The sequence below is a fragment of the Ascaphus truei genome, chromosome 6 (assembly GCF_040206685.1).
Source record: "Ascaphus truei isolate aAscTru1 chromosome 6, aAscTru1.hap1, whole genome shotgun sequence".
NCBI classification, from domain to species: Eukaryota; Metazoa; Chordata; class Amphibia; order Anura; family Ascaphidae; genus Ascaphus; species Ascaphus truei.
Window position 1 is genome coordinate 74698037 of NC_134488.1, and position 144179 is coordinate 74842215.

The window sequence follows — 144179 nt, forward strand, 5'->3', positions numbered from 1 at the left end:
AGAGTAATGGTTTAAGGGGGAGTTCTGGGCTGCCCTCCATGCTATGAGGACGCAGCAGAGAGCCTCTCCTGAGAAAGAGTAGGCTGAGGCATTGCCCTATTAGGGGGTAAGTTTTGCTGAGTATTCAAGGCCTTAAGCCGGGCACTATATTCAGGGACTGTATCCTGCTGTGTACCAAATAAACCCCAGTTAGACCAACTCTGGTGTGCTAATTGAAATCTGACCACCCAAAGAAGAAGTGTCCCTGAAGTCCATCCTGGCCGCACCAGGATCCTCTTGGGCTGGTGGCACTGCCACTGACGACGAACCATCTGTATAGCCTGTCCTGATGCACTCCCTGTATCATCGTGGAGATCTCTGGCCTCCTGTTCCACCTCACAGGTAAGCACCAGCGCCACAATAAACCAGTATCGACACAATCTCACTTAGAATGGGGGAAAAGGTGCTACAGATGAAGGCGCTGCTGAGATTTACATTCATCAGGACAGGCTTTTGCAGCAGGACCCAGAGACATGCTTCTGTTTCATTTATGGGCATGTACGTGTATATAACTTTTAGTGTTCTGAGGAGGTCCAGGGGACTGTGCCATGCAGCCCTGTTCTATCCTGTGTTCTCTATACGCTGGCAGGCATCTTAGGAAAGGCGCTTGCTCTACAAGTAGCCAAGAAACTCTGTTAGAGGAGCTGCAGCTATACTATGGCGGTCCCCTTAGTGAGGGGCCGCCTCTCGGTGATCCAATCCTAAGAAGAGGTGCGGGAGCGGTACCCCTAGGCTTACCTGGGGGAGCTGCGATCCGCACCATGCTACAATATTCTAAGAAGATGAGTGGGGTAGTTCCTTGATGCCTCACTGAGGAGACTAGAGCCCACCCGTGCTAACTGTAAAGAGAGAGTTCCCTGTTGTGTCACCGGGGAGACTGTTGTCCAACCATGATACCCTATGAAGAGGTGTATTGTATTGTATGTCTTTATTTATGTAGCGCCATTAATGTACATAGAGCTTCACAGAAGTAATACACGTGGTAATCATATAAATAACAGATAATATAAATAACAGATCATGGGAATAAGTGCATCAGACATAAAAGTAACATTAAGGAAGAGGCGTCCCTGCCCCGAGGAGCTTACAGTCTAATTGGTAGGTAGGGAGAACATACAGCGACAGTAGGAAGGTGTTCTGGTAAGTGTGTCTGCAGGGGGGCAAGCTTTATGTATCATGTGTCCAGTATAATCCACGGTGCTATTCATATGCTTCTTTAAGCAAGTGTGTCTTAAGGTGGGTCTTAAAGGTGGATAGAGAGGGTGCTAGTCGGGTATTGAGGGGAAGGGCATTCCAGAGGTGTGGGGCAGTAAGTGAGAAAGGTTTAAGGCGGGAGAGGGCTTTAGATACAAAAGGGGTAGAAAGAAGACATCCTTGAGAGGAACGCAAGAGTCGGGATGGTGTATAACGAGAAATTAGAGCTGAGATGTAAGGAGGAGTGAAATTTTTTAAAAGTGAGGACGAGAATTTAGTTCGAGATGCGGGATTTGATCGGAAGCCAGGAGAGGGATTTCAGGAGGGAAGACGCGGAGACAGATTTAGGAAAGAGCAGAGTGATTCTGGCAGCAGCGTTTTGGATAGATTGTAGGGGAGACAGGTGAGAGGCAGGAAGGCCGGACAGCAGGAGGTTACAGTAATCAAGACAGGAGAGAATGAGGGCCTGAGTCAGAGTTTTAGCAGTCGAGCAACAGAGAAACGGGTGTATCTTAGTGATATTGCGGAGGAAAAAGCGACAGGTTTTAGAAACGTTCTGAATGTGAGAGATGCGTCGAGTGTGACCCCTAAGCAGCGTGCTTGGGCTACTGGGTGAATGATCGTATTTCCAGCAGTAATGTGGAAGGAGGGAATAGGGCCAGGTTTTGGAGGAAGTATGAGGACCTCTGTTTTTGCCATGTTGAGTTTAAGGCGGCGGAGGGCCATCCAGGATGAGGTGTGGGGGTAGTTCCCTGATACGTCCCCGGGGAGACTACAGCCCACCCAGCTACCCTAATCTGTGTGAGCGTGCAGGTATCTAAGGTGGGGCACCCGATCCGCGGGTGACCAGAACCTCTGTTTGAAGAGCTGCAGCCATGCACAACCCAGCCCCTGAGAAGGGAGCTGCATAACGTATTTTCACCATGTAAAATGGCGGTTCCAAACGAAAACGGGAGACCGCATAGCAGTCTTTGCACACTGTTTCTACAGCCGTGCTATTGCATTACCAGAGGGAGGAGCTGAAGGTGTGTCTACCCGCTAATGAGCAGTGGATGTGGGGTTTTAGCCACAGTCGCACGTGGTAGTACTGCTACACAGACGCACGCCTACTTGCTCCCTCCCCAACCAACTTCGATGATGGGAGAAGAGAAAGGCACTCACTTTGTTCTCCCCGGAGGGCTGCTGCTACTACTACACCACGATGGGGAGAACTCACTCAGGTTGGTCTGCCTGTCATGTGAGCGGGTAGGACCTGCACTGGGATCCGCTTCCCGGTGATCCGAATGTAATGCAACGTACCTCCGTTTCCAGGGCCCTGGAGCAGAGGCATCCAAGACACTACCATACACCGGGGGATTTCCCGATATCACTGGGTACCTCCAACGACTAATGGAGATGGCTGGATAGCCACCCGAGGTCCCTTATTTCTGGATCATACTTCAGCACCTGGTCGGTCCCGACATCCAATGTGGGAACCACAGGTCTCTAAGTATGGACTCTGGGGCAGGCTCGCTGGGAGCCCTGGGAATTGACGTCAGCGGTCTCTCCAGCCCTGCAGGAGAAGTCTTACCATTGGACGTACCCGAGTCCACATCGGCCGGTGTGTGATCGCGTGAGTCCCCTTCTGCCGTCTCACACGTCTCAGCCACTATCCGCACCTTAGAGGAGGCAAGCCAGTGCTTGGACAGGCCCGGCCGAGTGAGGCCCATTACGCCCTTGTTGCTCTGCTCGTCACTGGAGGAGCCATCCTCCGCTGAACCTGCGAGCTTCCGGCCGGACCTCGAGAGTACGTCCATTGATGAGGTGGTGCCTCCACCGATCCCGAGGCAGTGACCCCTTTGTCCACCTTGAGCCCTAATTTCTACCAGGGTGTACCGATTCAAGATGTTAAGCATCACTGGGTCGATATACCGGGAGGGATGTCGCAGCTCCGCCAGCAGTGCAAAGCCATCGACGAGGCCCGATATCGAGCCATGGCCTATGTGGCTACTACCTACGGTGAGCGCACCGACGGGGCGATCAGCGCAGAGGAATCTCTGCTAGCGGTATCAGCCGATACTGCTGTCCTTTCGGTTGCTTTACCCGCCCCTGCTTCACTGGTGAGTATACTTTCCGGGAACCTTTTCTTGCAGCACCGCTTGGCAAGGAAGCAGGGGTATGAGTAACAACACCGCTCTGCTGAAATTCGGGTCATGGGAGGCCTTGCTAGGCTTTTGGCTACAGTTGTTCCCGCTTCTGGGCGTGGATAGCTGCAGGCCATGATGCGGACAACCTCTCTGGTTGCCACTCCGGTTGGGGTACGAAATCCTAATTCCCCAGCGGAGCTAGACTTTGGAGTGCTTGTCTTACTCCGTTCGGCCCGTCTGCCTTGTTCTTATCGTTCTTCCAGTCCGGAACTTAGTCCCCAAGGAGCTGACGGTGATCACGGTCCCCTCGCCCCGTAACTCCAATAATGACCCTGGCTATTCCCCCTTTATCTGTCACAAATGAGGTAGATGACAAAGTGTCCGAAGGGACTGAAACCCTACCATGGTGGGATCCACTATTTAAGGGGTATGTGCCACATTTAAAACGAACCAGGTTTGTACTGGAAGTGGGGTCAAAAATTGATCATTGATGGGAGGAAGGTCACTTTTCTGCCGAGCAGGAGGTTGAAATTATGTGGGGACGCTGCACCAAGATGGCGGAGGGCCTTTTCTCAAAACCAAAGGCAGAGGACTCAGCTAGTGAGCCTCTGTGGGTAGGACCCATAAACTGGGTATTACCAGGCCAGGCTTATGGTCATAATCTAACAAAGGGTAGTCGCGCTGATAGGGTGCTGGTACAAAAGTTTAGGCTGGAAGGGCATGATTACCCCTACCTTCCAGAAGATTTAATTCGAACTGCTGAAATTTACTGGGATGAGTGGGTGCGCACAGCTATCATAGATTATGTGAAGCAACGAATTGGCAGCAATGCACACTACAGGGAAGACAGAGTTGGCTACCTAAGTAAGACATGGTATGTAGGTCACAACATACACTTTGACAGCGTGGAGTATGTTGCAGAGAATGGCCGCAAGTTCTGCTATTCTGCGACAGTGACAGACAGTGCAAGGGACCTGATGCGCAAGCCTGACTCTGCTCACTATTACTGACGGTCTTAAAGTACTGTATACCATGTTGAAATGTTCACTGCATTTTATTTTTCATTGTATAACTATGTGGTGGATGTTATTTATGCCTTCATGCAGGGTCGTGAGGGCTTTTCAAAAACCAGAGGGAGGATGTAGCCAAGTCCCCTTGGACTACTGATTCCCTGGCCCATCCAACACTGTAAGTCCCAGTAAAGAGTGGGCAGTGTTGGGAGTAAGTCCTGCAGGGCCTGTTATATTGTTCTGTGTGTATTATTAATAAAGTTCAGGAATAGCCTGGTATTGTAAGGGGGGTCTATGCCTGTAGGTAGGCCGGCTTACAAGCCACTTCCCCAGGAAAAGGCTTCTTTCCCCTCTATAGGTTAGAGTAATGGTTTAAGGGGAGTTCTGGGCTGCCCTCCATGCTATGAGGACGCAGCAGAGAGCCTCTCCTGAGAAGGAGTAGGCTGAGGCATTGCCCTATTAGGGGGTAATGTTTGCTGAGTATTCAAGGCCTCAAGCCGGGTACTATATTCAGGGACTGTATCCTGCTGTGTACCAAATAAACCCCAGTTATACCAACTCTGGTGTGCTAATTGAAATCTGACCACCCAAAGAAGAAGTGCCCCTGATGTGCATCCTGGTCACACCAGGATCCTCCTGGGCTGGTGGCACTGCCACTGACTGAACCATCCGTTTAGCCTGTCCTGATGCACTTCCTGTACCATCGCGAATATCTCCGGCCTCCTGTTCCACCTCACAGGTGCGCACCAGCACCAGAATACACAATCTCACTTGGGATGGGGGAAAAGGTGCTACGTCTACAAACAAAGAGAAAGAGCACATGTCTCCATAGTGTGATCCACATTTTCATTGTAAATAGATTTACAATGATAGAGAGAAATGCAATGCATCTGATCTCAGATGCGCTTTTAGAGAGGGTTGGGGTTCCTTACAATGCATCTGATCTCATACATGCTATTAGAGAAGGTTGGGGTTCCTTATGTAGCCAGGACTGGTTCTTGGCTACCAGTCTGCCCTCACTGACAGTAAGCCCTGGTAAGAGCAGGCCTGCCAGTACTTATCATGGGTTTTCCCCACTCCCAGCAGTGCCCTTGAGTGACAGTGTGGGGGGGGGGGGGGGGGTAGAACCAGGCCTGTGTTCCCCCAATCCTGGGTCAGACATTGTGCCCTCCTCCTGGCTGTACTTAAGGGAAGTGCCTCCCAAATTTAGTGGGTGCCTCTCCCCACTTGAAAGAGGCAGGTCACACACAGGTTGCCTGAATACTGGCCTTCCCTGTTCTTCTTCCCCTTGGGGGAGAGTGAGTGAGCACCTTTCCCCTGATCTTGATAGAGGATCAGGGAAAAGCAAGGACTGCTACGGGGGCCCTTTGACCCATAGTGCAGGTCCAGGGACCATCCTACATCTGGATACAACACCAGACACTGCATAGGGCAGAGGCCTGCTGTGACTGCATTGAGCTGAACAGAATAAACCGTTCCTGTTTCATATACCTCCTACCTGGTGTGTGATCTTACGGGGGAAGGAGAGGGATTGTTTCTATCGTAGGAGATCGCCTCCATACATCTGGAGCCTGCGACAGATGGAGGTGCTGCACTAGAGAACCATGCATGGTATGTACCCCAGAAACCTGTCCTGTATCCCCACAAACATCGGCGGACGACAGCCCTCCTACTTACCAACAGGTAGCATGCACCACACACGCTGTAATGGCAAAATCTCCCATTGGGTGGGGTAAACACGGTTACACTTAATATGCATATTATCTCAGACGCGCTATTAGAGAGGGTTGGGGTTCCTTACAGTGCATCTCATCTCAGACTCGCTATTATAGAGGGTTGGGGTTCCAGAAATAGAATTTCGCTGATATAGAGCAAAGAAAATGTTCCTTACCCCCCCCCCCCCCCCGTCATGTGATTGATAAAGATGTGCCATGTATAAGCGATTTAGACCACATGTCCCGATCAGCCGCTGGATGCTTATGCATGGCAGGCCTCCGATTTATTTGGTATATTTGCTGCTATTATTGGAATTCCTTTGTGATCACATATCTGCACAAGAAGTAGGAAGAGGCACGTCTTGCTTGCGAGGTAACTGTGTGTATCCATCAGGTCTCACAGTTACGTGCGGCTTGAACGAAGAGCAGCAGTTTGTATTAATAAAGCTATGAAAGACTTTCTTTCACTTGTTAGAAGGCACCAGGGGACACTTGGCCAATGAAATTAGTGAGCCGGCTGAAAGTCCTAGTCTGTCTTAGTTCAGCCAAAACAAAGAAGGGAGGGCTCTCCACCATGACAACCAAACAATTTATTTCTGAAAGAACCAGGTCTCTTCCAAAGTCAATGAGTAAAGTGCCATAAGTCAACATAATAAAGTCTCAATGTAGAAGAACAAGGATGCTGTTCTGAATCTGCAGCATCCACCATGCTCAGCTCATGTATAGATGATGAAAAAGGTTTCAATCACCATTATATTTTAAATCACTACTTTGCAGCCATTACAAAGTTTTAAGGGTTCAAGCTGTTGTAGTTAATAGTGGTGTTGATCAATCAAAAGCAGCAGTACTGTTCTTAATTTACAGAAATGCTAACATGTAACAAACATTGATGGATCTGCTGGTGCTGTATATATTATTTATAGAGAAATAAGAGAGACATTTTATATCACACATTTTTTTTCTTAAAAAATGCAGTAAAAGTATTGGCTTTGTCAATAAAAAGCAGTGGTAACGGGACGTGCATTGCTTTAATGTTTGCGATCCACAAATTCAATTATATTTTTTAAATCAACGCAAAAAATAGGCAGAATAAAAAGATAAAATAAAAGCAGATAGAGACACAGAATAGCTATTTTCATGCTGAGGCCTCTTGAATGGCTTGTTGCGTTTGTCGGAGTAGAATTCCCACCTTCCTTTTCTCCTGCGGTTCTTCTTTGATGGCATTCTGCACAGAATGGTTTGTTGTCATATAATGCCCCCCATTTAACCTTATCATAGCCAGATGGGCCTTGCTTTTTTTTTTATGGGCCTCCTTTGACTGGCTATGTGAAGAGGAGTTATTAGAGGAGTGGGAGGAGCTATCCCAAATATTTGAATGGGATGTGTCAAATTCTGCGTCTGGGTTTCCTACTTTTTTCCATTTACTCTACATCGAATGTCCATCTAGTCTGACGTGAGGAAGACTCCACTGACAATTCAAATTCCTCCAATGTAGTGTTTCACAAAAAACAGATGTACACAAATAGGTTTATTTTATTTGTTGTATGACTAGATGCAATTTTGTGGGAGCATACAACACAGCCTTTCTGGTATACCTCTGGCTGAATATTGTTTATCAGCAGCCAGGTGGTATATCTCAGACAATAGGCACCATATGATCAACACTTCAGGAAATGTTGTTGTTGCACTTTTCATTTGGGTTAGGATCAGTTCCGAACTGGTGATTTTTTTTTTTAAACATTTTTTTTGACAAGGTGATGGAAATCCAAGTGGATGCTTGCATAATTTTAAACCCCTTCAATGCCAGAGCACTGATATAACACAGGAGTATAGCGTCTGGGGGTCACTTAAACGTCACCACTCACGCTCGTTGTATATATATTGCCGGCTTCAAATCGTGCACTTATAATATGTATATATTTTTCTCCCTTTAATCACATGTTGTCCTAGGTTTTTGTTGGTGTAAATTTCCCGGACTACTGTAGCAATCTGCCACATTTTTTTACGTTTCTCCCAATTTTACGTACCTACAAGCAAGAAATGGTGCATCGAATCACATTGTCCTCTGTGTTCATCCATAGACGCCGCAATGTTTATTTATGGTTAGCGTGAGTGGGATATGTGAAGCTTATACAGTATGCAGGACGTTTAATACATTGCAGGATCATAGCGGCTTAAGTAAAATAGCAGTCCAGTGGACAATTTCAAAATGGATCTGTATCCATTAAACATGGGGTCTGTGATATGTGTCAGCGGGAGCAAAAACCTTATATGCAAGGATTTTATAAGTATTTATGCTGTAAAAAATGGTGAGTGGTGGCTTTAAAAAAAAAAATCTATTTTATTTAGAAAGTGCATTTACGTTTGGAAATCAAAGTTAGTGGTCCACACGTGTGATCATTTAAAAGTACTATTATCCATTACCTTCTTCCAGCAGCATAACACTCAATATCTGGCAGTAAAAGAATAACATTTATAGAAAAAAACAATTTTTCTGTGCTTTTTATGTGTGACGACAGTATTCCTACTGTAGTACCGTCAATAGTGATAACTACACAAAGAATACAAAAAGACTCGTGTTTTTAACATTTGTCTTCGGTTATTACTTGTGCTCACATCCCCTAGTGCGCATTAAGTCCTTTCACTTTCTGGATGGTAAAACCATAGAAAGACTTACTTTCAAGTTTGTGGTAGGAAGCATGTGATGTAAAGGCAGCACAGGCCCATGACTGCAGGTCACCTGTTTGCCAGATAACAGTGACTCGTTTGCAGAAAGACCTGTCTGGATCTCTATCAGACATGTGACAAGCAACTGGTTCACCACTATACAATGTTAGGGGCAAAGTCCTGATGGAATTTCTGACAAGTGCGCTGCTGTCACAACTTTGAGTCTTCCATGTTACCATTAGATGTTCCTCAGTAGAAACAAATACATATTTCTCATAGACAAAGAAACTCAGATCTGATGTAAGGCCAGCACATTTGGAATGAAGGGACAATACTGCTTTAAATAGGTCATGTTAAACAGTGTGTGTGTCTGGCAATCATGCCCTTATTTTAGACATTTCTGTAATAATTTCCTGTAAGACTGTCTCAATATAGCTCACTTCACAAAAAAAAAACAAAAAAAAGCATCCGAAAATATGTGACTTGGCCTGAAAGGAAAACATCAGCAAGGTTAAAAAGGCACAGATGAAAACGATTACCTGCTTCCATCAATCCTAACCCCCTTGAACTTTCAGGGGAGAAAAACGCCCGTCCGTGCACCGTTTCCTAGGTTTTCATGCATGATAACCACAAGTTTTATTTTGCCTTCGACAGACCAGAGGTTTTTTTCCGCTTTGCAGCAAAAAAAAAAAAAAAAAAAAAAAAAAAAAGGCAGTGGGGAGGGGAGGTTGTTCCTGGAAGAGCCAGCCTGGGGAGTTGGTCACATTCTTGGCTGGGATTCAATGACTGAGGCAGACACCAACAAACAGAGAGAAAGGGGGTGGAGAAGGGAGAGGAAAGAGGGGAGGGAAAGAGAGAGAGAGGAGACAGAAGGGGGAGGGCTGGAGTGCAAAGCAGACACAGAGTGCATTAGCTAAGCATTCAGCCACTCTCAACTGGATAGACAGGCTGTGTGCACGGGAGGGCTCTGTCACTGCAGCGCTGCTTCTTTTACCAATTAAGCAAAATAGTGAGAAGTACAAATGCAACACCAAGAAGAAGAAAAAACTCTTAACAACCCAGCTTGAACTCCATTTGGAAATTAAACATTTATTTTAACTGCTGTGTTTTTTTTTTCTTTCTTGGAGGTGTTTTTCTTAGTTGGGAGTGTGATTATTAGGACTGTGACTCCTGAGAGACCCCTTGTTTATTGATTGGGAAACTATGGGCAGAAGAAAGGTGACTGTGGGGCACGTGTAGCCCTTACTGGAATCCAAGAAGAGAGACTTTAACTACTTTTGCCTTCTCTCCCTTTTCTCTCTGGTGGTGTGACTGCAGAGAGGAGGTGAGGGAGAAGTTGCACCATCTGAATGAAGCCGTTTCACTGCAGCAGGACAGTTTGGGAGAGTTAATGTCATTTCCAAGTAAAGCAAAAGGATTGATTTTTTGCTGCTGCCTGGGGGAAGCTGATGGAGGTGACCAACGCTGCATAAAGTGGATTTTGGATTTGGTTTCTATTTTTTTTGGTAACTAGGAAAAAAAAAAAAGGGGGAGATCAGGCTCCCCTTTTTTTTTTTTTTGCTAAAATATTTTCCCCATTCCCTGGATTTCCCACCCCCACTACTTGGGTTCCCAGCCTGGGAAGCTTTAACATGGAGACTGTGAGCAGGAGCAGCTTCCAGCCCCATCCAGGTCTGCAGAAGACCCTGGAGCAGTTCCACCTGAGTTCCATGAGCTCGCTGGGCGGCCCGGCCGCTTTCTCCGCCCGCTGGGCTCAGGACCTCTACAAGAAGGAGAACAGCAAGGAGCCCGACCCCGTCCTGCACCTCCCCGCCCAACCCCCCCAAGTTATCCCCGGGGGTCCCCTCTTCATCCCGTCCGACCGATCCACCGAGCGCTGCGAGACCATCCTGGAGGGGGAGACCATCTCGTGCTTCGTGGTCGGCGGGGAGAAGAGGCTGTGCCTGCCCCAGATCCTCAACTCGGTGCTGCGCGACTTCAGCCTGCAGCAGATCAACGCGGTGTGCGACGAGCTGCACGTGTACTGCTCCCGCTGCACGGCCGACCAGCTGGAGATCCTCAAAGTCATGGGCATCCTGCCCTTCTCGGCGCCCTCCTGCGGCCTCATCACCAAGACGGACGCCGAGCGGCTGTGCAACGCGCTGATGTACGGGGGCAGCTACCCGCCCCGCGGCAAGAAGGACTTCCCGGGCTCCCTGGAGCTGGAGCTCAGCGAGCAGAGCTTCAGGGTTTACCACGAGTGCTTCGGCAAGTGCAAGGGGCTGTTCGTGCCGGAGCTGTACGGGAACCCCAGCGCCCCGTGCATCCAGTGCCTGGACTGCCGCCTTATGTACCCGCCGCACAAGTTCGTGGTGCACTCGCACAAGGCGCTGGAGAACCGGACGTGCCACTGGGGCTTCGACTCGGCCAACTGGCGGGCTTACATCCTGCTGGCCCAGGATTACAGCGGCAAGGAGGAGGCGGAGCAGGCCAGGCTGGGCCGGCTGCTGGAGGACGTCAAGGAGAAGTTTGACTACAGCAACAAGTACAAGAGAAAAGCCACTAGGGTGAGTGTGCAGGGAGGAGGGGAAGAGAGGGTGAGTGTGCAGGGAGGGGGGAGAGAGGGTGAGTGTGCAGGGAGGGGGAGAGAGGGTGAGTGTGCAGGGAGGGGAAGAGTGTGCAGGGATAGGAGGGAGGGGAGGGTGAGTGTGCAGGGAGGGGGGAGGGTGAGTGTGCAGGGAGGGGGGGAGAGGGTGAGTGTGCAGGGAGGGGGGGAGAGGGTGAGTGTGCAGGGAGAGGGTGAGTGTGCAGGGAGGGGGGGAGAGGGTGAGTGTGCAGGGAGGGGGGGGAGAGGGTGAGTGTGCAGGGAGGGGGGGAGAGGGTGAGTGTGCAGGGAGGGGGGAGAGAGGGTGAGTGTGCAGGGAGGGGGGGAGAGAGGGTGAGTGTGCAGGGAGGGGGGGAGAGAGGGTGAGTGTGCAGGGAGGGGGGAGAGAGGGTGAGTGTGCAGGGAGGGGAGGAGAGAGGGTGAGTGTGCAGGGAGGGGGGGGAGAGGGTGAGTGTGCAGGGAGGGGGGAGAGGGTGAGTGGAGGGAGGGGGGGGAGAGGGTGAGTGTGCAGGGAGGGGGGAGAGAGGTGAGTGTGCAGGGAGGGGGGAGAGGGTGAGTGTGCAGGGAGGGGGGAGAGGGTGAGTGTGCAGGGAGAGAGGGTGAGTGTGCAGGGAGGGGGGAGAGAGGGTGAGTGTGCAGGGAGGGGGGAGAGGGGGTGAGTGCAGGGAGGGGGGGAGAGGGGGTGAGTGCAGGGAGGGGGGGAGAGAGGGTGAGTGTGCAGGGAGGGGGGGAGAGAGGGTGAGTGTGCAGGGAGGGGGGTAGAGGGTGAGTGTGCAGGGAGGGGGGGAGAGGGTGAGTGTGCAGGGAGGGGGGGGAGAGGGTGAGTGTGCAGGGAGGGGGGGGAGAGGGTGAGTGTGCAGGGAGGGGGGGGAGAGGGTGAGTGTGCAGGGAGGGGGGGGAGAGGGTGAGTGTGCAAGGAGGGGGGGAGAGATGGTGAGTGTGCATGGAGGGGGGGAGGGGGGGAGTGTGCAGGGAGAGAGGGTGAGTGTGCAGGGAGGGGGGGAGAGAGGGTGAGTGTGCAGGGAGGGGGGGGAGAGAGGGTGAGTGTGTAGGGAGGGGGGAGAGAGGGTGAGTGTGCAGGGACGGGGGGAGAGAGGGTGAGTGTGCAGGGAGGGGGGGAGAGAGGGTGAGTGTGTAGGGGGGGGGAGTCACCTTGAGGGTTTGGTTTGGGTGGTTATGTTAACCTATTAATAAGGTGCGACTGGGAGAGCACCGCAGTTAGGTTATCATTGGCTGGGGGTGGGAATGGGCCCCTCAGTTAGGAGGTTGCACATTTTCTTAATATGGTGAATGCGGCAGGTAAATGTAACGCAAACCTGCCGGGCTGCAGAAGTTGGGCAAGGTCTGACATTCTCTCCCCCCACCCCATTGAATACAGTATTATATGTTAAGGGAGGGGGTCACCTAATGGTCATCCAACTCCTGAGTGATTTGTATGTTTTGGAGGCGGGAGTGTGGTTTGGAAGTAATAAGGCACTTGGATGCTGGGAAACAACCAGAGAGCATCACCCTGAAGTGCCATATAATGTGACCTGATGGTAACCCGGCCCCAAGTTCTCTGATGTCATGGGTGATAAATATAATTACCTTGTGCTCTCTAATGTTTCTGGTTGTGCCTCTTTACTATGACCGCCATTTAAGATACTATATATGCATTTACAGATGTGGTCATCTTTATGTATGCACAGAACAGGTGCAGATGCTGACATTTCCCAGCCACCCTAATCCAATTGCCGTGCAATGTGGCATTAGAGGTATTGATAGTAACTGTTGTTTTTATATGCATTAAGGCACCAACCGTTGAACTTGGTGCCTTTTCCTAAGAAAAAAACAAATTCTTGTTGGAATGATGCACTTTATCAGCTAGGTCAGCAGATGTCAGAGGTTCTACTGAATGTAACATGCCTCACTTGAGTGGATCTCCGAAATAGAACTATATATAGCGTCACACGTATACGTGAGCCCATCAATTCCTTGTAGGAATGTCATTGTATAGTTTGCAGTGCCCGGCGATCCAGAGCCCTGGCACCAGACTGGCCAAGATGCGCGGTATTGTGTATACATAAGTGGAGCAGCGCATGCCACCCAGACTGCCTGTCCAGACACTAGAGGTTTATTTTAGGCGTCTGGAGTGAGCCATATGAGGATGCCAGTGGTTGGTAAATTAAGTTGGTTTATGGCATCGATGTTGCTCTGTGGGCAGCACTTAATGGCCTGACAGTCTGACACTAACAGTGCCCCGGCATGTATTTAGAATTTATTTTCTCATTTATTACACTGCTTTTTTATTTTATTTATGATTTCATCCAGTTACATTGAGAATGCAAGTGTGTTTCTATAGGCAATAGTGGGATTGCATTTTTCCATACAGTGCGCTGTACTTATGTCATTTTCTAGTTACATAGACTGCAATACTGTTAACCCGTTAGTTTCTGGATGAGCAAAGGTGTTTGTGGCATCCCAGGAGTTAATGCCTCACTGTGTGCTGTCTACCCAAAAGAAAATCATGGATTTTACTCTGGTCATCTTTAATGCCTTAATACATGGCTTGAACCAAGGGTACATGTTTGATATGGTAATGCATGTATATATTGTACAGATAAATGCAAACAAAATTCTGTCTTACTGCCAAGGTTTATTATCCTGAAGACTAAGGCGTCTGAAAAACAACTCTCATATCGGCCTACTAGCGCCTGCAGAATATCTAGTGTTAGGAAAATGGAGTTCGGGGGGTTTTAGTCACCGTTTGAGAAATTATGAAGTGACTTAAGTTCCAGGAGCTGCAGTGTCTTGTTTTTTTTGCGCTGTGCCAAACTGTACCCTTTTCCCATACGGTCCCTCTCGCTGTTCAATGTTTTTCTGTACAAAACGTGTGCAACTGGCTTGACTGATTTATTCCTAGTGCATAATAAAGCTGCATTTACTCACCTCTTCTTGGGAGGCCAATTAAATCACTTATTATTGCTTGAACCTCCTTTTTATTATTATCACTGAATGGGCTCCTTCCCGATTTCCCCAGGAGTTCCTTGGAGCTGTGTGTCAGAGCTATTGTGGCGATGTTAACTGTAATGAGGCACATTATCTGTGATAGTTGGAGGTGGATGTGTTTTTAATGGCTTGTCTATCCCCAGCTAATCAAGGATTGAGGGGGGGGGGGGGCTTTGAATAGCTCTGTCTGGCGAGAATGAATCCATTTGTGGCTGGCTCGATAGAGCAGAGTTTAGAACAGGAGTCCCACTAACCCCCCCCCCCCATTATTAATTTTACTATATATATATATATATATATATATATATTTTTTTTTTAAACTGGATTGTTGGGCATTTTTTTAATTAATTTTTTTGTCGCCAATCAATGTGCCTTTTCTCTAGCGGGGTTTCTACCATCGCTGCATTATTGTAACTGTGAAGTTTGATGCACTCTGTAAAGGCACTTGGGTTGTGTTATGTGATGTTTGTAGCACAACTTTACCAAACACAACAAAGGGCTCTCCTGTATCGTCCCTATACCTTCTGTGCGTTTTAAAGGGCTGCTTCAAAACCTGCTTTTGCTGCCTTTTTGTGTGTGTGCGCTATCTTATGTATGCAGTCACCACATCCACAAGAGGTTTAGAAGTGTTTTCAGTGTGATAAGTGATACGTATCCTCGCTCTCTTCCCTGGTTCTTTTAATCAAGAGCAGGGCACAGACAGTGTAGTGTGTCCATAAGGGTCATTTGTGTGTTGAGCAAATTGATCCTTTACATGGACTTTAATAGGCTCGAAGTCTGGAGTCTCTAATAATCGCCCAACAAACAGAGCCTCCTTTTAAATAGATTGTATGTAATGTGGGGCTAATAGCACAGTTAATTTTCCAAAGAACTATACAATATTTTTCATGTGTTTTTTCTCTGAATTGAAAAGCTACTGTAGCGTATCACATGGCCATTTAAATGTACATATCTTTTGGCAGACTGTGGACTAACGGTTTTTTAACTGACTCACCGCTGGGTGACCCAGAACAACGCTGGAAGTGTCGGGGTTAATAATCACTTTCTCTACTCTGTAATCTTTATTTTCACCACTTATTCTCCCCGTCTCCCCTCTGCTGTATTATTTTGCTTTAGGGTCCTTTTTACTTTCTATTCATCTCAATAGATCTAAATCTCATTTGGCTTAATTCCCTGCGGGCGCCCCCTCCCCCGTACTCCTTCCTTTTCACTCACTTGTTTGAATAAATGAAACAAAGTGGGGAAAAGGACTTCTACAGCATCCTCTCCATAAAGCATCAGTCCCACTCAGCTAGGCACTCTTGAGATGCAATATGATGAAAGCACTTGGCCAACCAACATCTTCTGTTGTACGCCCTGTTGTGTAGTGAAAGATATGTTCAATAGCTCTTCAAACAAGCATCTGAAAACCAGATTTCCAAGCGCTTTCAGGGCACATATGCCACAGTTTATGATGCCACAACACGAACAGTGTCTGTCTTTAGTGAGGTCGGCAGATTAAGCTTTACATTATTTTGTAAACAAGATGGAAAACTGATGAAGGATTTCTATGAAATGATTACATTTGTAGTTTGTATAGTGTGTGTGTACTTTGTGATGGGTTCTTTAAACCAGACAAACATGTGTGAACCTTATTCGAGTGCTCTTGGTCAATTCTGATACTTATTTTAGTGTAATTGATTATTCCCCTGAACATAAGCAAATATTTACATTAAAATGGATCCCGCTAAACGTGGGAAAGGCTTTGACTCTCTTATAGGGTATTCCCTTTCTATTACTAAGACATTGGGAAAGCCTATAAAAAAGTGTACGTAAGTTGAAATGTTAGAGCTTAAGCTTCAACTGTGTTTTTCTCTGTTAAGTTGTTTAAAAAAAAATCAAAACATCTACACCTTTTTATTTGCTTTGGGGCGGCAATTCAGTTCTGAAATGCAGTCTCTGGATAATTACTAGCGCATTGAAGAAAAAATGTCTTCTTCGGATTGTGACTTATTACTTCATCACCAACCAACCAGAATTCAAAGCCACTGGAACTGGTTCAGCCCCGTGCACAGGGGGAAAAAAAGTTTGCTTCAGCTCCCAAATACTCTGATTTTAGATGTGTTTAGGCTACAGGGAAATTGAAACCAACTAGACCAGCAGCTGAGGAGTGTGTGTGGGGAGGAAGGGGGAGGGGGCAGAAGTTAACCTTTATGTGGCTAAGATCCTTTCGGGCTCTGTTCCTCTTTTCTTTGTAAAATTACAATCTTTATTTAAAAAAAAAAAAAATATATATATAATATAAATCCAACTGATATTTTTACGTATGAGTTTGATATTGCCACAAAAATGTACAATTTCCTTCTTGCTACTTTATGGTAATTTACAGTATGTCTTTGCTTAGGTTGCTGGAGAATTCCTAATCCCCCATCAAAGTGCATGCTTCAGTTTCCTTATTGGAAACATAATCTAAAAATAGTCTGTCTGTGACCACACACACACACAAACACTTGTTATATACATTACAATATAATAGGATATATATATGTGTGTATATATATATATATATATTCTAAATATGTATAGTGTGCCAAATTCTCTGCGAATTCCTCTTCCCTTTGAGATCCAATTCTTGTGTTGCATCGCAGTATCACTCAAAAAAGAAAAGAAAGGAGGTCAGAGAGTTGAATTGCTCCTTGGTTTTTGAAGGATTGCAGCATCCCCTTTGTGTGGTGTCTGCTGAAGCGTTGAGTAAGGGCCCTGAAATAGCAGACAGGATATCAAGTGTTAGGAAGTCTGGGTTAACTAGAACAGAGACTCTGCGGGCTCAGGCAGACAAGCGGCTCCTTTGACTCAATTATAAAATCACCTGCCCTAGAGACTGTCTCAGACCTTGCTGCAGCTTCTGCCCACCCCCTATAATTTTTTGTGTGTGAGCGCACGTTTTATTTATTTTTTAAACCTAGGTACTCTAAAAGATTGATAACTTGATTTAAAAAAAAGCCTCCCTTGCCTTGGAAAATAAATGGACTGCAGTAACCATACAGATCATGGCTTCATATTGTGGCGGTCTAAGGATTCTGGTTAGAGGACAGTAGCCAAAAATAAAATTAACAGGCACCCGACCATTGCAACTAATGACTTTTTAAACCTTTGGTTTGTTGGGTGTAAAAGGTAGGGGCAGTTTTTGATTTGAGGACACTGTTTTCTTGTTGAACCATGGGCACGCCGACATTTTGGACCATATTTTAGAAAGTGTTAAACAACATGTATGCTATAAAAGGAGTAATCCTACATTAAATTATTTACAGATGCGTGTAAGTGTTGTATCACAATCTATCAGTTTCCCAAATACAAGTGTATCATTTCTATTCTATATAACAGTTTATCATATAGGATGCTACACGAATACCGTATCTCTCTGCATTAATAGGATACAAAGCTGATCCAATAAAAGTTGGTATTTCCAAAGTACATCGTGTATATCTATCGTTATATCGTGCTATCCATGTACACAGCGCTTCACAGCAGTATACACGTGAAATAATATAACATAATGAGAATAAGCGCTTCGGTCATATAAGTGACAATAGGAAAAGGAGTCACTGCCCGAAGAGCTTACAATCTTTTTATAGGACGGAAAGGGGAGGATCACATTGAAAGACACAAGAAGGATATAGTTAAAAGGCTGGTTGTGTCAACAGCTGGAAAAAATGTGTATTTTAAAATAGTGCTGGGGCGTCTGTGTAGAAGGTGAAATTGCTCAAGAGATCACAATGTCTGCTGTCTCAGAAGGGATTGCACAAGGCTACACGTCCAACAGGGGAAAAAATATGATGCAATTTTCAACTGAAAAAAATGGCCTGATGTCAGAGGCTTTGCAAACCTCGTCCTTCATTCACTTGATTGCTGGCTGAAGGAGTGCAGTAGAAGATGACAGATTTGGTCCATGTAATTGTATTCTGACCTACCTCCTGAGGTCTAACCTGCAGAGACTTACAAACTGCTTTGATTTTCTGCTCAGGGCTTGCTTTTCTGCATTAAAACTGGGAAATGTAAAAGGTTTTTTTTTTAAACTCATTCAGTGCTGGTGGGATCTGCAAAGTGCATTGGGTTGGTAATTTGGTTCAGACTGCATACAAACATGGAGTACATTCATACAGTGCCGAGACCTGCCCAACAATCAATCTTTGTCATCGGAACTGTTATCGAGGATTTCATTATCTTAAATTGTCTCAACAAATTTTTTTGTTGTAATGGCATTCGGATTAAGCAGATTTCGAGTATGACGTTGAAATAAGTGATCCCCCAGAAATCTTACTCTGAAGCTTTGTTATCCTTTTTATTCAATACCGTTAATTCCACTGAGTTGAATATTAAATAAAATGAGTTAAATTGAGATCACGCTGATAACGACAGTAGGGATAATTTTAACATGTCGCTGAAACCACCAATTACTCTTAATGTGACATAGAAATGTATTGAAGAAATGCTCTTTCAAAAGAGTGGTTTAGGTTAGTTGTTGATTACATATATACACTTATGTTCGTCCCTGTGTTCAAAAAGATTGCTGTTAAACACTGTAAGTGGGCTGTGGCATTGTAGTGTAGTATAAAGTAAAGGTGGACACACCTAAATAGGCCTGGTGTTTGCATAACGAGGCACTGTTTTTTTTTCACATAGGTGACTATTTTGCATTACCAGTGCAATGGCTTTTGAGTAGACTGTTGTGTTTTGCACATGATTTTGAAATGGTGTGTGATGCCCTATAGCACGGGTGCACAACTCCAGTCGTCAAGGGCCACACACATGCCAGGTTTTAAGAATATCCCTGCTTCAGCACAGGTGGCTCAATCAAAATAACGGAGCCACTGATTGAGCCACCTGTGCTAAAGCAGGGATAGCCTTAAAACGTGGCCTGTGTGTGGCCCTTGAAGACTTGAGTTGTGCACCCCTGCCCTATAGCCTTAAGGGGGAAAAGCCAAACTATACATAAGGGAGATATTGTAACATTGGCAACTGCTTAATATTGTTATCGCCTGAGTGATCTGGTGAAGAACGGTGTGGCCCCTTTATCTACTTGGTAAATCCCTTTTTGGTTGTGACGGCACCTAAGGATAAGTACTCGTGGTTGGGAAGTCTTCATGAAAACATCTTCAAGTGGCAGAGGCCATAATACAAGTATGCACGTTTTGCTCAAATCTGTGCCTTATTGCTAGTTTAAAACCGCTGATCGGTTACAAGCCGAACCCAAAACCTTGTGGTGGAATGGGGCTGGATTTGAGGAACTTGTTTAAGGGAGTTTGAGCATGTCACGAATGCAGTTTCAGGTTAGGTTTGGCGCCACTGTTTTCATTGACCAATACAACAGACTCAGGAGTTTAACACAGGTCACATCTTAAAAAGGGACCTACGTGGTTTCCAAAGCTATTGTACAATGACCTCAGTTTGTTTGTCCAAACACAGCCTGCAAAAGGATTCAGAAATGTAGCAATGCCAACAAACGACCCAACCTGCCCAGCCTCCCCCCCCCCCCCTCATTCAGTACATTACATATGGACAAGGTGTATTATTTCTTGTTAATCTCTGGGTTTAGGCAATGAATCAGTGAAAGCATTAGGAAATCTAAATCCCCATGAAAATTTAACAAAGGTAAATCTAACTGCCAAGCCTTCAGTCTCACTCCATATTCCCCTCTCTCAACTCCCATTCCTTCAGCTCATTCATCCCTTTCTTTGCTGCAGGCTGTTTACACCACTCCTCCCTTTTTTTTTTTTAACACCCAAACAAAAGAGTTGGAGAATGACTAAAGGAACTTGAATTTCAGGCTGAAGCCACAAAAGTGGTGAATGATTGATTTCATATCCAAGCAGGTGTGCAGATGCCGCTCATTCATGTCTGGTCATGACTAACACAACAGGCAAAATATCTCTGTATCATATTAACCCATTGGTGGTGGTTGTAGCTGAACTACAGGAGTTTGGTTACCACTATATATTCACAGTGGGACCACTTGGCTTTTAAAGAGGGCAAAGGTGAATGTTTGAGTGTAACCAAAGCCAGCCATGCCTGGCCATTTGTGACACCTCATGTGTTAATGAACCCCAAGGCTGTTATCACAGCCCATGTACAAATATCACCACTGTGTGATATTTATGGGACTGCAAATAATCTGTGAAAGGCTGTGGGGGAGATTTGAGCAACCTCTGGAGTGTGTTTGTAATCTACACCACAAAGGGGTCGAATATACAAGATGGTCATTCATTGAAAAATCACACAACTGATTTTGCAGGTTTCTCATTCTCTGTGTGGCAGATCTATGTATAGACACGTACAAATATGGGTGTTTATCCAAATGTTTTGTGTATATGTACACACCAGACAAACCCACCCACCAAATTCTTACCCTGGTGTGGGCATACATTAGGCCATGGTTAATTTTAAGTCCTGAAACTTTTGCAGTCATTCCTAAATAGGTTCACAAGGTTAAGGGAGATAAGGAAGTCTACTCCTTACAGTGTTTGTTGCTGTGATTTCTCCCTCCCCTCCTTAAATGTACCATGCCTCTGCCTCACTGCAGCACTGTAACTTTTTTTTATCTTTTCTTGCTGCAGTGCATCGTGGGATTTCCATTTCTGCTGAATGGGCTGCTTGTTTGAGGGGGAGGAAGTGAGCTCCCTGTAGGATTGCGGGGGATTGGGGGGGGGGCAGCGAAATGTCCTGTTTTATATGCAAAGCACAGCAGTTTCTAAAAGACAGAGTGGATAGTGAGAGGATCTCCCTGCGCAAGCATAGGGTGACGCAGGCTCACAGAGCAGCTGCAGGCTTTGTCGATCTTAACATTATTGTATAGGTTTTGCTGGAGCATCTCTTTCCATAAGGTAATGGGGTTGGCAGCGTATTGTTGAGCAGCGCTCGGGGTGAGGGGAAAAAAAAAAAAAAAGAGCATTTAGCCTGCCATTTAATAGGATGCACTCCTGGCTGGTCTGCATTAATAGGGGAGCCACAGGGGTCCTAAATGAAGCCAAGAGTTAAGAGGTCTTCAGAGCAGCTTGATGAAAGGCTGCAGGTCAGAAACGGAGCTCCTTTTGAGAAGATCTCTGAAAACATTTGGAAATGTTGCTGCTACTTTCCCCCCCCCCCCTTCCCCCCCCCCCTTCCCCCCCCTTCAAAGCATTCACTGACTAGTTTTCATGGAGTAGAAGTTTGAATTGAAACTCTTCAAATCTCTGTAAACATATGATGGGCTCCTCTCCTTAAAAAAATAAAAAAAGTATACATGACGTGTCTTAATCTCAAATACGTAACATACACATTTTCTGCAGCCACCAATGTGTCGTATAATACTGAATTTTAACCATTTGCTGCTGGAGGGGGATTGACTCCGTACAATATGTTCCATGTTACCCATCAAGTGGCGATGTCGCCAACGCCCTTTTCTTGCGGCTGTTCCATATCATTATGTTGCATTTAGAAACAATTTTTCCTCTTTTTATTTATTTATTTATTTTTTATCCACCTTCGAGAAGGTGCCTGTCGCCCCCACTTTAATGATCCTTTTTAAGCTGAGTGGTATGCAAATGCAGTCAATTAAGTGGGAGATTTTTAATTAGCAGTTTTAAGTTCACATGTGAAGTGCCTCGACTTAATCACTTCACAGTTTAGTTGTTAATTTGCTAAGTTTTTGGTGTTTCTGAATAAATGAAAACTGTGATTTCCTGTTTTGATTCCATTAAGATTGGCTAGCGAGCGATCGTGCTTATGTTTATTAACCTTGCCGACTTCTTCAGTTATGGATTATATTAGTGCTAATGAAGTCTTGTGTATTGGTGCCATGTATGAGGATAAAGCACCGATAGAATTGTAGAATAAGTACTTGTCGCCAAGCTTACACTGTAACTGTAGAACCCAAGTAGTTAGCAGACAAAATTAATTAAACACAGATACATCGGGTCTACAGCATTAGTGCTAAATGTATTTATAACTAGGGTAGAAGTGTAAACGAATTTCATCAAATTAGACAAGCTTCTTTTCTCATAGATTTGTCTTACAGGCTCATTCAATATGCTGTGAAGCGGTCTTCCCCCATTCTGGAAACGAGATCACCTCCTTTCAAATGAATGGGACTACAATCTCCAGCACGGGGAAGCGACTTCACACCATATTACACAAGAGTCTTGGAGCACAGGCCGTTCTTCAGAGCATTTGAAGTTCAAGTGTTCTTTGTCCAAGTCCTGGAGTGTAGAGAATCTAGGAAACAAAAGAGGCTTCAGCTTCACTTGTGGAATGTTACAATATCCCTTCTAGATTGTGTTGCATTAAACTTGAACTCTTGCCCCAAAGCTCTCGCAGTCTATATTCGTATGAGGCTCCCCCCTATTGCGGGGAAGAGCTTACTTGGAATGAAAGGTCACGGGGCGTACACACAACAAATCCGTGTGGCAAGAATCTGTGTTAGGACGGTTTTAGATCTATATTTCTGTAATGGGGCAATGATGAGGTAGGCTTGAGTTGGGCCCAGAAACCCAGTGCCATAAAACTGTACGGCATGTTCATTTTTCAGGTGATGTGGAATGTTCCCCACATTGTAAACGCCGTTCCCTTTCCTTGAGACAAAACGTGCCCACAAGACTAGCCACCAATGTTTTTAGGCTTTAGGAAAACACTCCATATGCCATTAATATGTGTAAATGTTCCCAATATAAACATCTGGTCTAAGGACTAAGACATCCTAGCTAAATATATTTTTAGAAACTATGAGAGTGACAGTGAATTGCCTAGAATTGTCTGCGTTAGATATTAATAATGACAAAGGAAACCTAGATGTTATTCCTTGAAATGTCTTAGCATAACATTCCGTCCTGGTGGGTATTGATCTTCAAGAGGACCGAGGCGACGTTATGTAATTTGAGGGTTGCTGGATGACAAGGTCTGGCTAGTGCTGCAGACCTTTTACATGTTCTAAGAACAGAAAATCATGACCTACACCTTTTTAATGCAAAAACAAAAAACATGTAGAGGGGAAAAGTCTTGCTTGTCGGTACAATATTGTTATTGAGGTTTTAACGGCTTGAAAGATGCATATAATGAAAGGTTATATTCTTGCTATATTTAAAATGTATGTATTAATTATAACATGCATTCCAGTTGAGTTATTTCCTGTTTAGCCGACTACAGTATATATAGAGCAGTCATCCTCTGTTTTTACCCTCGATTCATTGCTCTTTCCGGCATTTCTCTGGCTGTACATGTGTTCCTTCTGCTGGGTAGGTGGCTGGCATCTCTGGGGCTGCCAATCGTTTTAACCACCTCAGCGCTGGAATGCATTCCTGACCCCTCCAGTGCTGATGGTGTTAAAGGGTAAGCAATGCATTGCGTAGGATTGCTGATCCATGTACTGTATGTGTTCTGGGGGTTTATTCTCACGTCTACACCTCTCCTAAGACAGGGATTGTGAATAATTGAACAAGTGCAGGCAGGGTTGTCTACAGAAGCCACATTGTTAGAAATTCTCCAGTCAGCAGACAGCTAGTCTGGACAGGCGGTGAGGATGCTTTAAAGTCAATATTCCATCATCTTGTTGGAGTTTACCATTTCAGCGCCGGAGGGGCAAGCAACATAGTGTGTTGTAGTCTCTCTGCTAGAAGTCTGAAGGCAGCAGTTGTTCTTAAGGAATCCCATTAATAACAAAGATGCTGCATGCAATATACATAATTTAACATTTTGTTTTATTTTTTATAAATCTTAAGTTACTAGACACATGCAGTGGTACACATTCTATTCACTTAAATGGGAGTTGATATGCTAAGGTTTAGCGCGTTTGGGCCTCATCCAGTGTGTTATCTTGTTAGACATGAAAACTGGATATTTCTCTTCCTCTTAATAATTACAACCCCGGCCTTGCTGCTTCATATTAATGTGGGGTGAGTTGCCTTTTTTCCCCCTCCAATGAGGCTGTTGATATGAAGAGGTTTTGATTGGCCTACAGCACACTTAATTTTTCAGTGCAGCACATCCATTGCCAGGCAGCTGTCCATGTCAAAATCAATTAATTTGCTAAAAAGCAAAATACAAAATCCATAAACATTGATAAAGCTTCAACTGCTTTATTTTGTTTAACAATTGTCTGTCTTTATTTCTGTGTTCACCTCCTCAAGGTAAAATAGTGGTATGGTGTGTTATAACTAGCCAGCTTTAATCGATCATGTAGACACTGGAATGTTTAACCCCTCAGTGCTGGAGGGGCTAGCAGTGCACTGGTACTGGAGGGGTTAAGGGCGAATGCAAGCAAATGAGACTTGTCTTCCTGCAGGGCAATCTATGTTAGATCAGCTATGGTGAGCAGCAGTGATATTCTCTTAGGGCTTATGTTCAAATGTGCTCAGAGGGCAAGATGCATGTCCTGCGCTCAGGGAAAAAAGATACTGAATACTAGTCCTGGAAAAAAAACACGCTAACTCTCTATACCCCCCCCCCCCCCCTATATATGATCCCAGATGGTAAATAACAGCAGGAGGTAAAAAGGGAACTATTGTCTCTTTTCTTATGCCTAATTTAAATCTTCTCTGTTCATCTCTCTTCCCAGTTTCTTTCTTCTCTCTCCGACTCACTCTGTAAATGATCAAATTAGGCGTGAGGCAGGAGACAAATGAATCCAAACCTCACGGCACAAATTCCGTATTTATAGCATGCCTCCACAAAATACAAACACATTTGGTGTTAAAATGTTTTCACTGAACCCCCCCCATCCTTATAAGATGTTGATACTTTATAGTTGCTTCTTTTTAAAATACAAAATATAGGGATGCTAGGTGAGCAATTTTAGCAATTAGTACCTATTGGTCACTAGTGCATGGAAAAGTCCGTGTGGATGTAGTAACCAGTATTTGCAATGAAACACTTAGGCCTCGTCAGGGTGGCGCTGAGCAGGCGAGCGCGCTCACGCTGGCTGTGATGAAACACATTGCGGCAAAGTGTGTGGCCAGCGTGAGCAAGCGCCTGCGACCCGCTCGGCGCTCCAGAGCAAGCAAATTTGAATTTGCCGCTCGCAAGCGCGTCACGTGAGCGGTTCGCCCAAAGAGGGCGAACCAGCTCCGTGATGTCGTGGCCGCGCCCACAGGTGAACGCGCGCCTAGCAGGCCACGAATCGCCCGGCCGAGCAGGGAGCAGCGTACGAGTGCCAGCGCGCCCATTCCCTGCCTGGCCGCAGCCTTAAGTTGGATGTTGAAACGATATGCTTTTAACATGTTACTACAATAGCATAATAAAGCAGCACTGCAATTTACTTAGTCTGTAGTTATTTTTACAAACTGTAAAGGAAACAGTTATCATTACAATACACCTACTTGAATTATGCAGGCATTTTCTGTTGTTGAGAAATATTAAAGACACTACTTGCACTTCCCGATTTTGGGGCTTTCAGCACAATTTGTAAACTTTGCCTATTTTTGCTACTTTTAGTTTAATCTATGTACACGTGAGCAGTATATATTGTGTAATCCTTTGCATATGTATACTGCATGACATTGCAGTTTTAAGTGTACTTTTTAAACATTCAGAGCAGTAGAAACCCTTTCCCCCCTCCCCCCCCTCTTGTATATCTGGTTTAAGTCTGCGCAAGGCAGCGTTTCTGCCATTTTATTTCCTTCCTCTTTGATTTTTTTTTTTTCCCGAGTAGGGAGGCCTCACATCTCTGCTGCCCTCTGACTGTCCCCCAATCACAAGTATCAGGGGACCCTGCGTGTCACAACAGGGTGGATTTATGGTGGGATCGCCGCTACCCTTCCATGACCCAGCCCGCTGCCAAACGCTGGCCACTGCTTTTCTTTCCAGTTTCACTTGATTGGATCGGAGTGCCTGGTGAATTGAAAAATTGAAAGGATTAATGAATTCCCTGGGTGCAGGGGTGACTGTCCCTTTGTCTGTCTTTGTTTTAAGCTGTTGAATATTAATGAAAAAGGGGGTGCAAGGTCTGGTTACAAGTCTCTGGTGCTTCAAAAGGTGAAGAGGGAGAGGGCAACTTTTTTTTTTTTTTGTAAATTTGATTGTTTTGCAAATATTGCCATTGATGAAATCCTGTGTGGTTGTCAGGTTGCATTCTACTTTTATTTTACATGCCATGCTCATGGCAGCTGTGTTACTGGCTCCTGCAGCAGCGTAAGAGGTTATAAAAGCAAAGGATTGATTCCTTTTTTTTTTATTGGCATGAAATGGTCCCATAATTGAACCCTATATCCTTCTGTATTAATCATTCTACCTCCCAAATTTTCCTTTTCTGCAACACGGCAATGTATGTTTAATGTCTGGAGGACACCCCTTTGTTGAGATTTGGGTTGTACCAGCCCCCTTTTATGCATTCTAAACTTCTTTGTACACTGCCAGAGTTACCGAAAATATATATCATTAATAGTAGTCTCTGGAGTGTTTAAAGGTTTGGTGGAGAGTTATCCTGTTTATTTCTTACATGTCTTGTGCTCCCCTTTCTAGGACATTTGGCTGCCTTTTATCTAGCGACGCTTCCGAATTAGCCTTATCAGGAATGGGAAGCCGAATGATATAAATGAATAGAAGCTAGTGTTCCTTTGTCAAGGAAGCTTTCCCTTTCCTCCTACTCAGCACTCATTCTCAGTAGCCTTGTGGGCCTTTCTGTTTGCTTGGTAGAACTGGAAGAAAGAGATTGTCCCTTTCAGTTTAATAGACAATCTGCTGCATACATGTCACAACAGGCCATGGGGCTGTGACAGTGGCATTTAGTCATTGTAGAGTCAACGTTAACCCTTTTTTAGTGCAGAGGAGGCCTGCAAAACAGCCAATGGGTTTAATGTTTATTGTTTTGATACATGTGTCTGTGATGCATAGTCTATATTAATAACCGCTGGTAAAGGTTTGCAAGGAGTTGAAAAAGATTTGACTTTGGTCATTGTAGTCATTGGTTCTCTGTTCTGTAAGTAGTTTTGTAAATAAAGAAGTGTGTTCATTTTCAGTGGAGAATAAGCTCTCGCCCAGTCACGCAGCACATTTTCTTTGATTCCTGACCAAATCTTGTAGGTATATTTGCACAACAGTGGGGGCCACCAGTATGTCCATGTCTTATTAGATTTTACAGAATAGACAGAATAGACGTGAACACAAATAAATTGAATGATTTTGGTACAAGAAACCATGATATTTATGAAAATTATGCAATATATCCACAAAGGATAAATATAAAACAGAAAAGACAAATATGAGTTCACAGCTTGTGTGGAATATATACGTTTTCTACAGAAGCTTATTTTGTCATAAGTGTGTGTTTGTCTGGGACATTGGTTTGTCAGGGCCATGCCGAAGATGAACATTGGATTGCAAGCTGGGTATCATTAGAAGAGATCAGGCAGACGAAACTTCAGAATCTTGTATGACGCAGCAGCTTTCAAGCCTCTTACAGGATGTAACCCAAGCAGCTGGAAATAACGTGAGAATGGTAAACAAAATCTAACTGCTCCCTTGGTAATTTGTGCCTCCTCCCATCTCCTGAGTGGTGAACAGTTAGCTACATACTCTATGTACATGTGCTTTATAGATGGGAAAGTTTTGACCATTTCTTCTGTCCCTTGTAGCTGTAAAAATTAAGCTACGTAGTTGGATTTGTAAGCGGTGTTGATTGAGGAAGGAGTTTGGCTGTTCGTTCTCCCAATTATACAGTAATGGTTATGACACGCCTTTCCTTTTCCCATGATTATGTGCTTTCTCTCCACTGGGGAGATGGGCGAGAAGACTACTTGTTCTATTACCATGGTGAAATATGACTGGATCTGGCTTAGAAGAACTTCCTTTACTGTTGGAGTTACAGTGGCGAGAAAAAGTTTGTGAACCCCTTACGTGAAAATCCTAATTCAAACCTAAAATGTTATTAGATCTTAATCCTAATAATGGATAAAGATAACCTAATCAAACAAATGACAAAAACATGATACTTTTTCGACATTTATTTATCCACAAATGATTCAATGTTAAACATTCAATATCCATGTATGGAAAAGGTATGTGAACCTTTAGATTCAGTACCTGGTGGCATCGTCTTGAGCAGCAATGACTTCAACAAAGCGTTTCCTGTAACTGCGGGTCAGTCTCTCACATTGGTTTTGAGGAATTTTGGCCCATTCCTCCTCACAGAACTGCTTCAACTCTGTGACATTTGAGGGCTTCCTTGCATAGATCGCTTGCTTCAGGTTCTGCCACAACATTTCAATAGGGGTTAGGCAAAACTTGGCCATTCTAAAACTCAGAATTTCATCTTCTGCAGCTATTATTTTGTAGATCTGCTTATATGTTTAGGATCATTGTCTTGTAGCATGACTAACTTTCGCTTCAGCTTACGGACGGATGGCTTGACATTCTTCTCTAGAATCTTCTGATACAATGCAGAATTAATGGTTGTGTCAATGATGGCAAGCTGTCCAGGTCCTGAGGCAGACAACAGACCCAAACATCATACTCCCACCACCATGCGTGACGGTTGGGATGAGGTTCTTCTGTTCGAACGCAGTGTTTGGTGTTCGGCAAACATAATGTTTCTCATTGAGTCCATAAAGTTCTACCTTTGACTTGTCTGTCCAGAGAACTTTGTTCCCGAAGTCTTGTGGGTCATCTATGTGCTTCTTGGCAAACTTCAGACAGACAGCAATGTTCTTTTTAGACAGCATTGTATAGCCTCCTGGCTATCTTTTCCATGAACACCATTCTTCTTGTCTTTTTCTGATAGTTGAGTAATGCACACTCACATTAGCCAAGGGGAGAGTGGCCTGCAGATCCTTGGATGTTAATCTGGGGTTCTTTGTGATTTACTGGATGATTTACCAGTTTGTTCTTTGAGAAATGTTTGTAGGGTGACTGCTCCTGTGAGACTGCGGTCTTTTTAACTTTCTCTATTTGTAGACGATCTGTCTGACAATGGATTGGTGGAGCTCCAAATCCTTAGAAATGGTTTTGTAACCCTTTCTAGACTGATGAGGATCAATAACTGCTTTTCTGAGGTTCTCAGAGATTTTCTTTTGATGGTGGCTTGACGTTTTTCCATACACACCAGTATTGTGAAGACAAAACTCACAAGGTTTTACGCATTGTTTGTCTAATTTATATTTCATTTTGTTTCAAAAGACATGGAATTGGTTCATATAAACCCTATTGGATATTTTAGAAAATGCTCGTTTTGATTCAAGAAGGTTCTCATGGAAAAACTATGGAATTTCCGTAATGATCATTGGGGTTCACAAATGTTTTCCTGTCACAGTATCTGTGTAACATAATGGACTACAGGAGCTATTTTAAACAGTTCCCTGCTACAAGTTGACCAGTTACTTCTCTGGTTTAGAATAGCCATGTACTGAGTTTTATCCAGCTGACTGGAACAACCTTGTGTTGCTGGAACTCCAACATGACACTTGTTAAGTGAATGGATTACTTTATTGGAGTAGCACTACGTACCTGGTGCTTCATACGTTTTTACAATACCAGCTGACTGTATTTTATAGTGTGTTTTGAAACCAGACACAGAAAGAGACAATGATAGTCATTCCTAGCTGGCCGAGGTACATGCAATACGTGACCGATTATAGTTTTATTAGGGCTTTTCTACGCTTTTTAAAATGTTTTTTTTTTTTTATACAAGTCAAATATTTATCCAGAAGCCAGCAAATTGATTAGTGATCTTTCTGCTGCATTTCATTAATATTTTCACTGCCTAGAGGTCGACAGAATATACAGTGTTATATATTTGACATGTAAATGAATTAGACCCAGCCTTTTTAAAAATATCCACTTTTATCTTTTGTGTTGAGACTAAGAAAACATGTTTTGTCTTTAAATATAACATAACATCTGACGGATGTTCTTTGATATCAGACAGGGAACTCTCTGTCTCCACAAAGTCATGTTGGTGTCTGTTCAAACTTCCTCTTTTCATTAATATTGCTTGTTTCAGCTGTGCAAGGGCGGTTCTTGTTTTCAGTAAACTTGGGTGATTGTAAATAAAAACTCGGCATAAATAGACCTTTTCATTTTTAGAGACCTCAAGGCACTTGACGCAAGAAGTGACTGCATCATTGCCATCTGTGCTACGGAATGAAATTGTTTGTATGGAAGCCTTTCTAGACCATGGCAGGTTATGGAAAGGGAGGTATAGCGTGATGCTCAAGATGTGGCGTCCTTCTTCCCCCTCCCCCCTTTGCAGTCCTTATCCTAGACATGCAGCCGAGTGTCACTGATCTCTTTTCAAGCAGCTGAAGATGTTGCTAGATGAACAGGTGGAGCCAACCTTACTTAATTGTTGCTGTTGTAGTTCCCAGACTAGCACTGCTATCGTGGAAACTCTAGAACTGTCTCTGGTGTAGCATCCAAAAGATCTTTCTCATATTAGAAAATTGGAGTGGAGAGATTTAGCTTTACTTCTAACATAGCCTGCCTTGTGGGTGTTGGTTTGGAAATTGAAACGTCTAAGGGTTTGTGGAGTCTGTTAACCAGACCTCAAGTGGTGCTTTCCCTGGCCTTACACAGCGCGCCGTCAGGGGGCGGGACGGGGGTGGGCCAGTGACGTCACGGAGCTGGTTTGCCCTCATTGGGCGAACCGCTCACGTGACCGGCCCTGCGCTCCGGCAAGCGGGGAAATTTCAAAACGCTGTCAGACACACGCTTCCCCAAGCGTGCTGACGCGTGCGCGAGCCCCTGCTAAAGCCGCTCTCATTGCGGCTGCAGGGGCTCAGTGCCGAGCAGCAACACGGCTCAGCACGTGCGCTGACCATGCCCGAGGCCTAAGGAGGTGACCAACTTTAAATTTGCCAAACATTTGAACACACGTTTATTATAAAAAGAGAATTTTCTGTTAACATTGAGATTGTTGATCCGACAGTTATTTTTAGATCCACTGTTGTGTTCCTCTCCACTCAAACTAAGCATATCAAGCAAATATTGCTATGTTGTAAAAGGGAGATGTTGGACACTCTGTACACTTGTAAGCTGCCAGCTCACTGCTGATTTTACAGATTAATATTTAACTACTACTCCTCTTATCTGTGACCTCAATGGCTCTCTGACCCTGGCTGCTGTATTTATGCAACTTTTTTTTTCTTTCCCCTGGAAGAATCAAGGCTGTGTGTTTAGCACTAAAAATGACCAGTGACTGAGTATAAGCAGCATGGTCTCAAATTATGTTAATGGGGCAATTCCTCCAACGACCAAAATGACCAGTGACCTGTTTAAGGGATGTCAGTCAATCTGACACCTATAAGTATTTGTCATTTATTTTTTAAACTTACACTTGGGAGGGGTTTCATTGCCTCTGGCTCCTCCCCTTGTGCTTGATGACGGTGTGTATTCAGCAAGTGCGTATACAGCCAGTCCCCACCTCCCCGTAACTTTATTGGTTCTCCGACAGGGTGGGAATAAGGGTAAAGAAAACACTCGATTGACAAAAACTTCCCCATTCAGAGGCCCCATAAGAAACTCAACTGGCTGGCTGTGGGATTGCACCTTCTTTTTAAAACACAAATATAAGATTACGAGTGGCTGGTGTCTTTGTGCCTGTGGTCAAACAAGTACACCAAGCGAGATGAAAGCCATCAGCTTTTGTAGAAACGTTAAAATCGTAACATGTCGGGCAATGAACGAGAGACTCCTGCTCTGCAATGGTTGTGCAGCAAACTACATACGGAAGCAGAATTTCTGCTGTTTACCAGCCTGATATACACATTTCTCTTGATCTACACAGCACTGCAAGTGTAACCGGCACTATATTGGTACAAGAATTATGAATACCTGCCCTAGAGATCTGGTAGTCTGATGTTTGTGTCTGAGGCACAGGGCAGTGATCTGATATCCCCAAAGTAGCAACATATTTAGGATTACATTGACTTGACTCTGAGAGCACTTCTCTTTTACAGGAATCTGCATGCGCTCGGTGTTAAGTAGATACGCTGTTTGCTGTGACAAATCGCTCTTATTGAAAAGTAGTGTCCATCATTTCCAGCTAGGTCAGCCTCAGACTAAGGCTTTGGTCCCGCTGCGGCCACCAGCTGCTTGCCCCCGTTCTAGTTGCCCCCGCTGGCTCCTTCCGGCGTGGCTGACTGCGTGCTGTGACGCGTCAGCCAGCCGGAGCTACAAGGAGCTTGTGATTTTGGCCAGTGTCGCGTCACGTGACACCCCAGCAGCCAATCCGATTTCTCCCCCCCCCCATTCCGATTTCCCCCTTCAGCTCCGATCCCCGTTCCGATTCCCCCCCTTGTTCTGATTCACCTCCCCCCGTGTGTATTTGCGTGTGTGTGCCTGTGTGTGTGAGTGGAGGGGAGCAGGGAAGGGGCTGCGTGTGTGTTGTTTTTTTTTTTTGTTACTTTGGCCGGCTCGGGAGGAGGGGACGGGAGATGCGCGAGAGGCAGAATCTTGACAGAATTTGTATCTCCCGCCCCCTCCCACCCCCCTCTCGCTCTGGCTCCCGGCTCCCTACAGACCGCTTATCGCGGTCTGTGCCTGTCAGCGCATCGCCTGTCTGCAGTGCGGGCGCGCTGACTGAGAGTGCGGGGCCTACGCCTAAGACTAGCTCCTTGACTGAGTATATTCCTTCGCTCTTCTCTGTCATTGGCTGCGAGTGCCTGTTGGATATACAGTACAGCTAGTGTCTTGACACCCTTCACACACAAGCCATCCCCCGAAAATGTCTGACACTCTCTTGGTAAGCAGCACCTAGATGTGTGCATTTCAAGCTGAGACAGACTTCTGGCAGTGGAGTGATCACTCCTTTTCTAACTCCACACTGTACACAATAGGGAAAGGTCTGGGCCGGGTCAGAGCTGCTGAGCAAGTTCTCCCTGCCTTGCAGAGTTCAGGAGGGCTATTGTTCATCATGTCTCTTGTGTTCAGTTAGAGCTCTGACAGGACTGTGGCTGTCTGCAGATCACATGAGCCCCATGGGGTGACCTGCCAACAGTAGGCAGGTCGCTATGGCGGTGCTGACCGTTAACCTTTTCATCCAGAACTCTCAAGAACCAAGTTTAACCCCTTAACAACTCAGGGGTGATTAAAATGTAAAATTATTCCACTCTACCCACTAAATTACTGCGTTTGGGTAATTTTCCTCCGAGAGGAAATTAAACTTGAGCATTGCGAGGTGGCAGCTAAGAAGTATTTTTTGATGTTTTTAATGTCTCTGGTCTGTGTTTTTCGGCATTGCAGTTCCAGTCTCTTGAAGCATTTAACAAAGTTGCCACACATGGCGGCGGATCTGTCACGCCTTTTCTGAGTGTCTCGCCGTCTCTGATCTAATACCGTCGTGTTCGTGTGTGGTTTTAAAGGTGTCATAAAACACGTTGCAGTCTGTAAAATGTAGATGTTCCATAATACTGTAATGATCACAGAATTTGTGACTGCCCCTTAGACTGATGCTTTCCAGTTCATGCCACAATGGAGTAAAATAAATCCTTTGTTTACCCTCATCCAAATCTGGAATGGATATGCAACTTTTAATGACCCTCTTTCCAGCTCTTCACAGTGTAAAAAAACAATAATAAAAAAAATATTAATTGCTTGGTCTAATATTCTTAACTTTTCCCACTCGAAGTGCTGATATGAGTAGGCCACACCATGTTTTAACATGATTGCAGTCGCTTCCAGTAGAGAAAAGGTTAACAGTAGCCTTTTATACAAATACCACACGACAACTGTAATGTTACCCAGCCTCCCCCCCTCTAGCGCAGGGGACAGAGCCTATAGCTGGAAGTCAGTTTGTATGAACATAAAGCCCTGTGATTTTTGCTCACAGTCCTGGCCTCTCCCAGAGTTCAGCTCTACTGGAACAAATCGTTCAAGACAATACTTTGGGATCCAGCTGGAGGTTTTAATATTATTGCAGCATCAGCAAGATGGAAATGAGGTTGAGAAAGTTTAAGCGGAAAAAAACTCCTAACCTTCCCTTAAAGCAAAACAAAGCAATACAATGTTTGTATTCTTTGTCTTTCTGTTAACATGAGAAGCTGATGAGTGGGGGGAAAGAAACCCGATTGATGCTAATTTCCAACGTGTTTGTGTGTATGAAAATGTTATTTGTGTCTGTAAATAACAAACATATGTAATGTGTGTGTGTGTGTGTGTGTGTCTATATATGTGTGTGTGTGTGTCTATGTGTGTGTGTGTGTGTGTGTGTGTGTGTGTGTGTGTGTGTGTGTGTGTGTGTGTGTGTGTGTGTGTGTGTGTGTGTGTGTGTGTGTGTGTGTGTGTGTGTGTGTGTGTGTGTGTGTGTGTATATATATATATATATATATATATATATATATATATATATATATATATATAGTGTGTGTGTGTGTATGTATATGTGTGTGTATATATATATATATATCTATCCCATGTTTAATGCTGCATATACATCATATGTCCACAGTTTGGACCGACACATTGATCCAAATAAAATGATTTTGAACGCAAGTCCATTTACGTGGGTGAGTAGCCTGAGCGTGAGTGCTCCTACACAAGATCTATATATTACCCACGACATACTTGAAAGTGAAATCTAGTTTTCCGATTTTCCTTTCTGATCATCTTAAAATTTAAAAAAAATAAAATAATGCAAAATGATCATTAAACCATTCTAACGGTTCAGTTGGGCACTAACACCGTGACATGAATGATGTTGAGTTTAGTGAATGAAGCTGTATGTTCTAAACTGTTCCTATAACCTACTCTGACTGGGTAAAGGGTTAGATTTCCTCTTTCCCTACCTCAATCTGTTACAGATTAATGCGAACCCGAGCCTCCATGTGTGTTTTTTTTTTTTTTTTGGTCGGTGCTTCTAATAGCCAGAAGCAAACATTTGTTTATTTTAGATGAGGGAAGGCAGACGAGACATGAGAATTTATACAGTTTGCACCAGTCCTGTCAAAATATGATTAGATTTTTAATTTCTGCAAAGTTATGCTTTGACTAAAAGAAACCTTATCTGCTATACTTGTGCTCCCATAAATGATCTGTATTTATTTTACAGCAATCTGAACAAACCCACAGCATGCTTTGAGGGCGACTGATCAGAGCCTTTTCTCTGCAGCATAAAATATTCCATTGTTTCAATCAATAGAATTTGAAAAACCGGAGACCATATGGGTAACCTCCTTGCCTTGAGTTGGGCCACTTTAGTTTTAGATCATGTGCCTATTATGAGGCCCTGGGCCCTGTTTACTTAATTTTGTGAGTGTATATGTTGTTATATATTTTCTTTTCTTTGACTTGCAGTACATGTGCTTGTGGTAAGTAGTAGTTGTACAATGACTGGTACATACAGTGCTCTGCTTTGCAGCCAGTTGCTGCTCAGCAGTCTTTTAAAGACCCTCCTTATAATTGAACCAAAAGTTCAGATCCCCCAAGACAAAGGAATCTTGCTCTGCCTTTGTGCTGTCTTCCACTCTGTGCCAGCAGAGGTTTGGGTAAACCTTTTCTGCTCATAGAGAGGAAAGCTCGCAGCACCATTCCTAAGGGATTGCAATATTCTAAACATAAACGTTCCCCCCCCCCCCTCGTTTCCAACAAACGCGTGTCAGATGGTGAACTGTTAATTAAATTACCAACAGTGCATCGCCCAAGGCCTAGAGGTAAAGCACTGATCAATTCCGTCAGCAGGCTTGCATGTGTAGGTGATATCTTTTAATAGCAGCGTAGGATTCGTTAAATGGCAGCATCATTGGGAAAAATCCTTTACCATTTAAAAAAAAAAATGTAAGTATAAAAATAAATAAATACACGTTCTCAATTAAAATGCTGTAGTTGTAGGACTCTTAAGCAGTGCATTGTTAAAACTATGCAACCCCCGCCCCAACTTTACAATGCTGTTTGCTGTAATTCTCCCCGATTAAAAAATACAGCATACTTTACTGGTTTATGAAAACAAACATCTGTTCTCGGCCTTTAAATATTTTGCTGCACTGAATTTAATTGATTTACGTTCTACTCCTTTGATAGGAAATCATCCTGTTTCATTTGTATTTGATCTGCTAACCTCTGTGATTCCTTTATTCTCATTCTCAAACTCTTGTTCTGCTCCGAAAACTGCATCATGTCTGTTCAGATACCTATAAATGCTGCCAGCGTATTCACTCTTCAAACTCAAAAATTGCCAGTGTAATGATTATTTACACACTAACACTAATTTGAAACAGGCATAACCTTCTTGGGAATGATGCACATGAGGTGTTGTTGTAAATTTTATTTTCAGAACTGATATTAAAATAATTGAACTAAATCATTATTTAGTTTGGTACCGAAGAGTTTACAATCAATATAATCCAGAGCTATAGAAATCCCTGCTTCAGATTGGTTACTGTAACATTTCTGTATGTGATCTTTGTTTTCATACTACAGCAAAAAATAAATCTATTTTATAAATTTAAAATGGCATCCATTTTGTTCTATCCCCACAAAAAAAAGGCGGTGCGTTGCAAGGCCCATCTGGCAGTGAAAGGGGTTGAGCGAGAGCTGGCTGCGTCCCAGGTCTTGTGTGCCTCTGTCGCCCTGCATTTTTATAAGCTCTCGGCACCAGTTTATGCAACTGTCTCCTGAGCAGGAAGGGGTCATTTGAGGCAGCTGTCTTGATCTGGCAGCATTCTCATCTCCTCTCGGAGGCTGTCTGGAAGGATTTGTTCTTTTTCGAGGGGCACACTGAGGCAGTTATGAGAAATGGAGTTCAAACAAAAGTTCATTTCATTATTTTTTCCACTGGCCTTGGCTTACTGCAAAACATTCCCTTTTCAATAACTCGAACGCTCTGCATTGCAGGTTGTTTCCTTCCAAGTTCTACCTGGTTCTGTTTCCTACACCCTCTTCCTGCTGTTCTGTGAGGCTTCACTGGAGGCTGTGTTGACGCATGTGTCTCAACAAAGCAAGAGGTACATGCAGTCCAAGGACCCCTGTTGCCTTCCTGCCTCCTGTCTTTTCTTCATTTCATATACATGTTGCACAATTGTAATTCTGAAAACATTCCTGAGAATCCAAATAAAAATGTAAGGTTTCATCTCGTCGTTACTTGTGCAGGGAGTATTCCCTCGTCTCTGCAAATGACACCTGTTGCACAGGTCCCCCATGTTGATATTGTGTAGTAGACAGCCACATAACTACCTTTGCTTTCCAAAATATAGTCCTGTCTCACAGTAGTGGTTTCTCTGTCCCTGTTTAGCAGCCATGGGCTGTGCGACGCTATTGCTAGCCCACCTATTTTTCCTCCCTACAATTTTAACACCTGCCATCCAGTTGTTCCCCCCCCCCCCCCCCTGCCACAAGTTTCACTGCTGCGGCACCCCAGCCAGCTAAACCATTCTCCAGTGCTTTATTAGATCATACCTTGCATATAAGCCCGGCAGCAGACAGGATGGTTTTGTAGAATATAATTAAGACTAAATCCGCTTTAGGGATTAGCAGGTCCACCCAGGTAACGATCACTTCCTCTGGTATAGAGGAATTACCTTTTGTTTTAGGAAGGTAACCCCTCCTCTCTTTTCCCCCCTCCCCCTGTTATAAATGGGAGGAATGGTGAGCGAGGCCTGCGTTACAGGGCATCCGTGTCAAAATAACATTTAAAATAAACATGGTTATGCGGCTGTGTCCTAGCTTTCCCTCTGTGTTTCAGTTTAGTCAACTGTAAATTGAGTAATAATGGATGGCTAGCCCGACGGGAAGGGTACGGTTTGATCTAATTTCTTTGTTACCGTGCTGAGAGCATTAACAGCCCTTCAGGAATTAGTCTATGATTATGACTGTGCAGTACTGGCCTTCACTTGACTGCTTGGTAGCAGAGGGAGGAAGGGAGAATTACTTGGGAAGGGGGGGGGGGGGGAGAGAGGGGGGGTGTTTAATGGGCGGACACTGATGTAAAGCTGGCTGTGGTACGGGCTTTAAATCAGCATTGCTATGCACTGGGTATATTTAAAAAAACAAAATAAAAAATAAAAAAACTTAAACACATTCAAGTGCTAAATTTCAGCTTGACACCCATAATTTAAAGGGGCTCTTCATCCTAGCCGTGCAAATGTTTTTTTGTTTTTTTTTTAAACTTGGTGTAATTGGCTTTCTTTTTAGAAAGGATTTAATCACCCTTAAATTAACCATCTTGCTTATTTACAGTATATCTTTTGAGGAATGAATGTGAATGGTGCTTGTTGGGAACACTGAAACCAAGCCTATCAGCTACATTTTACTAATGATGGCACCATAATTATGTTGTAAACAAAAGAACAAAGCTAAGCCAACAATGTTAATGATTGTATAATGTATTTTAATGGTAAGATAATTTGCCAAACATCGTAAAACCATTTGTTTACCATGGAAATGTAAAGTTTCAAAATGATTGTAAAATATTTGTTCAAATTTTTGTTTGACGTTTTATTTAAATCCGCTACAGTTGACCTACTTTGCCACTGTCCTTGGTTCACTTTTGTCTTGGGGTTAGACTGTCCCTTAAAAGCTTCCAAGCATACTGGTTTACCTGGAACAATCTCTGTTTTGAAAGTGGCATTCAATGTAAATTGGGAAGCTGCTTCCCAGAATCCTTTGTGCTGTGCTTGCACTGTTACCCATAGTGTCAGGATGATAGGCATAATGCACTTTAGGAATTAGCTTTTGGAGGCTATTTGTGCCTCCTAAGATCCTCTCTTGGTGAGGCTTGTTTTTAAAGCAGCAATACCCTCCTCTTCCCCCCCCCCCCCCTCCCCAAAAGCCTATGTGTTTAATTCCTATAATGTTAGTAGGAGAATTTATTGCTTTGTTTTTTATAGTGGGGGTAAATCATCTGTGCTACTTTTTTTTTTTTAACTATTTTTTTTGGTTAAAAAAACCCTATAGTTATATTGTGAAATTTAGCGGAACCCCAACCCTCTCTAATAGCGCGTCTGAGATCAGATCTATTGTAAATTCTTCTGTATTTTTGGTCCAATTTTTTTATATGACCTGAAAATTGCAGGGAATCCTTTTACGGGTGCCTGGGCAACACACGACTTACTAGGAATCCCTGTTGAAAAACAATGTTGTAGCATCTGAAATTACCACAGTAACCTTTAGACTGCACTGGGGATGGCTCCATATTAAGATCCCGGACACCTAATCTTTGAAACGCTTATTTGTGTGGAAGGAAGCATCAGATTGATACTTTGTATCCATTAAAGACAAATTGAATTTGAGGCGAAAGCAACCTTATACTGACTTGCCACCCTTCCAACAGGAATAGTTGGACAGAGAACAATTGATCATACATTGAGTTAGGCCAAAAACTTGTGTGTGAATAAACGCTGTGTTTTGTGTGCATTACTGCAGAGCACTTATAAACTTGTCCATCTTGCAGATTCCTTGTAAAACTCAAACTCCTGAATATATGGGCTTCTAATTGTAGCTAAAACCACAGAGGTGTTGCCATGTACAGATTTTTATAGATTTTTAGCAGTCTCGGTTCCATTCTCCTGAACACATCATTTCATAGTCGCAGGAATAATTTTCATGTCCTTCCCCAATTAACAGACCCCCCCCCCCTTTCCTGGTGTTAACTTATTTATAGGCAATGTGCATGTTGAATTGAGTAAACAACTTCCTGTAGCCTTTTTTTCCTCCCTCTCTCCAGGAAGGATGTTTAACTCCTTCACTTCTGAGCATTGTGAAAGTGTTGTTGGTTTCACTGATGGTAATCCATCTCATTCAGTGCCTCTATAATTTTTGCTACATGTGGAAGCCTACAACTCCACAACAGACACCCCTTCCCCCCTTTCGTTTGCAAATCCATCCACAAACTGCAGCTCCCAGGCTAGAATGGGTTAAGCCATGTGGACTGTTTGGCTCCAGTAGGTTCATTCATATGGTTTTTGTTTAGCATTAGGATGTAAATTATATCAGCGTAATATATAAGCGGATATATCAGCCCTTCTGCTGGCCAGATGTTGGAGGGGAAAATTCAGACTAGGGAGGGGAGGGGCAAAAATGCAAGTAAAAAAGACATTTGTGCACAGGATTTACGGCTGTGCCTAGAGCGTGTGTTTGAGGAGACTGGTTCAGGCGTTCATTATAGTGTCAGGACAGAGGCCTACAGAATAGCAGAAGAAATATTGCTGAAAGCACTGGAAGACATGGTGTTTGGCTGTTTCTAGCCAGGAAATATGAAATACTTTCTTGTCAGGTCCTGTCCAGAACAGAAAGTGAGGATTGGCATAAAATTTGAATTTACTCCAGTAAACTCTGCGTAACAGGCTAGTTTAGTATAGACTTGTTTACTTATTATTGTTTAAAAAAAAAAAAAAAGTATGGAAACGTAATACACGTGTATGTAGCTGTCGCTCACTTTCATCATTTTTAAATAAATGTTGAATGTGAAAAGAAAAGCAGAATGCAATAATAAATAAGTGATGTAGAGGTTCCTTGTAACGTTGGGTCTATTGTAGAACTTGGAGCCCCACGGTCTGGTTATAATGTTGTACTTAAATTTTTTATGTCTACGATGTAAAATGCACATAATACAGCTTGCATAAATGTGTAAATGCACAATGTTTATAACACAACTTGGTCAATTTAGTGCTGATGGCAAAGCACAGGAATGCTGTGAATTCAGGGTCTAAGTAACCATTGCAAGCATGGCTATTACCAGTGTGTTGCAGAAATTATTATGGCATTAAATACTTATTCTTCATCAGCAAGAGAGCAAAAGAAGTAACATGCTTTAAATACTGAAATATTGACATATTTACAACCATTGGCTAACTATCACGTCCCTAGCGAGTTGCACTATTTGACTATAAATCCATAGAAAGCCATGTGATCTTTAATGAAGTTTCTTGGGCTAGGAAAAAAAGATTTTGTCAGAACTTGTACTCAGTGATTTCCTGCATTCTTTGCATCTAAATCCCAGAGGTTTTTGTTCATAAGAGATGTAGTTTTTACCTGAAGAGTGCAAAATGTACAGTGCATTAGGGATTACTGAAAGTGTCTGCTACTAGAGGGAGACTAGGGGAACACCTTTTTAAGTAAAATTATTAACCCCTTTGTATTGCTAGAACCTCTTGCTCTCGGGGAGTTTGAGGGGGACGGGGGTAAAAGATGTGTAATACATTTATTTTTATTTCCCCTTTTGAGTTTGCGATGACTGTTCAGTAGAAAGTATTCACAGCATTTAAGGCCCTAACAGCCCTGCTTGATGACTTTTCAAGACAGAAGCTCAAAGTAGGGCTCATTGGAACTAAATAGCAGGGGAAAAGGGCAGACTACACTTTATAACAAGCTGGTATGTTTATGTAGAAAGAGAAGGTGAGAACTTCAGATTCTGTCTGCTATAAATCGTTCTTTGCATTCCAGGAAAATCTCAGGTTATAGAAAGTAGGCCTAGGCCATTTTAAAGGTGAGCTCCTGAAAGGAGGATAATCTTGCTACTGGAAGGGATCGCAATGCAATAGAAATACAGAAACTGGCCTTTTATTCTGATTCTGAAAGAAGCTTTATAAAGGTTGTTGGGGCCAAGTCCGTGTTCAATTTTAAGTATTTAACGATTGATAAAGGGTTTCGAAACCGCTACACGCCTCCCAGCCAGGCGCATAATATGGCTGTTCAACAAGCATATATTGTCCTCCTGACAGGACCGGAAAAATTACTTTGGCCTTGACACCAGTGATTTAATGCCAAGCCAGCGTCTCAAATAGATCTTTTTGAATTTATTTTCTGTGCTTTATAATGGTGAGAATTAGATGGCTTAATAAACTGTAAACGCACAGTAGCTGTGTTCTGTTTTTCTTCACGCTTGTGACGTGCTTCGATGTTTTGCATGCAACCACTCATACTAGTGCAAAATAACTAATTGGAATAGGGAGATACAAGATGTAAACAAATAGTTTTTCTTATTTAAAAAAAACAAACAAACATGGAAGGAATTCACTGGTAGGTTTCTAATCAGGATGGGCAATAAGTACATAAAAAATCCAACTGGCTAATTGGACCTTCACTTTTAAATGGTTTTAAAGCTGAGGAGAGATGGTTTATACCTGGTTAGCATTGAAAGAACTTGTCTACTGGCCCCATTTCATATTCACCTACTTATATCACTGTTGATACGGTTGGGTGCATGGTATTAACTAACCCAGCTCCTCTCGAACCATTGCCTATATTTTTAAATACAGGGTTAACATTATATGTATTGTCCGTGTTTTTGTTTTCTGAAACAAAGGCCATCTCTGGTTGGAGACCTGCATCAAGTTCTTTGCAGATGGCAGAGGGACACTGTGATGATCTGTCCCATTGGCTTAGTTTCCAGTTTTATGTGGGGTCAGATGGTCACTGGATGACAGGGGCAGGGTTTGCCATCTGGCAATCGTATAATAACGAGGCAATCCACATTTTTTTTGTTTGTGGGGAGACAGAGTGGGGGGAAGGGGAGAAGGTGATGGAAGTGAAACATACAGCTGACTTGTCACTAGCAGACACCTTTTTATGGCTCTCATTAAACCCTTGGGTGCTGCACAGAGGGTCAAAAGTTCAGAATGTTCATTTCTCTGCCCCTTGAGATAGGCCCATAGGGGACTGGAATGCAAACACTGTAAAATGGCTGTTCTCTGCTAACCACTCCCCTCCTTTTCCTTCCTTCTCAGGGTCGAGCTGCTTCTCAGTTTAGGGTGGAGGTTGGGCAGGGCAGGATCTGATTGTTGGAATACTTGGATAACAGACAAATTAGACGCAGCTTGAACTTTGTGGTGGTTTATGGGGGAGGGAGCAGGAGTTTGCATACTTTATAATTAGGCAGCAAGTTCAGCTTTACACTGCAGCAGTGCACCCAGCAAACTAGGTACAGCCCCACTCGGAGCTTAAGGCACATTCTATAGTGCCGGGCGCGTGCTACGCCGTGCGTGCGCGGATTTTTAGTTGGCTGACGTTAGTCAGCCTTTCTATAGAAGGGCCGCGCAAGGCAGGGAGAGGGGAGCCGACAGCGGCGAAGATGAGGAAATTCATCTTTTCGCGCCGCTGCCTGCGCTCAAATGTGTGTGTGGATCCGTGGATCCGTGGATCCGTGGACACGTGCGTAAATAACTGCAGAAGTAAAAAAAAAATATTTATTAAAGTTTTTTTTTCTTTAAAAAAAATCTTATCTATGCGGCACGTGCACGCGCGTTCGCATAGGAACGCACGGACGCATGCTGTATATTACAGCCCTAAAGCAGGTCACTGCACGTAGGCCGTCCGCTTATGTCTTGTTGAGACTTGGGAGAAATACAGCTTGCCTCTGACAGTAGATTTTTTTTCTTCTTTTTTTTCCGGGTTTTTTCTTTACATCTTCAGAGAAATTTAAAAAAATTAAGTGCACTGTCCAACTGCAAAACTTAACATAAAAATAGAATAGTGCTTGCCTTTGACAATTAAGTGGACTGGTTGTACAAAGTATATCACTGCAAGGCTTGTGTACAGAACTTTGCAAAGGTCACCACGCAAACCAGGTGCAGGCTATAAAATGGGGTCAGAAGTGAGCAATGGTCTCTGACCCTATTTTATAACCTGGACTTTCTTAGGCCCGGTGTAAAGGGCTTTAAATAAACTCCTGTAACCAACTGTGATAACACACACTAGTTGCCAAAATGAACTGCAGAATTTGGATCATCCAATTCCTTCCTATTTGGCATTTGACCATCATTTCTTTGGAGTGTGTGTGTGTGTGTGTGTGTGTGTGTGTGTGTGTGTGTGTGTGTATTTAGATATACAGATATATCTATATCAAAAAACAAAACACAAAGGGAGCCCAGAGCTACTTCCAATATGACAAAAATACACATTGATAATATATATCTATCTATCTCTTGAAAAAAGGGTAATTTAGTTTAACTCTTTGGCCAAAGCATTATAAGCCTGCGAGCCATTTCGAGGCATGACCAGATATCGCAGGTCCTAACACTAACTGATTAAAATTCTTATTTACCTGTATAATTACAGGACGAATGATCTGCATTGGATCTGTCACAACCAGCTGCATGAAAAGACCAGTACATATGGAAATCGGGGAGGGACAAGCTTAAAACCTGGGGAGGAGGGCCACTATCCTCCGAAACAGCTGAGACATATATACACACACACACACCTACACCCCTCCCTCCCCCCACCACACACACACACACACACACACACACACTGTGTGTATGCGTTATGGTCAACGTGGTTCATTTCTTACTTTATTTTCTTACTGTATTTTCTTTCTGTGCATTCTGATTACAAAACATTCAATTGAACAAAGATTTTGGAATGCAAACTCCACATCTGTTCTGTATTATCGTGCAACACAAAGTGCTGGCAAATTCCCTCTGTACTGCTTTTTGTAACGGAGAAACTTTTTTTTTTTTTTTTTTTACATGAATCCCCTGTTACTAAATGATGCACATTAACTGTTCCATGCCAGTGGGGTAGAAATCACTTAATTTTAGAAGGACCTATGCATTATTCCTTCAATAAAACGACACACATTATTACATTAGTTTTGGTTTGTGAGCCTGCATGCTTCTGTGCAAATATATTCAGTACCCACTAAAATATACTCCTGATTTTGCTGTCCCTTATCCTGGAAGCACATTTCATGGTCCCAATACTGAACTGATAAAGGGAACCATCCTATTTGTTTATTTTTTACTGTCTTTTCCTATATCTGTATATTAAAGTCTTATTCTAACACGCCCTCCTTTTCTTTTTGTACTACATGTATATATCTATAGATCTCTTCCCCCACGCATTCTTCTGTTTTCTGTAGCAAAGTGTTTCTTTAAGTTTCCCATAGATCGTTATCCTCAGAGAAACTCTTCTGAGTATGGTACAGTAAGTATGGCCAACTTCAGTCCTCCCATGGCCCCCAGCACGTCGGATTTTAAGGTTATCCCTGCTTCAGCAGATTACTGAGCCACCTGTGTTGAAGCAGGGATATCCCTAATACCTGGCCTGCTGGTTGCCTTTGAGGACTGGAGTTGGCCACCATTGTAGCTGAACTCGATATACAATGATCAATGATCTGTATTCTAGTTCTGTCAGTTAACTCTCAACTTGCTCTGTAGCATGGATTTGTTAATTGTATTTGTATTTTGTTTTCTGATTCATTTTGAATCTTGGTATATTGATGTGAGTACCCTCTAGGAATACTGTACCATAATGAACAAGTATGCAAGAAGACACTGGGGTGTGCCAGTATGAAGAGGTAATTGTATGTTGCCATGTGATTTTAATGTGCAGGAGAGCAACATGCAATTATTTCCTCATAATTAATTGTGCATGCGTGTTGTCGTGACGTGTATCACTTTTAAAGGAAACCCTTTTTTTGTTTTTCTTTGTAATTTTTCTGACGCTACCGTTTTTCAGAAATATATTTACTTCTAATTCTGTAACACAACCGATAACTTGCATAAAACCACATCTATGTAGCTATGCCGTGGCATTGGCCATCACTGACTCCTCAGCAGCCAGAACACACTTATTATAACTCCACTTTTTATATATTTTGTCCAAAAGGAATAGCTAGCTCTATGATTTCTGAGTTGACTTCATTTCTGCAATTTATTTCTTTCTGCGACAGCCAGTTCTTGCAAATATTTACATCAGGGCCTGTATCCAAAAGTAATTTAATCAACCCAAAATAAAGAAGTGTCCCGATCTGTTAAAATAGCCACTTATCGAACATTTGCTACTTGCTTATCCACACAACAGCAAAGCAGACGCGCCAGCCACCTCTTTCTTCAGAACCGTGATCAGTAATTGACACTGAGCTTACAGAGTCCACGAGGGTGCCCTTTGGCTTAAGTATATAGCTTATCTCTCCCTCGAAGAGAAAGTTTAAATCCACGTTGGCCAGTGGCCAGGTCCCTAGTTATAATTAGTGGTTAAAATGCGACTTTTCCCAGTGTCTTTCTTCTTTTTGCCTTACAAATGCATCACTTGCTGTGACTGACACATGCTAAAGGACAGCAGGAATACACCCAGCTCCATTCAGGTGTAAAATCTCCCCTGGTTAACATAACAAAACAGTCTAAAAGTGGTGGGCGATCTCCATGAGCCTTTTAGCCATATGGATTTTCATTGATTTTGCCTTTCAGGAAAAACCTTCCTTTAAAAAAAAAAAAAAAAAAATTAAATATAAATACCCTTCTTGCAGGTCAACTTCTTATTTTTCATAGTTATAGAAAGAAGGGTGGGTAGATGTGCTGATCTTTCATAGCTACAATAAGAAACCTGAAATGCATTCCTTTTATAAAATTTCCCAGCATGTCCATTCTGATGCCCAATTTCCAGTGTGTTGTCACAGAGTTGTGCACCTTACATTGGCGAAACGGGATAGGAACTGATGCGTCCTTTGAGCAGGACCCTATTTTTTTCAGGTCTGAGAACTAACTCTGTGATTTCCGAGATATGTACCGGTGAAGTTACAAGGTTTAAAACTCCCTCCAGGGGAAACAAAATGTCTTGTCAAAGCTCAGAACAGTAGGAAGCTGCAACATCATTGGTTTCATCTTTCTATTGGAAGACCATTTAAATCCCCTTTAAAAGACAGGAAGTACTACCGATAAGTATCTCGGGAATCACATTTCAGTCTTGAGTTCCAATCCTGTGAAGAAAAGGGGACGTTAATTAGGGGGTATTGCTGCTTTAACGTCTCAGTAGAAATTATATTCTGTGAATAAAAACTTTCGAACGGCAAGGTTGCCATAAATTTTATTTTTATTTATAAATACAGTCTCTTCAATAAATTGGAGTATACCATTTTGCTGCTTTACATTCCTGTAATATATTGAAAAGCAGAGATGTGTTTAACTTATCCTGATGAGTGGAAGTTACACAATTGGGGATAGCTTTAGGACTGTTCTATACTGCGTGTGCGCGCTGCAGTTTTAGTTGGCTGAGGTTAGTCAGCCGTTCTATAATGGTGCCGTGCATGGCCGTGTGCGTGGAACCGGCCGACAGGGGAGAGGAATAAAATAAAGAATTTGCGCTGCTGAAGTGTGTGTGTGTATGTATATAAACAATTTATTCAAGTATTTATTTGAAAACTTATTTAAACACATATACAAATACACATACACACACAGTACCTCACTCGCGCACAGCATACATACAAAAAGCGTGCACGCGCGTTCGCAAGGCCGCACACAGTATAGAACGAGCCTTAGTCCCAATCTTGTAGAACTGCCAGGGTCGGAGACAAAACAAGCAGCACTCATGCCATTCGGTTACATGAGGTCTGGGGAAATGCTGTATGTGCTGGGGAAGTTCCGTGATCTAGGTGAAGGAACCGTGTTTGTCATTTCCTGGGTGTTTACTGTTTAAAGGGCAGATGCCAGCAGTCCTGAGAAACAATTTGGTTTGTAAATATGAGATCTTGACTGACTTGAGCTGGATTTGGTGGAGATCTGTGGTGGTCTCGTCCTGTAATTTCCTAGGCCATACCTTCCTTCCCTATGAATTGGTTATTTTATGGTCAGCTATGACATGGCTACAGGGAACTAAAAACCTATTTGAAAAGCAGTGGATGTCCTGGTCAGGGTCCCTATTTTTCTTTTTAAGCTGAAACAACGTATTAAAGAGACCGTTGGTGGTCTTCATGATTTGGCACGGTGCCTAAGGTATTATCGGCAAAAACGGCAATATCATTTGAATAACTAGAGAAGGAGCGCTCAGTGAGTAAAGACACTGGCACTGAGTTTCACGCAGGGGAAAACGTTTCAATTCCCGATGTTTGCTCCTTGTGACCTTGAGCAAGTCACTTTCTGTTTTTGGTGCCTGAGGCACAGGGAGATAGATTGTAAGCTCAGTGGGGCAGGGACTGTGTGCAAAAATGTACCTGTAAAGCGCTACGTAAAAGTAGCAGCGCTATACAAGTACAAATGATTATTAGTATATTATTATTATAATAGAGCCCTAGTAATAACTAGTCTCTAAATGCAAATCTCTGCATTTTGTCATATTTAGGAACACTTTTTACATGTGATGTTAGACAGACAAACATTGAAACAAGCACAAATACACACAGGAATTATTACATTGTTTGTGCAAGATTCAAAGCACAGACTATCCATTCATGCCCACAACTGTTGTTAGTGTCCGTGTTTTTGAAGGCTGATTCCAAATCCCCTCATATCTTTTCTCTCTCCACCAGTACAGTACAAGATAAAGTTGAAAAGGTCACAGCCTTTTTTTTAATCTCTGTGTTCTGGAGATGACCCAGCTCCATGGCCTCTCAGGTTACTGAGGGCATCAGACAGGTCAGCAGTTGTTATCTGTTTTACAGCAGTGTCTGTCTAAAGGACAACCATCTATTTATTCATTTATTTTTTTACAACCTCTCCTTTCAAGGAGCCCATAAAATACTTTCCCCAATCAACAAATAAGGCAGACAGGACTACAAAGGCAGCTAGGGCTGTGCATGCATAGATCATCCAGATGTATCTGACCCTTTCCTCTTGGTGTGTGAGAGAGACACACACACTACACACCACACACCACACCCACACACCACACACTACACACTACACACTACACACACACCACGAACAAACAAAAGAATGTTAACAGAAACTGGTAGGGTCATTCAGTCTAAACGTACACACACACACACACACACACACACACACACACACACACACACACACACACACACACACACACACACACACACACACACACTTCGGGCTCATTACATGTAATAACAAAAGTTTCTTCTTCTCTTTCATGTTCTCCCTTTTTTTCCTGCGCTGGATGTGGGCAAACAGGTAAGACTTGATTTATGTCGTCTGTTACACACCTGCACATACACACACCAAATGTTGGCCCCTCCCTAACAAAAGGGAATGCAAGTTGTTGTACCCCAGCAGAAATAATCTTTCTTAGAAAATGTATTCTAATCTCACTGTGCAGCATTTCTCAGCCTTGCTGTGACCCGAACTGAGAATCTACTCAAGCATATCCGCCCCCTGCCCTGATAGTAACGGCCTTATCCCTCATGGGAACTGACATATGCCACAGGTCCCTGCAATGTAACTAGAGAACATGCAGTGGAAGTACGAAAAATAATCAAATGCTCAACACCTGATCTTCACCAGCTCCGCTCATCAGTCTTCAGGGAGCGAACATGCTCATTTGGTATTTTTCTCTCTGCAAGGAAGTTCATGCAATAATGATCACAATGTCTCTAGCACTGAGACACTAGTGAACACATTGCAAAAGAGTGCTGATACCTGTAAGATAATGTAAGATAGTATAATTTGGAGATGTTTCCTTGGCAACTGCACATCTGATGGGGAGCCCCCTCTGATTATGATAAAACTGGTTGCCAAGGTGATATTTTCAAATGTATAAAAACTTGATCTCGGTGCTTGCATATCCTGAATTTTCTCAGGAGAACGGGGATAGGCGGGGAGTGAGACTTTTTTCAAAACCGCAAAGATATAAATAAGATGCAGAAAGTACTCCTAAAAATAGAAATGCTTTAACAAGGGTCATTATTGGAAGTTAAGTTACTGACTGTGTAGACTTGTGTCCCAGTGGGAGCAATGTGGGCAAATGTAATAATAGGATTTGAAAGGCATTAACATAACTATTATTAAATAGGGAATAAGAGAAGTAGATAAAATGAGACGCAACTGAAGGTGAGAAGACCGTATTTCTGGAGTCAGCAGACATGTTGATATAAAGATATATATCTATATAAAAATTATATATTTTTTTATATAGAGGCTAGTTTGTACAATTTGTACACCATAACTGTATGTCATTTTGACTACCTGGATCATGTTCTGGTGGTAATCTGGTTTGGAAGTGCACAAGGAATGATGACAACCTAAAAAATCACCTGGCCACTCTCATACATCATGCTGAAATCCTGACACCTTTGTGACTGTGGTGGTGTCAGATGAAGCTGCCGCTAGATTTATTAGCCTATGTTGGCAGAGTGATCTGGTTTGAATCTTTTTACTACCCAATATGCATATGAAGCAGAACAGGCTCCATTTGCAAATACTTGTTTTACCACTGGTTGCCCACCATTTCAGTGCAGTGCAGACCCCCACCAGCCCTCCAGGGGTTAAAAAGAACATAAGCTTTGTTTTACAGCTTTTCATAATGGTGGTTGTCCCATAACAGAGACCAAAGACTGTTGCCCTTCATTTATCCAGCGAATTGCATGTTAATTTGTGTATTTAATCCTTAAACCGAACACTTTGAAACCAGTGTTAGAGACCTCAAATGCTTGAGATAGATGTGTGTGTGCATTTATATTAATATCACGGGCTCCTTTTAAGCCGCCGATACCAGCCCTCTGACACAGTAGGAGTTGTGCAGAGATGTTTAACCGCCTACGATTATTTGGAGAATCTGTCAACAACCGTGACGCGCCTTTTCTATGAAAAGACTAGTAAGCGAGTCTGCCACTTATTGGAATGTTGAAAGTACAGCGCTGACTAAATATTGAATTAACCTTTGCATAGCTTTTAGGTGGAGTGTAGAAAGCTGAGGCCAAGTTATCACACTATATTACACACAATTGTAAACACACCTCATTGAGGGTGTGCTGCCACAGAGAGAATCCGTTGATCAGTTGACACACCAAACATTGTATTTTTGGGTCAGCCTATGGGTAGTGTACTTTCCGCAGCTCTATTTTGATTTGGATATGTTTAATTTGGACTCCTGCTTCATTTTTTGCTTGGACCTGTGGCCACTTCTTTGCGTAGCAAAGGTGTTGATGACTTTTTTTTTCTTTTGCAGTGGTACACAAATGAATGGGCCACATTTGAGGTCCTTCAAGATAAGATATGTGAAGACGCCTTTGTTGATTTTCCTTTGTAAAAATATAAATAATCTAGCTGTTATCCTAGTGATGCTGATCTGGTGGTCTTTGTTTTTTATGCACTATTTTTGAGAAACCTGCTATAGGTTGTGGCGGAATATCCCCATAACACTTTATACTTATGCATTTTCTGGTGTTAATCAAGACTGGTATGTCCCCTTAAAGAACTCGAAATTGGGTTTCTAGGAAATATTAATCTTGGTTGCAATGTAGGGATTTTTAATTTCATTTGTATCATGAGAACACATGGGTCCCCAGAGCTGAACAGCACTCTGAATATCCCGTGGTTTCTGAAATATATACTGGTGTGTGTGTGTTGAAGGTGTGAATGTCTTTAACACTGGAGTCATTTTTGAAGAACAACTTGAGCTGGTACGAAGTTTGTTCTAGTCTGTGGAATTCAAGAGTTTCACTGGAGGGCTAAACATGAGATCTATTGTATTGCTTTCAATGTCTGGTCGCAGATTCCTTTATTGAAGTGTAAAGTTAAAGCATTGCAGTCAGAAGCAAGACGTGATTAAAGAAAATCTACGTATTTCATTAAGATACGGATGCAACCATCTCAATGTAAATTCCTGTTATATTTGTCTGTGCACTTTGTCAGGTAATTATGACGGTGGCAATGTTTTATTGCATCAACATCTAAACAACGTCAGATGTTAATAAAAAAAACTGCCCTAACCGGTTTATTTACAAATATGTTCTCCTTCCTACTCCCTAAACAGTGGACTGTTAATAAAATGAGAAACCCTAAAACTATCTCATGATTAAGCCGATTCCTCCGGTGCTTACACATTAAATGCCATGTATAAATTAGGGCCCAATAATCTGTTTGTGCGGGTATATGAAAAGCCCTTAAACGAATGTAAACTTCTAATTCAGAATAGCTTACTTTTATTTAACTAATGTTGACTAAACTAAGAGTAAATAATACTTCTTGTCTGAAATCATTAACTTAAGTATCAAAGACATGAATTTGTTTGACTAATTTCGCTATAATTTGTGTCCATTATATGAAGCCTTTTTATTAGTGTAGCCCTCTTTCCCCGTGACTGTGGAAACTACGCGTGCTGTACCTATTGGCTTACAGGATGTCTAAATCTCCGTTTCTGGGAACCTGGGGTGATCTCTCTTGCTCTTCGGTGCAGCGCCTCCACCTATGGGGGAACCCAGCAACGTGGGATGGTTCCACATAGGACCCAATAAACCCCATACACTGGGTATAATATGACTTCTTTACTAACAGTACTATAAGCAGCACACCCACAATACAATATCCCCACACACAATGCCCAACACAGTATTCACCACCCCGGTGTCCACAGAGCCAAGCCCACCCAAAGTGTGGAGTCGCACTACCCACTGTGTGTGTGGCCGTTGGTGCACTGGTAGATACCTCCCTTGGCACTCCTGTACCCAGGTACCGCTGAACAACAAAGGATCCGTCTGATCCCACGACGGAGGTCTTTACGAAGCCGCTGTTCCTGGTGCGTCCGGTCCACCTGCGAGGGAGCTCCCGGTGGAGGGTGTCCCTGTGAATGTCTATTGGAATGACTGTAGTCTGGTCCCAGACCGCAGGCCACGTACACCGCGTAGCGTTGTCCCGGTGATACTCAATACCACTATTGGCACCAGTGTAGTGACTACGGGGAAGCTATCTGGGGGCTCCCTGCAGCAACCACAACCTGAAAGGGGCTTAGGGCCAAGCTGGGACCTATGGGGGAATCTGGCCTAGTCTGGGAGCCACTGGCACCCGGACACTACCTTCTCCCTTGAGATCCTGGGTCTAACTGCCTCTGCTCGCCGTTTCGCGCCAGCCCTAACCGTCTCCTGCTGCTCCCTAAGGCTCCTGGGACTTGTAGTCCCTTTCGGAGCCTTTCCTATGATGGCCTCCGCAAGTTCACTGTATTCCATTGCGCATGTGCAACATCAAAATGGCCGCTGGAACTCATCAGCTCTCTGCGCATGTGCGAGAATGCTACAGCGCATGCGCCAACCACCAACATAGCAGCGATCCGCTGCGGAGCTGCACCGGCTTTGATAGCTGCAGCCGTCCCACCCCCTCCCGACACAGAGGTAAGGGGGCTTGGCTACATCAGGCAGGAAGGCGAACAGCATATGATAACATCAGAGTAGCAAGGTAAATAGCATGTATATAACCTATAAGGAAATGTATACGTATGTGCACGGCATATACATCCAGTGACCTGTTCATATTATCCACTTCTTTTTACTCTTCTCTACCTTATGTGACACAAAGGCAGCCATTTCTTCACCCATGAATGCTGTTGATTGTTTGCTCCATGATTTTAATTGTAACTATTTTTTTAATGTGTTGGTGTGATTGTATTACGTTCCTGTACCCTGGTTTACAGTAGTTAACCCTGTATGTGTGTTGTCACAAGGGTTTCTTACTAGGGTCTCTTGTTCTTTATCTTGATGACTTTTTCATTGCATCCGTAGTACATGCTAGTTGAAACCTCCACTGCTTTAATCCCTGTATCTACAAGCTTGTTGGGAAATTAAATACTGTAGCATTAATTACCGTGAAATATAAAACCTGTAACTTGTATTTGAGGCCGACGGTCCAGTGTTGGTGGTACCTGAGCGGTTACTCTGATTACAGTGCTTTTGAAGTTCACAGAAACGAGGGCAACATCAAGGCTTTCATTTGAGGCAAATTTGAAATCTCTCTGCAAACCAAAATCAAATCTGTGACTTCTGAGTATACTAAGGTCTTTTGACGAATTAACAAACTAAATAAATCCTAAATGTCTTTAGCCATGGTTTCCAACCTTTGTTTGATTAAGAAACCTAATGTGAAATTCTGCGAAACCCCAACCCTCTCTAATAGTGCGTCTGAGATCAGATGCATTGTTAGGCCGCACTTATTGTGCCGGCGACGCGACCGATCACGTCACCCATCGCCACTAGCGAAAGTTAAACTTTAGTTTTAAGCGGCGTCGCTGGCGACAAGGCCTGGGGAACACTGGTTGAAAAACACTGGTTTATAGTGTACACAAACTAAAGCTTCTGTTCCCGAGCAATTCTACGACTTTAAAACTTTACAATATTTATTTAAAAAAAAAGGTATTAGAAAATATTGTTATAACCAGTTTATAGATAAATTACAAACAGAAATACATGAAGTTATCTGGGCTCATTTGGTAGATTTTTCCTGACCATGATTTTTCATGAAGTCTCTGCCGTGGCCAAGTTCAAATCAAGCATGTCGTTTCCCTTTTTAGCAGTCAATTGAATCCACAAGGCATGTTGATCTCCATCTGCATAGATGGTTGTCTCTTGTTCTATCTGTACCTTTTCCAAGTATTTCCTCTTACACCAGCGGAGCTCAACTCCAGCCCCCGTGACCCACCAACAGGACATATTTTACGGATGTCCCTGCTTCCGCACAGGCCACCTATGCTGTAGCTTGGATATCTTTAAAACGTATCCCATTGGGGGGGGGGGGTCAGGAGGACTAGAGTTGAGCACCCCTGTTTTACACCACTACTATTCCCATTTCCTAGTTCTGCAGATTTGGTAATTCCTTCGTTAAGTGACTCGTATCTAGTAGACGAAAGTCCCCATAGAATGTACAATGTGGGACACACACGTTGTATAACCTCTGCAAGCTGCCATGGCAACCAGAGTTTTCAAACCAGATGGTTTCAAAATGACACAATGGTGAAAGAACGCTGGAGACAGACTAGCATATGAAACTGTTTTGTATCCTGCTGGAGGCAACACGGGTCATTCTACAACAGCCAATCGGAAGCAAGGATTTGCAAGCAAGTCCTGAATTTCAGAATGAAAAAGTGACTTGAATTACATAATACATGTACATGTTCTTATTAAGTTAGCAATCTTACTACAAACATTCACTAAAAATGGACTGGACTGAGATTATAGCTGTAGTCTATTCTGTGTTCTCTCTGGAATTTTGTACATGTAAACCTGTGTGTGAAAGACTTCTGTTTGCCCAGACTTAGAAGTGTCCCTGTTATGCCCTGGTATATTGGAGGCAACACCCGTTAGTGAAACCCCAGTTACTGTCATAGCAAAGTAACGAGCCTCAAATACATACATACATTCTTGTTAGATCATGTATCTCCTTGTAGAGTATAGAACCAAGTAGCCAGGATAGGCTCATTTTGAAGCTATCCCACTGATAGACCCTCTTCTTAATGTTTAGAAGTTCCTCTCCTATCTAATTTTGTAGTGAACATCTTCCACTCAAGCCCCAGTATGCTTGTACTTTTCAACTCTTTGATTTATCAGTAAAAGCTGTAATTAGAGCTATAAAAGCAGTGTCCCAGGGTCCCTGGACAGAGCATTGACAAGTCAGAGGGCATGCAAAGGTCAGAGGTCAATACTTCTCAATGAGACTGACCTGGAGCAACTCAGACAACTTGTATGTTTCCCCGCTTTCTGCATAAATTAGAACATTTATCTTTTTAACCGCTGGATGATGAGACCAATTGTGGAGCCTTTTTTAACAGGCACATCCAGGACTGAAAGAGGTTATGTAGCAAAACTGCAATATAGTAGTAAATGCCCAAATCCAGTGTCTTTAGAGGGGAGAAAAATGAGTGGGTTCATGTGTGCGGTTACTAGGGAGTACATAGTATCACTACATTATTATCTGAACCTGCAGCACCACTACTTTAATTTATTTGAGGGATTTATTTTGGAAGTTTTCTCTCCCGTGCTATTAAAATTCCTTAATTCATTTTAAACCTTGATACAAATAAAGCTCTTTGAAACCTAATTTTAGAAAGATTTCTACAATATTTAAGGATTTTAATAATTGCAGTACCACAACTTTTTTTTTTTTTTTTAATGTTCAAATACACTGAACCCTCCAAACTGAGGGGGTACTACTGTAGCGAAAAATAGGCCGTTGCTTTGGGAGAGGAGATATTTTAAACTAGCAATTGGATCTTTTTCTGTGACCTTTGACCTAATCTTTTGCAAATAACAAATGGAGTTTAACACAGAGTTTATGCAGATTGATCTGTCAGTGTCCGTAACAGTGTTGTGGGAAGTAGCAAACACTTTATTGGCCAAAAGAGCTGCAATTTATTGCTGGCCCCTCTGGGATTAAACAATATTGAAATCTATTGACTGCTTTCGGGAACAAAGGATTCCCTTTTCCCGTGTGTTTGGCATTTTTATCTCTGTATGCTCAACATTCATCTGTGTGATACTTTAGTATAATTGTCTTTTTTTTGTGGAAGGTACACTTGAGTGCTATTTTCTACCGTATAGATTTTTTTTTTTTTAATATATATATGAAGAGGAAGTCCTATAAATTTTGTATATTTTCTTTTTCACCTTTTTTTTGGAGGGGGGGACCCTAAACTTCCCCTCCCCCCCATAAAAAAGGGGGGGTGGAGGACAGAATATCCCCAAATTATAGCATTTCCTCTTCATTTTATTGTTGCAGCCGATCAATATTGACCTGGATCATCTAAGGAGCGGCCATTTTTTCATCTCGTTTTTTTCCCTTATGTTTGTATATTGTAAAGTTCTGTGCTGCACGAACAAAATAAGCGTAGTGCTATGTATGATGATTTTTATTGCTTTCAGAAACCTGCGATATTCTCGGCTCCTTCCATTAATTAATCCATAAAGCAAAGCATTCTTTGTAGATAGGGCGTTAGCTGCAATACCAGCTCAAGATATTCAGAAAGGCTAGGGAGGAAGAGCAGTGTGGGCACTGAGAGAACTACTCAGCATGCAAATTGTGATGTGCTTGCTAAGGAGAAGAAACCCCTCTTTAAGAAAAGCAGAAGTAGGCTGAGATGGAGTCAGTGCTGTCCACCCACAAGCTTCATCTCGTATTACCACCTAAAGGGGGGGGGGGGGGAGAACTAGATTTCCTGTGTTTCTTTGTGACCATTTTCAGAGTTCATGTCCTAACCGCTTCCCAGCAGGTTGGTATCAGATGAATAAAAAGAAACATGTGCTGACGAGGGAGACTGAAAGTGTGTTTCCTGGGTACACTGCCGTTTTCTACCTCTATGCAGCATACATGCATTGAGTTGTGTTCCCATCCCCCATATCCCTGCAGTGCTGTTAACAAGGTCTTCAGGATATATTCCTGCGTGAATTATCTGCTAAGCGAGCACTGTAGGGCTGTCCATGTAATTGAAACACTTGCCTTATGTATAAGGGGTACCAAGTTGATTTACGTTTATAATGGACATGCTCTGCCATACTGGTTTCATTATCTTACATTTCTCACCTAGAGCCTATTGAAATTGGACTGCCAGCACTGCAGCTGTTTTAGCCTCGGCTATAGTGGAACGCGCTCGCTTGCAGCAGGAGATATTTCCTGTCTTGCAGGCAGAGGCGACAGGGGGAGTGTCAGGTGGCGCGGCTGTGATGTCACGGAGCTGGTTCGCCTTCATTGTGCGAACTGCTCCCGTGACCCGACTGTCGTGCGGGAAATACAAACATGTTTGTAGCGTTAAGCGCCGGTCTCCCTTTAGCGCGCGCACTAGGCACAAATTAATTGTCGTCTTAGTGTTTGTTTTGGCGCGAGCTATGTAGCTTGCGTCGTCTCCTGCACTATGGACGTAGCCTTAGGCCGGGGCCATAGAGGCTTCAGGAGAGCGGAGGCGCGCTAACGCTGAGGCTCGCCTGCTTAAGTCAGCGCGATTCCACGGACTTGCAGGCGAGCGAGCGTGTGCGAAGGGAGCCGGGGGGAGGTGGTTGGAGGCGGGGCAGTGACGTCGCTGGGCCAATCGCCCGCGACGCACTGACGTCAACGTCACGGCGCCGTGACGTTGACGCTGCTTCAGGCTGATTGGATGTTTTCAGCCGACAGCGCGCTGAAAAACAGCTTGGCGCTCGGCTGAAAATTCCAAAGCCTCCGCACGCCTGCGGACGCTCGCGTGAGCCCCCTCTCAAGGCATCCTCATTGAGGATGCAGGGGCTCAGCGCTGAGCGTCTGCACGGCTCAGCGTGGCTTGTCCTTCTATGGACTCGGCCTTAGGAAGCGGTGGAAGCTGCAAGCCAGGGCTGCTAGAAATGCTCACATGGCAGTCTCAATTATGTAGTATTTATCAGAACAGTTCTGCTTTTTGGTTAGTAAACGCTTACAAAACGCCTAAAGGGAGATTTCCGGGAGTAGTAAAACACTGCTTATGCAGGTTTCAAAATTAGACAATCATTTTCCGCAATGTTCAATGGTTTAGATGTAAGCGTCTGGATAAGATTGCAACTGCAACACTGTTAACAATGTAGTGCTAGGGTAGCTGCAGAGCTTTTGAGAAAGGATGAAGAGGTTTATTTGAGGTTGTAACAATGGCGACAGCAGCAGAGTATTTTCTGTTGTAATGCATGAAACACATCCTACCTGATTTTCACAGGGCTTTGCAAAAAGTAGCCCTTTATCTGTTGTCTGATTTCTATGAGCTGTGCCCAAGCAATGTGAGGGCTTTTGCATGTTTGTGGGTTCCTGCAGGCAAGTATGGCCAAGCAACAGGTGGGCACTGCAGGAGAGCACATCTTTCAGTGATATTTCATGGTGGTATTTGGTCAGTTGTGTATCTGAGATTATAATGTAGGGCAGAAAGGGGGTGACTAAAAATGATCTGCAGATATTATGAAGCAGAAACATTTAGGAACGAAACAATGTGTATAATTATGGGTCCTTCCCAAAAGGTCAATGTATTTCTGGGAGGTTGTATGCCATAATGTCTCAATACTACAACGCCACTGGCCTTGCGTGATCATTACGGCTATGAAAGAGTACAATCATTTTCTTCTTTTTTTTTTTATAAATACGTCTCTCGCATAGTTTCTGAGGATCTTTTGTTCCCAAAAGATCTGGGTGTCTTGGAAATGTTACAGAGGGAATTGTGTGTGTGGTACGAAGACGCAGCTGTGGTAGTGCTTTGTGCTATATGCAGGGTAACATTTGAGTCTTTGCAGAATTGTAAGCAGCACCAGATAATTACTGCTTCCCCATTGCTATTAAGTAACCCAGCGCCTGCAGTTCCTGTCACCTGTAAAGTCGTCCTCATGGGCATTATTGAATATTACAAGTTGTGACGGCATTGGACTTCACAGGATTAAGGTGTTGAGGCAGTGAGCAAATTCCCATTGTTTAATGCTGGTGGCCGGTGGCCCTAGGTGTGTTGCCAGTTATAACCTGACCAAATACATTCTGTGCCTGACCTCACAACACCCCCGGGGCATGCAGGGAGAAGTCGTATTTAACATGCGGCAGGGAGATGGATGCAGAGTTTTTAGCGTGCTTCATATACTGTATAACCACTGAAAGGATGTTCTAGAATGATGAGTGCATTACACCGTAACACAGGTAAAAGGAATAAACGATTGGAACAGTTTGCAATCTATTTTCAGTACAATTTTTTTTTTAAATAACTAATGTGTGAATTGTTGTATCCCACTAAAGATAACAGTGCCTTAACAAGCCCAGTTCTTCCACCTTACTGCAACTCCTATGTTCTTTATTACCATGCCAGTGAAGGCTTAAGTGCAATGTATGCCCTTGTGGTGTAGGAGCCTGAATTATAGAGGGTTAATATTGCCTCATAAACCACGGTGTGAATAAAGCTGCAGTGTAGCCCATTCCTCCCACAATATCCATCCCACGCATTAAAAATGATCCTCTGCTTCCTTCAGCAGCAGTGGTGTGCTGCAGCTTTAAGAATTTCTGCAGCGTGCGTCAGCTCCAGGCGGCAGACAGCTCTGGCAGACTGTGGGGAGAGAGAAGGGGGAGGCAGGAGGCGTATAGAGGTGGTGAGGGGGAGGAGCAGGAGGAAGGAGGGGGCGCGGAGGACAGAACAGCCACAGTCTGGGCTTCCAGCCTCCTGGCTAGACTGCAGAAACTTATAATTGAGTTCCTGAGCTGTGCCTCCCCTCCCTGCAGCTCAGATGAAAAACACCCTGGCTCACAGCCATGCCCTTTCGCAGTGACCTTGCGTGCAAATAGCAAGCAGGAATTTTTACAGGCACTGTGTGCACTTAGATAAAAAAAATTAAAAAAAAGGACTTTGGGGAGGTGGCATTTAAGACGTGAGAGGGTATCTGACTGTCTAATCAAAAAAGACAAGGAAACGGAAGGCTCGTGCTCATTTGCTTATTTTTTTCCTTCTGTACTCTGTGTGCATCACTGCCTGGCCGTATCTAAATCTAAATTTGGTAAGGAACATATTGACGTTAGCACTGATCTCAAACCTTGTGTTGTAACCTCTACCCTAATATTGCTCCTTGTACCTTATTAATTTTAAACAAATTCACGTGGACCCTGTATTGCAATAACAAGCATTATATGATACGACGGAACTTCCTAAAATATATATACAGTATTTTTTTTTATTCCAGTCTTTCTTAATATAAAATAATAATAATCTCTTTATTTCACATAGTGCAGAGGAATTTTACAGGCCGTTATTAGTGATATTGCAGTCTTTCTAATCTTGCTTTTTATTTATTCCCCCCCCCCCCCACCCCCCATTGAATAATGAGATAAAATGCATGTTTAATGATTTCTAAGCCGATCTGGAAAGAACCAAAACAGAGGAGTTATTTTTCGGTTTTCTGTGTGTTCACCCAAAACTTCTTTCTGGAGGAATTATTTAACCCCTTCGTTGCCACACGGTCTGTGGAGAACTTTGTGGACCCTTTGGCCGCAAAGGAATTAAGTGATCATAAGCTTCATAGATGCTTGGTAAATCATTTGTATAGTTAGAACAGAGGACATAGTCCTCAACCATTCAGGGATTACCACTGGGTATCAATATCGTTCTCCTAGCCACATCCGCTCTTTAACTTTGGCACATTGGACGCCAGAGAGACACGTGTGACTCAAAGGACAAATGGGTTTATGTGAAAGTTCCTTGTGGAGAACTGGAATTTCTGGTCTGCCCACTTCTCTGCAGGTTTGTGGAAGTTGAATCTCAAACAGGCTGCAGGCTCTTTTGTAAACTCTTGCAGGTCTTCAGTGATTGTATTAAAAGGTAAATATTGTTTATGCAAGGAAGTGATCTCAGAAATAAAAGTTTGGCGTTGGTTGTTATGGAGAGGGCAATAACAAAAAAGGCAGCCAATACCTTGCGTGCCTAAGAATGGATTAATTGTTTCCTAATAAATTGTGGATCTAGGCCCACTAGTGCAGGGTTGATTTTTTGTTTAATTTTTTTTTAAAATATCCCTCAGCCCCCCCCATCTCAGGGTTAAGAAAATGATTTGGTCCAATTCTCTGTTGCAATGTCCCCATACCATGCCAGTATCTGTCCTAATCTAGAGACACGCATATTAAATTGATATTTATAAAATGGCTAGTGCCATTGTTCTTTTCAACACATTGAATTATAGCTCGGCTTTGATAACTGCGGCTTGTTAACCTCTGCTTTATTCTTAATGGTCATATAGGATGACCAGCCTTTGCATATAGCAGTGGCTTAATACATATTGTGTAATGTTAGTTATTGGGCTTTACACCCATGCACATGTTAAAAAGGTAGTAACACTTATGTAGCAGAGTGCTTTCAGTTTTATTGCAATTTAATTTAAGTGGGACTGTACCTTTTAGTAGCAGTGGGATTCCTGGCATCATTGCTCGAGCTGTGCTGAGCAGTGCTCCTTGTTCTGGAACATATGGTAACCCAGCACCTGTTTAAAAAGCACAGTACAGGCTCAGTGCAGCAATGGCTCAGATATGCACAAGAGGAAGTTTCAAATCCATTTCCCTCGATCCCACCTGACTGCCACCTGCTCTGGCACTAAAATTGGCTAATTCTCTGAGCTCGCCTGGCATGGCTTGTACACGGGAAGAATTCCTTGTAAATAGAGAAGCAGAATGAATAATTCATACTGTGCTGGCTGCAACTTACAATGCAAATGTGGTCTAAAAAAGGTGTCCATACATAGGCGTTTTTTTTAAATGTGCATAATAAAACTAAATATATATATATATATTTATATATATATATATATATATATATATATATATATATATATATATATATTTATTTATTTGAATGCAAAAAAACAGGTAGGGGTCTTGGTGATTTAAGGCTGCCTAATTTTTTCAGCACAGTTGGGTTACATTTATGGAACAGGCCAGCCTCAAACGAAGAGGTGTTTTAGGCTTTAAGTTCTGTACTCTGCTGAATTGGTAGAATATTTTCGCTGGATTCTTTGTTGTGTCCTGCATTGTCCCCCAGCCCTTATAGAAAGTAGTGGCCTATTGAGTAATCCCTTGCAATAAGATGCTTTTGAAAGAAAAAAAATGAAAATTTTTTTTTGCAGCAGAATATTTTTAAATATATCCTTGTGGTGGCTTAAGTGAAATCTTTTCTCCCACCAAACCGAAAAGCCTTGTTGAAGTATTTGTTGATTTCAGAAAATTGGAAGTGCCTGTTCTGTGTTTACAGTGACTCTCTCTGGGCCTGCACTTCAGTACCACCTCTGGCTTCACGGTCTCTGAAGCCGTGTGAAGCTCAAGGGCTGCATTAAGAAGGCTGGTTTACCCCCTTCCCCCCCACCCCACAGTTTGTAACCATTTTGATTTGGAATTACAGTTTGTAATACGCATACTTCAAAAAAAATTTTTATATACATATATCTATTTTTTTGCAATTGCTGAGCTTTAATGTATGACCATTCATTTATTGTTGCTTGCAGTGAAAAAGATCACATACATAAAGTATGGGGGAAAAAACGATAGATTACATTGTTCACTGCGAAGAAGTGTTAATTGGTGTGTTTTCTGATTATAAACAGGAGGCATAGTTGCTTTTCTCTATCAGATCAAATAAATACTTACTGTTCTGTACCCTGAGTGGAAAATAAGGGCATGGAATGAATTGTCTAGAAGTAGGACATGACCCAGTAAATTGTCTCAAATCAGACTGCATTAAGCCATCCTTATACTTCCTGCCAAGTGCATATTACTGTCGCCCCTTCGAGAACTGATGCCATTTACAGATAAGGATAGATTAGTTCCCTCAGAGGAATATCGTGGTCTGTGTGGAGGTGTCAATAGCAATTTAGCAAAGAAGCAAAATCAATAAGAGATCTGGGTATTCTGCTATCCCCATTCCTAAATACACACTCTTTATAAGAAAATGGTCAACATTTTCATCTTAACTGCCGAATGAGGAAAACTCAGATTCCCAAATGAGTAGCTGAATAATTGCCGGTGGACTCCTTCAATCAGTTTGTCCTTGAATGCATAGCTAAGGTATATATAACAAGCTCAGAGAGTAGGTCTTGAAAAGGATTTTAATGAATAAAATATAACATTAGGACTTTAGTAGCTAAGGTGATTTTTCTAACCCCTGTTATACACTTTGTTTAGCTCCCATGGAAGTTTTGCATGGCTCCACTGTGACTGGTAATTATATTTTCAGACTAGGATGTTTGGGGCCGTAAACTTGTATTAAAAAGTGTTATTCATATTGCTTATGAATAGGAGAATACATTGAACCGAGCTCATGTACAAAGAATTCCTTTATAGTCTCGTGTATACAAAATGAATGACCTGCAATAAATGACCCTGCCACAAATGTGGTATCAATCTTTCTTCATTCATGTTTCTTCCATGGCCTTTTCACCGTAGCCTACTTATTTTTATTTTTTTCACCGTGAAACCTTGACTCCTTTCCTTCTCCTTGAAAGTTTCTCTCCCTTTTCACTCGGGATTGCAGGCTTTTCTGTAACCTACAGAATAGAATCTCAGGGGAAGCAGTCACCTCTGCATGCTGTAGTGGGTCTTTGGCTACAATTCTGTTGGGCATCTTGTCAATGTAATAGTAGGGAGTGTTAAGACCACTAAGCTATTACACTGAAAACTTTAACTTAATTTATTAAAGTACATGCTGGCATTGACAGATTGTTTAGCTCAGCAGGCACAAGACAAGGAGTTACAAAGAGGTATCTATCGCTGTTCATGCTGACCATGATTAAAGGTATCCTTCTGGTGAGCAAAAGTGATAATATAAATACAGTCTTAAAACAAAAAAGAGGAATGTTTCTAGTCAGTGTATGCCTCTTTACCGCAGGAATTTGTTTAGTCTTCCTTGTCATTGAAAATGTTAGATTGTCTTCTCGGAGTACTTCTCTCTGACTCCACTCTCCTTCCCTCTTCTTCCTCACGTTACCATGCAGCAGAAAAAGTAACCTCTTATGTGAATTTGAGTCTCCAAAATAGAATGTTTATTAATTTGGCAGGGTTGACATTAAGCATGTATAGCACCTCCGTATTTTCTTCAACGGAGTTACTCTTTCCCACTTATAGATGCTCATGGAAGTATAGAGGGAGATGGTAGGGGTTTCCAGTCGTTCAATTTTCTTGGGTTAATAAATGACATTTACAGGGATGGATAGAACGGATATACTGTACTGTAGGAAGTTGCAGTTATGCAGCTTTTGAAGCCCTTATTTTTCAGCAAAATAGTTCAAAGTATCTCAAGTAGATTTAATCAGACACCGAAAAGCCAATCCCTTGTCTAAATAGTTCTGGAATTAATACAATGTATCTGCAGAGCTCTACACGCTGCGATGTAACTTGTCCCTGTACAGAAGTCTTGGGGCCCCTTTACAGTACTTTTGGTGTGGGGCCAAACTTCCTCTTCTATCTCTTCTCTTGCGCTCTCCCCCTTACTGTGTGCCAAGAATGTGGAAAAATAAAGTAAAAAAACACAGGAAATGCCTCTTCTTTTTCTCTAACGACATCTCCAGCTGCAGTTGGACGGGAGAATTAGTTGAGGAGGAGTCAAATCAGTGGAAAGTTGCTTGGTTGCCAAATCAAACTGGTCCATCCTAGCGCTGGAGACAGTAGGCTCTTTCTCTGCGTATTTGGCCTATATTGAATGTTCTGTTGAAGAAAAATGACATCAGTGATTATTTTATTTTCACTCTGTTTTAGCATTTATATGCAGATTTCTGCCTAGAGCTAAATTAGAGCTGCTGATCTGCAGAATGAATTACAACTGATTTAGGTGCATATAGAGGCTAATCACTGTTTTTTCTCATACACTGTGGAACCATTTTGGTTACCTGTGTAACCGTTTATCAATATATGGAAAAATCTGTTTTGAATCGGTTAAAATATTTATATATAGTCCTACGGCCATATACACCTTCGAGATGTAGCTCCACAAAGTAGCACAGAATATCTTTCCCTTTCTAGTCGATGTTTTACTGCCCCTATGGGACCCTTTTTGCTTTGTTTTTTTGTAGGGACTTTTTTGAGTGTGGGAAAGGGGCTAAAAAGAATCTTTTTTATGTTCTCTGCCTGCGAAATAGCCCGTCAACATGAGTAGCTTAAAAAGCTTTGTGCTATTTTTTTTTTAACCTTGTTGGGCACCTGCGTCATGCACAGTGATTCCCTTTTGACCAACTATGATGCAATTCAGGTGTAGGGAATTTTCTGGTAGCTAGAGATGCCTTTATTGAGCACAGCATTATGTCTGAAATGTTTGGGTCAGTTAGAGCCATGATTTCCCAGCCGCAGGTTGGTTCTTCAATTAGTATCCAGCATTGGATAGCTGTGCACCATGGGAGTTGTAGTTTGTTGAAATCGGAAGTGTCTCTCTCTTGGTGCCATTTCTCAGCTCTGTTTGCGTTTTTGCTACAACTCCAGTCTGCTGAGGTAAGGACAGTCCATTTCCCCCCCTGCCGAGGGGCAAGCAAATATGAAGAGATCATCAACTGGAAAAAAAGCAAATCTGTTCCCACCCTATAATTGCAATTTTTAGTTTTCAATTGCCTGTCAGGAAGAAGTTGGCATCCAACATCCAAATGTGAAGGTGGCAAATGAAGCCATAAATAAAATATTGAGGACAACCTCGGTGAGACAATAGTTACTAGGCATAATGACGACTACAATAGAAGATTCCATGGGCCAGATTTCACTTGTGGATTCTTCACAGATCTACTAAGAAAATAGAACAAAGATGTTGCATCCTTCAACAAGATGATTTCTCTATCAGCCCAAGCGGTGTCATCACGAAGATGGTTGTAAAATCTGAGACATCTCTTTGAAGGCTCTCCTCAACTTCACAATGGCCAAATCTAACCGCAGATCGAGCCCATAAATTGAGAGAATGGAGTGGAGCAGCAGTTTTCCTTTAACATTTTGGAAATGAAGACCGTGCTACAGGCCGTCTCATGAATCTTCCACTAAAGATACAGAGAAACAATTCTATTACAGCAACGTATCTGAACAAAGAAGGAGAAATCAAAAGTATAAGAATGATGAAGGAAGCAGACAAGGGTCTTGGGTAGAGCAAAATGCTCCTTAAATTTCAGCAGTTCATATTCATGGAATACGGAAACATCTTTCTCAGTCACCATCTAGTATTTATTTTTTTTTTTTTTAAAAATGTCTTTTTATTTTATTGGCGTTGAGGACTGGCACACAGATTTGATGACCTTCTGGCCGAATGCAAAGCTTCCCCTATTTTGTTCCTTGGTTTGTCAGCAAGCCTGCTCATCTAGATGCTGAGACGCTTCAATACAATTTTAATCTCGCATACATTTTTCCATGGTTAACCATGGATTTCAAAGAGTATTAAAAACAGATCAAGCCAAGAGAATAGTAGTCGTTATCCTCAGAATAGCCTAGTTAATAGATTTTCTTTAAAACTAGCAGAAAAGAATCTGCTCTTCCGATAATGATCAATCTCCTTATCCCAGGGACCGATTCTGTAGTCAGACCTACTTAGGATAAACTTGAAGGCACAGGTATTGAAAGGAAAATGTTGGAAAGACACAGGTTTTCTCCACAAGTGAGCCACACTTGAATAAATGTCCATAACGCATCGACGTATAAGGCCTATAATCGAGCCTGCAGGATTTTTCAGAATCGGTGTAACAATCAACCAAGAACACCCAGAAAACATTTAAGTACAAAGTATCTTCCATTACTTTGCAAGAAGGTTTTGACAAAAATATTAATATTGCACTACTTTATGCTATGAAATTACTCTCTCTCATATTGCATCCCGGAGCTGTGTAGCATAACCATCTTTTAATGAGACTCACCATTTTTTCAGCATCTGCAATACTGCTAACAAAATCCTCACTTGCTTATTAAAAAAAGATCACTTGCTTATTAGTTGCATTGCTCATTCAGTTGGAAGTTTGACAACGCTTGATCTCCAGTGTAATTATGGGGTTTTAGCAAAGCTCTCTTCTTGTCTCCTGGACTACCCTTTTTGTTACGTTTAAGACACAATTGTTCTACTGAAAACCTCATTGCCTGCGTTCAGTCTACCTAATAAATATGTATTGTACTCAGAATGCTGCCTGCACGGTATTTAGAAGAAAAAAATTAGATGGCCAACGATAATTGAGTCTGGAATTTTTGAATCCCAGCTCCAGACAAAACAGACAGAAAAGGAAAAAACATAGACGTTTGTTTATTGCTTGCAGCAGTGTAATGGACTTAAACCAAGAATGTACAATCTAAAAAAAAAAAGGGTCGAAGCTTGAGTAAAGGTGGATAAAGCAAAGAAGATTCCGTATGGATTACACGGTTTAAAAAAATAAAAATATATATATATATATCTTATACTATATTAGTGAAAGCACTGTATGCCTGCCTGGATGTCCGGTGTCCCTAGGGGAAATCTCATTGGTCCTTGGGCCGCCCGCCCCCGCACACCTCTCATTGGCCTGAGGCGGAGTGACGGGCCAAAAAAAAAAAAAAACAACACACACACACACTCCACCCTCCTCAACGCACACACACACACACACACACACACACACACACACACACACACACACACACACACACACACACACACACACACACACACACACACACACACACACCACCCTCCTCAACGCACACACACACACACACTCCACCCTCCTCAACGCACACACACACACACACTCCACCCTCCTCAACGCACACACACACACACACACACACACACACACACACACACACACACACACACACACACACACACACACACACACACACACACACACACTCCACCCTCCTCAACACACACACACTCCACCCTCCTCAACACACACACACTCCACCCTCCTCAACACACACACACTCCACCCTCCTCAACACACACACACACACACACCACCCCCCCCCCCCCCTCTGTCCGTCCGTCCCCCATCACGTGCGCCGCCCTGCATCGGCTCCGGACGGAGGGGAAGCGTGGCCCTCCTACCCCAGCCGTTCCCTTACCTCCCCGGCGCTACCTCCCCCTCAGGTAAGTCACTGCGCGTCCCGCCTCAGCCTCAGGCCCACTGCGCGTCCCGCCTCAGGCCCACTGCGCGTCCCGCCTCAGCCTCAGGCCAACTGCGCGTCCCACCTCAGGCCCACACAGGGCGCTTCCTACCGCCGCTCAGCCGGACGGCACATCATCAGCCTCAGGCTCACTGCGCGTCCCGCTTCAGGCCCACACAGGGCGCTTCCTACCGCCGCTCAAAAGTGCCGGGGGGGGGGGGTGAGCGCGAGTCACGGGGGGGGGGGGGAGCGCGAGTCACGGGGAACGGGGGGGGGGGGGAGCGCGAGTCACGGGGAGCGGGGGCGAGTCCAGAGTCGCGAGTCACGGGGGGGGGGCGAGTCACGGGGAACGACCACACGCCGAAACAGGAGGGGGGGGGGGCATGCACATACATAAATTATGACAATACATATGCCCACTGCTCTCCATCCCCCCCCCACCCTCCTCCACCCCCTTCCCCCCCTTCCCACCACCCTTCGCCTTCCTGCCCGCCTTCCCGCCTACCCACCCCTGCCTTCCCGCCTCTGCTTTCGCGCCCACCCGCCTCTGCCTTTCACCCACCCTTACTCCGCCCGCCTCTGCCTTTCACCCACCGCCTCACAGCCGCTGCACGCACTCAACAGACACCCGCCACACTTGACACATACCTGCCGCCACACACACCTGCTGCCTCCCGCCCCTACGCACCGACATCACTGACCCACCGCCTCACACCCTAGCAGGACACACGCCTCACATTTTTACATCTGTTATGTCACCAAAATAGACATTGTATAGTGGTGTGTTTACAATAAACCATTTTTAAACAACATCGTATTACATTTTATTCCATCTTTCTTTTCAACATTATTATCCAACCTTTACAACAAATAGTCATCTATTGTTCCACAATTTATAAATAATACTACCTATTACGCATTTACATCCCGGGCAACGCCGGGTCTCTCAGCTAGTATATATATATATATATATATATATATATATATATATATATATATATATATATATATAACGGTGGTCGACAAATCACCCACAAATCTATTCGCTGAACAAAAAAATCTACTCGCCACCTAGTACCACACGTGTGCTGCTTGGGCCAATAGGACCTCACCACGATGTTAAATCCACTCGCCCGGGGCGTGCAAATGTATAGGTTTGTCGAACACTGTATATATATATATTTATTCTCTATCTTTGCATGGTTAAATATTGGTAGATCTATATTGCAGTCATGTCAGTTGGTTGCTTATGGTTATTGCTGCTGAAAGCACCTCTCCAAAATGTATATTAGCCCGGCACAAGTTGTGAGCTATGACCGCAGATTTCTTCAGTCACCTGTCCAAGGGTTTTGCAGCTCCCAGCTCTGATAGGGATTCTTTGTTTACTTGGCTAGAAGAATAGTTTGCTAACCATTGTTTTCATGGCATAAATGCTGCGTGGATGTCTTGACATGACATTGTCTAAACCATCAGTGCTCAACTCCATTCCTCACGACCATTCAACCTGTCAGGTTTGAAGGATATCTCAGCTTCAGCACAGCTGGTGCAGTCTTTGACTGCTGGCATATCCTTTAAATCTGACCTGTTGGGATCCGGGGGGTCTTGAGGACTGAAGTTTAGCACCCCTGGTCTAACCCACCTGCCGTAGCTATGTTACTATTTTTGAACTACTTGGTTTAGAGCGTTTGGTTTCTTTTTTACTTGGAGAGTTTGAGATGTGAGGAATAAGAACATTCAACAGTATGTGATAGTCAATTAATGTGTAATAGAATAGTTCACAAACCTGAAAACAAAAGAGCCGTTCTCTTCGCAGGAACAATTGGCTAAGGTGCAATGGGATGGCACAAAGTTACTAAATTATTCTGAATGTACTTTTTAAATGCATTGGTCTAAGACACGGTTGAACAACGTCAGGTTTTCAGGATTTCCCTGCTTCAGCACAGGTGCAATCTTTGACTGAGCCACCTGTGTTGAAGCAAGGATATCATTAACCTGACCTGTTGGTGGTCCTTGAGGACTAGAGTTGCCAACCCCTGGTCTCAGAGGTTTACGGAGGCAGGCGTGAAGTGCTTTCCTGTGTCCTAGGTCTTGAAGGCATATCAGTATAGAAGGACCAATACTTGTATGAACAGTTCAGAAAAACCCATCCCTACTTTCTTTTTCACCAAGAGTCAAACTACCACTCCTATCCAGCCTTCCCAATAAAACTTCAAGTGACCAGTCAGATTTTGTAGGCTGATCCCTTCATAAGTACCTGTTTGTTTTTTTGTTTTGTTGCACTTGTCATTATCGCTGAGACCAACGGTACGGCAAGTCAGAACATACTGTACATCTTCACCTTGTAAATGCTCAGAAACACAGGGCGGAAATAGCACGCAGTGAACGGCTTAGGGATGCATTAGACACTAGATATGTTTTACCTCTCCTTGAGTTGTTAACAGAAAAGCTATAGCACGGTATTTACCCTCCAGGGCTTCTGTTTTAACCCCATCAGTGCTGAAGCATGCAGTGAAGAGTTTAATCCCCCCTGGGTCAGGCGGAATAAATGAACACCTGAGCTAGTTGACCTCTGGACACTACTACTCTAAGGTGTTCTTATGTAACACTAACCACATTGTGACTTGATTTGAGGGTTTCTCTAATGTCAGAAGCAGAATAATCAGTTAATGGGATTTGGACTTCAACCCAAGGCACCGAAACAGTGAAGATCTGTGGGCTGTGTTAATCCAGGCTCTGTTTTTTCTCGCTTTGTTCTAATATAGTGTGTAATACGTCTGTAGTGTCATTGTCCCTTGGAGCTCTGCGTTTTGAGCTTCCACAGCTGCCAGACTTCTTTCCCATTTGATGGAGTTTTATAGCCAATCCTTTTTTTACTAATATTGGTCAGTATTTTTGTCTTCTGTTTTCTGTTCATCATTTTGGGCAATGAACACGCTATTCTTATACACACACACACAACACATACACCTTCAGTCAATAATTATTAACTTCTTTGTATAGTTATTTGTGCAAATTATAATTATCATTGTGAAGATTTTCAATGTGCTATTAAATGTTTTTATTTTATTATTTTGTAGCATCTCTTCCATTAGTCAGACAGAAGATAGTGCCTAGTAACCCTACTTTTATCTGCAGCATCATACAAGCATGTCCGATCAGTTGAAATGTAACAGCATGCCGTTTAACATGCAAGTATTTGCCACAACCAAGACTAGTGTCACCGTAGGCCGGTTCTATAGTGCCGGGGAGTGCTACGCCGTGCGCGTGCACGGCAGTTATAGATTGCTGAATTCAGCCAGCCCGTATATACAAGGGCTGCGCGCGCACGGCGGGGAGCCGACAGACAGCAGCGAAGACGGTGGGAAGCATGATTTTGCGCCGCTACAGGCGCTCAAAAGTATATATGCGTGTGGATGTGCGTTTGTATGGATGTGTGTGCGTGTGTGTCAATAAGTGCACAAATAAAAAAAAATTATTTATTAAACTTTTTTTTTCTTTATAAAAAAAAAAAAAAAAATCTTATTTAGGACTTTCTACACACACACACACACACACACACACACACACACACACACACACACACACACACACACACACACACACACACACACACACACACACACACACACACACACACACACACACACACACACACACACACACACACACACACACACACACACACACACCTTGTAGCTCCCGGCTCTATAACAGGGAAAAGCATGCGACATGCGCACGGCCGCATGCAGTATAGAACGGGCCTAAGTCACTCATGCAAGTGTTTCCTTGCATAGCTATGCTGTGCGGCCTAGGACAATGACAGAAGATTTAATGGTGGTACTTGTAGATGGGTGTTATCTAGCTTTGGCAGTAGTGCCCACTGACCATTACATTTACTTTTGCCATGCTTGTTTGTGAGGGTTTTTCCATGTGAGTTCATCTGTAACTTTTGGAGCGCGTATAGGGTTATGATGAAATGGGGGAGAGATCGGGTACAGAATGTTACTTTGATGGAAAATAAAGGAAATAATTGCAGAAGAATACCTCTGCGAGTCACATGTGCTGGCAGGCTTTCTTGATCCAGGGCGGTTTTGCTGGGCCCGGCCTGTGTTTTTTTTTTCCTTTTTTCTTCTTGAGATGAAGTTGTCTCAAGCTCCCTGTTATGTCGGTTTCTATGGGGAGAGAAAAAAACACAATGACTGCCAGACCTGGAAGGGTAAAATAAAAGGTACACGAAATGCAGAAAAGAACGAGAAATCTGATCATGTTGCAATGCTGGAGGTTAAAGGATTTGGCCTGGCGTTTTGCCTTTCTGTGTATGGGGAAGCCAGGTGCAAATGTGCGTGACTTTATGGTGAGGGGATGTTTATAGCACCCTCTGTGCTGCATAATTTTGTAGTGATTGTCGGTGCAGGACTCTGGGACTCGAGTGGGTAGCCGCTTCCTTGTGGCGACACACACATACGCACACAGACGTGTGTGTTTGGCTAAAATATACTGCAGCTGCCAGCTACAGTATGCAACAGATAATTCTGCACATCTCTTCCATGTTTCCTGACATTTTTATGAATTATGACTCAGGGCTCGAGTCAGAAATGTAAAATTATTTTTGACTTGCACCAGTGTTTTCTTTCTTTTTGCTTTTTTTTTTGGCTTAGAATACACTTTGTTCCTCTGTTTCAGATGTTGAATTTTAAAGATATCCATCTGCACTTGTTTTTATAACACACACTCCCTCCATTCTGCCATGCTCGCTTCCCAAGAACCTGTAACTTGCAGCCGAGCTCAATGTGTTGTTAAATAACAGTTTTGCTGGGATAGTCACGTCGGCGTATGAAATTTGTTTTCCCTAGAAACTAGTCCAAAAAAAAATTTGTTCTACAGAGAGGCCATGACTTGGACAGCCTCTCCTTATTAACTGATCTTTTATTCTCCAGAACATTTCCATGATGCGTGTTACTGAGTATTTCACCGGGTTGAGAGGATTTATTTAGGCAATAAAGAGGTGATGGATTAGAAGCAAACCAGGGTTCAATATTAGCTCTGGTCTTGGAGCCAGAGGCTCCTGCAACCCTCCTGTAGATCATTATTATTATCCAGAAGCTTCCTGAGTCTCCATACTCACTAGCTGCCTAGCCATTACAAAGATGCTTTCATGGTTCCCACATGCCCTCTTGATCATCTCAGTAACTCCATATTGTATAACTGACTCTTAAGAGCTCTTTTGGTCAAAGTATACACAGCACTGTACTATAGAGTACTGGATATAAAACGGACCTTGCAAAGAAACTATGAACCCCGCTCTCTTATACACCCCTCCTTTATATCTTTTTTCTTCCTCCCCTGCTCTCCATTGCATTGTTATTTTGCCCTGGAGAGAGAGCTAAGGCTTCACTTATAGTGCCGGCGACGCGACGGTCGCTGGAAAATCAAATAGAGATGACTTCCAGCGATCGTGACCAATTAATCGCTCTGTCGCGTCGCGCTTACTATAAGCGCACGCGACGGTGGCAATGCATTTGTTTTGCCGCGACGTCGCTGTCGTCGTCGCCAGCACTATAAGCGCAGCCTAAAGAGAAAGGTAGCCTTCCACCTATGACTCTACTCTCTCCCGCCCTCCCTCCACATCAACTTTAACAAAAAAAACATCTTTGTTTCTTATAAAAGGTGGCCTCACCGTGTTGAGCACACGGCATGACCCCTCCTAATCAAGAGATGCTGTGATATTCAGAAATGTAAGCAAACATGTTCGGGCACTGTCAGTTTGCATCTTGGTCCCAGACCCCAGGCAAATTCCACAACGACGTTAAATATTTAAAATAAAAGGCCAGGCTGACTATAGAGCACAGTGTGGTTTTCTATTAGTTACATGCACTGTAGAAGGACTTCAGAAGATGCTTCGCTTATGTAATAGCCTGCTGCTAGTTCCTTGAGTTTGATATGGTTTTGTGGAGGAATGGAACATGTCTGGTCGGCAATGCACCTTTCAAGGACAAATTAATTTTGTAGTTCTGGATAAAATAATTTAAATTACAGTATTGACTGTTGAAGTGCCTGATGGTGCTGAGAATGGTTGAGGTGATCGATGCCTTCTAATGAGTCAGATATATTCCAGCGCGGTGTGTGTATATGTGTGTGCAGTAGATTGGGATAGGCCAAGACTTTCTCAAGGGTGGGACAATACCGTACCGTGGTAGCAACCACAGGGTAAGTAAGTGTTAAATATTTCTTCTGAGACAACAATGAAGATCACAATTCGAGGCAGTTTTGTTCTTCAAAATTGTCTGCAAGCACAGTACATTTTCAGCTCTGTACTATAGTTGATAGCAGCTCGGTACTCCTGTTCTGAAAATGCTTCGTTAACTGTTAACGTTCCTAAAGCAACACCACTTGGCACCACTAGTTTTGAAGAGAAACTGATCTAACCAATGGTACTTATTTTATTTCTTAATGCAAATTTTTATAGAGTTACACCAGTTAAAGTGACTGGAAGGCAAAAATAATCATTGCATTTGATATTGGTCCACTCCACCGGTACAGATTTGTGTTTTTTCCAGGGTTAAGTCAACCCTGTATACTCTTTTTTTTTTTCAGGAATAATATTCGATTTGCACCAAGCCCTGTGAAATCAGGCTTGCTACATCATGTACCAAGGTGGATGGGTGATCCAGGAGTGGGCCGTCACTGGAGAGAGAACAAACATCCCCCTCAGTAAACAGAGGCCTCTGTCTGGCAGCCAGCGCGAGACTAGAGTTTATTTTTATTTCTTGGAATTCAGCAGACACAAAATCTCTGTTAAATGTTAATGTTTCAAAAGACGCACAGATCAGCATTCTACAGTCACGGCCGAGGAGGGGAAGAAATAAGAGGAAAAGCGGGAGACGGAATTATGGGGAACTGAAAATTCAGATGGCTTTTATGGGGATTTTTTCTCATGCTCTAGTGCAGCGGTGCGCAATCTGTGGGGCGCGACCCCCAGGGGGGGCGCGAGACTGCCGACGGGGGGCGCGGGGTTTACAGAGGCCCCGCGCGCTTCCTGAAGGCACTTAAATTAAGTGCCGGGGGAGCTGCAGGGCCTCTGTAAACCATACTTACCCGTGGCTCCGGCGGCTTCCTCCCGGCGTCGCCATGGCAACGCGGCGTCAAAATGACGCTGCGAGGTCATGTGACGTCACGTTGCTATGGCAATGTGACGTCATTACGCCGGTGCGAGGGTAAGTTGGGGTTGGGGGGGGCGCGGGAGTGAGGGGACAGCCGGCAGGGGGGCGCAGGGAAAAAAGTTTGCGCCCCCCTGCTCTAGTGCACATCTCCCCTTTTTGTTTTCTGTTGTACTCACCTGTTCTTCTCAATCCCTGCAACCACTTTTCTCCTCTCCTCCCTAGGAATAGCCAGCCAGCTCAGCTCCTCTTTGTAGCACTTCAGACATAGGGTGGAAAATTGAACAGACAGGTCGACCAACTGTCCAGTTAAGCTTTTCTCTTCAGTCTCCTTCAAAAACTTTGAGGGGAAGGATCAACTTCTAGTTTTTATTGTATTGCCACTGAAAGCTTTAAAGGGAAATCTTTAGCATGGAGGTTCACTCTAAACCACTGACTTAAAAGACTTAGTTTTAAGTAGCAGCTTAACCCTTTTCATGCTCGGGGAGACTGCAACACATTTCTAAGCAAGAAACCAGTCCCATGACGCATTTCGACTATTAATTTAATGTTAAAAGTAACAACAACAAAAAGAACACGGAAGGGTTGTTAGACACGTAACTGTTAGTGTGTCACACTAAGATTATAGCTTTTCGTTCGGTTAAGTTCCAATTTGATGAACCATTTCCCGATTCAGTGTAGTTTTCTGTTTTATTCCTCAAATCACTATTTGTGGTATAATTTTATGGGATCTTTAATGCACATTCCTGATGTCCTGTTTCTGCTGTGGCAGTAGGGAGCTTTTGGGGTTGTCTTTACTTAATAGGATAATCTACCTTCAAAGGTGTCAAAACAAAATTCAACCATATACGTGTAATAAGAGATGACGGGAGTCATGTTTGAAGTACTGAAAGGATTAAGCGTCTACTTTTTTTTCCCCCCCGTTTTCTTTCCTAGTGGACAATAAATTGTGTTGAATCGGTGACTTCTTTACCCCGAAAAAACAAGGGGCAAGCAGTTCATTGCAAAGGGGCAAACCTCCATTTAATTTACAATTGTCATGCTTGGTTTTTTCCCCCCTGCATTTATGGTCTAATATACATTTGGAGGTATATTTGGAGGTTCAACGTGTTCTCGGCTTTTCTTCCTTTGTAGTTGAGACTCTACATTAGAAGTAGGTGGTGGGAAAGAAGTGGGGGGAGGACACATAAGATGAAGAACAGAGGCAGTCCTCTGAAGTGTAAAATCTTCAGGGAAAGCCTATGGAGGGCAGCGGAGTTTTCCTTCAGTGCCCATTAGGGAAGTGTCACATGAAAGCAGAGTCAGAGCTAACCACCTCCTGACAAACCTGATTGTGAGCATTACATTTCCTTGCGAGTCCTTAAGCAAGGTAATGAAGTGAAAATACTGTGCCTTTCTGGTAGTCACTTGGAAAGCTATTATTTTCTCCATTTATGAAAAGATCAACTGCATGTATTTTGATGGATTGAGTTCAGTTTTGTTCCTCCACTGGAAAGTATTAACCTCATCAGCCAGGGACCAGTTCAGTGTATGAAATGTATTTGGTAACGCATTTTGTCAGTTAAGGTTAGTGGTTCCTTACAGCTGATTGAAAACACTTTTTTTTTTTTTTTTAATGGGAAAGGTTGCCCACATTTTATTGTAGAATAAAATGCTGGATTTGACGTTCAAACTAGTGTGCTCATTTTTCCAGTAAGACGGAAGACACGGGCTGTTTATATTTTAATATAAAGGGAAACTGCCGAGGATTCTTCCTGTTCAGTATATCCAGAGTTACGAATGGTACTTCGTAATCCTTTATTTTTTTTTTTTAAAGACCACTTTTGACATGTTTTAAACCATCAGAACCAGTTGTCTTGTTCCCTTTTGCTTCCATGACTATCCAACCTCCTCTTGCATGTGCATGAGTTATGTAAATGGATAATACCTGTCTGTACAGTGGCTTATCTGTGCACTGGTTTTGTGAACATGGTAAAATGTCCTTTGATTATATTACTGACATAGTGGCTTTTATAATGTAATCAAGTTTCATGAAACACAAGACATGGTATTCTACGTTCTTATTGAAGGGGTTGTATTCTTGTATTTAGATAATCTCTCAACCCCAATAGCAATTCAACAAAAGCATCAATATAGTTTCATGATACTAGCTTTTTTTCTATCGCTTTAGTTAAACAATGTCCCAAAATATGTCTGGGATGTGTGGTATCTTGACTGCTTTTAATCATTCATAGTCTTGGTGTGTGCGCAAGTCATATTTGAAAAGCTGAGTGTTATAGCTGTAAATGAATTCAGCAATGAACTGAGATTATGGGACTCCTGTTTGTGCATCCAGAAGTTGTTTGTGAGGCATTTTGATGCAGTAATCCGCACTACCTTTTTCCTTTCAACTCCGTCCTTCCATATTTTATGGCTGCCCTCCCAAAAACCCTGAACAGTAGCTCATCTCTTCTTTCACACACCGCTCCAGAGAAGTGCCGTGGGTTCCTTCTTATTCCTTTAATTTCTTGTTCTCCCTCAGAATATTTCCCTATAATTGACTTGAAATGTATAATTCATCAGCCCTCACTGAACCATGAAGCTTTTGTTGTGGAGAAAGAGATGAAGCTAGAGTTGAACAAATAAAATCTGCTTTATTTTGTGTGGAAACTTGACAAGCCAGCAGAAAAAAAAACTCCTATAACTATAACCCCTGCACCGTTGAAAGGTCCCTTTAACATACTTGCCGAGAATGAATTCAATATTCACTTAAATCAAAATGTGCACTTTTATGCTTTGACCTGCACCAAAAAAGCAGAAATATCTTCCCATTTCAAGATCACCATAGGTTACCGGACGTTTCTGTGAATAGCTTTGTTAGATATCAACAGTTGATTAGATAGTGAGGTAATACTGTGAATGGTCTTGTGGATTTCATTCAAAGGAAAATGCAAAAAAAAAAACAAAAGCATATAAAATAAATAAATATGTAAATACAGTATATAGCTGCAATGAACCAAAAAAAAAAAAAAAACAATGCTGCCCATTCCACTAAGTTTTTGTTACAAGCGAGAAAATAAACATCTGGGCAAGGAATGTCGATGAAAAAAATTAATATAGCAATGGCAGGGAGTAAGAAGAATGAATGTGGTGTGGGATAAATGCTTTCGGAGTGTCGATCTATTGATGACAGAACAGGCGAAACCCAGTCATGATATATACTGTATATATATTTTTTAGTTGGTAGATTTTTTTTATTTTTGATGATTCCCCGTCCCCCTCCCTTTTTATTTATTTTTTTTTTTTGTTTGTTTCTCCTCCTACGTGAACACATATGTAGTAATGTTTCTACCTTGGCCAAAGCTTTTTTTAGTACATAGTTGTGTGCTTTTTCAACATTGGTGACACTTGGTGGGAAGACCTCTAAGCAGCTGTTCTTGCATATTACATAAATCTATAACCTGCTGTGGGAATGAAAGCTATTCCTTAAAGCTTATTGTGCCACTTAATTAAATAATGCCTTTTGTATTGCCTAGTAAGTGTATCACCCCCAAAATTTTGCAATAGTAAGTCCCTTTGTAACCAAGAAAGACTGTAAATAGCAGAAATGTCCCAAAAAGTGTAGTCTTTCCACCAAAGAGGTTTATGGGAATATAATAAAAATGTATTTTGTCTGGTTCCTGTAGTTGTAGTTAAATACAGGCATACCCCGGTTTAAGTACACTCACTTTAAGTACACTCGCGAGTAAGTACATCTCGCTCAATAGGCAAACGGCAGCTCACGCATGCGCCTGTCAGCACGTCCTGAACAGCAATACTGTCTCCCTACCTGTACCAAAGCTGTGAGCAAGCGGGGAGACTATAGAGCCTGTTACACATGTGTTATTTACATCAGTTATGCACGTATATGACGATTGCAGTGCAGTACATGCATCGATAAGTGGGGAAAAGGTAGTGCTTCACTTTAAGTACATTTTCACTTTACATACATGCTCTGGTCCCATTGCGTACGTTAATGCGGGGTATGCCTGTACTGTAGTTCTAAATATAATTTAAAGTGTGTAGTTTTTTTTTTGAGACCCCACAAAAGGTTCTATTATGTGAGTTTCTTTGGCAAGAAAGTTTAATTTACCCTGATATGCTTTTGTATTTCGCATAGTGCAATCCCATTTAATATCTGAACATTAAATGAAGCGGTTATAATGTGGTAAGATTATAGAACAAGGAACTAAGCAGAATGGTAGCATATCTGTAAATGTAAACTAACAGCTATTGCCTGTGAGAGTGCAAGGCACCGCTACATTAAGTCGCCCTGCAATCTTTTCGAGCGGAAGCAAGAAGGGGAAAGAGACAGGACGATAAGCAAGACGGAAAGCTGCTGCTCAGACTGCTGACGCCAAACACATAGATGTGTAAAACATAAAGCATCCAAAGTATCCTTTTCTCTCTAAATCCAGTGTGCAGTGCTGAATAATTTAAAACAGTTTGGAGAGGATATGTAGAAAAACTATCCAGCAGGAATAAATCCTTCGTAAACCCTTCAAACCAGGGCTGGAATGTTAATGATGTCAGTTCTGTCCATATGTTCAGAAAATGTAGTGTAACTCGGGGACAGAGTGCATTGATTTTGCCTGTAACAAGGTAGTGAGGCAGTCGGTTATAAACTAGTAATTGCTTTGTTATCCTACCGACATTTTCTTTGTAGTGTGTAATGAGTCACAGTGATCCTACAAAAAAAGAAAAGCATCTAATGCTTTGTGTGTGGGAGGGAAGTGCATTAACCCGTTGGATGCAAATGCTTTGGAGTTTTGAGAGACTCGTAATTGGGATTCTTAGACATCTTGTTCATTCATCTAAAACTCACCTGCACATGTCCGTCTTGCGTTCATTGACGGGCTCACAAACATCTTTCCCACAGCAGGACATTCTCCAAGCATGACACTGGCTGCAAAGCTTCGATCTGACATTCTGAAACAAGTACACAAGCTACACTGGGTCATAAAGAATACTTGAGTGCCCCTGTCCTATCATTCAAACATTCATACATACATACATACATACATACATACATACTGAAGGTCTGTGTTTTTTTTTTATATACCAGAGAAGGCATTTTTATGCCGAGCAGCTATAAACAAGAGCCACACTTCCTTGATGTTCGTATTAAAACATTCTTTTTTAATTAACTTGGATTCCTAGTATATAAAGATTCCAAGTGCTGTGACCACAACATCCTGTGTTTCATTCTGCCTTTCTCATCTTGGGCAACATTTCCTTTAATCCTGAATGGAAAAGTTTGCTTGTCGCATATTGATCCTTTGTGAGGAAGGGCAAGGAGCCAAAAATCCATTAACTTATACACCCCACAACTTTGGCAAGTAATGTAGCTGGAATGTCTGATGTGAAACAGCCTCAGAAGCTTTAGGGAAGGGCCATCATTTCTGCAGGGGTTGCTTGGAGATAAAGAATCTCATTTCTTGTGGTTTATAAAAACATATAATTAATTAAAAAAAAAAAATATCAAGTCGCTTTCATTTCTTCTTCATTTTTTTTTTTGGAGCTGTTTTCCAAATGTGACAAGCAACTTTGTTCTATTAGACCGAGTAATTTAAGGGGCATTTTTTAAATGGGTTGTAATTCTCTTGTAAGTAGTCAAACATTTAAGCTGAACGTTCATTGATATAATTTTGTGGATGATTTGAATTCGAAAAGTGTCTACGTTTTGGCTGTAACATATCACATTTTTCTGTCTATTCTTCCCCTCACACTGCTTCCCAGCTTAGTGAGTCAATACCACCAATAAAGGCCCTTTAATTGTCGCCTTTGTGACATTTTCTAAGAAATACCAGGTAGTATAGCCCATATAACAAAACTAAATGTATAAATTAAATTTGTTATAATTTATTGATGTTTTGGAGTTAGAGGTTTTGGGCCAAAATGTTAATAGCTATTAAAGAAATCGTTAAATATTAGAAATGCTAGACGTATGTTACATGTCTGCTCTCCTTTCATTGTAAATCTAATAGGGATTTCTAGAAGGCACAAGGGCTTTTAAAAATAGTTAACCATTGGTAGAAGTTTCATTGCTTTTGGCATCTCCAGATCAAAGCCCTATTCACTCTGTGATCCAATATACTGGGGAAGACCCTCTGAAAGTATTTTGGTTGCTCTTCACATGCTCATATCCAGAATCCTTTGAACATACAGACGAGACCACGACTATTCTAAAGCTTGCCTTAAACTAGCCCGGTTACATTCTTGGTATGTGCTGGATATGTGCTTGGCTAGTTTAAGGCAAGTTTAAGGCATTTCTGCATTGACCAATGACCCATAGGATTAACACAACAGGGGTCCCTGGCAGTCCCATTCAGTTTGAATGGGACTGCCAGGAACCCCCGCTGTTTATCTGATGGGCCATTAATCAATGCAGAAATGCTGGGGCTAGTTTAAGGCAAGTTTAAGGCATGTATCCAGAAAGTACCTGGGTGTACCTGGGTCTTTTTGGCAATTGCCACTGGTTTGTGTTAGAATAGTCGCAGTCTCTGCTGTAAACGGTTTCTCACACTGTTGCACTGTACCTCCTGAAACAGGCTGAGAATGTGCCATGTGAATGAACAGTTGGGCACCAATTCTGCACTCTTCCTTTTGTAATGGATGGGTTACTACAACACTTTTATTTTGTTTGGTCATCAACTTGAACAAAGAGTTAAGAATTGGTGTCCTCCCTTTTTTAATTTTATTTATTAATATTGTAAAGCGCTGCTGTTTTATTGGCCCTTGTCTAGCCACTTACCTCAGATTGAACTCCAGCCCAGAGACAGGGTTGGGTTGACCCTTATGGGCCAGAACCTTCTCTCAACCCTTGCACACTCACCAGAGCACCCCTAAAAGGCACTTGACTTATACTCAACCTTCTCTGTCTCCATGGTGCTTTGTTCCTTTTCTATGCCATGGCTTCTCTCTACCTGTTTTCTATCGCCTTAGGGACATAAGTTGTTGTTTATTTTTTTTTTTAAAGGCACAATGTTATTCAGGTATATTTAATGCAATACATTTACTGTACAATAATATTTTGATGCAAAATAAGAACTGGATAGTGTTGTGTTGTCTGGCTCCAAAGTGCAAAAGGCACCAAGCCCTTTAAGTGTTTCACTTGTTTTTCAATGTACATAACAATGTGTCTCTTGATTTTATAGTAGATTTAACTCTAAGCATAAATATGTTTAAAATATTTTACATTGAGTACGTACTAGATTTGTGTTTTGTGCGTTTGGTATGGAATTAATTTAACACAGACAAATGCAAACAGGATGGTTTATGCGTAGGTTAGAGTTGCAGCATTTTGTAACTAAACGCGTTGGAGGAAGAGCCCACAGAGGGTCACCACTCAATGAACATGTTTGCAAATATTGCTTTGGAGCTTTGCCAGCTCACTCGTGGGATTTATTCCTGCTTCACTCTGAGAATACCTGCAAGCCTTGAGAAAAGACTGATCCACACACCGAGTCAGATCGTGTCTGACGTCACTTCCGGGTACATGGAGAAAGGAGCAGGCACCAGCCAGCCGCAGCGGTTACAAGCAGCACACACCAGGACAGATGTCCACTGAGGTATCCACCCAGGAGACCACCATCCCGGGCCAAGCTCAGCAGCTGCGGTATAGATTGGCAAACCAGCACCCCGCCACTCCTGATCGGAGACTCATCTACGTCTCTCATTGGCATACTTGCAGCAGTAACATCAATAAGGAAAAGTCTGTTTTTATTCACACATTTTTTTTAAATTTGTATTCATCACTCATTGTTCTATTATATGTATTGATATTGCCAACTTTTCAAATATAAAGGCATTTATTATATTCATGCTGTTTTGCACCTCTCTATATTTTTCTTTTACAAAGTAAAGATGCAGCCTTTAGCATTGCCTTTAGTAGCCCACCTCTAATTGCATTTAGTGGCTATTTCCCTGCCCAAAAGCAAACCACATACAACTACAGATTGTGCCACATTGAGAAGTACAATTCCCCAATTAGAGCACAGCGGTTCTCATCTCTGCAGGGGACACAGCCTCTGACTCGCATCATTTTACTTGGCTCTTGACTGCTGGAGTTCTTAGCTCACTCTGTTACTCTCTGGCTAATTTTATTTCACACCCCTTGCTAAATTTTGAGTGACCGCCTCTGTTACCAAGCAGGTGTGAGGCTTGAAAGGCAGCCAGCAAGAAAGTGAAAAAGGACACATTGTCACCAAGCGGTTCCACTACACGTGGAGCCTGCCTATTGATGAATCTCTGGCAATAGGCCAGACACCCAGCTCCCTCCCTCCACCACCACCCGCAAGGCATAAGCGTATGGAAAAGGTGGCTAGACAGAAAAATTGATCATGTAATTTGATTTGACATAAGGCAAAGTGGAAAGAAAGGACAGGGAAAAGCTACAACCTCAGCATTACATTAGCAGAACAGCATTGATGTGAAAGATTTTACGGCTGCCCTATTTCTCCTCAGGAAGCACATTTACTCAATTCTTACCAAAAAGGGGGGCAGAGGAATCCCCAGTTACATCACGATGAATGGGGCCTCTCTAGTCTAGGAGACACTATGGGTTATTGAGAAAAGTACCTCATAACCAACCGGAACAGATTTTGTTGAGATCACAGGTTGGGCAAGATGCTTAATGCCGGTCGATTACAATCAGCCCTTATTAACTGTTCTGTACAGTACAAATAAACCAGCCTAGCTGACTTGGAGTCATCTGGTTGGTGCAAGTCTACAAAATCCAACTGGTTTTGTCTCATCATTGTCAATGCTTGCGGTTAGCAGTGAAGGTTTACGTATGGATTTTGGATGCTTTTAAGGTTTCTTCACGTGAATATTACATTCACATATGGGTTTTGATTGTAAGAGTAATAACAATACATGATTAATATGTTCACAATTTAGACAAGTTCTGTATAGAGCAGTAGTGTCCCAACTCAACCTGTCAAATTTTATTTTTGTCTGACAAGTAAATTAAGTTATACGGTAATTTCATTTGATCAATAGTGCACTGATGGGGAATAAGACTTAAAAAAAATGTCACACTTATGGAAGTTGATCAAATGAAACAGTAGAACAACTTTTGTCTGGTTTTACATTTTAGTTGGCTCCCTTTATACATGGGTATTCAAATAAAAAACTGGGTCCCCAACCTATTTTTCTCAAAGTTGTAAGCGAAATTGTGATTTCTGTCCCCGTGATTGTGTATGTTGGGTTTTGCTGTCGAGTATTTTTTGCTCTAAGTTCATGGTGATATGTAAACATACCCTGCATATTTCCCTAGGAGTTTGCACTTGCAGAAATGATTAGCTCTTGTACTACAACCCCTTTGCTGATAAACACATTCCAGGTGAAAGGTCTACTGAGAAGAGAAGTTCATGTAGTATTTATTATTTGGCTCCAAATAGATTACTGAAGATGTTCTAGGATACAGAAATTCTAAGAAAAAAGGGGCAACAAATACAGGAAGTGGGGTTGGGAGGTGGGCGACTGTCATTTAACAATCATTTAGCTATTTTCAGTTTTAAATTTTTAACATTGTTCCAGAACCGAGTTATACCATTAGTCCAATCAGTACAATCACTGTGGTCGGTCATCTAGGCGGATACTTTCTCTCTTTTATGGGGATAGAGGTATAAACTAGGTTGAACCTCCCCCCATTTTGGGTTCACTTAGATAAAATGAGATCAGGTACTTGGGTGGAAAGCATTGGGGCCCTCAGCTTTTGGCTACCCAGTCTAAAATATCTATGGATCCCACATTTTGTAAAATGTTCTCCCTGTGTGCATTAGAAATGATGTAAGTTTCTCCATCTGTATCACCTCATCAACTTTACTCATGACTTTTTTTGTCTTGATGGGGGAGTGCAACTAGTCTTTCCAGGCTGCAGGTATACAGCAACTAGCTGGTTAATGTATGGGAGATTAGTTTATGGCTCGTCGGGTTTATATTTTCAATAGGTTTAGCTAGTAGCATAGAGATTGGGTCAATAGTGGATCGAGATTTCCAATATATCACCTTTTATATTTTTGATCATAATCCAGAACCGATGCATCATTGGGCAGGACCACCAGATATACACCATATCCCCCATTTCACTACACTTCATCCAACATAGCCCGGAGGTACCTGGGAACACTTAAGAGTCAAGTACCACCTGGTACAGGATCTTCTAGATATTTTCTGTGGTTGTGGTACGTATTGATGTTTTTGAGGCCTGGTCCCAGATATCTTCCCTGTCCTCTTTTGATACCTCTATCTGTAGGTCAGACTCCCATTTCTCAATATATGGATGATCGAAATGTTTCCCTGAAGTGCCTAGCTCTTTTATATAAGATGGTAATTAGGCAGCTCTGGTATCCTCTTGTCCTACATAACCCCTTGAATATAGTGCAGTTCGGGAACTCCCAAGTTAGGGGCTGTATGTTGGATAAGGTATTTGTAGACCTCTAAATATCTCAGAAGTCTGCAAGTAGTAGTTTATGCATATCCCCTCATCTCATTAACTTTCCATTGATTAGTAGATTACCCATATCTAGAATATGTTTAGCTTTCCACTCTGCATACACTTTTGTATTGTATCCCGGATACAGCTTGGGTTGTCAAATATAGGAGTTAACTTGAGGGGGAAGTGACCAAATCTAATTTTCCTCTTTACTCCATATGTTTAGTGTGAATTTGGTAACTTCCAAGCATGCTGGATTTTTTTTGTCCTTATCTGTCCATATTAAAGCAGGTAGGGCGGCAGGTTTACACTTGGAGGCTTCTATATCTACCCAGCACACCTTTTTGTGGTATTAGGTGATAGTACACAATTTGTCTTGGATGAACCGCCAAATAATCTCAATATCAGGGACTCCTAGCTCTTCTACCTACTTTGGAGCAAGCATAACTGATCTGGCTACTCTCGGTCGTTTATTGACCAAATAAATTGGATTATTTGGTTCTGCATGTCTTTGATATAATTGAGTGGAACTGAAATTTGGAGAGTTTGAAAGACGTACTGGAACCTTGGCAAGATATTAAATTTAATTGAATTGATCCTACCCAGCTGATATACATGGAATTTAGTCCATAACGGCAAGTACTTTTTGACCTGGGAAGACAAATCTGGGTAGTTATACCTAAACCAAGAACGTTAATCTTACGTAAAGTATACACCCAAGTATTTTAGGTGCTTTGGCCACTTGTTCTGAGATTTTTTTTCATTCTAAAAATGTTCTATAAAGAAAGGAGATATGGAATAAGAATGGTAGATTAATGTGGTATTAATATAATTACTATTGCTGTTTAGTTAAATCGTATATAGGCTAGTTGTGGCCCTTTATTTATTTTTTAATGAGTGCTAGGAACCCCAGGGTTCACTACAGTTTACAGGTCATTTGAAAATTGTATCAAATAAAGAAGAATTTACAATGCATCTGATCTCAGATGCTATTAGAGAGGACTCTGCAGAATTTCATAACATAATTGTAGGGTTCCTTAACCAAAAAAAAGGTTAAAAGGTTAAATATGCTAAATATACCATTATATTAGAGAAAAGAATAAAAGAGTATGCTCCATGGTGTAATATCGTTTGAACAGGTCATTTTAATACATCTGAAGTGTTAAAATAGACACTCGCATAAGTGCACAGGTAAAATGCTTTGGAGAGAATATAGTCATCACCACGGAATCAGGAATCCCACAAATACGATATCCAGGGGAAAGGGCTCCGCACGGGCGCGATCACCGGATCAAACTTTTAGGTTTTTTTGTGTGGCTCTGTGGGCTGATCTATATTTTATGTGGCATGTCCAGTTAATACTTCCAGTGTTTATCTGGACTTTTAGCACTACACATTTTACTTCGTATTTACATTTTTACTTTTTCACTCCACCGTGGGACTTGTGGCACCTTTCATGTGTTTGTTTTGTATACGATTTATATTTGTCGGTGTTGAGAAAACAAACTCCAGACGGGTGTCAAGTGTAAATCGCTCTGCCCCGCAGAACTTATCACCCGTGAAACTCAAAACCACATCAGTAGATAAGCATTATTGGATTGGTTAAAAAAGAGAGAGATTTCTGTAGGAGGTGGTATTTTCAGGTGCAGATAATTGTATCACTTTTACCTTTTACACTTTCTGTGATCATCACCAGAAAAACAGGCTATAGAGACTGGATATTGTGATTATATTATGATCTTGGGATGCAGCTCATGGCTGTAAACAAATGCTGCAAAACGAAATGGTTATTTAAAGCCTGGTAGAGGGATAGCAGATACCTTCCTTCTAGTGGACAAAATATTAGGTTTTAGCAGACAAGAAATCCCCCCCCCCCTGTTGATTAACTGGAGATTGACAGCACTAGTCATTAAAACTTTAAGGAGGGAGGGGGGAAAGAAATACCATGCATACAAGCGACATTACCCCTGTTTGTAATAGTTTGTAATGTAGAAGTGTAAAAGGGAAGATTTTCCACCAGTCTGTGTACAATACAGGTCATAGGATTGCAGTTTGTTCTGAAAATATGAACGCAGCACAGCTGTGCATAGTAGTGAAAAACGCATATTGATCCTTTATTTGCTATACTGTACACTACAGTAATTTCAAAAAACATTGGAGAAGAATAGTTGGGATATCACTAGCAAAGCCTACAACTGTTCCAGTATTCCAGAACAGGGGTGCTCAGCTCACGTCCTCAAGACCTCCCAACAGGTCAGGTTTTAAGGATATTCCAGCTTCAGCACAGGTGGCTCAGTCTTCTACTGCTGTGAAGCGCTATGTACATAATAGCGCTATATAAATAAACATGCATACATACAACTGAGCCACTGATTGTCACCTGTGCTGAAGCTGGAATATCCTTAAAACCTGACCTGTTGGGAGGTCTTGAGGACAGGAGTTGAGCACCATATTCTAGAAGGGACACTCAGTGCATTACTCGGCAGACATGTACAGTATGCTGTAAGTGTTTACAAATGCCCCCAGCTTCATCAGACCCCTTCCGCTGGCCTGGAAGCAGACATTAAATGTAATTGATCTTGAAAAGGGAGGCTTAATACGGCAGCCTGACCTGCAAGGACTGAACGATCTGTCTGGGTTTTGATCGCTACTTTGACCTAGGCAAATCCTTTCATCACGTGGAAATCTGCTTGGCAAACATGCCTCCCCTTGAACCTGGAAATGACATTCCTAAGCATAATTGCAGCAATAAAAACTGCACTGGACTTGCAAACAAACCGATTGAGAAGTGTTATATGGGGGTGAAACCATTTTGGGCTGATGGCAAAGACTCATTCCTATACATTTCTGAATAGTTAAGTTAATGCCTTAGCCCTTTTTGCTGCTGCAGTTCTGCTGTGCAATGGATTGCAAATGGCAACAGCAGTAAAGATGTTAGCAACATCAAACTTCATCTGACTATTCCTAGCCTGTTAAAAGGCATGAGATGTATATTCAGTAGGATCTGAAATTTGTATTTTTAGCTTAATCTGTTAGTGGATTATTTTAATTGTCATGAGTAAAGGTATCACCTGAGCATTTCATACTGTACTTTGAAAGAGTTTGTTTTACTCTGCAATGCTTTTCCCAGATCGTGTTATATGCTTGTGTACACAGGACCTACTACATTTTTTCCCCCTACAAAGCAGATAAAGCTAATTGTATGCAGGAAAGGGTGGCATTTTATTTTGACCAAAAAAAAAAAAAACCCTAGTGTAAATGGAGAGTTTGGTAGGAGATGTAACAGCAGACATAATGTACAGCATCGTCCTGAAATCTGGCAATTGCCCTTCCCTTTCTTTTTTGTATATGCAAATCCAGTTTACTACATAAAAGACCCTCTTTGCACTGGAATAACCTGTGATGTGGAAACAAAAAAGAAATGCAATTATGGCTCTTGAGTTACGTGGGATTTAGAATAAATAGGATATCACATATCCATGCATTTCTATGGCCGCGTGTGGGTGATGCCTTCCCATCAGGAAAGGGGTTACATAACTAGTCTATTTCTGTCCATGGTCCGTCTAGGCGCCCGCGAGGCTGCCATTTAAATCTCCCACGAGCCTCAGCATGCTTTTTTTTTTTTTTTTTAAATGAAGCTACACAGTGTGTCTAAGCACATGCAATGTGCACCTAAAGGCTTTCACCAACCCTGTTAAGACAAGCCCAGTCCCTCTAAGCACAGAGCCAAAACAAATCCTTCCACACTGCACAAAATAATTGCATAGAGACTAGCAGAAAGGCTTTTTCTGACTCCCCCCTGGGTGCAGCATCTTGTACAGTGAACACGTGATGTTCCTGAAGACAGCCAAAGAAGCTTTGGAAGTGTAATACTGTAATTGGTTGACTGGCTTTGTCCTCAGCAATGAGGAGGTATCTAAAGCAATGACTATTACTTGAAGTGATTACGTTCTTTGAGCTTTTCCTGCACCATTTTGTCTAGTCCTTAGATTGCATCTACTTTTTTTTTTTTTTTTTAAAGGAAAAGGGGTCAAACCTTTTATTTTTTTAATTTTTATTTTTTTAAATTCATAAATATATCTATACATATTTTTTTTTATAAAATTATTTACTACTCAACTCATCACTTACCCCATTAGTAACCATTCTTGTCCTATGGTGTTTTTGCAAGAATCGACTGCTTTATATGTACCAAGTGGGCATACATAATAACCACTAACAAACCACCAAACTTCTTTTGTAGCCTATCTTACTTAAAACACAAGTTAACTGGTATAACTGTGTTTCAGATTAAAAGCATTTTGACTGTGAATTTTAAATATGTATTGTTACTGTTATGGGAACACTTGCCATGCTTTAGTCAGTGTTCAATTATTTGAAAATAACTGAATGGAGATGAATTTTAAGGCAACAGGTTTTAATAGACCTGGATAAGCAACCACAATTCCTGAACAGTATAGTCTGAGCCTCACTACTGTTTTGTATGTACATCCTTGTAGCCTCATCATATTTGTGTTATGCTGTAACCATGTGGCATCTGAGAAGACTAGTACAACATGGTAGCTGGCACGCTCCTATTCTCTCTCTCTTTTTTCCTTTACTATTTGCCGCCTTTGTTCCTTATAAATATTTTCTGGCTCTGGGGCTATGACATTCTTTTCCTTCAACTCCAACAAAATAAATTACAACATTATATATATAGATATATATCTATATATATCTATATATATAATGTTGTAATTTATTTTATATATAGATATATATAGATGTGTGTGTGTGTGTGTGTATGTATATGTATATAGATGTGTATATAGATGTGTATAAATGTCACATGTTGGAAAAACCATTATTTGTTTCCCGTGTTTTTGTTTATGGTATTTGCAAATTGTTGATTGGACCTCCCAGTTCCTCCTCCTCCTGCATTGGTGTCAGAGAAAATGAGTTGCTTATGATGTCTCTGGCATTTGCCTTGACTTCTTCTAATCCTTCTGGTTGCAAGACTGAAGAAGCTTTGGCTGAAGACCAGCATCGCTCTTCAATGAACCTCTACAGCATTGTTGGGCAACAGGGGGCCACATATGGCCCTCTGGAGCATTACCTGCGGCTCCCAGCCAGTGGCCCGCTCTCCAGGTCACCCCAGTCCAGGGTGAGTGGAGGCATTGCTGGTGTGGATCATAACTACTCCCCACTCCCGCAGGTAACTGATAATAGTGCTAATAATTTAGTGCCAAGTGTAAGGAGAGGAAAGGGTCAGTATTCATCAGTGTACAGGCATTAAGAAGCTGACTGCATGGGGTGGAGAGAAGCTCCTACCGACAGCTACCCAACGTCCCTAAAGGCTTCTTGGAGAGCCTAAACGTTGACCATATTAGTAAACTTTTAGTAATATTTTATCTCTTCAGCCCTTGTCGATCCACTGTGGAATTAAGGTCTCCCCAATGATCTTCTAGGTACTGCAGGTTGCAAACCTCTCCTCCACGTTACTGTTTTCATCCTTCCATCTTATTTTTGGTTGTTTTCTTGGTCTTTTAATATCTTGGAATCCAGTTGAGTACCATATTTGTCCATCATTGTCCAATGATGGTAATTTCGTCTTGCGATATGTCTGGCCAACTACTATTTTAATTTCTTCACCCTTGTGGGAAAAATGTGTATGATGTGCAGCTCTTTGGAGCGCTTAAGAGCAAATGTGGCCCTTGAGGTACATCATGTTGCCTACCACTGCTGTACAGACCTTAGAATTTGTAACATGGCATACATGAGACAGAGGTTACAAGCAAAGCCAACGCCTGGCAAAAAGGAAGAAGGGGAGACTGACTGAATCTCCTCATAAAGGAGAGATGGTCAAACTATATATGAGAAAAATAAATAACAATCTGCCTAAGCCAATGCTTTTGGGGACACTTTATTTTCTACCATCCATTTTCTGCAGGACATACTGTGTAAACCAAGATGACAGAGCAGAAGGGTTAACACACAAATCATGTTGTTTAGTGTGTAATATGTTAATGCTTTCGGGAAAGCACAGGATTCTAATGCACGTTGAACAGGCTTCTCTTGATCCCAAATCAATACATTTTAATGTCCATTAGCATTGTATCCAGATAAAAAAAAAAAAAAAACAAAAAAAAACCTCAGCAGTTCATTTGTGAGCGCCATATTTGTCTTTCTGCAGAGTGTAATGATTATATTACTTCCTAATCCCTAAAGATTTTAAAGCAAGCCCACTTTCTCGGTTTGGCGTCTTTCCCATTGTTTCAGAGTCCCATGAATATGGGCACCACGAGCAGCATTGAAATATCCCGGGTTTATTTTTTGGAGGTCTGTATTTTTAAAGAAGATTAAAGCTTTGTGTTTGCCCTTGAGTACTGCTATCAACATATGTGTGTCATTGTTGCATTAACCCCTTCCTACCACTTTTATTGACAGGACTCTAATGTATTGCTCTGCAATGCTATGCAGGCATCCAAGGCAGTGACTAAGTTAAAATTATCAAGGCACTCCCAGGATGCCTCTTAGTTATACTTGGGCCTCTTAGAAGCTGGACTGCTACCCTGCTGTATTGGTGAACTCTTTCATCCACTTCCCTCCATTCCCTGATTTCAAGTCCCTGTACACACACAGACATGTCCAAACACCGCCTTCATTGTCAACAAAGAGTACAGAGTTCCCACACAACTACTGCCAAACAAGTCACCAAAGGAAAGCGCACTTCCCCTGCACCACCCCGTTTGCTCCGGTCTTGTGACCTGGATTACACTCTGACAGAGAAATATCACTTTTGGTCCCTTCTCCTCCCTCCCCCCCCCCACCCCCCCTGGAACAACTGGCAAATTAGATTTACTACAACGAATACCAGGTAAAAGGCAATATACCTGACTTTAACAGGAGATGTGTATGTGAGGAATGACGATCAGTGGCTGGTATGTTTGAGTACTGCCATGGTTTATATGATTGGACAGCTTCTGCTTCTATTGTACAATTGGATTAGGTAAAATTCCTGTCAGTTTAGCCACCCAAGTGTATATATATATCAAGGCATTACTGGAGCAATTCTGGGGCAAAATAACTGCACTGTATATATCAAAGGGACATCTAATTGAAATGAATAGGGTATTTTTCTTTGGTGCATCTAGTTTTCTACCCCAGAATCGCTCCACATTTGTCTTCATACATAGACCCCTTTTGCTGGCGGAGGGGCAAGCAATGCATTCCTTTGCAGTGTGTTGGTGGTCCCGCTGACAGCAACTAGATGAATGGTGGTGATTCAACTAAAACTAGGATCGGTTTGTCCAGATTTCCCTGCGCTTACTCAGACAGTTATTTCCTTCCGTTATCTATTAAAAAAAAAAAAAGTGTAGCGATTGTAGAGAGCTGCTCTACATCCCTCCCCCCCCCTCCCCACCTCTTCTCTTTCTTTATTGTTAATTATTTCTGTTGGAGGTTCTGGAAACAGCTGTGGACACTTGGATTATTCATTTTTCTTTTTAATGTGGTGATGAGCAGGGAGAGAGTCACAGCACGGATGGTGCATATATGGTTCCAGGTTCAGGCAGCTTGGTTGGTTCCTGTGACTGGGTGTCAGTGTATGGCTTGTGTCTGGTTCAAAGCCTTATAGCAGATATGTGTTTACATTGTTGTAACCACATGTATTCATATTAGTGTATGTGTGTGTGTGTGTGTGTGTGTGTGTACACACAATCAAGGGATCACAAGTGTGGATATGGCCTATAGGTTGCTGGTTGCCTGCCACTTCCTCATACAGTGTCAAACTTGCTTTGAAATCAAGAGAGGGAGATTTTCTTTTGGGGGGTGGGGGAGAAGTATCTTGCACCTATTTAAAGTTATGCTAGTAGGGGAATTAGATCATCATATCTAAATGATTAAAGAATGCTACTATGATTTTTAAAGTTGCAGCATCTGGGTGAAAGGGGCAAAATCAGTCTGGAGACACGCGGCAGTCTTTTCAGAAGCACTGACAGAATATGTGTATTACGATTTATATTCAGTGTAAATCCTGCTCTCATTTAAAAAAAAAAAAAAGTTAGCATCCGACGTTGCTCATCTTTCAAATCCTACTAAGTGTTAAGAACTATTAAATGGTTTATTACTCATTTCACCCTGCTTCATCTCTATAAGGATGTGAGGCAGAGATGGAGGGGAAGGGGGTGGTTCTGGGCCAGGAAAGAGCATTTTGGTGATTAAAAAAAGCCATTGTTTCTCTTGCCATCTCATCCACACTTCAGACACTGAGTGACTCTGATTACACATGCTGCCTCTCAAAGTTTAGTGGCGAAGTCTGTTTTGTCTAGCACAATGGTATCCAGACACTGCTTCCCTGAAGCAGCTGCATGCTTATGTTGTGTCCTTCTGAGAGGCAGATTCTTTGATTGCAAGAAGTTGCTCTTTTTCTGCGAGACACATGGACATCATCACTCAGTTGAATCACCCTCCACTCCTTTCCTGCCAGAGGGGCCAGCAACCCATTGCAATGTCCTTCAGGTCAGAGTAAACCGTAGCACATTGCAAAAGGGAGATAATGTCACACAAGTCACAGTTCAGGTGTAAGTACTGCAGTCTATTTTGAGTTGTCCTTTTTTCTCCCCCGCCCCCCTCCCTCTTTTCCTTCCTTAGATTTATGTCCTACAAAATGTAGTTTTTATTCCGAAGAATGCTATGTGAGATCTAGCAAAGAAAACCTTTTCATTTTCCTCATTTAAAAGCAGTTTTCTAGTTGTCTGCCACTTCTTTAACCCCATAAAAAATACAACATTAAGGTTTTCTTTAAAATAACAATAAATATATAAAAAAGAAAAAAAGGCTAGACCGGCGCCTGGCCTTGTGGTTTTTCTGTTGGTGAGAACTTCTCTGCGTTTTCACCGCTCACATGAGTCTGTATCGAGACAGGAAGACCCCACCCTATGGGCCACGTAAAAGCAAATCCACCTCCGATTCCTTTGCATGTACCATCTGCAATAATATAGAAACAAAATTACTTTATATGAAACAGACTTGTTCCCCATCCACCCCTAACCAAAGCCATAAAAACCAAACTTCTGAGATGAATTGCTACTGGCACTTATTCTGCTTTGTCAGTTGGTCCACTCTCAGGCTTGTAGCATACCTTAGGGTTTGTTAATAATGTGCAAAGCATAGGTATATTGTACCATTAGTTATCTTCCAGATGCTGAACTTGATTTTCAAGTTACAACTGGATTTCAGTATACAACTGCAGTAAACCACTTAAGGTAAATTCCTTCATTTCTGTTAGTCATTGCACCTGCACACAATGATGAACAGAGCGTTGATAAATTCAAATAGATATGCTACCTTGTAACACTAGCTTCTCCCCCTCCCTCCCCTCATCATCTGCATCCTGCTGCTACTGCCTGGGCTAGACTATGCACACCCAGTTTACTCAGGTCTTACTTGGCAAGCAAGTTTGTGTTTAAACCACAATGATTTACAACATGTATTTTACCCATTCAGTATGAGCAATGTGTGGCAGTTACTGACAACAAAGAGGCTAAGGTAGTGACCTCGTGTTTGCATCTAAATGTGCATCATAAGTTAAGTTCAAATATCTGTTACACGCCAGAAGAAATAAGGGGTGGGGAAGTACAGAGGGTTGGTTGGTCCTTGGCCTGAGCATTCTTCTGAAGGCCTTTTATGGCAGAGCGTCAACTACAGTCCATAACAGGAGTTGGAGAACTGTTGGAGATATGTCTCCTGAGTTATTTTTCTTGTGTTACTCAACACCCTCTTAATGACGTGGGGTCCAGTGCATTTCATTGAAATGGTTAGTTTTGCTGATTTTAATACTGTTTTTCCAAACCAAAAAGTCAAGTTATGCAAGTTTAATAATAGGTCTCCATGGAAAGTGAATATCTGCCAGTGGGATACAGAGATTTCCACCTCAAGGTCATTGGTTCAATCATGGCTTTGCTTGCGTGTCAGAGTTGCTATTATCTAAAATGCATGTGTAATTACAGTTGGCGCTGTAAGGCTGGGATGCCAGAGACCAATAAATTTGTGACCCACACCATTTTATATCCGCTTTAATTTAGTGTAAAGCGCCTTTTGATATTCAGCGCTTGGCTTGCATTACGAAGAAGAAGAAAGAAAAACACATCTGCTTATACTAGCATGCACTTTCATAGGCACATTGGTGTTTGTTGGAAGGAACCTTCTTACAAGAGATGAAAACATGACTACAGCAAGATTTGTGGTTGAGGTTTATCTCTGAGAATCTGTCACTTCTCTTGCTGGAGAGAATGTTCCTCTACACAAGAAAAAAAAACTGTTCTTTAGCCTTGTGGTGCTCAACTCCTGTCCTCAAGACCCCCCCAACAGGTCAGGTTTTAAGGATATCCCAGCTTCAACACAGGTGGCTCAATCAGTTGCTCAGTCTTTGACTCAGCCACCTGTGCTGAAGCTGGGATATCGTTAAAACCTGACCTGTTAAGGGAGGTGGGGGGGGGGGATGTCTTGAAGACTGGAGTTCAGTACCACTTTTGTAGGCCACCTGTTTCTTAATGCACATTCCTCCAAGGATTTCTCTCACAGCAAAATTAAATTTGCACTTATTCATTGGAACCAATGTGTAAATAGTGAGTCGAGTCAGCCATCACTGTTGGTCGTTTTTTCAGCTTTGATGCTACTTGTTAAAAAAAAAAAAAACCCAGACTTGATAGGCAGCTGGTTTGTCTTTGCCCCCCAGCAATTTCTCGTATTGTGCTCCTCGTGAAAAATCCACAAAGTATTCAAAATATTGTGCAATTTAATAGTGCTTCTCCCCCCCCCCCCCCCCCCACATTATTTGTAAGTTTAGCTCTGTGACCGTACATGTTACTGTGCATTACCTTGAACTCTTGAGCGCAATGCTTTTCATACTCCTATGATATGGAAGGGGTAAAAACAGAAACAGAACTTGCTGCACCTGCTTATAAGTCACTCTGGCCTTTACCTCTATGTTGAAGGGAAAGCTACTTTTGCCAAGTGGTCTTTCTATGCTTTAGGGTGATTTACAGTCCAAGCGTCAAACCGCTTGTGGAAAAGTCTAAGCAGGATTTGGCATCTTACCCAGAATCCAGTGCAGCTGTGGCAGTGAAGTCATCTGCATAACAACCATTATAAATAAAAACACAGTCTGCACTGTTCGCGCTTAGTGTACTTTCCTGAAAATCATTGCTACGTTGATGATATAAATAGTACGTATGATGAACAAAGTGGGCATTTCTAATTACAAATTGCATTTTCTTTCTTTTAGATTTCCTCTGAACCTGTTGCTAAAAAACCCAAGACTGATGACTCCGTTATCCACTCCCCTAACTCTGCTGAGAAAGACAAGTCGTCCAGCTGGTTACGAAATTTGTCCAATACCAACAAGGTAATTGAATGTCTTGTTGTTGGCATACCCTTAAGAGCACAACACATGGTCTCCTGGACGAGAAAGGAAAGATGTATGTATGCATGTATGTCTCATAGAAACAAAAATCCAATGTATCTTCTCACCATGTCCTCCTGGATCTGGAAAGTGTCTTTCAATGTTTCTGCTCCGTTGAAGTGCTTTGGCACATGTAGGGATGAGGTAAGCGGTTCTCCAATGCCTTGGAGACTCATGAAGCTCCAAAGTCCCCGTCCCATAAACCCAGCATGGTTTGTTGCAAACCTCATATTATTTATTGGCAGGCAACAACTGCATGGGGCTTACAGTTAATCTGGCTCATCCTCTGCAGCGAAAGTTGCTAAGCAATTAGGGCCAACAAGGCAATCTAAGCAGGGATTGAGGGACAGACACCAGAGACGGCTTATAAAAATGTTCTTGCAGATATTAACCAAGAACCACAGACGGTATTCAATTTCTCTGGCCCAGGTGTGCAGCACAGGTGACAATGACGTAGGAGTTACTGGCCAAAATGTAATTGACACATTTTGTTCTCAGCTGCATCTTGCCCTCACATTATATATAAAAAGATCAGGGATTGTATGTCAGCACTGTTAGTAGACTGCAACTTTCCCGTTGGTTCATACGAGTAACGTGCGAGAACGATCTGTGCTCAGCAGAGATTTCGTAAAGACAAACTTTTTGTGTATTGTAGATGGGAGTTATTGCTTGTTTTGCTCAAACTTTTAACTGGGTTAAAAGCCTCCCCTTTTACCAGTTTTGTTGAATCACAAGTTTACTGGCTCTAAAAAAAAAAAAAAAAAAATGAAGTATAATTTCATTTTGCCGAAGCCCTGGGCTTCGAAGAGCAATAACTTCAGTCGTACTAGGAAATACATTCCTTCAGCGCCACAAAGTGTTGCCTTCTGCTATTCCTGCACACCAACTTTTATTTATGAATCCCTTTGTTGCTGTTCAATGGCTGAGGGGAACCCTGTTTTCAAAAATTTCTCTCTCTTTACTACTAACGTGTACTTTAGCTGTAGATATTGCATTTCAGTATAAAAAAATAGCATTTATGTGCAACTTTCTTATTTAAATCCTTTTTAAAAACTCTTCTGGTTGACTGAAAGCAGGCAAGGAAGTCGTCAGCTCGGAAGTAGCTCTGATGATGAAAACTGAACAAAGACACAAAGCTCATTTGTAAACTGGTTAACGCAGCAGTGTTGTGATTTTGTAATGCGCTGTGTGTGTGTGTGTTTGTGTTGACCTGTAGTCTCTGTTTTTTGCCTGACCTCAGAATACTGGATACGTCCATCCTCGCCAGCGCTTGTCAGCTTTCCGGCCCTGGTCCCCCGCCATTTCAGCCAACGAGAAAGATCTCTCCGCTCACCTGCCAGCCCTGATTAGAGACAGGTGAGAACAATGGCATACATCGTTGATTTATTAGCTTCATGATTGTGGGATTAGGTTACTCCCCCTTCCTCATCCTTGCTATGGTGATACTAAAGTATTTTTGATTAGCTATTACAACTACCTGTGCTGATTTGAGCGGCAGGTTTTACATAAAAGGGGCACAGTTGGAGGACCCTTTAGATTGACTTGATGTACCTGTTTCTTATCTGATGGTCTAACTCTGGTTTCCAACCTCTTTTTTTGATGATAGAACCCTAATGAAATTCTGTGGAACTCCAACCCTCTCTAATAGCGCGTCTGTGATCAGATGCTTTGTAAATTCTTCTGTATTTGGTACAATTTTCAAATGACCTGAAATTTACTGGGATGCCCAGGGAGTTCAAGGGTTCCTTGCAACCTGTGTTGAAAAAATTTAGTCTAACTTGTCGTGCAATTACAAGAGTTAGACAACTTAAAAACAATGCCTAAACCCCGCTTAAATAATTTTAGTGTAGTATACAAACAAACTTGTTTTTTGGGGGGGTTCAGTATAGCATAACTGGTTTGTGTGTCCCTAAAAGGAAGCATACAACAAGATTATATTTTGTGATTAGGTTTTCCATTTTGTTACCTGGGATGCCTTCTTTTATCCCACTGCGCTTTCATTTATTTCAGCTTCTACAACTATAAGAGCTTTGAGAACTTGGTTGCCCCCAACGTGGCCCTGACACCCCCTGCCCAACAGAAAGTGATGACAAGCCCCCCGTGTGCTCCAGTTGTGCCAAGGAGCATTCCAGTGACTGGGAGTCCGACTCAGTCCCGAAAACGGAGGTCCACGGCAGAGCTGCCACCGGTGCCAGAAACACCAGTCCCAAGAGCCCCAATTAGGGAAGAGGAGAAAGAGTCCGAGGCAGAGATCGAGGTGGAAAGCAGAGAAGAATGTAAGTGTGAGTTGAATTTTTATCTTTACTTTCTTTTGTAAACATAACTACTTTGACTGGTTACACAAAAGTAATTGTCCGCGTATAGGAAATTGAGAGCCGTAGACGAACTGTTACTTTAGTCTGCGAGAAATAATTGCTGCTACAAATGTTGGGTACATATAAATAATTTCACTTCCGGGAGTGTCTGCGTTGCATCATGCATGGCAATATATTGCAACACATGGTTTTGTAGGCCTCTCAAGCAGCAGGTGGTAAAAGATCACCTCTCCACCTCTCCATCTTTCCATTCACAGTCACATATTTTCCCAGTGTATAATTACCCTTGTCCCCATAGAAAGAGCTGGAAGCTCGGACAGAGTTTGCAAGGCATACATTTTCTCAGGGTCCATCAGAAAGGTATTGGTAGTAAATAATAATGGCTTTCTATGATTTAGGGGTGAGGGGTGAAATAAAAATCACAGATCAAAGATTAAATGGATTATGCTTGCGAGTCAAGTTCCAGAATCTAATCTTTGCTGTTTTATGGTGCCCTGGGTATCGCCTTGCCTGTATTTATGAATCATAGGGGTCACACACAGGTCATCATGCTGTGTTGTATATTGTTTGTCCTGTAATACGTTGGTGTTATACACAGTGAACGGTGCCAAGCATTTTTATTACAGCTAATTCCTGATTTGGCTATAGTCATAGTAAAGCTTCACGTACTCTTGGCACCATTTAAGTGTACTCCGAGTTTGAATCCTCATTTAGCTGAATCAAGTCTGACAATGTTCAGAGAAAAATACAGCATTTAACCATCTTCTTTCAGTAAGAGTAAAATCTCAGTGGCTTGGTCCATTGCCTTTTGACCCTGAGACAACCAGAGAGTTTTTGTCTTTGATTACAGACCTATAAAGGAAGATGATTGGACTATAATTTTCCACGAAAATTGATAGGGGAAAAAAAACAACTAACTTTTACAGGTGCCATTAGCAGCAATTACTTCTCATTGAGTATTAGTCTTTAATCTGAAATGACACAACATCTAACACTATGTTTTATTGGCATTTATGGAATGCTACATGAGGCGGTAATATTGAGTGTAACATTTCTTATAGCTACTGAACTATTTTGTGTAGTGTACACCACAACAGGTACCTGAAATATGTTAGCATAGTGTTGTCAGCAATGGTCCAGTGCAAAGCACGTTAAAGATATGCACGAGATATTGCCTTGAGGTGCCAAGAACTGGTTGTCTTGACAGATTTCGGGACACTTCATTTAAAGTGTCTAGCACAATTGCAGGTATATTCCTGCAAATATTAAGATACATTTATACCTATCTCGTGTGTATATATTTATATATGTATTTTTTCCCCCTACTTTTAGTCACCTCTTCACTATCTTCGCTGTCCTCTCCCTCCTTCACTTCCTCAAGTTCCGCCAAGGAACTGAGCTCCCCGGGCATGCAAGCCCCAACTGTGATTAGCACTTCCTCCGAGGTGATGTCCCATGGTGACCTTCACAGCAGTGGACTAGAGGCGGAGTTGGAGCACCTAAGGCAAGCTCTGGATAGCGGTCTTGATTCTAAGGAAGCCAAAGAAAAGTTCCTTCATGAAGTAGTTAAAATGAGAGTGAAGCAGGAAGAGAAACTTAATGCCGCTTTGCAGGCCAAGAGGAGCCTTCAGCAGGTAATGATAAACCCCAGAGCTTTTTAACTTACGACACATATTTAGGTACTAAGAAGTACAACAGTCCTCTTAAAATTCAGCAGTATCCATCAGATGGGTTTTTTTTTATACCAAAAAATGGTACTGCAGATCTTAATGCCCAATGTTGATCGGATAAATGGTAAAATGAATACAGTATGTAGAATTTGGATTGTTTTTTTTTTTGGAGGTCTTTTAGTTTCATCTATTGCATTACTGTTTTAATAATGCTATATAAGATGGATATAATAAGTCCAGTTTTTTTTATGGCTTTCAATTTGTAAGCACATATAGAAATTATATATTTTTTAACCATTTGAGTGTCAATTTCACTTTAGAAATAACTGGAAATGGAAGACATTGCTGACGCTTTACAGTTTAGAGTTCACGCTATACATTAAGATAATATATAAGATTCAAAGCAGGTAGAAGGCTTCTAAAAAGTACTGTATATGTTTTAAGAAGTTTGATACACACAGTTTCAAGTGCTCACTTACGTTGCTCAATGAATAAACACATAATTATCTGTCGTGCTTACGATTAGAAACCTAAAATCGCAAGCCATAAATATTCTCCATAAATCACACGGACGTAAAATGCAGAGTAAAAGAGAATTGAGATATTTCTCCAGCTGTGAGATGATAATTGTCCTCCAGACGGGGGAGACTGCTTCTCTTCTTGCTGTCTACAAGATGAATCATGGCAGCTTCCTTCCCCATGCTGCTGAGTTTCTAATTCTGGTTAAGAGAAAGTCCGTGCTGAGGCAGAGTTAACAATGGTTTGGCTGGGAAATGAGATTATTGCAAGGGGAAAAGGATTTCCCATGACCTAGCTGCAGGGTGTTACTTAACAGAAATATGTTATTGTGCATGTTGGTATCGGAAAGAGAGGAAGTGTCACTTCTGGTCCGAATTTTTTTTTTTTTTTTTTCTCCATGTTTCATCCTGTTAAACCTTTCACAGCATGATATATTGGTAACCACTGAACATTCGTAATGCATTTTTTCTTTGAATGCCAAGTAAGCAGCATTTTTTGTGAATGATGTGTGAATACATTTACTATTGTGCCAAAGTGGTAACATGTCGGATATGACTGGTTGCAACAGGCATGTTGTGGTCGCAGTCCTATCATTAGCAACCACTTCGGGAGTGTCTCGTTCCGTATTATTCAGGGCTCTGTCATATCATACCTATGCATCGAAGATAAATCTAAGAATTGAGACAAAGTGTAATTCTGCCACATTAAATTCAGGGTTTTTTCCCTTGTTTTTTTTACTTTTATTTTGTGTCCTTATAGAACTGTAAATGGTTAAACAAACCAGGGTAAATGAATACATATTCAAAAGATCTTACAGTCCAGTGCACAGCCAGATAAGTGGCAGTGAAGTAGACCTGTCTGTCTTCTAGTTCCTTAACCTGATTTTCAAGGATCTGCACTGAGATCGTACTGAATTGCATTACTTATCCCCTCTGTGCCTTTCAGGAGCTGGAGTTCTTGCGTGTTGCTAAGAAAGAAAAGCTACGGGAAGCGACGGAGGCCAAGCGCAACTTGAGAAAAGAGATTGAGCGCTTGAGAGCCGAGAACGAAAAGAAAATGAAAGAGGCGAATGAATCGCGGTTACGTCTGAAAAGGGAGCTGGAGCAAGCCAGGCAGATCAGGGTTTGCGACAAAGGCTGTGAAGCAGGCAGGATACGGGCCAAATACTCTGCCCAGGTACTTTAAAAAAAAACTTTAAACCCCTTTAGTTTAAAAGCAAGATCATATTGACATTTTTATCTCTGAATATGATACCCTTTGCTGGTTGGGGTGAATTTGGCGATGTATTTTAGTGTGCAGGCATCCTCTTTTAACGATGGGTAACGTAGCAGTTAGTTCAGTACTACGTTTAATGAGAACCAATCTCCCGGAGTGCAACAAGGCTTAAAAACCACCCTCTGAGGTGAGCGATGAAAGTTTGCGTTTCTTTGAAATTGCTTCGTCAGTAACGGGAAGGGGAGTGGACTAATTCCACTGGTGTGAGACATGCCAAACCAAGAGACTAGAAGCAGGAAATGATGTGGACTTCCTCCCCAGCATCAGGCTGATAAGAGGCATCCAGACTAAACATTACTAGAGTGAGAACTGTGCTATGGGTGTTACCTGCAGCAGTTAACTTCCGCAAAAAGCCAAGCTGCAGCTGGGTGCTGATCAAAAAACTTGGCTTATCAGGTGTTTTTCTGGCTTGCAATTACCTTGAGAATTCAGCCTTGCCTGTCTCCCTGGCGACGCGGCTTCAAGATACACTTGCATCGACCTCTAGTTTCCTAAAATCTGCCACACTGCTGTTCACATGCAAATTTCATTCACCACCATCTCACAGGCTTACACAGTACATTCCCCAGGTGTCTCAATGTCTTTCTGACCACAAGTGCTGAACGAAAGTTCATTGCATTGTGAATTCGAAAAAGAATACTTGGGTTTAAGCCATGTGTGACCTTGAAGTAGCTTTGCTTCCTTGTTTCGTGCGTTCCAAAATTAGACGTTAACATTTCAGTCGCCATGACTGCATTGCACAGTACAATAATTAAATTAAAAAGGGCAAAAGAAATATGTAAATGTAATTCTTTGCTCTATGATATAATTATCTCTATAGTCATTCACAGCTAGCCATCAAGGACTCGCCGCTTCCTCTACTAAGGTCACAATAGGGTCACCCAACCAGCATCCTTCTGTAACATACAGGGAGAGAGCAAAGCTAAGCGGCCAGTGTTTATTCCAACACCGAGCCCATGAGTCTGCTTCCTTTGCCATAAAGATTATACTAGAACTGTCATTAAGTAGCTCATAAAGAAACAACTTTTTTGTAAAATTCTGTTTGCACCTGATATGAAATAAGGATTTGGGGCCATAATAACGGAGCGCTACAGTGTCATAAGGCACCTTAAGGGGCCATTTACTTGAATAAGCCACATGGTACCTTATGGCTTAGCATGTCCTAACAACCACATTAGGAATGGATTAAAGATGCAATCTCTGAACCAATTATATCACTTAACTTTTTTTTTTTGCTTTTTTTTTTATTTTTTTATTAATAGGTTGCACTCATGGTACATTCTTATGTTTTTGGGGATAGAAAAAAATAATTTAAGGGTTTAAGATTGACTCCCCCTGTGCCAGTACAGCCTGGAGTACCCTTTGACAGAAAACAGGATGCTTTGACCTACAGTGAGATCTTACACTTATTTTGCCCACCGGAAAACTCGATGCTATATTTGTACCATGGAGGTTATCAAATTATAATATCATATTGCAATGTATTTTAGAATTCTAATATCCTCATTGTTCTTTTCTTTGATCAATTCTAGATAGAGGATCTGCAGTTAAAGCTCCAGCACGCAGACACCGACAGAGAGCAGCTGCGGACAGATCTAGTGCACGAACGAGAAGCTAGAGAACACTTGGAGAAAGTGGTGAAAGACCTCCAGGAACAACTCTGGGCCACGCCCAGTAACCTTTCCAGCAGTGAACACACAAGGAAAGACATTGAAAACTAAAGCAAGACTAAAAGAAACAGAAATACCTTATCTATTCATATACAGAGTTTTACGTATATGCACAGGAAGGGAGGAGAATGCGCGATGTGTGCATGTAGGTGCATGTGTGAGTGTATGAGTGTGCGCTTTGGGCACACACAAATAAATATGAACATTCTTATTAGTTGGAGGGATAATGTTACTCTATACAACAGAAGCACTGAACCATGCCTCTTTTGAACCCACACAGCACAACATCTTACTGTGCCTCAGTGTTTATAGCCAGACCTTTTTGGCTTCCCAGCGAATCCTTTTTTTTCTACCAGTCACTTACAAGTGAAAAGCAGCATTTGACAGTGTCAAGGTTAAAGAAGAACAAGCATGAGCAGTCCTTTTTACACCAGGTTTCTTTTTTTCCTTTTGCTTGCTGGAACACTTTGGGATTTACATTTTCTTATAAGCTATTTAATATATAAATATATATTAAAAATGATGAGGACATTCTAAAGACTTGGTATTGAAAAGAGAAAAAAAAAAATATATATATCAAAATTACAAAATTTTTGTATAATGGACCTGAAAACCTTGATGCACAATTTTAACTAACTTGTTACAGGCTTTGGATTTTCTTACGGAAACGCCCCCTACTTCTGACCCCCCCCCAGTCTTCATGCCATGTATGTCAACTGTGCACTGCATTTGTAGCAAGCCATCACTATTAACCCTCTCACTTACGGACCCTCCTGCAGCGAAAGGGTTTTCCAATCGATCCAGTTGTCTGGAATATTCAGAGTGCCCATCTTGGTTTTGCCTTTTTTTTATTTTTTTATAAATACATATATTATTATTATTATTTTTTTCCTGGGACTAGTGTGCCTGTGTGTGTAAAGGGGGAGGTGGGGAAGCGGCAAGAGACAGACCAGGAAAAAAAAAAAGGAGAGAAGGGAACTGCTCAGCCTTATTGACTTCAGTGTTTCTAAATCCCGCCATACTCTAAAGAAGATCTGTGGGTTTATGATGTGGTCAAGACTCTTTATCCATTATCCCAGAGGGAAAAGATCAGAACGGAACAAGGAATATGAACATGGACTGTCAAAGTTTTGTTGAAAGAATGGAACTAGTATTTGGAAGTCTTTCTAGAATCTGTTATCAGTTACTGGTTTTCTGGTTAAGTTTTATTCTTTGTTACAACCTCTCTCGCTCAATTCAGTATTTTATCCTCAAATTCACCTCTCCTGTGTTAGGGCGTGTTCAACTGCTTGCTACACAGCAATATGTTCTCAAATACTAGGGAAAGCAAAGAACCTTTTGCTGCTGTGAACAAGGCAACATTGTTTATCCAGAACTCAAATCTCTATAATTTTGGGATAGTACTCTGACCACTAAGAACAAATGCAGAGTATATGTGTGTATATATATATATATATATATATATATATATATATATACTCTTAAAACTGCACTTTGTTATTCTCTTGGTATTGTATTCCCTAGATGCAGACTGAGCTATTTCCTCCCAGTGTAAAAAAAAAAAAGTATATATAAAAAATATATATCACCAAGCACAATAAAAAAAAATATGCAACAAAAACGTTTGTCTTGCAAAATAAACAACTCACCCACTATTGTGTTGCCCTGGCATATCCACAATGTCCGTGCAAGTTCTCAGGTGGGGTATGGGACATGTTTTGAAAATATTCGCTTTGCATGTACCTTGTGCTGATCTCTACACGAGATTACTGCAGAAGGATTTTTCTAGTAATGTTTATTTTATATTTTTTCTTACATTTAAAAAATAAAATAAAAAATTTTTAATAAATTGATGTGACAAGTGGCATCCTATCCTCAAATTATAGTTATTTTGTTAAATTAAAGAAGTATTTGCTTGTATCCAGCACCAATACTCATTTGCTTGTGAGCATTGTCTGGAGATAAAATTGCTCAGAAATCTTATGTGCTGGAATTCCCAGCAAAACACTTTGGCTTTTTTAGATCTGAATCTGTTAAAGTGAGTTATGCAAGGGATCCACTCATGCATTTTGACCTGTTCTTTGGGGTGGGGGGTGGGGTGGGGGTGATTGTGAGTAACTCAAAGGCGTTTTGTTCAAGGTGGGTGCACAGGAGTCCCGTTGGATGTAAACAAGAAATAAAGCGCTTTTGCCAAACTGGCATCAGTATAAGCAAGTTATAATGAAACCAACCCTTGTGATACTACATGCAATGATAATGGCTGCAAATTGTGATGGTCTTAGTGGAGTTTTCATCTTCAACAACCCTGTGTCCTGAAAACATTTTGTTGTGATTTGTTGAACCCTTTTCTACTTTCTGCTTAATTTTTTTTTTCTTCCCAAAATTGGATTCAGATTAATCCCATTTGTATGAGTGTCTTAAAGCAGGGGTGCTCAACTTCTGTTGGGAGGGGGGGGGAAGGGGCGGGCGCTTGAGGACTGGTGTTGAGCACCCCTGGCTTAAAATATCCCAAGGCTTCTCTAGGCACAACTTATCAGCAGCTGTGGTTACATTATTGAACTGGCTTTGGTCTTAAGTATGCACAGGGGATAAGGGTTCTATTGTAAAGTTTACTAACAGCCCTTTATAGAAGTGTAAAAAAATGTATCTATTTTTGTATTCTAAAATAAGAAAAGACGGCAGAATGAAAGAATGAGCGAGCGTTGCTCACTTTCCGTAAATTATGCATTGCTGATGGGATTGCCGGAGCCACGTCTTAATCATCACTGAAGCCCCTCCTTTTTATAGCTAGCCGACTACATAGCGTCATACAAATAACTGCATAACTCTGTCCTCAAGGGCCATCTCCAGTCCTCTAGGGCCACCAACAGGTCAGGTTTTCAGGATATCCCTGCTTCAGCATAGGTGGCTGTCAATGTCTGAGCTACCTGTGCTGACGCAGGGATATCGTTAAAAACTGACCTGTTGGTGGCCCTAGAGGACCGGAGTTGGCCCCCCTGTTCTATAGGTCATTTGTTTACCTTAAAGATGAGCAAGTAACCACCTTTATTGTAAGAGTTCCCTTTTAAAGGTGCAGTTCCACTTGGCGAGTCCAAAAGTAAAATCTCTGCCCTTTACCTCTTTCATCCATGTTAGTTACTTGATGGTTAAACCTTTTCAATTCCAAAGGGGCCTGCATCAAATACTTTGCCGGTCCTTCTGGCAGCAAAAGGGTTAAATCACCTGGTGCTTTTCTACTTGGATTAAAGCTGGTTATTAGTGGTACGATTTAAAAATGGCTGCCACCGTGTTTTTGTATTACTAGCAACTGCTTCATAGGTTAGCCCTTGGTGACTGCAACTTTGGAATTGCTTCTGCATTCTTTCCAGGAACGAATGAAGTGCTGTGTTGTTTAGCCCCTAATATTTTGGTAGTGAGCTTTTCAAGCATACAATTGCAAAGGTGTTTTTAACATCTTTAAATTATGAGGCAACTGTTAAAAATAGAAGAGCGGGTTTTGTGGCTGAATACTTTTACTGCGACCTGTATAAGTGTCACTGCACCTTTAAGCATTTGCGCTGATGGACTTGGGTTGGTGAGAATGACTGCACACACAATGCAATTAAGCAATCTCATAAGTGTTTTTATCTATTTTCAATGTGTCTCTGGGATCCACCCTTTCGCTGCTAGTGGTTCCCTCAACCGTTAAGAGGTAAAGAATGTATCTATACATAAAGGCTGCATTAAAGGTCATATTCCCCAGGGATCAGCCTCTTACAGTAATGCCCATTGTACAGTGCTCTGAGCTTTCCTAACGCCTCCAGTGCTGGGGGGCTTGCAATGCAACTGCATGTGTTACAAGTCCTACCCGCACTGAAGCAGTTGAATGCTTTCCCGTTATGAAGTGCAATGCAGAGAGAGAATATTGGTTAAGGTTTATACATGGTTTTTATTTTTATTTTTTTACACAGGGATTACATTTATCGCTTCTTTGTATTTTTATTTTCTGCTGTTATTAAAGAGGAAAAAAAATCATATGCATGGAATACAAATCTCTGCCATACTTATAATCAAGAATGGGCATTAGTACTGTTATATTAAGGTTTTTTTTTTAGTTATGCAATGTGCATATATCTGGTTTCAGCCTTATGGTTTCTAGATCTGTATGTGTACAGCCCTTCAAGGGGGGAGTAAAAGCTGTTTGGTTTGCATTGGTGGTGACCCTTACATTGCTTTGCAAATGTTTCTGTCTTGCAGTGCACAATTTTTGAGTATAGAAATTACACAAAGGGCAACCCCATGCTGTTGGTTTTACAATGATGGCTGGTAGCTTCAGCCAGAGATTCAAGAGTTGGGTGTGAAGTGCCCTCCCCCCCCCCTAATGCTTGAGAAATGTTCTCTTAAAGGGAGCTCAAAAAACCCCAAGCTTTCTATTTCTCCCATATAGAAATGCAAAGTCTTACTTTCAGTGATTGTACCGGTAACCTGTAGATCATAAAATTGCTTGTTCATGCAAGAAATATCAGCAAAACCAGGCACTACATTGTAAAAGACCAATATCTGGGGTATAGGTAGGGAAATTAAACTATTTTTTTCCCCCAGTCATGTGTCTCTAAGCTTTGTTTTATATAAAGCCACTTTGCTATTGTAATTGCTTTGATTGAAAACCTACAATTTCCCCCATCCTTCTTATACACATCACTATTTTCTACGTGCAGTGCCTTGCTTCCATGTGGATGTCTGTGCCTTCAAATCAGTCGATAGCATCTCCGTTCTCAGAAGTAGGATCTCTAATCAATGTTAGACCTATTGTCCCATTAGGAGAAGTGCTGAAATGCCTTTTCTGCTGATCACATCATTGCCTCCGGCATTAAAGGGAATCCCACTATGGAACCTCCGTATTCTGCAGTATTGTGGATCCTTTATTGTAGAGGGACATTTTAAATGAAGAAAAAGCCATAACCATGCTGCGTCATCAGCAGCTTGCAAAACGCTTGAATTCCTGGAAAAGCTGCATTTGGATCTGAACCCGAGGCTTTCATTGAGATGCCTGTTACCATCCTTTTGTTTAGCTAGATATGTCACGGCAGCTTCATGCCCTTTGCCAGACAGATGCAATGAACAGTTAAAATGCATACATACTTTATTCTAAATCATTTTTTCATTGCTTGTGACAAATGACCTGCAGGGTGAAATGCCATAATTTTACTGCTCGCTGCCCATGCTTTGTTTATATATTTTTTCTTGTTCTGTTATTGTACCCTTTACATTTTAAATCCACAGAACTGGGGGTTGCTTTTCTACCTTTCTACCTTTCTACCTTCTACGTACATTCATTTTTTTTACATTTCAATTATGACCATGGCCCAGCAATAGTAAGTGAAATTTGTTTGTGGGTTTTTTTTTATTTTTATTTTTTAATACTGTGGTGCGTTACAGTATTTGTGCAGCCATGGTGATCTACAGTAGCTTGTTCTTTTTGGCTTTACGTTCCATGAACATTTATTATGCTGAAAATAACACTATAACTGAAGCCACACATGTTACTTACCTATGGAACTCTTGCTAGAACAGTCTAGTCATAATATGGCCCCAGGCTCTCCTGGTTGTAAGATGCTAGTGGAACAAGGCACATGAACCCAGAGCATCATGTGATCTATCTTGTGTGGAATTCTTCCAGCTGGATTCGCATGCATCTCAAGTTACTGTAGTTTATCTCTTCTAGGTTTCTGTTTACTCTGGTAATGTCTTAAATACATTAGGTATAGAGCAAGGTTTTCTGAATGAATAGAACTCAATACATATTTGTGGTATAGGCCAGTTTTAAAATCAAAGTACTTGACTAAACTTTAGCAACTCATAGGCAAGACAAAGGATTCTAAAATCTCGCCCATCACCTAATGTATATGCTATAATTAAGGCCATTATACAGCGTAAATACCTTTTTTATAACCCTTACCCTCTGCGATTTGCTTTATTCTGCACATAGTTTTGCCGCTACCTTCATTGTTGATCATTGTCCCTTGGAAATGCCCTTAGAACTCCTTATTATAATGTAGCATCTGATTTTAACTCCATGACAATTACAGTATGTTTTGATGTGTTCTAGAACGGGTGGGCAGATGGTGTGAAAACTCAGAGCGATCCCTTAGAAAGATTTATATCTATGAAACACAGCAGGTAAAACCCATCTGAACTAGAGTCCTGTAGATACAAATATGCTTATTTGTAGATCGTGCCACTTTTTTGATGTGGGGATTGATCTCCGACTTACAGCCTGGTGGTTTCTGTGTTCTCGGCACAGGGCATTTCTTGTGTAATTTCTATGTATGCAGCACTGCACTGCAGTGATTCGAGGCTTTTTTTGTAGACTGCTTGGCCCATTCATGTAGATGCTATTGACGCTCCTGCTTACAACATATATTACTTTGATAAATGTATATTCAATTTATAAATGCAATGTTTCTATACTGAAAGAAAACACTTAACAAAGGGAAACTTAATCCAACAGCAATAACATTCATATCTATTAACAGGCAAATCATAAACATAATATTCTACTTTTACAAGTCAAACTAGCCAATTGTACAAAAAACTCAATTTATTTGTAAATAGATTTCTTTTCATTTTACACTGTTGTATTATAAGTGTATATGGTGTTGTTTTTTTTTCTTTTTTTTTTCTTTTCTTTCAAAAGCTCTTTATTACCTGCTAATTGTCTGGTTTAATTGGTTGTGTTTTTAACTTGGAAGAATCTGTTAGGGGGAAAAAAAATATCGACATTTTGCAATTTATAAATGTAGGTTAACTTTTTTCATCACATTTTGTCCATATTTTCACTGTAAAGTATTTTATGATAAACAAGTTGCTTTTTTTTCTTTTTTAATCATTTCTCACATTTTAGAGGGAGTTTTTTTTGTATCAGAAGAATTCACAAGAATGACCATTTTTTTTCAATTGAGGAAAAAAACATCTACATATGTTATAGCCAATATCATTTCAACACATTTTTGTTATCTTGTTTTTCTCCTATGCTGCTGCTAATGACAATATTAAGACTTACTCGACTATTCTAGAACTATTTTTATGTAATTAATGTATGCTTTCTTGTTTATAAATGCCTGATTAAAAAAAAAATAAGAAAAAAGCTTAGCATATTTATCTATTTCGCTGTGTACCCTGTCAGTCCTTTTTTACCTCTTTTTTCCAGATCCTTTGCCCTCACACAGATAATATTGTAAAATAAAGGACTTTGAGATTATGTATGAAAATAGCTATGCTTATATACCACAGTGACTGAATGTACAGTGTATAGACGCATTACCTAAAATAAAATTGTTTGTCCATAAAAATGTACTTGTTTTTACTGGTACTGTTATTCTACTGTGCTCTGTTACCAGCTTCTATGTTGTGTGTGTGTGGCCCATGGGTGGCTAGTCTTCGACTGAGGCACTGATTGAGCCACCTGTGCTGAAGCAGGGACATCCTTAAAACCTGACATGTTGGTGGCCCTTGAGGACTGGATACCCCATTAACACATCAGCTTGTATCCTGAAAATGGAGTGAAAATGAGTGTAAAAAGCACTAGTTGAACTTGGATTAAAGTGGCAATATATAGTGATTGATTATATATGTACCACAAAATGAACAGTGTGATAATACAATATAATATGTCCAATTACACTTTAGTCTGTATGCTGCCTAAAAAGTCTGGTTGGTTTTCTTGGGAAACCAGATTGTTGTGGAAACTTGGAATAAAGAGAGGGAGAGAGAAAACGTGCATTACCCTTAAATATCAGTATATGTCATTGATGGTGATACACTGATTATGAATGGATATAAATATCCTCGTAGGAGACCAAAGCTATGATCACAGGATTATGTTAATGATACTCTGCATAAAAATTCATATAAAACAATTGGTTACGACCAAGAAGAAAAGAAAAAAAAAATATATATATATATATATATATATATATACTGTTTGGCTCGATTTGTTCTTTTCTGTCGCTTGTTGAAAATTGAAATCCTAGTTACTAGCAGTATCTAGGAGATGTGCCTAGTACATTGCAGTCTCGCTGATTTGTGGATCCCCAGCCGGTTCGACGATAGTGTAGGACACGCTGGATCAGCGGCCCTGCCACTCCGCTTGCTCTCGCTGGTCAGCCCCTCCAAGTGACGTCACTGCTACCACTGCGGGATGGCCAAGCGTGGAGGACACTCTGAATCAGCTGGTCTGCTTTTGACTCCTGTCGCACTCGCTGGTCGGTCTCTCCGACTGATGTCACCCCTATCTGCTGTGGGATCTCCGCGAGTGTTCTTTGTTAACACCATCAATGACCTATACGGATATTTAAGTAATAATCTCTGCGAGTGTTCTTTGTTAACACCATCAATGACCTATACGGATATTTAAGATCAGGGCATTACTTGCCAATAATGCCTTGGCTGGAAGAGTTGAAGGCCTGAGGCGAAGCCGAGGGACTTTAACCCAGCCTGGGCATTATTGTCCAGCAATGCCCTGTTCTGAGTTGATTATTACTGTTATAAGAAATTATAAGGTTTATTTTATTTTTAAATTTTTCATAGATACATTTTTGTAGTCATATTGATTTTTATCTGCATAATCGGCTACATTCTTTTGCTTTTACTGCAAGCTTATTTAAAGGAAATTACCCACATACCCACAGCCCCTGCTATACACACACGCTCACTCTGCAACCCCCCCTATATATACACAAACACACTCTGCAGTCCCCCCTACACACTGTGCATCCCCCTTCCTCTACAACCACAAAACACACTGCAGCCCTCCTCCATCCTCCAATCAAAAAACACAGAAGCCCCCCGTACACACACAAACACACACAAACACACAAAACACAGAAACACACTGCAGACACACACACACCAAAACACACTCTGTAGCCCTCCTCCATCATCTACACCCATTGACAAACACACTGCAGCCCCCCTCTACACCCACAAAACACGCTGCAGACACCAACAAAACAGACAGCTGCCCCCTCTACATCCATAAAACACACACTAGCAGCCCCCACTCTACACCCAGTGCAGCCCCCATGTATACCCACACAAAACACTGCACCCCTCCTCCATCCACAAAACACACTGCCGCCCCCCCCCCCCCCCCCCCCCATTACACACACAAAACAGACTGCAGACTCAAACAAACCAACAGACTGACAGCTCTACATCCACAAAACACACAAAATACTCTGCACTCCTCTTCTACCCTCAAAACACACACTACAGCCCCCCGTCTGCACCTACAAGATACACACAAATCAGCAAAACAGACTGCTACCTCTACATCCACAAAACACACCAGCAGCCCTCTCCGTACAGCCACTGCAGCCCCCTGTAAACCCACACACTGCAGACACACACACCAACAAAACACTCTGCACCCCTCCTCCACCCTCAAAACACACACTGAAGACACACACACTGCAGCTCCCCCTCAACACACACAGCAGACACACCAACAAGACTCTGCTGCCCCCTCTACACCCACAAAACACACACACACACCTTTCCCCTCACTCTCCTGTGCAGAGCTCTCTGCAGGCAGGGAGGGGGAGGAGTCAGTGCCTTGCTGGTGCCTTCTGTCCAATCACCAACCCTGTCAAAGAGCAAATTTCACTCTTTGTGAATGAGAATTGAAAGCTGATTGGCTGAAAAACTTGGCAAGCTGCCAAAAATTCCGGGCCATTACTGATTGGTTAAAATTTGGGGCATTATCTAATCAGAGAGCAGGAATTTCAATAATGCCCGGAATTTACCAGCTTTAGACTATAATTAAGGGTAATGCACTATTGTGGCACTCTCTCTTCTTCCCTCCACCTGCAAATATCCATGACGGTGAGGAAATTCCAACAGCAGAGCTGATTTCCGAAGGATATTCTTCTGGATGGGTTTGATTTCACAGAGTATTCAGTATATGCATTAACTGTCCAAGCACCATAAAAGTCCTCTTGTCCCCTGAAAACCCTACCTCCAAAAAAAAAAAAATAATAACTGTGGTGCAATACAAAGCGATAAGTCCAAACCCGCATGCTATTATCAGAAATGTAATGGACTCCTTACGATTCACAAACCATGAAGCACATCTGACACAAAGCATGGCTAGATAAACTTAAACTGGAGAAGGGCAATTACTATGAGCGAGAAGAGGCAGCTGCAGCAACCTGACGACATGGAAGAAATAAAGTCGCCTTTGGCGAAGGTGCTTTAAAGAGCTGGGAGTGCAGGCTGCATACCTTGCTCTTCAACATTATTGGGGTTAAAGCTGCAGTTCACCTATGGTAAACCCCCTGCCTCTTCTCCCCCCCAATCTCCATTTTGTTTTGGTTATTACATGGATGGGAAGTAAGGGGGTACCCAGTACTGAATTAGATTCAATTCCAGGAATGCCCTGGTTCCTGAGATAAATGCCAGAACAAGTAGTGCTGGTAGATTTAAATTGCCATTTTGTTTCCCCTGGAGGGGATGTTGCCTGTGCTAACTTTAGCTGGAAGTATTTTGGGAACCAACGACTCCTCAGAGCTGAAAATATCACTTTTGTAACTCCAGGGACCCACTTGCTTCCCCACCATGGGAAGAAAAAAAAAATATATATTTTTTTAAACTTTACCTAAACCTGGGGGTTTCACAGAGCTGAGTTGACCTCCGGGGACCCCCGACTCTCGAGATATTCGTCGTTTTTGTTGTGCAGGTTTTGACACAAGTACAAATTTGGCCACAGCATCACGAATAGAAAGACGCAACGTAATCTCCCGATGAATTTCCATTGGCCGTGGGAGTGAACCTGACCCAGGGCCATTTTGTGTCCACTGGGCAAATATTCTTGCTCAGTTGACAAACGTATTTGGTGATCGCAAACCTGGGGCTCCAAGAACCTCAGAGGACCACCGATCAGTTCTGTGGGACCCGCCTGGTTCAGGTTAGTTATAAAAATTGTGTTGGTGTATGTTTGGAGATTATTAGGATGAAAATGTATGCAAAGACCGTTACAGGACTAAAGTGAACGAATGGAAATGGAATATTAAAAAAAATCTACTAAGCAGTGCTGCACCATAAGACACTGTGCAGTGGAGGAAGACCACTGAGGGCCCATTCAAGTAACAATATATATTAAACATTTATAAGCATATGGGAAATATTTTTTTTTTAATGTAACTCGGAGCTTTGATCTGTTCCACTTTATCTTTTTGTGTGATGTCTGTCTGTGTTTAGCAGAATGTTCCCCCATCCTCTAGAGCCAGGGTGCTCAACTCCACTTCTCAAGACCCCCCCAAACACGTCAGGTTTTCAGCATATACCCAGCTTCAATGTGGAAAATAGCTGCAGCGCTCAAATGCAGGTATATCTCAAAATGATAATAAGCCAGACCACTATACCAGGGTACTAACAATTGATATAGTACCTATTATGTGATATAATGGGTACTATCCTCCTGAAGACAAGTGGGGTGTAGTGCAACCCACTCACCATAAGTCTCATTGGCAGGTTCCCCTGAAAAATATACAATACTCACATCCTGGTAGGGCAGGCAGACAGGCTGTGCAGTTACTCAATGCAATACAGGGAAAAAGGAGACCAAAAAGCGCACCAGCTGTTTCGTCACAGCTGTTTCGAAACGCGTTGGATGGGTCTTTTGTCACATTAAAGTGCCCTTTTAATCATTTTTTGTCCTGGGTCCTTCCTGCTCCGTTTGTGCTGGTGCGCTTTTTGGTCTCCTTTTTCCCTGTATACCCAGCTTCAGCACAAGTGGCTCAGTCAAGGACTGATTGAGCCACCTGTGCTGAAGCTGGGTATATCCTGAAAACCTAACCAATCGGGGAGTCTTGTGGACTGGAGTTGAGCACATCTGACCTAGGTAGGGCACATGCATGATGTAATCAATTAACAGGGTCAAATGTACCAAAAAATAAGTATAAAAACAAGTGAACGGCAGTCAGAGGTCCAGACTCTTTTTCAAGTTAAATTAGAATCTGAAACTTAGATTTTTATGTTAAATAAGCAATTTCCATTGGTAAATTAGAAAAAAAAATTTTGGTAGCCCCCGGTGCGCAAACTGGGGGTCGCAAGGTTGTTTAGGGGGGGGGGCAGGCGGGGGCGATTTTGCCAGAAGCAGAGAGAAAAGCAGTAGGTAGCTGCAATTTCTCCTTCAGCCATTAGGTGGCGCTGTGCTGCACAGCTCATGCAGCACAGGCTTTGCCTTGCTGAACGCAGCGTGATAAGGTGAGTGTGTGTGTCATGGAGAGGGGGGTCAAAGAGAGACATGGAGAGGTGGGAGGGGGGTCAAAGAGAGGCATGGGGAGGTGGGAGGGGGGTCAAAGAGACATGGGGAGGGGGGTCAAAGAGACATGGGAAGAGGGGTGGGGGGTCAAAGAGACATGGGGAGGGGGGTGAAAAAGAGACATGGAGAGGTGAGAGGTGGATGAAAGAGACATGGAGAGGTAGGAGGGGGGTGAAAGTGCGACATGGGAGCTAGAGACATATTGGGGGAAGGGAGAGAGAAAGACCTGGGGGAAGGGGAGACACCCTTGGGGAAGGTGAGAGAAACACACACACACACACACTGGCTGGAGAGTGAGAGAGCGAGAGACACTGGGGGAAGGAGAGAGAGAGACACTGGTGGGAGGAAGAGACACAATGGATGGAGGGAGAGAGACATTGGGGGGATAGAGAGACACTGGAGAGGGAGTGAGAAACACTGGGAGAGGGAGAGACTGGGGGAGAGGAGAGTGTGACTGGAAGAGGGAAGAGAGGTCCTGATGTGGCGGGGGAGAGAGAGAGATTAATAATACAGTACAGCATAAATGGGGACGCTATTAGACAAATATCATAATATTTATTTTTAAGTGATGTAATTTGTGTTATAAATACTTTTTATGATGTGTCCCAGTTTTTACTTTTCAAAGTCTGGTCACCTTAGCTGGCGGCCAACATCATGGTGCGCGCGGGGGCTGCTGAGGTACGACGGCTGAAGAGAAATGGCTCCAAAGAGGCCAGGGGAGGAGCACGCCCCAGCGCAGTGACATCAAATGCGTTGCAGGTCTGGCTGGCACCGTGGAGTGATTGATGATCTAGCTGCACGCTTTGCTGTGTCTGCTGCTGCTGAGAGAGGAGAGGAGAGGGGGGAGGAGGTGGTTCCCCTTTCAGACCATTGAGCTGCACACCCACGGGTAGCAGGGCCTTCCAGCACCTGGAGGAGCCAGAAAAGGCCCCTGCCTCATGATCAACTATTCCCAGGGAGCTCCAGCAGGACCAGGAAGAGATCAACAAAGCCCCCCCCCAACTAAACGGAGGGATGAAGGTCAGGCAGAGATGGCAGAATTGAGGGGCTTGGGAGGAGGATGAGTTTTGGGGGGCGGGGGGTTATTGCTTGGGTCAGGGAGGGTCACTTGGGAGTATTGATCAGCAGGGGAGGTCCATCAGTACCCCCTTGAGTTTGGTTATGGAGATCCCTGATCCCTGGGCAACATTTTAAACGGGAATAAATAAATAATACCTAATACTGGTATGTAGGAGTGGATGACACTGGTGAAAGCAAATGGGAGAAGAAAAAAAGGGAAGGGGGGAGAGGAGAGGGAGGTAGCAAAGAGGTGGATGAATGCCCCCTCAAATGATTGCCTTTGTGCACCAGAAAAAAACATATTACCAGATACCAGCAAAGAATAAAATAAACTGATCCAATACTAGTATACTGCCTGTGCTCACGCCTGCAGCCCAAGCGATTTGTGAACTTGGCTGCAGGAGATTGTAGACGTGTGGCTGGGGCGTGGCGAACGTGTCACAAACCTGGTTCGCCCTCATTGGCTGAACCAGCTCACGTGCGCTGACATCATGTGATTTTGATTACATCAGGCACGAGGGGGGGGGGCCAAGAAATTTCATGGATGAAAAGGGGGGCTCGGCATAAAAAATTTGCTCACCCCTGGCATAGGGGAGCTGATACTTTTAAATGATTATTATATAAATGAAAAAGCAAAACAAAACCACGATCGTGTTCTGATTCTCTGCTCTTGATTTCTTTAAAAAAAAAAAATGTTTTCAAGAGTTTTCACTACTCAAGAAAAATTAAATCTATATTGACACATTACAGAGCTGTAATTACAATCCATTACATGTACAGCAGATGTGACAGTGATTTCTTCCCGCACTGTAAGTCGGGAGTGAAGAATAGAACGGTGACTTTAATGGTTTACAATGCTCACACACAAAGCGGTGACCAGTACTTAATATTAAACATATCAAATAAAAATGTTGAGTTGGAGCGATATCGGATCTGCGCTGTAAAAATCTGTTATTTCTGAGAATTTTTACTCCCCCGCATTCCTACATTTCAAAGGCCTTTCTCTCACTCCTTCCCTATTTGCTTAGTGAGCAACTAGTGATCATAAATGTGGAAATGAGGAAATGTAACATACTGGGTTCGGTACAAAAAATATATCAATGGCGCTCTGCACTAGTATTATGTATATAGTGTATATAAAATAACAATAAAATTATACAACCAGTAGTGTGGATTTTCTCCTTTGGGATAGATGCTCCACATGTGATAGGTGACCATGTAAGGAAAAAAAAATCAAAACATAGTGTGATACTATTAGACACACATACAAACATGCAACATGAGACGGACGCTGAGAACAACAGGTGACCGATTACAAACCCATTTAATAAAGTATATCATTAAAAATACATAAAATTACATATAAAAACATGAAATAGGATCTGATAGGACACTCCAACTCAAGTGGGGGTACCTGCTTACCGAATGTAAGATATTGTAAGAGTATCCCCTCTATGGATGGCTGCTGCTGCAACGATCTCCTGGGATCACACGTGTGGCTTCCTACGTGGATGGTACTCGCTCCCTCTGTCCGTGGCATCCACCTCCGTTCGCCGTGGACACGTGATATTGGCGTGTCTGCTGGTGGCTGTAGACCCTTCCTGCTCGGCCGCTCAAAGCGCGCCAAACGAAGCAGGTTCAAACGCGGATGGATACACGCCCGCATTCGTCAGCCTACGGGCAGCAGCTTGCAAGTTCCAAGGGGGACAGAATTCACCACCGAGTATGGAGGACCTCACAGAAACACCCTACGTGTTTCGAAAGTCAAGCTTTCTTCCTCAGGGGTAAACGTAATGTAAACAGAGGGAGCGAGTACCATCCACGTAGGAAGCCACACGTGTGAGCCCAGGAGATCTCATGTTGCATGTTTGTATGTGTGTCTAATAGTATTACACTATGTTTTGATTTTTTTTCCTTACATGGTCACCTATCACATGTGGAGCATCTATCCCAAAGCAGAAAATCCACGCTACTGGTTGTATAATTTTATTGTTATTTTATATATACTATATACATAATACTAGTGCAGAGCGCCATTGATATATTTTTTGTTCTGTTCATCACCTGACTGGGGTTCAGGGTTATATCACAGGCTGCCTGCTCATTAGGATATAGCGCTACCTATTTGTTTTCTATACTGGGTTCGGTGTCTATTTAGGTATGGGATTAAAGTTTAGGTGTAACTAAGGCTTTTCACGAGTGAACGCTGCACACTACAGGATGCTGCTATCACGTTACACATAACTTTTACTAAGAAAACAAAACGTTGTACCCCAATGTGTGAGCGCAAGAGGATCAAATGCACAGAAAGCAGCCAGTTGGTTCAGTTGTTTTATTGAACAGGTTATTTGTTCCCCTTGCAGGAAGGGAGGATGGGAGGAGGGGAGGAGGGGTTCTAATAGGTTTGAAGCATTGGGTCTCCGGAGCTGCACTGCATTGATTTCATCTGCAGGGACCCCATGCTTCCCGAGATACTTCTATAGGTGCTGCCGGAAGGAGCCCCGGATGGGTTCACAATATGGCGGTTTTATGGCAGGCCAATAGGAAGCCGCAACGTCATACCTTGTCTTCCTATTGGCCCACGTGACACGGGAGCTTTAAACTGTGCAGAGAAATACCGGCAGTTCCAATCGAGGCAAGCATCTCGGGAAGCAGGGGGTCCCAGGAGCTGATTCAATGCGGTTCAGCTCCAAAGACCCCCTGCTTCAAATAATATATGTATATTATATATATATTATATATTATATAAAGTATTTTACTTTATATGTTTTGTCAATTGGATGCAGCATTGGGCACCCCCTGTCTCTTGTTATATACAATTGCCACGCTCAGTAGCTCTCTGGTTGACATAAATATATATTCACTTTGTGGTGGGTGGGGGAGTTTGAGCTTGCTGGGTATCTGTGTTAACCTATGTCTCTTTGGAGGCTGTGGCACCTCCCCCCAGAGCTCACTCCTCCTCCTTCTCCCTTTTAACTTGGAAGGTCATTTCACTTGCTGCAGGAACAAGACCCATTATGGTTTTTTCCCCTCTCACAGAAGTAAAAGGAAAGGTTTCACAGTGTAGTGTAGGACCTGCATTATTTTGGTTATACCTTGACGTTGGTATGCAGGCTTATGACGCCTTTGGCCAAAGGGTTAACTAAATAACCAATTATTATTATTGAAGTATTTTACTTTATATGTTTTGTCAATTGGATGCAGCATTGGGCACCCCCTGTCTCTTGTTATATTCAAATAATATATATATATGTAGCCGTGGCCCCTGATTCACCCCAAGAAGATGGGAGGTTGCGCTTGCAGAAAGTAGTTGCAAAAGCCCGCGATGGAGGAGAGTGCTTTTGGTGGGAGAGGAGCAGTCCCTTGACCCAGCAGCCCTATCGGGAGGGTCAGGTGAGAGCATTTAGCCTATGGGCTGAGGAGTTGCCAGAGATATAGGTAATAGTTGTGCGCACGTGGCGTCAGAGCTACTTGGAGAGACGAGGAGACGGAGATACTGCGCGGGGAGGTTGTACCCCCAGGCGCAGGCCAGGTGCCCCAGGCCCAGTTAGCCCTGAGTCACCTTAGAGACAAGCTGAGCTAGGGACCCCCTTAGTAAGGCTCTTACCCCCATATTGTTAGCTTTGCCCGGGACTATTCTGTTGAGAGGGAGATCTGGGATCAGACCCCTTTGGAGTTACCAGAGTCCGAGAGGGAGCGTCCTGAACCCTAGCGAGGGAAAGAGCGTTGTCCACACCGAGACTCTTTTCGAAGATCGTGGCAGTTCCGAGCACCGGAGTGCTCGGCAGGTATTTCATCAAGTGCACCAACTGTACCTTTCCTTCACCCAAGACATAGTGGCTGAGCAGTCACTCATACACACACATAGGGCCGGTTGTGAGCGGGAGAAGTAAACAGCATAATTGGACACGGGGTGGGATCACCCGGTGGCGGGATTGGGGGAAGTTGTTGTTGGCGTCCGCCGAGGCGCAAGTTGTTGTTGGCGTCCGCCGAGGCGCAAGTTATTGTTGGCGTCCACCGAGGCGCAAAGTACTGGTGACGCCCGCCGTGGCGTGTTATATAATGTGTACCTGCATATTGAAATGTCATGGCATGTAATGTATCTTGAATTGGACATTTCAGTAAAAGCGATTGGTTTAAGAACTTGGCTGTGTAAAGATAATTATTGTATATACGTCCTGCGAAGACTAACTCCCCCTCTGGCGGGATCTGTCGCAGGTGGAGGCGCTGCACCCGACATATATATTGCATGTATCCCAGGCTCTCCATGGCAGAGGCGCAGGCCCTGTGAGCCAGCAGGTAACACAGCACATAGTAACAGCTTGCTAGTGATAGGAAGCAGGGTTACATTTGGAGGCGCTGCTGAGATTTCAGACCTGGGGTGCCCCTCGAACCTAAATTGTGATCACCATGGCTTTGCCCACCCGTCATGAGATACGAGACTGGGCCCGTCAAGTACGCACGCCTACTCGTCGCACCGTAGCGCTGGCCCGAGTGCCCATGGCCCTACCCTTAGAGACTTTACAGATGGCCTTGCGACAACTCCCGGGTTTTGCCAAAGCTCGCCTGGTAGATGTAATGGTAGACCACGACTCCAAGTGGAATACCTTACTTGTAGACTGTCGGCGTAACCTGTTAGCGCTCGATCCTGCCGTTCCGCAATCCCTGGTTTTGCCCGAAGCGATTGGTTTAAGAACTTGGCTGTGTAAAGATAATTATTGTATATACGTCCTGCGAAGACTAACTCCCCCTCTGGCGGGATCTGTCGCAGGTGGAGGCGCTGCACCCGACATATATATTGCACGCACCCCAGGCTCTCCGTGGCAGAGGCGCAGGCCCTGTGAGCCAGCAGGTAATACAGCACATAGTAACAGCTTGCTAGTGATAGGAAGCAGGGTTACATATATAATATTATATATATATATGTAGCCAGGTCCCCTCTCGGTGCGGGCACGAGCATAGCACGCCTCTCCATTGATGCGGCTGGGTTGCCAGGGGCGCGAGCGGGGTGGTTGCCGGGGACGCGAGCGGGCTGGTTGCCGGGGACGCGAGCGGGCCATTGCTAGGGCCGCGGTCGCGTCGTATGGTTCCGGCGGCTCGAGGAGCAGGGCACTTCCAGGGATAGCACTGTTGCGCATGCGCAGGAGCTCTGACAGCGCGGGAGGACACTGAGAGGTCGCGCATGCGCAGGAAGGGGCAGTCCACCCCCAGGGTGCACAGGGGCAGAGACACGTGACCCCAGGGAGCCAATAGGGCTGTAGCATCTCCCTGCAAGGAGATTGATAAATTTCGCGGGCAGAGAGCACGTTGGAGTTGGTGACTGGAGCAGCTAGGGGAAGGAGGTAGGGTGCAGGAGTCAGTGACTACCTGCAATAGGCCAGCAATTCCCCTAGGCCCCAGATAGCCCTGAGTCACCCTAGTGGAGTGTTGTAGGGACAGGCCCTAGGTTAGGGACTCTGCCCCATTAGCTATTTGTTATAGAGTGCAACGAACAATGTGCGTCTTGCTGGGAGAGAGCTGGACTATTATCAGAGAGAGATCGCCTCTGATGGATCATCCTGCGGTGGATCACGGATATCGTGCGGGAGTTCGGCTTGATCCTTTGTGAAGTTCGCTGCAGGTCCGAGCACTGGAGTGCTCGGCAGGTAACCCATAACCTCACGTGCACCAACAAGGCCTATCACCAGACATAGTGGCTACGCAGTCACACACACACACTTGTATATGACTTGGGAGTGCGAGACATTGGGTTTGGGTTACTGGACACGGGGTGGGATCATTCTGTGGAAGTGTTAGCATCCGCCGTGGCGCATAAAGTGTTAGCGTCCGCCGTGGCGCGTAAAGTGTTAGCGTCCGCCGTGGCGCAAGATAGCGTTAGCATTGTGTGAAACGCAGTGGTTAGTGTCTTCTCTAGAGAGGGACACCTGTTATATTCAGTGTGATGATATATGTGTTTCTTATGCTCCAAAGTAAAAGGTATTTGGTTATCTCACATACGTGTATATGGTTATTGTATGATATCCTGCAAGGAACAATGCCTGCTCTGCTAGGAACCATCGCAGGTGGAGGCGCTGCACAGAGTAAGTGGTTACTCATAGTATCATAAATGCCCCAGGTTTCCCATTGGCGGAAGCTCAGCCCTCCTGTGAGCCAACATCTTAAGCACCACACGCAGGTAACACTGTATGTTCTCCGCACCCACACTATAATCTGCGATTGGGTGGGGGAATACCCGTTACATTTTGGAGGCACTGCTGAGAGCTCAGACCTGGGGTGCCCTGTCCATTTTTTTCTCTCCTAAAATGTCACCCCCATTACCGTACCTGTCGCGCTCAGAAGAGTATGAATGGGCCATGAAGCTGGAAGTGCCGCCGCCCCACACGCTGGCGGTGTGCCGCGTCCCTATAGATACTCCGTCATTGGCTATACGAGTGGCTTTGCGGCAAAACCCTAATCTCCGGGGTGCTGCCACCATAGCCGTGTTAGATCAACGTTTGGAGGACAAGGAGTATTGCTCCGTGTTAGTGAGTATCGGACAAGATATAAATGAAGGCCAGGGTCCGTCCAGCTTGTGGTTCGAGGACTCGGCTGGTATAGGCTGTATGGTGGTGTTCCCGGAACGGCCCATAAAACCCGAACCCCTCAGCCCTCGCCCGAACTTGGAAGAGATTGCTATGCCTACATCGCCTTCCCCCCCTGAGAGTTATTGCGAGTCTAATTTAGGTGCACCCTCCGATGGCAGTCCACCGCTAGGTATTGCCCAGCCATCTGCTACCCTGGGAAAGGAATTCCAAATGCTAGTTCAGACTATCGCCGAGCTGGGAGCAACCAGAGCCGAGGCGTCGATCCAACAGCAGTATCGCAAACTAAAAATCTTTTCAGGAACTAAGCCGACCCCCGCGGGCGAAGAAGCGTTTGACGTGTGGAAGCAATACACCTCCCAGGTTGTAGAAGAGTGGACGTGCCCTGAGTTGTCAAAACGACAATGCATAATGGAGTGCCTGCGACCGCTCGCTTCTACCACGATATGGCTGGCTAAAGATCAACATGCGGATGTCACTGCACAGCAAATGTTAGAGACTCTTGAGCGGGCTTACGTGCGAACTGAGGACGTAGGACAATTGATGACACGGTACTTCAATCTTCGTCAGAAACTCGGAGAGGAGCTATCTGATTACCTTCAGCGAATTAGAGCGATCATATGGGAGATGCGGAAAAGGGACCAGATTAAGGCCACCGAGGTGAATGTGTATTGCTGGGAGCAATTTCTGAGAGAATCGCTACCCGACCATTCTATCGTCATCATGATTAAGTGTTCCCGGATGCAAGGTGAGCCCCCTTCCTGGGAGGAGCTAATGGATGAGATAAAGAAACATGAAGCCTACTCCCGGTTGCATACTCCCGCCAAGGTTAAGGAGCATTCCACCAGTGACCCTGCTAAAGCCGCTGGGGCCAAGGCCAAGAACACCCCGACCCAGGACGAGGAGGTCGCCACTAAGGGCTCGGGCCCCAAAGCTAGACCCGCCCGTAAATCATCTTCCCCGTACCGGGGGCCGCTCTGAACAAAGAGATCTCCTTTGCTATACCTGCGGTAAGAAGGGCCACTTCTTCCATGATTGTCCAGAAAGGGAGGACCTCACCGAGGACAAAACTCCCGACCGAAGAAACCCAGCCCGGTCGATGGTATGCCGAGTACAAACTGTCGGGTCTGACGTGGAGACCCCTCCGGGAAATACCGATGCCCCTGCGGAGGCCGACGCAGGGGATGACGCCTCCAACCGGGAAGCTTACAGCCAAGTAGGCCCTGCAGCTATCATACCAGTGTTACTAGAAGGGATCTATGCGTCGGCTCTACTGGACACGGGGTCACAAGTGACCATCATATACCACCCGTTCTATGAACAGCACCTCCGACACTGCCCCCTGAGAGCGGCCGATCATGTGACCGTACGGGGGCTATGTAATGAAGACTACCCCATCGATGGGATTGTAAGGGTTCAAATGGAAATACTCCAGCTGAACACCGGCAAGAGACACCCCATGCATGTAGCGGCCCTGGTATGCCCGGAGCCCCAAGACCAGTGCAAGTACCCGATCATCTTGGGCACCAACGCTGATATAGTACAGGCGGTGATCCAAGTGTACCTGAAAGAAACTAACGAGTTGCCGCTAGCCACCGCTCTCCTAGATCTGGTCCTACGAGAGGAGTGCAAACGGGTATACGCCCTGGAGCGACACGGGGAGCTCTACAATCGTCAACGCGGGCTGACGACCATATTACCAGGGGGAGTGCAAAGAATGGCCGTCTGTTGTTGTTATCCCGAACGAGATGGGAGCGATCAGTTCTTCTCTCTGGAGAGTACGCCTGAAGAAGAAGAGGTTCGGAGAGGGTATAGGGTACTACCCGAAGTGAGGGAGTGGACGACTAAGATTCCTCTACGAACCCATGTGTATGTGCAGAATCTCTCCCCCTTCCCGATGGAATTTGATGCCGACCAGAAGTTGGGTTGCATATATCCGGTCAGCCCTGTAGAGAACACGCCTCAGGTGAAGGCGGTGGCCGTGGATGAGCGGTTAGTCGAACTGGACTTCAACTTCGGTGAGTCGACGCTGTCCACCCAGTGGAAGGAACGGCTAGCAACCCAGTTGAATCAAAGATGACAGGCGTTCTCCACGAGTGAGATGGATGTGGGGTGCAGTCGCAGCGCCCAACATACCATTCGACTGAGTGATGCTACCCCGTTCCGAGAACGCTCTCGTCGCATCACCCCGCAGGATGTGGACGATGTGAGGAACGTCATTCACGATATGGAAAATGCCGGGATTTTGACGGAGTCTCGGGGGCCCTACGCGTCACCCATAGTGGTGGTGCGTAAAAAGAACGGATCCGTTCGACTGTGTGTCGACTATCGAACTCTGAACCATCGTACGATACCAGATCAGTAAAACCTCCCTCGCATTGAAGAGATCCTGAATGCGCTGAATGGAAGTCAATGGTTCAGCGTGCTCGACCTCCGATCCGGGTACTATCAGGTACCTATGAATGCGGAAGATCAGGAGAAAACAGCTTTCGTCTGCCCCTTGGGATTCTACAAATTTACACGTATGCCCCAAGGTATATGTGGGGCGCCTGCTACCTTCCAACGGCTGATGGAGAAGACTATCGAGGACATGAGCCCGCGGGAGTGTCTTGTATACCTGGATGACATCATTGTCTTCAGACGAACTCTAGAAGAGCACGAAGAGCGGTTACTTAAAGTGATAGACCGTCTGGGGAACGAAGGGTTGAACTTGTCCCTAGACAAGTGCCGGTTTTGCCATACCTCAGTGACCTACGTGGGACACATCGTGTCCGCCCAAGGGATCTCCACCGACCCCGCCAAGGTCGAAGCAGTCGTGAACTGGCCTCGTCCCGAGAATGTCACGGAGCTGCGATCCTTCTTGGGATTCTGTGGGTACTACCGTCGGTTCGTGGAAGGGTACTCTAGTAGGGCGAAACCCCTGAACACTCTGTTGAAGATATACCCAGAGGAAACCGGGAGGAAGGCTGTATCTGCTCGCCAACAGTTTGGTGATAAATGGACGTCTGAGTGTGAACAGGCCTTCTTGAATATTGAAGAAATGTCTGACCGAAGCGCCGGTGCTTGCGTATGCTGATCCCGAACAACCATACGTTCTGCATGTGGATGCCAGTCTCAATGGACTGGGCACCGTCCTGCACCAGAAGCACCCCGAGGGTTTTCGGCCTGTGGCCTACATCAGCCGCAGCTTGACGCCCAGTGAACAGAGATACCCCGTCCACAAGTTGGAGTTCCTGGCTCTCAAGTGGGCTATCACGAGAAGCTCCACGATTACCTGTATGATGTTACCTTCGAGGTAAGGACGGATAACAATCCCCTCACATACGTCAATACCTCGGCCAAATTGGACGCCGCCAGACACCGCTGGCTGGCCGCCCTAAGCAACTACATGTTCTCCATGAAGTATAAGCCGGGACCTTTGAATATAGGGGCTGACGCTCTATCCCGACGACCCGGGTTAAGTGCTATTCCAGATGATGAGGAATGGGAGGAACTCCCAGGACCCGGAGTGCGAGCTATGTGTAGCATGGCCGTATCGTCAATGACCAAGTGGCTTTTTCAGAATTAAGAGTGGCCGATTCATTGGGATGCCGGTCGCAGGCAGTCCCCGCCGCCTACTGCGACCCAAAAGGGATGAACATCACGCATGACAAGGTGTTACGGTGGAATGATCTGGTAGACTACCAAATACGAGATCCTGTCATTAGTATCATCAGGCGAGCCGTCGAAAAGAAGAACCCAGCCCTTCTGAAACGCGCGCCCAATGACTTGGTGGCCCTGCTCATGCGGGAATGGGACAAATTCGAAATAGACAATTGCTTACTCTATCGGGTGGTGCAATACCACAACCACCCGGATAGGCGACAACTAGTCCTCCCTAAGAACTTACAATACCTGGTGTTGAAGTCCCTACATGATGATCATGGACATCTTGGTATAGACAAGACCTTTGGGTTGGTCAGAGATCGTTTTTTCTGGCCCAAAATGCGAGAGGCCGTTGAGCGTCACTGTCGCCGATGTACTAGGTGTATACAGCGCAAGACCCTGCCTACCCGAGCAGCCCCCATGGGCCATCTAAAAAGTTCTGGCCCCATGGATCTTGTGTGTATGGACTTTCTGTGCATTGAACCTGATAGCCGAGGAATATGCAACGTGCTGGTCATCACGGACCACTACACCCGATATGCCCAGGCCTTCCCCACGAAAGATCAGAAAGCCATCACAGTTGCAAAAATATTATGGGAGAAGTATTTCGTGCACTGTGGTCTCCCCAACCGCCTTCACTTCGACCAAGGGCGGGACTTTGAAAGCACCTTGATCAGAGAACTACTCAAACTGCTGAACATCACCGAGTCGCGAACGACCCCGTATCACCCCTAAGGAGATGCACTGCCCGAGCGCTTTAATCGAACCTTACGGGACATGCTCGGAACACTACAGAGTGCTCAGAAAACTGAATGGAGTCGACACGTGGAGGCCCTGGTGCATGCGTACAATTGCACTAGGCACGAGTCAACGGGATTCTCCCCATACTTCCTCATGTTTGGGCGAGAGGCTAGACTGCCAGTGGACGTACGTCTTAGAGTTTCAACGGATGGGATACATAATGCTACCCATTTTAAATACGTGCAAAGACTTAAAGACAGTTTACAGCAGGCCTATCAACAAGCTGAGAAGGCTACAGCTAAGTTGAACGCTGGCAATAAAAGACTATACGATCATAAGGTCAAATATCGGGAACTTCGTCCTGGGGACGCTGTGTTGCTTAGAAATCTGGGAGTCCCGGGGAAACACAAGTTAGCTGACCGATGGAGAGAGGGGGTGTATGAAATAGAGTCTCAGATGCCTGGCCTCCCGGTTTATCGTATCAAAGACACTGAAGGCCGGGTAAAGGTATGGCACCGTAATCATCTTCTTCCCATTCCACAAGTGGGAGATGTAGAGACAGAGATACTGGCCACACTGCTCAACGGTGAGTCCGACTTATCAGAGGTGGGTCAAGAGACTGTCAATAACGAGACCCACTCTGAAACTCCTGAAGATCCTATGGAAGGACCCTCTCAAAGGGACTACTCCACAGAAGGGGCACCTCCCGGAGGAGCTACGGGTAAAGGGCCCTGTAGGCCAATGCCTACTAAGGTGGCACCAACAGGCCCGCCTTTGGATGCACAGAGCCCGTGCTTTGTGCCTAACAGAGACTGTTCAGAGACATTTCTCCCCTCAAGGGAAGAGGCTGAGCCTCAGGACTGTGTTTATTACTCCCCCGATGGAGTTGCAGAAGAACAGCTTCGCCGGAGTCAAAGAGTAAGGTACCCTCCAAATCGGGTAACCTATGACCAAATTGGGGCACCCCATTATGAGGCTCAGCAGTGGGCTCGCGGCAGAGTGCAGTCTGTCATTGTGATGTTCACTGAAATGTGTAATCTGATCTAGAGTTAATTAAGATCGTATGTGGTTGTTGCATTTTTATTATATAACTTCTGTACATAGTTACATTGTTGTGTCCCAAGCGGGGACGTTGGGGATTTTACCTGGGGGAGGATGTAGCCAGGTCCCCTGTCGGTGCGGGCACGAGCATAGCGCGCCTCTCCATTGATGCGGCTGGGTTGCCAGGGGCGCGAGCGGGGCGGTTGCCGGGGACGCGAGTGGGCCGGTTGCCGGGGACGCGAGCGGGCCGGTTGCCGGGGACACGAGCGGGCCATTGCTAGGGCCGCGGTCGCGTCGTATGGGTCCCGGCGGCTCGCGGAGCAGGGGACTGCCAGGGATAGCACTGTTGCGCATGCGCAAGAGCTCTGACAGCGCGGGAGGACACTGAGAGGTCGCGCATGCGCAGAAAGGGGCAGTCCACCCCCAGGGTGCACAGGGGCAGAGACACGTGACCCCAGGGAGCCAATAGGGCTGCAGCATCTCCCTGCAAGGAGATTGATAAATTTCGCGGGCAGAGAGCACGTTGGAGTTGGTGACCGGAGCAGCTAGGGGAAGGAGGTAGGGTGCAGGAGTCAGTGACTCCCTGCACTAGGCCAGCAATTCCCCTAGGCCCCAGATAGCCCTGAGTCACCCTAGTGGAGTGTTGTAGGGACAGGCCCTAGGTTAGGGACTCTGCCCCATTAGCTATTTGTTATAGAGTGCAACGAACAATGTGCATCTTGCTCGGAGACAGCTGGACTATTATCAGAGAGAGATCGCCTCTGATGGATCATCCTGCGGTGGATCACGGATATCGTGCGGGAGTTCGCCTTGATCCTTTGTGAAGTTCGCTGCAGGTCCGAGCACTGGAGTGCTCGGCAGGTAACCCATAACCTCACGTGCACCAACAAGGCCTATCACCAGACATAGTGGCTACGCAGTCACACACACACACTTGTATATGACTTGGGAGTGCGAGACATTGGGTTGGGGTTACTGGACACGGGGTGGGATCATTCTGTGGAAGTGTTAGCGTCCGCCGTGGCGCATAAAGTGTTAGCATCCGCTGTGGCGCGCAAAGTGTTAGCGTCCGCCGTGGCGCATAAAGTGTTGGCGTCCGCCGTGGCGCAAGATAGCGTTAGCATTGTGTGAGACGCAGTGGTTAGTGTCTTCTCTAGAGAGGGACACCTGTTATATTCAGTGTGATGATATATGTGTTTCTTATGCTCCAAAGTAAAAGGTATTTGGTTATCTCACATACGTGTATATGGTTATTGTATGATGTCCTGCGAGGAACAATGCCTGCTCTGCTAGGAACCATCGCAGGTGGAGGCGCTGCACCGAGTAAGTGGTTACTCATAGTATCATAAATGCCCCAGGTTTCCCATTGGCGGAAGCTCAGCCCTCCTGTGAGCCAACAGCTTAAGCACCACACGCAGGTAACGCTGTATGTTCTCCGCACCCACACTATAATCTGCGATTGGGTGGGGGAATACCCGTTACATATATATATATATTTACACACTGTACATATTGCGTGCGCTCCTCCCTTTGTGAAGTATGCTGCTGGTAACAGGATTGGCCTTACATTTATGGAAAACAAAGAACAGAACCTGCGCTGCTACCAATAGGGCTAAAATATACTAGTGACGTTTACAATAGAACCTAAGTCTGTGACAAAGGAGTCATTTGGTTGCATCTTTTTGATCAAAACATGATTAATGCCTGCCAACCTCGTCACGGTAACCTTTGTTTAGCGGGCACCTACACTGACAGTGTCAGATTTCCTGTTAGGCCCGGGCCTAAGGCGGCAACATTTAGGGGCGGCAAAAATGTCCGCCTCCATTTGCATTTGCCGCGCTCTCTGCCTATCGGACCTAATGGGAATGGACTTACTTACCTGTGCCGGCCGTCTCCGTTCTGCCGCCCTGCTTCTCCTTCAAAATCGAGCGTCAAATGACACAGCGAACATCAAATGCTGTCCGCGGCGTCATTTGACGCTGATGCTAAAGGGGAAGCATGGCGGCAGACACAGGCAAGTGCCTAAGGGCGGCGGATTTGGATATTTGCCGCTGTACACCGAATTTATGTATATTTCTTATTGTCCTGTGATCTAAACTTTGTGAAGTATGTGAAAGTGCTCTGAAGGGGTTAATAAACGAAGCACCTGCTTATTTGGGATTTAGTGCAGTTTAAAACTTGGCCAAAGCCAGTAACAAAGTTACCTTATTGCAAAGGTAAACTGTGGGTGCTCAGCATGCGGTCGCTTGGAGTGCTGCTTTAATCGGTTATATCATTTCATCTTTTTTTAAACGTGTTACTATATTATTTAACAGTTTTATGCACAATTAAGGTTTATTTTTGTGTATTTTTGCTTGTATTTTTAATTTTCTGTACTGCACCATGCACTAATAAGAAACTGGATGAAAAAGACCACGCTGCACTAAATATAGCAACACACAAATATCAATGTGACCTTGAGCCAACTGTTGATGCAGAGGTAGCTCAGTTGTCAAGGACATCGGTTGTAAAGACTGTGAACGGTCCCATTAAAGTAGCAGTAAGTTTTTTCTATATTACTTTTATATATGGAGAATCCCCCTGATTTCTCAATTCTCAGTTGTTTTTTCCCTGCATAAACCATTAGTACTTTCTTCATACTGAGTGATTGTAATAATATTATTGCATAAAAAATTGATTCTTCAGTATCTTTCTGTACATAGCGCCAAAGTGTACACCGTACGTGTGTATTTGTGATGTTGTCATGACACATATATATATATATATATAAAACAAAAGTCACCCAGCGCTCTTGGAAACGAAATGGATAGTGTACATGTAAATATATGAAATGTAATGTATACAATATAGTGAGGAATTAATTATATGAGTGATATCCAGGGAATAAAACAGGTGGATAATACGATAGTGAATAAAAATCAGTGATACTGTTAGGCTGGTTCCTTGTCTGCTTCAACCCACGTTGAACCCTCCTGGTGGATTCTTAAGTATACACGTTGTAGATAAAAGCGGGGAGCTCAGGAACCATTAGATATGTGTAAAAATATGAAGAAAAAAATACATCGTGCAATACTGGATCAAAAAATCGGAATATGTGATAGTAACACCTAAAAACACTGACATTTTCACAAGATCAAATCAGCTATGTGCCCCCCCAGGGTCGCCCCTTTCATGTAGGTGTGACGTCTGCCAAAGCGTCTGTTTAGCGCCACTGAGGATCGCGGAAGAGAGGATCCCCACCGGCTGCTGTATGCGCAAGTAGCAGCTGATGAGGGTGGCACCTACCCGATATTCAAGCAAGGAAACCGGTATCCACGAGGGTGGACTTTGTACCACGTACATTGTATTGGGGCAAATGTGAGTGGTCATTTTTTGTGAATGAACCCACTAAACTATTTATATTAATACCCTGCACTTAGTCCGTTTTTCTTGTGTGCATACCTTGTTTACATGTTCATCTTGGAGCTGATACGAGACTCAGATTGATAACCACCGCAATCAAATATCCCATCTACATGAAAGGGGAGACCCCGGGGGGGCACATTGCTGATTTGATCTTTTGAAAATGTGAGTGTTCACTTTTTAGGTGTTACTATCACATATTACATAGTTACATAGTAGATGAGGTTGAAAAAAGACTTCCATCCATCAAGCTCAACCTATGCCAAATTTAGACAACAGATACTTTATCCCATATCTATACTTATTGATCCAGAGGAAGGCAAACAAAAAACCCCATTAAGGGGAAAAATTAATTCCTTCCTGACTCCAAGAATTGGCAATCGGATTAATCCCTGGATCAACATCCTTCCCATGTATACTTATTTGGTATATCCCTGTATACCTATCCCATCTATAAAGATGTCCAACCTTTTTTTGAACAAATCTATTGTATCTGCCATCACAGTCTCCACGGGTAATGAATTCCACATTTTAACTGCCCTTACTGTAAAGAAAACTTTCCTTTGTTGCTGATGAAATTTCCTTTCCTCCAACCTTAAGGGATGGCCCCGAGTCCTTTGTACTGCCCGTAGGATGAATAGTTCTTTTGAAAGCTCCTTGTATTGTCCCTGAATATATTTGTATAGAGTTATCATATCCCCTCTTAGACGCCTCTTTTCTAATGTAAATAAATCTAATTTAGCTAGCCTCTCCTCAAAAGTTAGAATGTCCATCCCCTTTATTAATTTGGTGGCTCTTCTCTGCACTCTCTCTAGTTCCATAATGTCTTTTCTTAGGATTGGTGCCCAAAATTGGACTCCATATTCAAGGTGTGGTCTTACTAATGCTTTGTAAAGGGGCATAATTATGTTTACTTCCCTTCCATCCATTGCCCGTTTGATGCAAGATAAGATCTTGTTTGCCTTTGCAGCTACTGCCGTTTTTTTATTTTGATTGTCATTTCCCAGAATCCCTTGCTGCAGTGGAAGCACTGTATGCTGGGGATAATGGTGAGTGGCAGGGTTGCAGACCTGCCTAAGGGCTGTAATATACAGCATGCAGCCGTGCGTTCCTATGCGAACGCGCGTGCACGTGCCGCATGCTTTTCCTGTATATAGTGCTGGGATCTGCAGGTAATGTATATGTGTTTGTATGTGTGAGTATATGTGAGTATATGTGTGTGCATGGGTTGTGTGAGTGAAAGTAAGTCCCAGATAAGATTTTTTAAAGAAAAAAAACTTTAATATTTTTTTTTTTACTTCTGCAATTATTTACACACGCACACGCACACACACACACACACACACACATCCACGCATACATACATACACACATACATACACACACACACATACATTTGAGCGCAGGCAGCGGCGCGAAAAGATGAATTTCCGCATCTTCGCCGCAGTCTGTCGGCTCCCCTCTCCCTGCCGTGCGCGCGCGGCCCTTCTATAGAAAGGCTGACTAACGTCAGCCAACTAAAAATCCGCGCACACGCACGGCGTAGCACGCGCCCGGCACTATAGAACGTGCCTAAGACATGTGAATGTGCTCACAAGTGATCTTTTTACTTGCAATATGCAAGACGGTGGAGGTTTCTTGTTGCCTTTTTCACCCACCATAACTTAAAACGTATACACACACACACACAATAATACTACATAAGCGCACAAAAGCAAGAAGATATAGCATGAAAGATCGTCAGCTATAAGTGCCTAAACTTTTATATTCGTTGTTTTGCCATACAACTCATTCAATTATAAGATTCAGAACAGCCGGGTGATCGAGTGATCTTCCCGTATGTGATTAATCTATAAACACAGATCCACAGCAGTACGTTTAACTCGGGGCTCACAACGGGACTTTATCAAGTTATTTTCACAGAGGTTAACTCATATCCATAAGGCTAGATATAGGCAAAAACAATGGTCATTGTGTATCTCATTAGCATAGGCCTACCACCATCGTAAAGGTAGGGGTGTGTGTGTGCGCGCGTGCGTATTACTTAACCTAACGTTAGTGAGTTTTGGAGATACACATTAACACTTCGAGGTGGTAACTTAAGTTAGCACCTTGTTAAATCCGTGACCGACCTCTGTGGATCTGGCCCATAGCAGCTTCCTCATTTTCTAAAGAGTTCATCGACCCTCTCTTCACTAAACTCATGTTTGTCGTTAGAGATGTCTCCCTAATTTCTGTCTGAAATGTGAGTAAAACATATCAGATACATGCTGCAGCAGAGTACATACCTATGTATTTACATCACTTATATCTTTCATTTTTATGATGCAAGTGTGATTTATGTTCTGTGAACAAGGAGTAGAGGGTAAATGTTTGCAGTTATGTTTCTATTAAAACAGCCTGTTCTTAATGTAGCTGGGAGTTGTTCACTGTAGCAAAGCTTTTTGTTCATATAATTACATTAGAAGGAATGCAGCCTTGAACACATGTTGGTTATAGGAAGGGTCAGGCTTATCTTTGCAAACTTCCTACTATGGAGCAGATTAATCCAACGCTGGTGTTCGCTAACCTTACTGTCTCTGGTGCCGTCCGGGCAGACGAGAGGGGGGGAGAGCTGGGACGTGTCCTGGACACGGCAGCTGGCCAAAGGTCGGACCCAACTTCCATTTCTGGCTGCCGGGATCTCTCATGCCATTAGCCCCCCCAGTGTACCCAGAAAGTTAGGTCCAACTTCCGAATCAGTCTCTGGGGCTTCATCTCCCCTCTGCCTCCTTCCCCCCCAAAGGTAAAATTCTTAGGGGAGGGGCGATTGTGTGAGAGAGGGCAGTATTGAGTGAGAGAAGAGGGGGGTTGAGCAAGAGAGGAGGGTGAGTGAGAGGACTTGGGGATTGAGTAAGAGAGGAGAGGGGGAGAGTGGAAGGTGAGATTGAAAGAGGAGGGGGATTGAGTGGATGAATAAAGGGGGGTTGAGTGGGTGAGGTGGGGGGAGGAGGTGGGGATTGAGGGAGGAGGGAGAAGTGGGGAGAGAGTGGAGGGGGAGAGAGAGGAGGGGGGGAAGTGATAAAGAGGGAGGGAGAGGATAGTGAGAGAGGGTAGTGAGAGGGGGAAGAGTTGGAGTGTTAGACAGACATGGACAGTGAGTGGGCAGAGAGAAATACATGGAGGGAGAAAGGGGGAATGTGAGAATGTGAGAAGGGGTAAAAAGAGCGAGAGAGGAGGGGGTGAGAGTGAGGTGTGTGAGAGAGGGGGGCGAGTGTAAGAGAGAGGAAAGGGGGGCAGACACACGCAGGGACACCGACATGGGTGGCCCAGGTGGAAACTCTAGTTCTGGGACCTGGGAAAACTGTCATCGGCCCTGGGCTTCGAAGCCAGATGCATGGGGTCACAGCTCCGGGGGATTATTGCTGCGGGGGGTCCTATTCAGAGGCATGGACATTCGCTTCTTTAACCGCAGCACCAGGACTGTGAGTCTTACTACACCTGTAGCTCACCCTATACCGCGTCAACTCTCCTTTAAGTGAGCGCGGGATCGTGTGCAGAAGCCCGTACTGACTCTTGATGAATCTGCCCTTAAGTTCTTAACACAGATGTTATGTTACCCCCTAAATTTGCTTATATTTTTAGCAATTTTTTTGGGCAAATATTATCAAAAATGATTTGTCAAGCATCAAAAGAAAATGTACAACGTCAACTGGCCATTTAGCACTATTTTGATTAAAGTCTCGGGAAATTCTGAGCATTGTAAACTTTCACAAAAATGTCTAAAAAATGTGAAATGCAAGAGAAAACCGCAGATGATTTTGCTAAGTCTGAATACATTTGCACATCTCTAAACTGGTGATGAAGCTTGATGATAACTGGACACCAGAGTGCCACCATATCTCCGACACTTCCTTGCGATCGTTCCAGGAGTTACCGGGCCCCCAATGCCGGAATCGGGGTAGAGCGGCTAGCCTAATCCTCCACTAAAACACAAGCAAGTGTAATGATGTGCCCACGTCATAAGGGCCCATGGCATGCCACGGCCTACGCTGCACCAGGTACATCATTAGGGCACTGTATATGCTAAGTTTGTATAACTAACATAAACATGTCTCTAAGGAGCCAAGAATCACAAAGAACATGTGAAGAAGTAATTCTGTTTTGTATGGATTTCTATGGCAATGCATCCTTAATGAAGTCACGCATGGGTCAGCTACGAATACCTGAGAAGTTACACTGCGTGTTACCAGATACATTTTTGTTAAATCCTTTGCTGCCAGTTGAGCCTGCTATACATTACAATCCATGTCAGGCCTCTCTAACAGTGAACAGGTTAAAGAATGAGAAATCTGAGTAATTACTGGTACTTTCTAATGGAAAAATAATCACTTGCTGTGTTTTGTTCAGTCCACCCAAGGTTTTTTGAACTCCATGCAAGTGTTATGTTACCATCTGGCAAACATCTCTTTATGATAGCACATTTCAGATTTCTGTTTAAAAAAAAAATCAAAACCTGCATTTTTTAACCCTATGCCTGCAACATATTGCGGACAGTGAAAGTGAGAAGTTTTATTGAAACAGCTGTCTAGTTACACAGTGCTGACATAAGTTACATTGTGGCAACGTTCCACATCTCTGCACCATCTTGCTTTGTCCACATAACAGACAGGGCTATATTATTGATAACCATATTGTGACTTTGAGACATTCTATATCAGCTAAAGTGGCCGATTGGGACTTTTCGGTCAAAATTCCCCATTTGTGGGATATAGAATAAGCACTGTTATGTTTGTCAGTAAACATTTGGTGATACCTTTTTTATTTGGACTAACAATAGGTATGAGTATAAGACAAGCTTTCGTGAGTTCTCTCTTTCTGTCAGGTCAGCTATACTGATTTACAGAGTTTCCATGAGCTTAAAGCAGCAGTCCAAGCTGCCATTTAAAAATAAAATAAAAAAATGTCCCTTTAATATGTGTATCTATACAATCCACACAATGATATGTATTTATTTAAGTTGCCGATTGACCCATTCTCCTGTGATCGATCGGCAAATATTCGGTTCGGGGGTTTACTAAATGGCCGTCAGTACAGCAGAAGAGGACCAAAGATGCAAAGTTCTGTGGGGAAGATCATGTGACCCGGTAGTCACCAGATACAATTGGTTCACTGCTAGAGAGATGGCAGGCCAAAAAATGGGGTGTGCCATAACCTGTTTTAGAAGAGGATGGGCATGTGACTTTGTAAATGGTTGCTATAGAAGCAAAAAATGCTTGTTACATTATGATACATTAAAAATGTAATTCAGAGTTCTTAAACAAAAAAAACCTCTTTAACACAGATATACAATCCAATATAAGAATCTAAGGAAGATAAGATAGAGAAGGTTATCAACCACAGACATGGCAGAAAACTGTATGTATATATGTATGTCTTTATTTATATAGCGCTATTAATGTACATAGTGCTTCACAGTAGTAATACACGTGACAATCATATAAATAACAAATAATACAAATACCAGATCATAAGAATACGTGCTTCAGACATAAAAGTAACATGTCGGAAGAGGAATCACTGCTCCAAAGAACTTACACTCAATTGTTAGGTCGAAAGAACGTACAGAGACAGTAGGAGGGCATTCGGGTACGTGCGTCTGCAGGGGGCCAATCTTTATGTATCATGTGTATAGTATTAGCCACAGTGCTATTCATATGCTTCTTTAAGCAAGTGTATCTTAAGGAGGGTCTTAAAGGTGGATCGAGAGGGTGCTAGACGGGTATTGAGGGGAAGGGCATTCCAGAGGTGTGGGGCAGTCAGTGAGAAAGGTTTAAGGTGGGAGAGGGCTTTAGATACAAAGGGGTTAGAGAGAAGGCATCCTTGAGCAGAACGCAAGAGTCGGGATGGTGCATAGCGATAAATTAGGGCTGAGATGTAAGGAGCGGCAGAAGAGTGTAAAGCTTTAAAAGTGAGGAGGAGAATTGAGTGCGAGATGCGGGATTTGATAGGAAGCCAGGAGAGGGATTTCATGAGCGGAGACGCTTAGACAGATTTAGGAAAGAGTGGAGTGCTTCTGACAGCAGCGTTTAGTATAGATTGGATGGGAGACGTGAGAGGCAGGAAGGCCGGACAGCAGGAGGTGACAGTAATCGAGACGGGAGAGAATGAGGACCTGTGTCAGAGTTTTAGCAGTCGAGCAACAGAGGAAAAGGCGTATCTTTGTAATATTGTAGAGGAAAAAGAACAGGTTTTAGATACGTTTTGAATGTGAGAGAGATGTCGAGTGTGACCCCTAGGCAGCGTGCTTGGGCTACTGGGTGAATGATCGTACTTCCAACAGTAATGTGGAAGGAGGTAGTAGGGCCAGTTTGGGAGGAAGTATGAGGAGCTCTGTTTTTCCATGTTAAGTTTAAGTCGGCTGCGCGCCATCCAGGATGATATCGCAGAGAGACATTCAGAAATTTTGGGCCATACAGCAGGTGTAAGGTCAGGGGTTTAAAAAGTAAATTTGTGTGTTGTCAGCATAGAGGTGATATTTAAACCCAAGAGATGTGATTAGGTCACCTAGAGAAAGTGTGTACAGAGAAAAGAGAAGAGGTCCCAGGACAGAGCCCTCGGTTACCCCCACAGAGAGATCGATAGAGGAGGAGGTGTTAGCAGAAGAGACACTGAAAGTACGATGTGAGAGGTAAGAGGAGATCCAGGATAGAGCTTTGTTATGAATACCAAGAGTATGGAGAATGTGAAGGAGAAGAGGGTGGTCCACGGTGTCAAATGCTGCAGAGAGGTCAAGTAATATGAGCAGAGTGTAATGATCTCTGTCTTTGGCAGCATGGAGGTAATTAGTTATTTCAGTGAAGGCTGTTTCAGTCGAGTGAGCAGTGCGGAAGCCAGATTGTAGAGGGTCTAGGTGAAAATAGGTGTTGAGAAAGTGGAGCAAACAAGAGAACACAAGACGTTGAAGGAGTTTAGAGGCAAAAGGCAGGAGGGAGACAGGTCGATAGTTAGAAAGACAGGTAGGGTCAAGCTTGTTTTTGAGTAATGGTATAACTGTTGCATGTTTGAATGAGTAGAGGGATGAGTTAAAAATGTGCGTGAGCATAATGATTATAGTAGGATCAAGAGGTTTTAGGAGATGGGAGGGAATGGGTTTAAGAGGGCAAGTGGTAGAGGGAGAAGAGATCAGCAGTGACAGATCCTCCACTGAGACAGCGGAAAAAGAGTCAAGGAAGGCAGGAGGAGAGTTAGGAATTGATGTAGGATGGGAGGAGGAAACAGATGGGATGTTCTGACGTATGGATTCCACCTTATTCTTAAAATAGTCAGCAAAGTCCTGAGGTGAGATGGTGGAAGAAGAAGAGGCAGCTGAGGGTGGTTTGAGTAGAGAGTCAAAGCCAGAGAAGAGTTGGCATAGGTTAGACTTCTGCATGTTGATTAGTGAAGAAAAGTAGGCTTGTTTAGCCTGAGAGAGGACAGAATTGAAACAGGATAGCATACATTTTTAGTGAAGGAACTTTGTAATAGTGTGAGATTTCCTCCAGAGGCATTCAGAGGAACGAGTGGAGGAACGCAGCATGCACTTGCAGGAATTTAGCCAGGGTCTGAGGTTAGAAGGGCAAGGATGGCAGAGAGAAAGTGGGGTATGTAGATCAAGAGAGGCGGATAAGGCAGAGTTGTAGTTCCTGACCAGGTTGTCAGGGTCTGGGGCAGAACTGAGAGAGGAGAGGGAGGAGCATAAAGTGGAATCAAAGGCTGGTAGGTTAATAGAGCGCATGTTTCTGCAGAAACAAGGGGTAGATGGAGATGGAGAAGGGCAGAAGAGAGAGAAAATGAGATGAGGTGGTGGTTAGAGAGAGGCCATCCTTGTGGGTGGTGGCTGCAGTCCACTGTTGAAGGCCAAAAGAAGAGGTTAGAGAGAGAAAGCGGGAAGCCCAAGGGAGAGAGGGATCATCAATTTTGCAGTTGAAGTCCCCAAGGATAAGAACAGGGGAGTCTGAGGAGAGAAAGAAAGAGAGCCAAGATTCAAAGTGAGAGAGAAAGGCGGAAGGGGGATGAGTAGAGGTAGGTGGGCGATAGATGACCGTCACGTGCACAGGGAGAAGATCTGTACAGTGTAAGCCTCAAAGATGGGAAAAGCAAGAGAGGAAGGCATAGGAAGGGTTTGGTAACGGCAGGTAGAGGAGAGCAGGAGCCCCACGCCTCCACCCCTGCCATCAGGGCGCAGAGGGTGGGAGAAAGAAAGGCCACCATAAGAGATGGCAGCTTCCAGAGCAGAGTCAGAATGAGAGAGCCAGGTCTCAGTTACAGCAAATAGGAGCAGAGAGTTAGAGAGAAGTCATGCACAGAGAGGAAAGTCAGGCGTAAATCCATGTTTTGTGTCTTGCACTGGATACTCAATGTCTTTCAGATAAGGGGAGCGCAGAGGTTCACAACGTGGATATGTGAAGCCAAAAAATATGTACAATAGTCAAGCCAATAAAGGGTGTGGGTGAAGAGTGAATCAGAAGGTAGGTGTTACACTCACAAATTCCCTTTAAAACTGTGGCATTTCAGAGACCCAGTCTCTCTCTGACGGGAGCAATGCTGTGACAGCTCCGTCGGTAACCAACAGATATTGCAGTTCCGTCCAGTGTATCTCAAAAAAAGAGACTCTCAATGGGACAGTATAACTATACTTGTATTGCAAGAATCACATAACAGATAAAAAATGGGCACTCACATTTTACACAATGGCAATGCTCATAGATAAAAATGAGATTTTCAGGTGTCTCCCAGCCCTCTCAATCGCCTCTTCCGGATCCCCGCGTCACTTGCCTCACTTCCGCGACCTAGGAACGGTCAAAAAAGGGTTGTTTTGAGCTGCTTAACAAATACTATATCACCCACTCCATTCCTATTTTTCAAGTTTATTCACATACATTTGTGTGTCACATACAGTATTTGTTGAATTCACTGTCACAAATTTATATTCGTCTTTTTTTTTTGTGTATTAAGCACGAACAAATTACACTTGGTTCACTAAGTTCCGTATAGGAGCGCACAGTTCCGTATAGGAGCGCACAGTTCCATATAGGAGCGCACAGTTACTATCCTCCCATTTCTGCACTGGATCCTTAAAGCCTGTTCCACATTTAAAAAAAAAAAAAAAAAAAAAACACAAGCCAGCCGCCACTCACATTTTTGCAAATATAGGAAGGGTTTATTAAGGCATTCAACCAATATATTCATCTCAAGCGGATGTCATCAGGGAATCTGTGAGTCTTGCATTTGTCATACAGGCTAGTGAGCGAATTACTTTTCTCTTTACCTTCCATCACTGAGGGGGGTTGTCAGTTTTTGTCCACCATTAACGTCTTGTATTGGTTTGTAACCTCTTCCCCGCCTCACAGTGCAGAGACAACAGCTCAAGTTCATGAGTTCAAGAGGCTGAAAGAACTGTCCTGTTCAAACTTCTAACTCGTTGAGATACACTTTTAAATCTGTGTTCCCCAAACCATTTCCCCTGCCACCTCCCCCTCCAAAAGCAATTGTATTGCTTTTTGGACACCTATTCTTCTAAGGTATGGGGGTCATGCCCCCCCAAAAGTCAACTAAAAAAAACCCCAAGATTTTGTACATAGAACAGTGATTTCCAACCTTTTTTTTACGCTGCTAGAAATATTTGTTCCATGAACCCCTAACTAATACATTGTATTGCCTGCTCATCACTCTATTGCTAACAAACCTGTTTCACCAATCCTGAGAGGTATAGTGTCCTGAGTTCGTGACGGGAATATGCTTAATAAAGCCCAAACTGCACCTCAGAGTGTGCAGACAGCATGGGTGGTATAGCTGTCAATTACTGCGGGAGCTTCCAAAGTCACGTCTCACAATGCCTTGCTGCTGTGGATGGAAAGCATTGTGGGGCGTGACTTTGGAAACTCCTGCATTAATTGATAGCTATACCACTCACGCCAAGGTGCAGTTTGGGGCCTTACTACGTGCAGAGTCCCCTCACTAGCTCAGGAACACACTATAATGCCTGAGGTCTACCATTACATTTTTTTTGTGAACCCCTTAGAGACACTTAACAAACCCAGAGGAATGTATTTAGTTATTAAAGTAAACCAGCCTTTTTCCGTTTGTTAATATCTCTGTCACTTTCTTTAAACCTCTCTCTCTGTCATTCCCGTTCTACTTTTTTTTATCTCGCATAGTATTTAAACCTCCTAAATCCCTCTTCTAAAATCATTGGGTCCCCCATGGGGGCAGAATCACAGGTTGGGAAACACTACTTTAAATGAAGAAATCTAAATAGGGACCTATTTGATGATCTTTTCTTCATGTCCAAACCCATAGCCTGAATCTTGTTATTGCATTTTAAATACTGATGTTTTAAAGACATTGAACAACTCACCAGATGATCGCTGAAAAAAGCGTGTCTACACGCGGAAAGATGATTCTTCGCTCAATGAATCCTGCCACAAATTGCTTACATGTAGCTGCATCTACCCTCTGATCATAGACCAGTGTTACCCCATTTTCTGCTTGAAGCCTC

The 144179-nt window shown here is 43.2% G+C and overlaps 1 protein-coding gene across 2 annotated transcripts; it reads left to right on the plus strand.

Annotated features, from left to right (window-relative positions):
* Positions 1-9631: 9631 nt before the first annotated feature.
* On the plus strand, positions 9632-112218 carry SKI (SKI proto-oncogene). Of its 2 annotated transcripts, none has more exons than XM_075604854.1 (7): positions 9632-11297; positions 97262-97381; positions 98679-98794; positions 99449-99720; positions 101086-101387; positions 102888-103118; positions 104750-112218. In XM_075604854.1, the coding sequence occupies exons 1-7, from the start codon at positions 10383-10385 to the stop codon at positions 104936-104938; spliced, it is 2145 nt and encodes a 714-aa protein (XP_075460969.1). In that variant the 5' UTR covers positions 9632-10382; the 3' UTR covers positions 104939-112218. The 2 variants fall into 2 exon arrangements, with proteins under 2 accessions (XP_075460969.1, XP_075460970.1); XM_075604855.1 differs by having other exon boundaries at positions 9633-11297; positions 99449-99714.
* The last annotated feature ends 31961 nt before the right edge of the window (positions 112219-144179 follow it).

Excerpts from the sequence above, each read along its gene's own strand:
- SKI (XM_075604854.1), top strand. The coding sequence starts at position 10,383 with ATGGAGACTGTGAGCAGGAGCAGCTTCCAGCCCCATCCAGGTCTGCAG. Across the intron at positions 97,382-98,678 it reads ATTTGTCCAATACCAACAAG|AATACTGGATACGTCCATCC; the intron begins GTAATTGAATGT and ends GCCTGACCTCAG. Across the intron at positions 103,119-104,749 it reads GGGCCAAATACTCTGCCCAG|ATAGAGGATCTGCAGTTAAA; the intron begins GTACTTTAAAAA and ends GATCAATTCTAG.